At 41.0% G+C, this 129,003-nt stretch overlaps 6 protein-coding genes across 8 annotated transcripts in view; 2 read left to right on the top strand and 4 right to left on the bottom strand.

The window, feature by feature from the left end:
* The window catches only part of LOC102789932 (C3a anaphylatoxin chemotactic receptor-like), a 4,508-nt gene extending 1,199 nt beyond the window's left edge, over positions 1–3,309 (bottom strand). Inside the window, exon 1 of the mRNA XM_006804250.2 lies at positions 3,076–3,309. Coding sequence (XP_006804313.2) covers positions 3,076–3,309 — 234 coding nt within the window. The remainder of the gene's footprint in view (positions 1–3,075) is intronic.
* Positions 3,310–6,386: 3,077 nt separating this feature from the next.
* Positions 6,387–8,388, bottom strand: LOC148096622 (N-formyl peptide receptor 1-like). The gene is made up of 2 exons (XM_087835407.1): positions 8,212–8,388; positions 6,387–7,236 (listed from the first exon to the last, which is right to left on the bottom strand). The coding sequence occupies exons 1-2, from the start codon at positions 8,386–8,388 to the stop codon at positions 6,418–6,420; spliced, it is 996 nt and encodes a 331-aa protein (XP_087691533.1). The 3' UTR covers positions 6,387–6,417.
* A 16,824-nt stretch (positions 8,389–25,212) lies between these two features.
* LOC102778882 (C3a anaphylatoxin chemotactic receptor-like) lies at positions 25,213–27,194 on the bottom strand. The gene is made up of 2 exons (XM_087835408.1): positions 27,018–27,194; positions 25,213–26,059 (listed from the first exon to the last, which is right to left on the bottom strand). The coding sequence occupies exons 1-2, from the start codon at positions 27,192–27,194 to the stop codon at positions 25,256–25,258; spliced, it is 981 nt and encodes a 326-aa protein (XP_087691534.1). The 3' UTR covers positions 25,213–25,255.
* A 17,638-nt stretch (positions 27,195–44,832) lies between these two features.
* On the bottom strand, positions 44,833–121,294 carry LOC102781013 (N-formyl peptide receptor 1-like). 3 transcript variants are annotated; one of them, XM_087835404.1, is made up of 3 exons: positions 121,284–121,294; positions 51,068–51,248; positions 44,833–47,603 (listed from the first exon to the last, which is right to left on the bottom strand). In XM_087835404.1, the coding sequence occupies exons 2-3, from the start codon at positions 51,239–51,241 to the stop codon at positions 46,710–46,712; spliced, it is 1,068 nt and encodes a 355-aa protein (XP_087691530.1). In that variant the 5' UTR covers positions 51,242–51,248; positions 121,284–121,294; the 3' UTR covers positions 44,833–46,709. The 3 variants fall into 3 exon arrangements, with proteins under 3 accessions (XP_087691530.1, XP_006804282.2, XP_035769481.2); XM_006804219.2 differs by lacking the exon at positions 121,284–121,294 and adding an exon at positions 58,992–59,127; XM_035913588.2 differs by lacking the exon at positions 121,284–121,294 and adding an exon at positions 54,595–54,704.
* Positions 73,029–117,173, top strand: LOC102777167 (serine/threonine-protein kinase SBK2). Its single transcript, XM_087834917.1, has 6 exons — positions 73,029–73,046; positions 110,109–110,412; positions 114,377–114,521; positions 114,605–114,807; positions 114,951–115,112; positions 115,332–117,173. The coding sequence occupies exons 2-6, from the start codon at positions 110,407–110,409 to the stop codon at positions 115,953–115,955; spliced, it is 1,140 nt and encodes a 379-aa protein (XP_087691043.1). The 5' UTR covers positions 73,029–73,046; positions 110,109–110,406; the 3' UTR covers positions 115,956–117,173.
* Positions 96,223–105,622, top strand: il11b (interleukin 11b). The gene is made up of 5 exons (XM_087835255.1): positions 96,223–96,229; positions 103,900–104,060; positions 104,524–104,619; positions 104,727–104,894; positions 105,452–105,622. The coding sequence occupies exons 1-5, from the start codon at positions 96,223–96,225 to the stop codon at positions 105,620–105,622; spliced, it is 603 nt and encodes a 200-aa protein (XP_087691381.1).
* Positions 121,295–129,003: the final 7,709 nt, after the last annotated feature.

The raw sequence follows: 129,003 nt of genomic DNA, 5'->3' as shown, positions 1-129,003 counted from the left end.
TCGAGGCCTGGAGTTTCTCACTGCTTTAAACTCTGGCTCTCTCTCATGCTATCCTATCTCCTTCCTCCCTTCACTTCTCTTTCCCCTCATCCCCAATTATAGTCTTTGTGTGCAGACATCTGATTGTCAGGGTTTTCTCTCTATTATTGTACGGTCTTTACCCTATATCAGGGGTCGGCAACCTTTCTGATGATGAGTGCCATCTAAAATTTCCTCAGAAGTCAATGTGCCATATGATTGCATTAGCAATAAATGTAATAACCCTCTATATTATCAGTTAAACACTATATAGAACAACTTTATAGAATAATATTTGTTCGCAGATGTTGGCAGCTATAAGCAAATACTTATCAGCTATTTGGAAACAAAAAAAAACAAAACACTTTTTTATCCATAACAAGAACTGTGCAACAGAACATGCAAATGCAAATTCATGGTCTCCTCATAACAATGAAAAATACTGTCAATAAGGCATCCGCAATGTTCTGAAGACAGTTAAACTTGTCAGGTAGTGATGTCCAGCAGGTGAAAATGCAAGCTCCATGAACACGCACAGCTGTGGATTCCAGCTGCAAACTTTGACCCTCACAGAGTCGAGCTTTTCAGTTCAATCAGCTGCATTTTGATGTCCTCTGTGTGCAGCCAGTTAATGCGAGACAAATCCAGCTGCTCATTAAACCTTAAAGGTTTGATCAGAAAAGAAAACATTGGTCCATAGACCTGAAACTCCTGAAAATGCATTGTGAATTCTGTCTCGAGTCTATGGATGTAGGCATGTACTTCCGCGGTGCTGATGCTGCGCTGAGCGGACAGTTCCTGAATATATTTTTTATTGCACCCTCTCAGATTAATTCACTGCATGCCGTGCCAAGGGTTGGACTGGGACAGAAAATCGGCCCAGGCATTTTGACTAGAGACCAGCCCACCAGGTATTATAGTAAAAACCAGAAAGCCTTTGAATGAAAACAGACGCTGTTGTGACAGTGATGTACACTGTCTTGTTGGTATATGTATGATTTCTATACATTTTACATCAGATAAAAACGTTGGTCGTAAGATTCAGATAATTATCTATTAAAAGCGACACATTTTAAATGAGAATAAGAAAGAAAATAATTTCTTTGTGCCCCCCTTTCCCTGTTAATGCCCTACCTGGCCCCCTGGTAGGTGTGTTAGACCCGCCCCTGCACAGTTACCAGCTGTCAGCTACTTAGAAAAGGATCCTGGTGTTATTTGTCTCTCAGAAACAGTTCATAACTTCCCTTCAACTCATTCATGTCACCTAAAAGGTAAACCTGTTTCTCCATCACCTGTTCAGCTCTGATGATTCAGTAAGGACATCTCCTGGTTTCATCTTCATGTTTCCCTCTCACCACATATCCAAACCGACATCATGACCAGCAGCTTTACAGCTGTGGCTCCAGCAAACATCAGCTGATACTAGAAATTAATATTAAATCAATTCTAACAACAGTTGATCAAGCTTAAACGTGCTGCTGTTGTTTAACGCGACATCCGTTGGTTTCTTCTTTCTGGCGCAAAGTGGGCGATAAACAAGCAAGAGAGAAAAGCCGATCAGCTGATCATTGATCAGTATCATGATTGAAGTAGCAACAGGAGAGGGAGGGGGGAGAGAATGAGAGAAGAAGAGGCAGCTGTGCAGCGTAAAGACAGGATGACTCCAGCTTTGTGTCTTTTTTCCATTGTAGCTTCAGTACAAACTGTGTTTCTTTTTCTGCTCAATACGAAACGTTTAATATTTTCTCTGAATACAAGACGATTCTGTTTTTTACATGACGGTTGGCAACTCTACTAACTAACCTTATGAATAAAATAAAGTTCACTATCAGTAACACCATAGCACCCACCCAGCTGTATAGAAACTCCGTCATGCTAGCTAGTACGCAGTACGAGTTATTGTAACTGACTGTTAAACTCCACCTAAACTTGGTTTATATCTGACCCAGATAGACTGCAGGTCATAACTTCTTACCTGAAGTTCAGTTCACCTGACACTAGGACCGGTGGGCGCCTCGGGTCTCTCCTCCTCCTGCCTCCCCTTTCCCTCATCCACCTGCTGGCCTCTGTGGAAGCTCCACCGTAGCCACCACCAAACAACTGAGTTATTTTTACACATTATACAGTCACAGACCCCCCCCCCCCCCCCAAACAAAACAAACAAACAAACAAACATACAAAACAAAAACCATAGGCCCGTAAAAATGAAAAATCACCATTGGCCCATGCCCGATGGCACTACCAGTCCAGCTATGGCCGTGCCATCGGTTAACCCTTTGTGCCCTGGGTTGCCAACCCCAGCCCTATATTACAAAGCAGTGTTCCCCAACCACTGTGATGTGACACATAGGTGTGCCATGGAAGATTATCTGGTTCCACCTGATTAGTACTCTAAGCATTTGGCGTGAGTAATGGGCAGAACAATTACATTCTTTTCCACTAGAGGGCAGTAAAAGTATATACTCTAATTAAACGGGTTGCCAACTGCCAGTAAAACAGAAGATGACAAAGAAGGAATTACATGATAGTCATGTTGTGAAACGACCAGCGCATAGTAGCAATAGATAAATATTTGAAAAGAAAAATAGTCAATCTATCCTGGCTCCTGGAGAAAATTCCAATCCAGATGAAGGCCCTCGCATGAGTAGTGAAGAAGAAAGCAAAAAAGGTATATCGGGGACAAACGGAGCCAATTCCGCTATTCATGGTACACAGGGAAATATTATCAATATGCTTTTTGTGACGTTTTTGTTTGGTGGTGTGCCGTGTGATGTTTCCAATGTGAAATATGTGTAAAGGTTGGGAAATATTGATATAAAGTATCCTGGTTACAGTTTTTCTGCACATGTTTCGCACAGGTAACAAAAATCGTGGCTGTCACCTTTACTTGACTGAAGGTCACAGTTTGCTATTGCGGAGTATATTCACTGTCTTTGCTGAAGCTGCTTTGTGGGGAGTTGTAAAATGGGGTGCAGAATAAATCTGATTTTGTGCTTTTGTTAAACAGATTACTGACAATCTCAGGTATTTCAAACATATTCTACACTTTATATCTACCTTAAGCTTGAATCCAGCAACCCAGATCACTATGGAGTTTCCTGTGATGCCGAGCACAACGGTGAGCGTGTACAGGATGATGCTGACATTGACCAAGCCAGCACTCATCACCTTAGTTGCCTGGTCATCCTTAGAAAAGGTGAGTATGTGTGTGGGAAGAGAGGCATTGGGAAACATTGTGTGGCTGAAAACGACAGAACAGAAGAAAAACAAGTAACTCAGCATGTCTCTCATGACTTAACAGGAAGCACCCAGCAGTTTTTGTGATTTTTTGCATTTTAAAGATGGGTTAAGTTCCACTTTTACAGTCAGAAACATAGAACCAACTTAACGGGAGGCAAAGTTTTCTTGTATGCTTAGTTTATGTTTTATTGTGTTAAGTTCCCCTTCTTTCTCCATCATCCCTGTGTTTCCTGTGTGTCCTCAGTCACGTCTGTGCCTTACTTCACATCTCTTGCCCCCTCTCTCTCCCTCTGTATATCTCCCATCCTTGTGTTTCACACCATGGTGAATTGACTGATTCTCATATAGCACTTTTCTACTCTCCCAGAGTACTCAAAGCGCTGTATACAACATTCATTCACACCCACTCATACGAGCACTTCTAAACTCAAGTGCAAAATAATCTACATTCACACACATTCACACTCCGATGAATGCATCAGAGGGCAACTTGGAGTTAGTATCTTGCCCAAGGATATTTGGCATGCAGACTGGGGAAGCCAAGGATCAAACCACCAACCTTCCAATCAGTAGCTGATCTGCTCTACCACCTGAGCCACAGCCACCCACTACCATGTCTCTCCTGTCTGTCATGTGCATCCATGTGTTTTCTCCCCAGCCCATCTTGTCTCTTGTTCTCTCACCCTCTCCATCTTCTCAGTCTGTTTGTCCTCATGTTTGTTCTCCCCCAGGTCCCAGTGTCAAACCTATGTGTTTTAGTCTTCCTCCCAGTATATTACCTGTTTTATTTTGACAGTCTTTCATCCCGTGTTCAGTGTGTTCTGTGTTACTTTGCCATGTCATTATGTCTACTGTCCCAGCTGTGCTCCCATGCGTTCCCTCGTCACCCTCAAGTTTATATATTGTGCGAGTTTCCCTGTGTTTGTCCGGCACAGTTTTCTATGTGTCTCCATGCCTCACATATTCATGTATTTGCAAGTATTTCAGGTTCCATGCATTTAGTTCTTCCCAGTTTAAGTTTTTATGTTAGTTCTCATCTAGCTGGTTTCCTCATTTCATTCATGTTTCTCATCAGCCACAATAAAGGCTCACTTTTTGCTAAGTTCAGTCCCACCTTCGTTGTCTGCATTCGTCCACACCTCACACCAGCCAGCTGGCTGTGACCGGCTTCTACCTTGCTTAATATGAGGGGACTTCTTGCCCTACATATGGGTGCTCCTAACACTGCTCACAATTGCACATGGATTACTTAAGTATTGTAAAAAAAAAAAAAAAAAAAGTACAGCCTATTTCAAGGTTCAACCCTGACTGATGGATTATTTGTAGTTGAGAACATTCTTCTCCAGTCTTCATAGGCGTTGGAAATTAAATATCAGTCCTTTCAGCTACTAGAGTTTCCAAAGATTTAGGAATTCTTTTTTCATGACACTTCCTACATGTTTGGAAGTTAATGCAAGATTTTTTTAAAAAGAAACTCTTGCTGTGAGAGCTTAAAGGAGTAAATAATGTTATACAGTAGTCCTAAATGACATTAAATTCCCCCAAAGAGCCAAAAAGATAAGATAAAGATGTTAACAACACTGTTGTTGGTAAAAAAATAAGATTTGTTCAGAAAGTTAATATGTCATAAACAAAAACAGTAGCAGCTCAAAGGAAAAGAGCTGTTAAGTTAAAATGTGGTTTCTGCAATCAAAGAGGAAATCCTTTGTAAGGTCTGTGAAAATATTTTGTTATTCGCATTTCGGTGTAGTGGACGAAACCATGAATGGCACAAAAATCAAATCCCATCACCTGATCACAGTCCAAATATCAAACAACTATCTGATATGAGAAATCTAACCCAGAATTATTTTCTTACCTGAAATATTAAACTGCTCTCACAGAGCTGTGGTGAGCTGCTTCAGTCTTAGTGGTAAGAGGCAGAAGTGAAAATGCAATGTGACGATGTCTGTCATGGGAACTATAGCTTTATTACCGTTAGTTTCTGTTATGTCACTCACACAGCTTCCTTTTTTCACTGTTTCTGACTTTGTCTTGGTTTTTGCATAGCGTTGTGTCACTTTAGTTTACACAGACACACATTAACGTTTGTCACTCACACACATAGATGGCTGTTAGATCCTGCAAGATTAGCTCAAGTCAAAAGAATAATATAAAGATGAAAATGTTGAACACAGACAATGGGGACGTGACTATCTCTTTACCAGAGATTTTACCAGTGGAGGCAAAAACAGTTGCATTTCAAAAGAAAAGAGCTGTTGAGTAAAAATGTGGTTTCTACAATCAAACAGGAAATGATGTCCTCAGTCACATAAATCCGTAATTTCTGAGAAAATATATTGGGCATTGGGTACATCATTCACCATCTTACAATGCTGTGATTGTAGCGATTCCCCAACTGGTACTCATGGCCATTGATCAGTGATGACTATCCAGCACATCCACACTTGTAGCTGCAACAGGTTGTTGCCCCATAGCTGTTGCATTCAACAAAGTTCTGATGGTATCTGCTGAGGCTTAGGCCTTAGCACTTATCTGCATTTTGAAATATGCTAGTTTTCTCTTTGGTCACTGTCCTGTTCATCTGAAACGCCTTGGTTTTCAGTAGTGTGTGTGGAAATGTTTCAGTAGTAACGGCCCCAAATAACATAAAAACTGCATGTCAGGTGTCAGATGGTTATGAGACAAACTTTGAAACCACACACACAGAGACACGAATATATACATATACATAATTTATTAGATTTTTATATATTGTTTGAGTAAATTGTTCCAACAGTCATAGAGATTACAAGTTGCATTGACGGACAATAGATATCAAAGAATAATACTCTTTCATAAATTTGAAGGCATTTAAAAAATGGTCTACTATGTTAAAAAAAAGAAAAAAAATCAAGATCTATAACATATTATATACATATGTACATTTTTTGAGCAACACTTACGATCTTTGTGCCTTCACAATACAATGAAAGTAATAAAAATGATAATAATTTGATTTCCTGTGTAGTAACAGACAGATCAAAGTGTCTGCACTCCAGTTTACATTTGTTAAAAACTAAAAAATGGACACGTAATCTTCCGAGCATCACAATTATTCAGAAAAAACTGCTGTCAAACTCCTTTCTGCTTTTACAAGATTGTTGTAAACACAGAGCTTCAATCCAAAGACTGATCAGTGCACGGAGTAATTTGGCCACCTGTATCATCTGTCAGAGCCCTTGTATAAACTCCCATCAGACCGTTTTTAAACCCATCCCTCAATTTTAGCCCCATGCAAAAGTACAGCAGTGGGTTCACACAGCTGTTAAAGTAGGCAATGCTCTGTGCTACATAAAACCAGTTTTTTACCACAACATTATCATCATTGATCATTCTCACCAGGTGGAGGCAGTGATAAGGTGCCCAGCACAGGAAGAAGGCAATGACCAAACATGCTAGTATACGCAGAGGCCGGGACTTTGCCACCAAACGGGTACGTCTGATGCCCACACCAGCCAGGATGTAACAGATGAGAATCACCATGAAGGGAAATATGAAGCCACACATGAAACGGATGGAATAGAGAGCATCTTTGGTGCTTTTGTGCACCTCATTCATCTCTTTTGGGTTCATAGAACATTTAGTCAGGTTGTTGTTGTCTATGTAAGTTTGTCGATGGATGAAGTAGGGAATGCTGAAGAGGATCGCTGCAATCCAGACGCAGACTGCCACCACCCTCGCTGCCGACAGGGTGCGTCGGTGCTTTGTGAAGACTGGCCACCAAATGCAGACCATTCGATCCAGACTGATCACAGCCAGCAGGAACACAGAGCAGAACATGTTGGCATATTTGAAGAAGCCGGTGAACTTACAGAGGAAGAGGCCAAAAGGCCAGTGGCCTGACAAGAACAGCCGAGTGAGGGAGAAGACTCGTGTGAAGCAGAAGATCAGGTCCGCTATCGCCAAATTCACCAACCACACATTGGTGACCGTCAGCTGTTGAGGCAGAAGAAAATAAAAGATTGAAAAGAGATAAGAGGAAGAAAAAATGGAAGAAGCAAGTAACCTGACTGGGATGTTATCTATGCCAATTTATTTATGTCAAAAGCAGTGTGTTAAAAAGAGATATAACCACAAGCAGATAAGATTACTTTACAGGTTTAGGTATTATTACCACATATGAAGTTACATTTGGTGTGTGTCAGTTAAAATACCTGCACTCAACCACAGAACTCAACCACAAAGAAGCCATTGCACACCAGAGCATCACTTTGCGAAGGCTACAGCAGATTCATGCTCTGCAAACACGATTCCACTCAGAGGGATGAGAGGGGTTTTCATCCACCCCACACATGCTTCTATGTAGTTCTCCAAAATCCTGACTACATTTCACTGAAAGTGGATGACGTAAGCAAGCACATGAGGACAGTGGGATGGAAAAACTCCCGTTTAACAGGAAGAAATCTCTGACAGAAGTAAGCTAAGGGAGGTGCGGCCATTTGCCAAGACCAGTTGCAGGTTCTTGATTTAACAGGGAGCCAATGAAGTGAAGTCTGTATGGGACCAATGTGCTCTCTCTTTCTAGTCCCTGTCAGTACTTGTTGCAGCACCTCTAAAAGCTGTTTCTTTTATAAGCTTCTCGGATGAGACAGGAAACATCTTCAACTTAGTTAATGAAGATCTGTGGTAGCAAATGCCATCCTAAGTTAGTCAACTTGTTAATTTGTACTGTAAAAGGATGTATTTTGGTCCATTCTTAACCCTAAACAAGTACTTTTGATACATAAACCTGAAAGATAAGGGCAGGCTTGGATCAAAACGTAGGAGGCTGCTCCAGTCTGCATGCCAAATCTCTTTAGCCAAGATATTAAATCCAAGTTGTTGTTGTTGTTGTTTTCACAGAGCTTTTGTTAAAAAGATAAATGGCAAGCTCAGAAGGTATTTGAAACATATTATATACTTTATATCCACCTTAAGTTTGAAGCCAGCCACCCAGATCACCATGGAGTTCCCTGTGATTCCGAGCACAACGGTGAGCATTAAGAGGACGATGGTGACATTGTGCACTGTGGAACTGATGGCCACCATAGTTGCCTGGTCATCCTCAGGTTTGAGAGTGTCGGTGAGCAGCGAGGCATTGGGAAACATTGTGTGCCTGAGAAGGAAAAAAACAGAAACAGAACAGAAAAAATTAAAAATGGCACCTGAAAGACAGACACAAAAAAAACTATGCACAAAAGAAACATGCAACTTTGCTGCCTTGCTTGAGTGCCTCTCTCTGCATTGATCATATCTTTAAACCACAGTGAAGCAAACCTCTAACAGCCTTTCCTGTGCCTAACAGGAAGACAGATGTGTGTAGCTCTTTTAGGTTAGCCAATAGGCTGGATCCTATGGGCTAAGAGAGATAGAGAAACATCCTCAAACCCCCATCCCAGGGCTTGAGCCTAGGGTGGGACAGGGTTAACTGCCCAGAACCAGTTAACACGAGTGACCAGTTAACCCTTTAAGACCTACCATAGAACCAAGTCCGCCAGAGCTTATATTATATTTTTACATGTTGTAGAGCCATTCTTGGGAGCATTTCAAGTTGCTATACATCAATACAACCATTATAGCCTAAATTTTAATAATATGCGTGCATTAAGTGCATAGTAATTAAATAAATTGCAAAAAAGTGCAATAAACTACAAAAAAATTTAAAATCGTTTTTGTTTTTTTAACATATATTTCTAGTTAGAGAAATTTAAGAGGCTTATCCCTCAAAACTGTAAATACAAAAAAGTTGCACAAAATAGTTTCCCACCACAAGAAATTTATTTTGAGTGTCTTCATAGTTTTATTTTTGAAATACACCAATTTCTATACACTGCAGGAAAAACAAAAATAAATATTATAATGCAAATTAGCAAAAAAGCAGCATATGCATCAAAATAAACTATTTCCAGCAGTGCAATATGAGTCCTAAGCATCCCAGAAACGACACAGAAAGTCATAAAGTCAAACATAACTTTTAAAAACACCAGAATAGGCTCATGAGGCCTCGATGGTAAAAAAAAAAACTACATTTCCGCGAAAATGACACACTTCCGGTTTCGGCCAGGTCATGGCGGACATGCGATAGTTTGCGCTGATGGACATAGGAAGTGTTACAAACAGCTGATCGGATCGGCAAAGCGTGTTTCTGGAATATTATGTTTTTGTTGCTGCAAGCGCTTTTTATGCAGTTTTTGCAAAGCTATATGTGGAAGGAAACCGTGACCGAGGACAAGCTGATGGCATAAGATGTAAGTACAACTCCTCCGGTTTCATATGCAAAAAAAATTATTGCGCTAGCTCACGTGGTTGCAGTGCTACCGGGATTTAAAAATAGTTACGCAAAACAGAGCGTGCCCGCTCTGACCGGTTTTAAAGGGTTAAGCAGAGTAAACTGTTGCAGTGATGTCTCTGATGTCATAGGGTTTGTGTTTTTTAAGGGGTTTTTTTTCAGTCACTCTTTGTCTGACCCCTCATCCATGACTAATTTGCCTCGGGAGACCCTATAGCAGGGGTTTCCAAACTACGGCCCATATTTAATAGGCCCACAAGAAATTTTATATATAGAATAGAATATGGCCCGCACTTCAGCTTTTGCTTGAGTGTATTGCATTTCCTAGTTTTAACACCAGGAAGGGCTACTGTTGATCAAGGCAGTTGCTCCATCAAAAAGGACAATCACAGAAGAAATTTACCTCAAGTTACTAAACATGGCAGAACCAAAGAAGCAAAAGGTAGAAAGTGAGTGCAGAACATTTCAGACATGGTAGGAGAGTGAATATTTCTTCAAAGAATTCAAGGGGAAGTGTGTCTGTTTGATCTGCACTGAAACTGTGGCGGTTATGAAAAGTGTATAATGTACGACGTCATTATGAAATCAAACATCAGGCCTATGCATCCTACACTGGTGCTGAGCGAGAGCAGAAAGTAAAGCAAATGGTAGCTATCCTGCAGGGTCAGCAACAGTTTTTTTTTTCGTGCTCAAAGGTCCAGGAAAAGGCTACAAAAGCCAGCATTGAAGTCGCCCAACTCATCGCAAGACATGGCAAGCCTTTTTGAGATGGAGACCTCATAAAATAGTGCCACATTAAAGTTGCCTAAATAATGTGTCCGGAAAAAGTGCAGGATTTTTACTCCATTGCATTTTTACGACCATTGCGCCTTAGGGTCGGGGAACGGGTCCTGACTGTCATCTGCGCTTATGCGCAGTACTCTGCAGTTCAGAGTACCCAGCCTTCTTAGAGTGGCTGAAGCAAAAGCTCGGGTGTGGGAGGAGTTCGGAGAGACTTTCGGACTGCCTCGAAGAGATTCTGGCAAACCGTCAGGCGTCTCAGGAGGGGAAAGCGGTGCTCTACCTGCACTGTGTATAGTGCTGGCGGAGCACTGCTGACGTCGACTGAGAAAATTGTCAGGCAGTGGAAGGAATACTTCGAGGACCTCCTTAATCCCACTGACACGTCTTCCAAGGAGGAAGCAGAGTCTGGGGATGAGGGGAATGACCCGCCAATTTCCGGGGGCGAGGTCACTGAGGCAGTTAAACAACTCCTTGGTGGCAGAGCCTCTGGTGTTGGTGAGGTCCGCCCCAAGTTCCTGAAGGCTCTGGACGTTGTAGGGCTGTCCTGGTTGACACGCCTCTACAATGTTGCGTGGAGATCAGGGGCAGTACCCCTGGACTGGCAGACCGGGGTGGTGGTCCCCATCTTTAAGAAGGGAGACCGGAGGGTGTGTTCCAACTACAGGGGGATCACACTCCTCAGCCTCCCTGGGAAAGTCTATGCCAGGGTGCTGGAAAGGAGAGTTCGTCCGCTAGTCGAACCTCGGATACAGGAGGAACAATGCGGTTTTCGTCCTGGTCGCGGAACACTGGACCAGCTCTTTATCCTCTCAAGGATACTTGAGGGTGCATGGGAGTTTGCCCAACCAGTCTACATGTGTTTTGTGGACTTGGAGAAGGCATTCGACCGTGTCCCTCGGGGTGTCCTGTGGGAGGTGTTGCAGGAGTATGGGGTGTCTGGCCCATTGCTACGGGCCATTCGATCCCTATACAACCGTTGCAAGAGCTTGGTTCGCATTGCCGGCAATAAGTCGGACTCGTTCCCGGTGGGTGATGGGCTCCACCAGGGCTGCCCTTTGTCACCGGTTCTGTTCATAATTTTTATGGACAGGATTTCTAGGCGCAGCCAAGTGGCCGAGGGCTTTGGCTTTGGTGGCCTCAGAATCTCATCTCTGATTTTTGCGGATGATGTGGTTCTGTTGGCTTCATCAGGTGAGGGCCTCCAGCTCGCACTGGAACGGTTCGCAGCCGAGTGTGAAGCAGCGGGAATGAGGATCAGCACCTCCAAATCTGAGGCCATGGTTCTCAGCCAGAAAAGGGTGGAGTGCCCACTCCGGGTCGGGGATGAGTTCCTGCCCCAAGTGGAGGAGTTCAAGGAGTTGTTCGCGAGTGATGGGAGAAGGGAGCCAGAGATCGACAGACGGATTGGGGCTGCAGCTGCAGTGATGCGGATGCTGCACCGGTCTGTCGTGGTGAAGAGGGAGTTGAGTGTAAAAGCGAAGCTCTCAATTTACCGGTCGATCTACGTCCCTACCCTCACCTATGGCCACGAGCTGTGGGTAGTGACCGAAAGAACGAGATCGCGGATACAAGCGGCAGAAATGAGCTTCCTCCGAAGGGTGGCTGACCTCTCCCTTAGAGATAGGGTGAGAAGTTCGGCCATCCGGGAGGGGCTCAGAGTAGAGCCGCTGCTGCTCCACATCGAAAGGAGCCAGCTGAGGTGGTTCGGGCATCTGACAAGGACGCCTCCTGGGCGCCTCCTAGGTGAGGTGTTCCGGGCATGTCCCACCGGGAGGAGGCCCCGGGGCAGACCCAGGACACGCTGGAGAGATTATATCTCTCGGCTGGCCTGGGAATGCCTTGGTGTTCCCCCGGATAAGCTGGAGGAGGTGGCTGGGGAGAGGGAGGTCTGGGACTCTCTGCTTAGGCTGCTGCCCCGCGACCCGGCCGGATAAAGCGGATGAAGATGGATGGATGGATGCATTTTTACTCCATTGCATTTTTACTCCATTGCATGCGATGAGAGCACTGATGCCACAGACATTGGACATTGGCTAATTTTTTTGTGGGGAGTGGATGAGAACTTTGGAGTTTCAGAGGAGCTGCTCTATCTTAAGAGTCTAAAAGGCACAACAACAGGTATGGATATTTTTGAAGCTGTCAGACTCAATTCACAAAGTGGGACTTAAATGATGCCACTCAGAAAAAATAATCATTACCAGGCCTCTATTTGAGGCCTATTTGACCACTTTTAATTGATTTTTCTAACTTTAATACACTAAAGTTTAGACTATATACCTAATTTCTAGTAAGTGGCCCAGCCCCTCCTATATTTTTATATATGTGGCCCTCAGTGAAAAAAGTTTGGACACCCCTGCCCTAAAGGGACCCAACTGGGCCTGAGAACATAGCTCCTGGATCCTTATGATACACTAACCCCTCTACCACAATTATATTCTAATCTTATTAAGTCCAGTAACGCGCTTCTTGTGTTTTTTGGCCAACTGACGATATTTTCTCAGTTGTCATTTTCCATGGATTTTGTTACAGTTTTGAGGAAGGAAAAATGTTGTGTCCACAAATATTTTTCAGTGAATAAGATATTTTTGGACATCTATCCTCAATGTAACAATATATTTGTCATGGTCCCTGTGCCTCCCCGGCCAGCCCAGTGTGGCCACAAGTGTTGTTGCTCTCTCTCCTACCTGTCTGCCTGGGCGGAGCTCTGACTGGGCTCCTGCCCTTGGCCACGCACCTGCTGCTGATCAAGCGATTGCAGTTCTCTGGCTCTTAAGGCTGGGGCTCTGAGCCATTCGTCGCTGGAATATTGAGTTTGACTCCACGTTAGTGTCATTAGTACCAAGTCCAGTGAGTACATGCCCGCGGTAGTCGAGTGTCCTGACAAGTTGCTTCTTTGTTATTTTTCTCCAGGAAGGAGCAGGGAAGACCAGAGCAGCGAGCACGGGGTGTGGGGACACACTGGAGCGAAGACCACGGAGCACGAACTTGTGGGTGAAGACACGACACGGAAGTCACGGGGAAAACATGGGATTATTTTTGTGAACTATTTACACCATTGTAAATAAACGCACTGCCTTCATCACAAAGTCCTGCATCTTGGGTCCTCATTCCCCTAATCCCCACGGTCTGCCCCACAGACCGTGACAGAATATTCCAGCCACCATGGACCCAGCAGATTCAGCTTCCTCCCCGTCTCCCTCCGCCCCGGTCACACTGGAAGCGATCTTACAACGCCACGAGCAGATGCTTGTTCGCCTCAGCGAGAACGTCGCTGCCTTAACACTAGCAGCTGCTCAGCGCACTCCATTGCCGGAACCCTCACCTACCAGCGAACCCGCCCGGGCATCATCAAGCTCCGCAGTAAGTGCTGCCTCACCGGTTCTAGTCCCGGCTGTGTGTGAGTCTCATCTCCCCACACCTGAGCTGTTTTCAGGGGATGTAGGGAAGTGTGCGGGTTTTCTTATGCAGTGCTCACTCCAGTTTCGCCAGCGGCCTCATGCCTTCTCTAATGACGGGAGTAAGATCTCATATTTTGTTCAGTTGCTACGAGATCGTGCGCTGACCTGGGCACAAGCTGTGCTGAGCGCTAATCCCGAAATTACTTATGATGAATTTTTGTCTCTGTTTCGGAGTGTGTTTGATAAGGGCTCCACTGCTGCGGCGGCCGGGCTCCGCCTCATGAATCTGAAGCAAGGCAAGCGGAGCATGGCAGATTTTTCAATTGACTTTTGGACACTAGCGACGCAAGCGGGGTGGGGGCAGGAGGCATTAAAGACGGCACTGTTAAATAATGTGTGTGAGGAGATTAAAGATGAACTGATGGTGCGTGAGTTACCCTCCTCTTTAGGTGCGATCATGTCCCTATGCATTCGAATAGACGATCGCCTGCGTGCACGGCGAAGCACGCAACGTCGCTTCGCTCAGCCTCAGCCACCGAGGGACGCCTCACCGGGGCCCGGAGCGGCACGCGAGCACGGCGAGGTTGAGGAGGAGGAGCAGCCCATGCAACTTGGACGTTCGCAGCTCTCGCCCGCAGAACGTCAACGGCGTATGGCCGCCGGTGAGTGTTTATTTTGCGGCCGTAAGGGCCATTTTGCCTCTTCATGCCGGGCACGGGCAAAAGGGCGCGCTCACCAGAAGTTGAGAGAATACTGGTGGGCGATATAACGACTAGAGGTTCTCTCCCCCGGCTTATGTTACCTGCAAAACTCACCATTAAGAACGTTACCCACTCTCTTCAAGCTCTAGTGGATTCAGGTGCTGAGCAGAGTTTCATTGACGCAGCTCTGGCGAAAAAGCTAAGCATCACACTACACGCCCTACCCGATCCACTGGCTGTCACAGCCCTATCTGGGCAGCGCTTGTCGGACATAACCCAAATCACAGAACCCCTGTCTCTTACTCTCTCGGGTAACCACTCAGAGCGCATCGAGCTCTTCGTGTTTCAAGCACCGCGCACCCCCCTTGTATTGGGTTATCCATGGCTGCTCCAACACAATCCACACATCGATTGGAAGAAAGAGAGAGTGACCGGGTGGAGCATTGACTGCTACATGAACTGTCTCCGAGCTGCGCCTGCTCCAACCACATCTCAAAGGTCTGACCAGCCGGTCGAGCCTCCGGATTTGACCTCAGTCCCACGTGTTTATCATGATTTGGCTGAAGTGTTTAATAAAGACCGGGCACGTTCACTTCCCCCTCATAGACCGTATGACTGCGCGATTGATCTCCTGCCTGGGGCTCCGCTTCCATCTGGTCGTTTGTACAGCATTTCACAGCCAGAGAGGGAGTCTATGGGGACATACATTGCAGACTCTCTCGCTGCGGGCATCATTCGGCCGTCGTCTTCCCCAGTGGGAGCGGGGTTTTTCTTTGTTGCTAAGAAGGACAAGACCCTTCGCCCCTGTATCGACTATCGCGGGCTTAACAAGATCACCGTTCGTAACAAGTATCCCCTGCCCCTTCTGTCTTCTGCTTTTGAGTTACTTCAGGGTGCCACGATTTTCAGTAAGTTGGACTTGCGCAACGCCTACCATCTGGTGAGAATCCGTGAAGGGGATGAGTGGAAAACGGCCTTCAATACTCACCTGGGCCATTTCGAGTACCTTGTGATGCCGTTCGGCCTGACCAACGCCCCCGCTGTGTTCCAGGCTCTTGTTAATGATGTTCTCAGAGACTTTATTAACCGATGTGCTTTTGTCTACTTAGATGACATTCTCATCTTCTCCAAATCTAAAGCGGAACATGAGGTCCATGTACGGCAGATCCTGCAGCGCCTGCTGGAGAACAGGCTCTTCGTTAAAGGGGAGAAGTGTGACTTCCACATGGATTCGGTGGCATTTCTGGGCTACATCATCACCAGAGGGGATTTGAAACCTGACCCGGCAAAAGTCCAGGCAGTGTTGGACTGGCCCAAACCACCCGATCGCCGGCAGCTTCAGCGCTTCCTGGGGTTCGCTAACTTCTACAGACGTTTCATCAGGGATTTTAGTAAAGTCGCTCTGCCCCTCTCTAGGTTAACATCGCCCAAGGTGCCATTCCAATGGGGCCGGCTGGCTCAGGAAGCCTTCTCTCGCCTCAAGGAACTATTCGCCACCGCCCCGATCCTTCGCCAGCCGGACCTCTCCCTGCAGTTCGTTGTGGAGGTGGATGCATCGGAGTCTGGAGTAGGGGCTGTGCTCTCCCAACGGTTCGAGGGTAAGCTCCACCCCTGTGCCTTTTTCTCTCGTCGTCTTTCCCCAGCCGAGAGGAACTATGACATCGGAGACCGCGAACTTCTGGCCGTAAAGCTGGCTCTGGAGCAGTGGAGACACTGGCTGGAGGGGGCCGCACAGCCGTTCATTGTATGGACTGATCATAAAAACCTCGAGTACATCCGCTCGGCGAAACGGCTCAACTCACGGCAGGCCAGGTGGGCTTTGTTTTTCACCCGGTTTAATTTTACCATCACTTACAGGCCAGGCTCCCGTAACGTTAAACCGGACGCTCTTTCCCGGCTATTTGCCCCAGTCGGAGAGGAGTCCGACCCTGGATCTGTCCTGCCTACTTCGTGTATTATTGGAGCCGTTACGTGGGAGATCGAAGAGCTCGTCCGGGAGGCACAAGAAACCGACCCTGATCCTGGCACGGGCCCCCCTGATCGACTCTTTGTTCCGGCGGCTGTCCGGTCCCGAGTGCTCCAGTGGGCTCACACGGCCCGTTTTTCCTGCCATCCAGGAGTTAACCGCACCACTGCATTCCTCCGCAGGTATTTCTGGTGGCCCACCCTCGTTAAAGACTCACGGGAGTACGTAACCGCCTGCACCACTTGTGCTCAAAATAAGCACTCCAATCAACATCCGTCTGGACGTCTGCAGCCGCTCTCCACACCCAGCCGACCCTGGTCCCACATTTCTCTGGATTTCGTCACCGGTCTGCCACCATCTGCAGGTAACACTACAATATTGACCATCGTTGACCGTTTCTCCAAAGCTGCCCATTTCATTGCGCTTCCTAAGCTCCCTACAGCCTTGGAGACTGCCCGACTCCTCACCACACATGTTTTCCGGCTCCATGGCATCCCTGAGGACGTTGTCTCGGACCGGGGCCCTCAGTTCACGTCGCGGGTGTGGAGGGAGTTCTGCTCCGCCATAGGAGCCAAGGTGAGCCTCTCCTCTGGCTTCCACCCGCAAAGCAACGGCCAAACGGAGCGCATAAACCAAGAGTTGGAGGCTGCCCTCCGCTGTGTCGCCTCGCATAACCAGGCCATCTGGAGCGAACACCTGTCATGGATAGAGTATGCTCACAACAGTCACACATCCTCTGCTACCGGCGTGTCACCCTTTGAGGCATCTCTGGGATACCAGCCACCTCTGTTTCCCTTGGTTGAAGGTGAGCACGCTGTTCCGTCTGTCCAACATCACCTCCGCAGGTGTCGCAGGGCCTGGCGGGCCACTCGGGCGGCTTTACTCCGGACGAAGGAACGGAATAAGGCTCTTGCGGATCGCCACCGGACGGCCGCCCCTGAGTATGTGGTGGGGCAGAAGGTGTGGCTCTCCACTCGATTCGTGCCCTTACGTGCCGAATCTAAGAAACTCACCCCCAACTTCATCGGCCCATTTGAAATCAGTGCTGTGATCAACCCTGCATCCGTCCGCTTGGCGCTGCCACGCAATATGCGTATTCATGATGTGTTCCATGTCTCTCAGGTCAAACCAGTGGTCTCCAGCCCGTTGTGCCCTCCTTCCAGGCCCCCGCCGCCCCCCCGGCTCGTGGGTGGCCAGCTGGTTTACGCGGTCTCGCGCATCTTGGACTCCCGCCGCCGGGGTCGGGGATTTCAGTACCTGGTTGACTGGGAGGGCTACGGGCTCGAGGAACGTTCCTGGGTGCCCCGGTCGGCTATCGTGGGTGGGGGTCTGGTCCGGGACTTCCACCGCCTGCACCCGGGTAAGCCTGGTGGGTCGCCGGGAGGCTCCCGTTGAGGGGGGGGTACTGTCATGGTCCCTGTGCCTCCCCGGCCAGCCCAGTGTGGCCACAAGTGTTGTTGCTCTCTCTCCTACCTGTCTGCCTGGGCGGAGCTCTGACTGGGCTCCTGCCCTTGGCCACGCACCTGCTGCTGATCAAGCGATTGCAGTTCTCTGGCTCTTAAGGCTGGGGCTCTGAGCCATTCGTCGCTGGAATATTGAGTTTGACTCCACGTTAGTGTCATTAGTACCAAGTCCAGTGAGTACATGCCCGCGGTAGTCGAGTGTCCTGACAAGTTGCTTCTTTGTTATTTTTCTCCAGGAAGGAGCAGGGAAGACCAGAGCAGCGAGCACGGGGTGTGGGGACACACTGGAGCGAAGACCACGGAGCACGAACTTGTGGGTGAAGACACGACACGGAAGTCACGGGGAAAACATGGGATTATTTTTGTGAACTATTTACACCATTGTAAATAAACGCACTGCCTTCATCACAAAGTCCTGCATCTTGGGTCCTCATTCCCCTAATCCCCACGGTCTGCCCCACAGACCGTGACAATATTAGTGACTGAGCTAATGTACCGACAAAGTGGTTTTTTTATTTCTTCCCTCAAAATCTTCTAGCAGAGACTTGTGGTCTCCTTTAAACTACAGTGAAAATGTTCATATCTTTCTATTTTTTCTTTTTAACTTACTGTCAATTAAATGTGTACCAGACTTCAATCAAAGAAACAAAACACAATGCCTTCTTTGGTTAGTTTAGGCTCACGGTGAGCATCATTGTTCTGATATACCATAGAGAGGAAGATTATTTTGAACAAGTGAACAAGGCAGGAAAACTCACTGTTTATAAACCCTACAGTAACAGTAGCAAGTATTTGTCTTAATGGAGGAATAAAAATTGAGAAATCTGACCAAGACAAAGTTTCGTACCTGAAATGTTGAACTGATGTTAGAGCTTAGGCGTTGCTCCAGTCTCAGTGAACAGAGGCAGAAGTGGAGATGCACACACTCATGTTCATCTGTGCTGTGGTTACATCAAGTTTGGCTGCTATCTACTGTTTGTCAAATTTGTGTGCTATACACACACACACCACTTCCTCTTTTTCTTCTTATCATGGGTTTTTCTTTATCGTCCTTTAAAGACATGAGCTAAAAGACCTTTCTTTCTGCATGCATAGCATTTTTGTTTTATTTTATTGTTTCCTGTTTACAACCACATTCATGCCACCTCCCTGATTATCAGACACACAGCTGCCCAAGCATAGATAATGTCAGAGGTTGCAGAATTAAGACCCAAATGCAGAAAAATAATAATTGAGGGGTCATTTCCGCGATGGACGTATCAAGGCTTGTTTCATTTATGGGAGGAGCTGAAAATGATCCAAAGCCTCGTTGCCCGGCTGTACCACGTGACTGGTTCAGGAAGTGGTTCGAACTTTGCCGAACCTTTGACAGCGATATAAACCCCTCAGACTTCATTCAAAATGTGGGTGTTTGGTGGAGAGTTGCGGTTAGTGAGTTTGGAGACAGTTTGGAGGTTTATGAGAGTGAGGAGAGAAGGTCAGGAGAGAATGGGGCCAGCTAAGAAGAGGAGGATGATCTTATATCTCTCAACGTTACAAAAGCACAACCACTGTCCACACCCCAACCACACCTCACAGTAAATGATCATTTCCATTTTAAGCATTTCCAAATGATCATTTTCCATACTGTCAGTATAAATATACACAGTATACTGCCATCACTACAATATAGATGTTTTACACACTCCTTTTGTTGTTGACATTTACAGACTGTGTGCAAAAGGCCACACTCTTCAAATTCATGCCAACTAATATTTTTACGTCCTGTAGGTGTCCTACTAGAGCAAATGAAGCTTCAAGACGCTTTGCGCTGGGGTGAACTAATTGGATGGAAAGCTTCAGTGCTTCATGAAGCTTCATCTGCCCATCACTAGTTGCTGGGGCAAGCCGTGTGGATTTAACGAAGGACCCAAGATGCGGATATGCAGTGAAGTGAGAGGGCTTTATTGACACAGAACCCGAGTGATAACAAACAAAAGGCGAAAAACCAAAGTTAAAAATAAACTACACTGGAAAACTAAAACCTAAACAACAAACCTGAACACGAGAGAAAGCAACTTGCAGGGAGATTCAAAGACAAGAAAACACCAAATAACACAGACGAACCAGCAACTAACAGAGGCAGACACGAGGTTTAAATACATAGAAGGATAACCAGGGAATGAGACACAAAAGGAGGGCACAGCTGGGAGTAATCAGACCTGACGAGCCAGGGGAAAGTAAACTGAATACACTGAGATCAGACATGGACCTTCAAAGTAAAACAGGAAACACACACACACACACACAGACTCAGAGACGCAGACTAACACAGAGACCTTACAACACAAAAGGAGATACACAGGCAAGGATGACACCAAACAGGGAGCACAACTAAACCCAGGGAAACCAAAACACCACAGTCACAATACATAAAACTATCAAAAGTAAAAGTACCAGGACCGTGACAAAAACTAAATGAAACTAATAAAAGTATCAAGAAACAAAAACTATGCACAGGCTCATGTTGAAATCTATAAACTAAGATCTCTAAATATTAAAACTCAGATTATAGTCTAAGGATGGTCTTACATCCCACCCCAAGCGAACGCAGGTACCACCTCTGAAAACTGAGGAAGTTCAGGGTCTTTCCAGGGATGCTCAAGACTTTCTATACAGGTGCTGTGGAAAGCATCTTCACACAGAACATCATGTCCTGGTATGGAAACAGCTGTTTCCCAGATTACTTGTAAGGCATTTTAAAAAAGTACAGCCTCTTTCAAGGTTCAACCCTGACTGATGGATTATTTGTAGCTGAAAACATTCTTCTCCAGTCTTCATAGGGGTTGGAAATTAAATATCAGTCCTTTCAGCTACTAGAGTTTCCAAATTCTTTTTTCTTTTTTTTTAATGCAAGATTTAAAAAAAGAAAAACTCTTGCTGTGAGAGCTTAAAGTAAATAATGTTTTACAGTAGTCCTAAATTACGTAACTTTCCCCAAAAGAGCCACAAAGATAAGATAAAGATGTTAACAATGCTGTTGTTGGTAAAACAAGATATGTTCAGAAAGTTAACATGTTATAAAGTAAAAGAGATTTTTTACCAGGGAAGCAAAAACAGTAGCACTTTAAAGGAAAAGAGCTGTTAAGTAAAAATATGGTTTCTGCAATCATAGAGAAAAACCTTTATAAGTACTTTGCCTAACTGGAGGGAACAGGACCAAAGAGAAAAAGAGGAAACATTTCACTGTGCAAATGAAGGATTATGATTTCGTGCATGGTTAAACAAAAACTTTTTTATAACGTACAGAACTGATAAGATCAGGTGCTGCACAGTGGAGGGTAAACACTGTAACCTGCATGAGGAAATAAGTGAGTAGGCTGTTAGAGTGATTTCATGAAATGTTGTTATTGTTGTGCTTTAGGTTGTAAGCCTTGTCTTAAAGAGTATGTTCAGATATTCTTTTGTTCTCCTCCCCAGCCTTTAAATTGTGGGGAGGCCGTAATGTTTAACTACAGGCACATTACATGCGAGATCCTGGTTTCCTTATCTTCCGAGGAGTGGTCACTCCCGGCCACTTAGTGGCTCGCCTATGCTTGTATATGGTGAACCATTAAAGTTGAGCCATATACTGGAGGAGCGTAGATGACCCTTTTGTAATCAGCAGGAAGTCACACACACACACACACACACACACACACACACACACACACACACACACACACACACAGACTGATGTTGTTTAGATATGGCTGCTTAGGCATGTCACATGTATTTGTAAAATGCATATTCATGAGGCTAACCAATAAAAGCAGCTTGCAGAGGGAAGCTAGTTCGGAGGCAGCTACTTCCTTTGCAGCAAATGCAATAAAGAGTGCTGTGCTATCTCGTTCTTGAGTGAGCGTCTGTTTATCCAGCAGTTTCAGGTATATATCCCTGATATTTAATTGGTCCCTCGAGGCGGATGTGGGATCTTAGTTCGCCGAGGAGGGGAACGACGGGCTGAAGCCTGACGTCAGCCAGGACCCTAGGTGGCCTGTAGAGAAGTCCCAGGACGTAAGGTTTGTTGCTGGGCCAGTTGTATAGTGTCTGCCTCCCCCTCAATGGGCACGGATCCACACTTCCAAAGCAGACCTCGCCTGGGAACAACTTTGTATGACTATACTTTCAGTTTCATATATACGGAGTGTAGTTGGGAACTACTTAAGTCTCTCGGGGAGAGGCATGATCGGGGATCGTGAGGCCCAGTGTCGGGCACACATAGAGAAAGGGCCCATCACCGAGGGTGACATAAAAGCCTTTACCAACGTGCACAGTAAAGCCACATTCAAGGACTGTGTGGAGCCTCGTGTCAGGACGTGCGAAGGGAAGCTCGTTATTGACGTCAGAAAAGGCCTGTGTGTGTGCACGCGTGTGAGTGAGTCTGATTGTTGTTCTGCATGCAGTCACTTCTAAGCTGATGAGCAAGCTACACATTTTCAGAGCAGGAGCTGCTTGAGAACGCATCAGAGGGAGGGAAACAGAGCTATGATTACTCGAGCATGCAGCTATCTGTGAGTTCAATTTCTTCCTCACACGTTCGATATAAAAACGTCTATCGTTTCATTTTACGCTATCGTTTGTTTCATTGTGTCGCAAAATAAACTGTTTACGGCAATATTTTTTCATCGTTTTGATGGTCACTGTAGCGGCTATATTAATTTCTTAAAGTTCTCTTTTTCTCTTATATTTAATATAACCACACTACGGACGGACAGGCGCCTGTTTTTATGCGTTGTGGTTAGCAACAACGACGGTAACACCATCGCGTGTCCGCTTGTTTATGTTCCACATAAACCTTTCACAATAAAGCTCAAGATCCTGTTGAGACTTTTCAAAATAAACTGAATCACCTGAAAGGGCAGATTATTTACGAATGAGAAGTAAAAAAGAGCCGCCAGGTGATAAAAAATAAACCTTAGACTGAAACGTTAGAACAGGCTTTTCCCCGCAGCACGCCGTGTAATAAATACTCACAAAGAAAACAGCGGCCGTTACAACTTATGTCTAAAAATGTATCGTTTCCTGCATCGGTTGCATTTGTTTACCTTTTAGCTAAACCACTTGTTCAGCTAACTGTTCAGTCAGGGGTCTCTGCACCTTCTGACCCTGCATCTGTTCCTACTGGAGCCTGAGGAGAGGCCATCCAGTACACTGCGGCTCCCACGCCGCCATCTGTCTCCGTTGGCAGTTCAGGAGAACTGTTCCAGCTATCTGTCTCATCTTCGCCAGAGGTCTCTGCACACGCTGGTCCTTTGTCTGTTCCCGCTGGGGGTTCTGGAGAACTGCGCTAGCTGTCTGTTTCCCCTGGGGGTTCGAGGGGCCCGTTCAGCCGCATGTCTCCGTTGGAGCATCTGAGGAGCCGCTCCAGCCATCTTCCATCTCCGTTGGAGGCTCCGGGGAGTCCATGCAGCCAGCCCTGGGTCAGCTTCCTGAACTGCCTGTGTGGATTCGGTTTTGGTTCTGCTCCAAAAAACATTTGGCAGAGGTGGAGAAAGCTCTTGGTGTTACTCATCTGTGAAGCATTTTACCATCCAGCATTGCAGGGCATTGTAGAAAGTGCTAATCGAACTTTCAAGAGTAAAATAGCCAAAACAATATTTGTATATAAAAAAGGATATGGCTGATTTGTCACATCCAAAATGGATTTATGTACTAGCAAGCACTCGTCCATGGGACTGTTTTTTTTTTTTCCTTAAAGGTAGTCAATCAGTAAAAAGTAGAATACAACTAGTAAGGGCATATGCTATTGATGTTGTGCCGCAAAAAAGAAAGACAAAATTTAACTCATTGAGTTTAACCCTGATAGATCCAATTATAATGTACCCAGAAGATCAAGAGGAATTTAAATGTATACTGGCTTTGCATAGTCAACACATGACTGATAACTGTTTTGTCCTGAGCTTTTGTTTCCTATAGCACCCGACTTGACCACACCATCAGTTTTCATACCAAAGGAGGGTAATTATACATGTCTGACACGGAGGAATCTTACCAAAGTGGGACAATGAACAACACAATGAATGTGACTTTATGGTCAAATTCCTCAAGATTTTGATATCATTGGTAGATTTGTTTTGGTATTGTGGAGGAAAAAGACTGTTAAATTTCCTCCCTATCTGGTTAGGTACCAGTTGGGACTGCCAGTAACAGTAATAGGACATAGGCAAAAGGTACAGCAGTCCAGAAATCTAAGTAGACAGTCCACATTAGACAATTTTGGTACACAAAATTCTCCAACATGTATGGATGCAATGGGAATACCGACAGGAGTTCCAGATGAATATAAACTGGCAAACCCAATAGTTAACAAGTTTGAATCCACAGTACTTTGGTTAACACCCAATAAGATTTCTTGATGCATGCACAATCATCCAGCTAAGTAGATTCCAAAAGGTTGATCCTGTACATCTGTTTTCAGTGGGAGAAGCGTTTCAGCACTTATCCAAGTGATTTCTTCAGTCTCAGCTGACTGCAGGTTTCCCCAACCTCATAAACAGTACATTTGCACAATAACTGAAACAAGCCCACTGAAAGAACAATGGACTGTGAGGTCAATTCCTTGATCAAGGAATTTTTTGCTTCTGGTACCTGATGTCCAGGTGCCGAGGCATTGCTGAGCTTGATAAAACAGTGCACACTTCCTCTTCAGTGACTGATGCTACTGATATGGGCAAGCTGCTATGCGGATGTGAGGAAAAGATAGATTCTAAGTGACTATCCAGCGCATCCACACTTTTACTCGCAACAGGATTTTGCCCCACAATTGTTGCATTTACAGAATTTAGGTAAAAAGAGTGTTCAAAGACAAACTTTGAAAGAGATCCACAAACACAAATATGTACATATACAGAATTTATTTGATATTTATATATTATTTGAGTAAAATGTTGCAATAGTGATACAGATTACATGTGTGACATCTATTACCTGTCAATTTAAAAATTATTCCATTCCATAAATTTGAGGGCATTTAAAACATTTTAAATAGTCTATGGTAAACATATCTAGATCTAAACATGATGTGCATATGTGTATGTTTTTTTTTAACTTTACAGCAAAGAAATAGTTTACTTTAAAAATATACACTTACCTAAACTTGATTCAGCCTTAAACTTACAGATGTAGCCAGGTGACAGGTGAAAACTCCTCACTGTAATTGCATTAAAATGAAAACAATTTGATTTGCAGTTCAGTAACAGACAGATCTCTGCACTCCAGTTACACTGGTAAAAAACAACAACATGGGCCTATAATATTCTGAGCGTCAGGATTACTGAGAGAACCTTCAGCTTTATTTACACCCACTGCTGTCCGACTCATTTCTGCTGCTAAGAGAGTGCTGTAAACACAGAGCTTTAATCCACTGACTGATCAGTGCACGGAGTAATTTGGCCAACTGTATCATCTGTCAGAGCCCTTGTATAAACTCCCATCAGACCTTGTTTAAGCCCATCCCTCATTTTTAGCCCCATGCAAAAGTAAAGCAGTGGGTTCACACAGCTGTTAAAGAAGGCAATGCTCTGTGCTACCTCAAACCAGTTTTTCAGCACAGCATTATCACCATTGATTATTCTCACAAGTTGGAGGCAGTGATAAGGTGCCCAGCACAGGAAGAAGGCAATGACCAAACATGCTAGTATACGCAGAGGCCGGGACTTTGCCACCAAACGGGTACGTCTGATGCCCACAGCAGCCAGGATGTAACAGATGAGAATCACCATGAAGGGAAATATGAAGCCACACATGAAACGGATGGAATAGAGAGCATCTTTGGTGCTTTTGTGCACCTCATTCATAGAACATTTAGTCAGGTTGTTGTTGTCTATGTAAATTTGTCGATGGATGAAGTAGGGAATGCTGAAGAGGATCGCTGCAATCCAGACGCAGATTGCCACCACCCTCGCTGCCGACAGGGTGCGTCGGCGCTTTGTGAAGACTGGCCACCAAATGCAGACCATTCGATCCAGACTGATCACAGCCAGCAGGAACACAGAGCAGAACATGTTGGCATATTTGAAGAAGCCATAGAACTTGCAGATGAAGACACCAAAAGGCCAGTGGTCTGACAAGAACAACCGAGTGAGGGCGAAGATCCGTGTGAAGCAGAAGATCAGGTCTGCTATCGCCAAATTCACCAACCACACATTGGTGACCGTCAGCTGTTGACGTAGAAGAAAATAAAAGATGGAAAAGAGAGGAGAGTAAAAAAAAAAACCAGAAAATAGTAAGTAACCTGGCTGGGATCATGTTATCTATGGAGATTTATTCATGTGAAAAGCTGTGCATTAAAAAAACATAACCACAAGCAGATAACATCACTTCACAGGTTTAGGTATTATTCATTTACCACATATGAAGTTAAATTTCTTGTGTGTCAGTTCAAAAACCTGCATGTATAGAACTCAACCACAAGGAAGCCATTGCACATCTGCTTTGCGAAAGCTACAGCAGATTAATGCTCTCACAGGTAATGCTAGTTTTATAAGATAGGACAGCCAGACTAAGCCTGGAGGCTTCCTGTGAAGCAAATGAGGATTCAGAGTCACCTGATCAAACGCTAACTGTATGCTTATATAAGCAATCTTGAAAACAGAGATTTTTCAAGGTTCAATGATTATTCAAGATCTTGTATTCTAGAAGAGTGATTTTAAAGTAGGTTCTGGATTTAACAGCGAGCCAATGAAGAGGAGTCTGTATGGGACAAATGTGCTCTCTCTTTCTAGTCCCTGTTGGTATGTGTTTGCATCACCTCTGAAAAGCTGCTTCTTCAATAAGCTTCTCGTATGATACAGGAAACATCTTCAACTTAGTTAAAAATGATCTGTGGTTGCAAATGTCATCCTAAGTTAGTCAACTTGTTACGTTGTACTGTAAAAGGATGTATTTTGGTCCATTCTTATCCCCAAACAAGTATTTTTGATACCTAAACCTGAAAGATAAGCGCAGCAGCAGATCAGGAGGTGGTTTGATCCCTGGCTGCTCCAGTCTGCATGCCAAATCTCTTTAGCCAAGATATTAACCCCAAGTTGTTGTTTTCACTGAGCTTTTGTTAAAAAGACAAATGGCAAGCTCAGAAGGTATTTGAAACATATTATACTTGTGTTTTTTTATATCCACCTTAAGCTTGAATCCAGCCACCCAGATCACCATGGAGTTCCCTGTGATGCCGAGCACAACGGTGAGCATTGAGAGGACGATGGTGACATTGTGCGCTATGGAATTGATGCCCACAGCAGTTGCCCGCTCATCCTCAGGTTTGAGAGTGCAGGTGATCAATGAGGCATTACAAAACATTGTGTGCTGAGAAAGAAAGAACAGAAAAAGTGCAAAATGTTACTCAGCATGAATCTCCTGAGTAAACAGTGTAGAAAATCATTTAATGGCCTCAATCAAAAATACTGAAATTCCTGCCCGTGTTCCCAAACTGTTTCGTTAAAGAGAAGGGGAATACAATTTGAGCTGGTAGTTAACATTAAAACATCCATGTACAACATTAAAAAGGTTTTGATTTTCTGGATGTGGAGTGAAGCTGTGGAACAGACTGGGGGAAGAAATATTCAAGCATATTTCAGTTTTAAAAAGCGGTTCAAAAATAATGATTTGCAAAGTACAAGGAAAAGGGCTTTGACTGGATGTTCTCATCAACTACACACCAAGTTTGTGTACACGTGTACGCATGTGCATATGTATACATATGAGCTCATGATGGGTTACTGGGGTTATAAAACCAAATACATGTAACACAAGAAGAAAAAGTGCTGATTAGCAGTCATAAATAGGGGAAAGGGGGTGGGAGCTTATGCCAAAGCCTATGATTCTTCCCACTTCTTTGTGTGTCACAGTCCTGGGTCTTTGACCCGCTGATTTTGTATCCGGACTCTTTGGATTGTGGTTTATTCAGAGATTTAGTTTGCATTCCTGGTTTTAGGTCTTATTTTTGTGTTTCTGCTTTGTGTACCCCCATCGCAGTGTCAAGCCCGTATTTCTTAGTCTTTGTCTCCATGGTTATTGTACTTTGTGTGTTGTTTTGACAGCCTTTCATCCTGTGTTCGGTGTGTTTAGTTTTGCTTTGCCTGCTCTTAGTCCGTATGTGTTCCAGCTGTGTTCCCTCCTGTTTCCCATCCTTTTGTTATCCCGTGTGTATTTAAGTGCTCTGCTCATCCTGTCGTCCCTTATTTGTTGTGTGTGTGTTTTTGTACACCTTGTTTCCCTCGCCATTCCTAGTTCCTTGTTTCTGTTTTTTGCACTGTCCTGAGTTTAGGTCTCACTTCTGCCTGCAACACAGCCGTGCATGACATTTTGAATATTTTACGTCATTTATTATCATTTTGTTTTTTGCTATATTATTTTAACATGTTTAAATAAAGAAACGTAATTCTGTATATAATATAAGGTTTTGTCTGTGAAGGTTCTCAGTCATCCAGGTCATCGTAGTCTAAGGAGCTTGGGAAAAAAAGCGTCTAGACTTCTTTAAGTTGCTTGAAGACGTTTCACCTCTTATCCGAGAAGCTTCTTCAGTTCTAGGGTCAAATGGTGGAGAGTCCCAGATTTAAGCTCTGTGGGAGTAACCCACCTAGAGGGACAAAGGACCCCTAATGATCCTCTACCTAATCACATGAGCCAAGGTGTGAAAAAGGGTGGTGGGAGTCAAAGAGGAGGTACTGGTCCGTGTGTTAGGGCTTACGGTAAACTTCAATGGTGAGGCTTCCATTGTCTTCAATGCGCACGCCGCAATCCAGGAAAGGCAAACAGTTATCCTTTGTGTCTTCTCTGGTGAACTTGATGTTTTTATCCACAGCGTTGATGTGAGCAGTGAACGATTCCACTTCTTGTCTTTTGATTTTGACCCAGGTGTCGTCTACATATCTGTACCAGTGGCTGGGTACTCTCCCTTTAAGGAGCCAAGAGCCTTTCTTTCCACTTCCTCCATGTAAAGTTTGGCTACAATAGGTGACACCGGGGAGCCCATGGCACAGCCATGTTTTTGCCTGTAGAAACCTTCATTGTATTTGAAATATGTAGTGGTGAGGCAGAGGGCTAACAGTGTGCTAATCCGATCAGGTGTGAAGTTGGTCCTGTCTTCCAAGGAGCTGTCTTCTTGGCGATCGTGGCTCAAGAGTTGGGAGTTCGTCTTGTAATTGGAAGGTTGCCGGTTCGAGCCCCGGCTTGGACAGTCTCGGTCGTTGTGTCCTTGGGCAAGACACTTCACCCATTGCCTACTGGTGGTGGTCAGAGGGCCCGGTGGCGCCAGTGTCCGGCAGCCTCGCCTCTGTCAGTGCGCCCCAGGGCGGCTGTGGCTACAATGTAGCTGCCATCACCAGTGTGTGAATGTGTGTGTGAATGGGTGGATGACTGGATATGTAAAGCGCTTTGGGGTCCTTAGGGACTAGTAAAGCGCTATATAAATACAGGCCATTTACCATTTCTTGTAGTTGTTTTCTGACAGTCTCCACTGCCTCTATGGTGGGTATGCAAGTGAAGAGAGAGACTACATCAAAGGACGCCATGGTTTCATCTGAATCCAGGGTAAGTTTCTGGACCTTGTCGGTGAAGTCGGTGGAGTTCTTGATGTGATGTGGGGTGTTCCTCACAAGAGGTGCTAGGAGCAAGGTGTTTCGAAATGTTGTAAGTGGCTGAGTTTATGCTGCTAACAATGGGTCTGACTGTCCTCAGGTTTGTGTTCTTCTCTCTATGACACCAACTGTCTGCCATCTATAATCCAGTTTTGAGATCCCTTCCCAGACGCCTTAATGCCCACTCACATCCTGGGCCATCTGACCTCAGGAAATCACATATAGGGTGGGGCTAGGTTTCACAATGAGCTCACCCGAAACCTTGGCTGATTGTGACCTACACCCATTTTCACACCTTGGCTCATGTGATATAGGTAGAGCATCATTAGGGGTCCTTTGTCCCTCTCGGTGGGTTACTCCCACAGAGCTTAAATCTGGGACTCTCCGCCATTTGACCCTTAGAGGTGAAGAAGCTTCTCGGATGAGAGGTGAAACGTCTTCAAGCAACTTAAAGAAGTCCAGACGCTTTTCTTTTCCAAGCTCCTTACACAATATAAGGTTTTATGTATCAAGATTTCATCAGAATAATCCAGCCATCAGTGGGTCCTAAACGTAGCTCAATACAACCGCAGATGAACTACAAAACATATTGCATGATGCAGCTGAATGAGTGTGTGGAGGGGAAAAAACAAACAAAAAAATAGAAAGAGGGTAAGTAGCACTTCATAGGAAAAGAGCTGTTAAGTGTGTTTTCTATCAGGAAGCAAAGCTGCTGCAGTCAAAGGCAAAACAAACATCGAACGATTTGACCATACAGTTTTCTTCAACGACATATTTACAAGATGAGAAAACATGTGGTTTTCTGTCTCTACCAACCACTCAAATGAAAGTTTACATCCACATCTGATCAGGTGTCACTATTATAGATTAAACTGAAGACTCTAAAGAAATGGGACAAAGATTAGTTTCACCATATCAGTGTCTGTTAATGTATTATATGTTTTTTAATAAACCTGTTATGTTCAGTAACTTTAGCAAGCAGAATTATGGTTTTAATGCAAATTAGCAAAAAAGAAGATGTGATAATGAAGAAAGAAGAGAAAAGATTTTGGCAGGAATAACACATTCCAAAATATCTTTTGGCAACTTAAAGACAGAAACAAAAAAAACAAACACAAAAGAAACATACAACTTTGACATACAACATACAACTCCTCTCTGTTCACATAGAAGTCCGACTGCTGACTAAACTAGAGTGCATCAAACCTCTAACGGCCTCTCCTGTGGCTTATATTAGTGACTGAGCTAATGTTTCTTCCCAGAAAATCTTCTAAGTCCTAATGCATGATCAGACATGATATGTTATTTTTTAAAGTGTGTTCTGTTAATCTATCGTTTAAATTTTCACATCTTTCTCTTTTTCTTTTTTAATTGTAGAATTCTCTTCTGTTGTGTTTACGCTGTCTAGACTCCATTGAAGACATTTCTGAATACATTTCTCTAGAAACAAGCTCTAAAGAAATTTTTTCCGTCATTTTATATTATTTTATTGATATTTCTGATTTTATCGTGAAGCACTTTGTGATTTTTATATATAAGAAAAGTGATATATAAATAAATTATACTTACGTATTGTTAATAAAATGTGTGCCAGACTTCAGTCAAAGAGTAAAAACACAATGTCTCCCCTGGTCAGGTTAGGCTCCTGGCTGAGCACCATTTAATGACATAACATAGAGTGAAAAATTATTTTAAGCAGGAGAACTAGGCAGAAAAAAACCATACTGTTAATAAACACTACAGTAACTGTAACAAATGTTTGTCTTAATGGAGGAATATAAATTGAGAAAGTTTTTTTTTACCTGAAATGCTGAACTGATGTTAGAGCTGAGGGGAGTTGCTTCAGTCTCAGTGGTCAAAGGCAGAATTGAAGATGCATCCGCTCATGTTCATCTGTGCCGTGGTTACGTCAAGTTCGGCTGTTATCTACTGTCTGTCACATTCGAGTACTCTATACACATGCACATCACTTCCTCTATTTATTCTAATCATGTGTTTGGCTTTATCTTCCTTTTAAGAAATGAGCTAAGAAACCGTCCTTTCTGCATGCAGACTGGTTTTCTTTTCTTTTCTTTTTTCCTGAACACAACTACATTCACATAACCTCCTTGGTCATCAAACACACAGCTGTTCAAGCATAGATACTGCCAGAGGTTGCAGAATTAAGATCCCAATGCATAAATAAATTATTAAATGGTAAATGGCCTGCATTTGCACTTTACTCAGTCCCTAAGGACCCCAAAGCGCTTTACACTCGCTTTACACCCATTCACTACACTATAGCTACACTGTGGCTTGCAATGGCAAGCTACAGTGTAGCCACAGCGTAGCCACAGCTGCCCTGGGGCGCACTGACAGAGGCGAGGCTGCCGGACACTGGCGCCACCGGGCCCTCTGACCACCACCAGTTGGCAAACATGAGGTTAGTATCTTGCCCAGGGATATTCGGCATGCAGCCAGGAGGTAGCCTCGAACCACCGACCTTCTGATTAGTGGCTGACCTGCTCTGCCACCTGAGCTACAGCCACCCCATTAAAACATAAGCCCCTTTTTCACAGCTGGCACAAAAGCCACAGAATACAAATGCACACAAACAAAAGAAAACAGAATCCAGAACATAGAAAAGCACACTAGAAGGGGAAAACAGGATGCACTGACAACAGCAAAAACAGGGCGTAAATCCTCACACTGATGCGAAGTGGTGACGAGTGTGTCTCATCACCCTCTGATGGGACACATTACCTTATTATTACTGTATTTATTTGTATGGTGTATATATTTATTTGTATGGTGACTTTCAGTTTTTTTTAGCTTAGCTGCCTCGGTTGTGCTACTGTTGGGGTGGTTATAGCTCTGGAGTAAATAGGTCATCGACCAATCAAGTGCTAGTAAACTTTGTTAGTATTCTTATCTGTTTTGCTGTTGTCCTTCCATGTTGCCCTCTCCATCGTTGTTTTCTTTTTCTCTTTACTTTTTTAAAAAAAAGATGTAATAACTGACACCATTTGTGGTTTTAGAATTCACAGAATTTGGGAAATTATTTTTGTTATCAAAAACTGCTGCGCACATCTGTTCAGTTGTTTGTCATTTACGTGTCGTTATCACTGCTGTTTCAGAGAAATGGCGTTTTTTTTTTTTTTTATCAAGGAACCATCTTTGCAATGCTCTGCAGTTAACGGGGTAAACAGAAAGTAGGCTGCTCATCTTTCAGAATTTCTGCAGAAATTCTTCAGAAAAGCAAACAGCTTTTAATGCAACACCACCAGTTAAAACATTTTTCAGATTGTATTTTTAAGTGCCAGATTCTTATTTTGTTAACTAGTAAATATGTGCCAATGCATTTCATCCATTTTTAGAAAAAAGTAAATTAACCGTACAGAATCCAAAATTGAATTTCCTCACATATAAAGTTTTACATAACCAGGCCCCATCTTATCTTATAGATCTCAAAGTATGATAGTATCTAACATTTCATTTCTTTCAGACAGCAGGCTTACTAGTGTTTGTTCGAGATAAGTGATCCATTAAATATGCTGCAACAAGCATTGGCTCCTGGGGGACTTCCCATGACGCAGTGAGTGTTTCTTCATTAATAATTCATTATTAAGTGTCCCTCCTCCTATCTGTCCTTTGTCCTATATCCTTCTGCTTGCTATCTCCTTATTCCTAACTGATCATGGCAGACTGCCCATCCATGACCCTGGTTCTGCAGGAGGTTTATTGCTGTTAAAAACAAGTTTTTATTTTTTGCCTTCCCTCCATCACCAAGGGCTTGTTCAAAGGAGGAACTGTAAGGTAAAGTCAAGTGCTTTGATGCAGCTGGTGTTGTGAATTGCCACTGTGTAATTAAATTGAAATAAATCGATTTAAACAAGTGGGACACATCTGGGTGTTTTAGAAGCACGTGTAATAATATGCCACAGGATGTGTTAGCACACCACCGCGGCTCTTTGAATGGTAGTTCACCACAAACGGTTTCAGATCTGTCCTGCTCAGAAAGCCACAAATTGCTGTCAGAGCTACATTATTCCGACCCCTCATGTGTCACAGCATTGTTTTGGAATTTGCAAAACCTAAAAAAGTTGTTTGAATGCCAGTAAAGTTTCCAGTATAGTTTCCAGTCACCTCCCTACTTAACCCTGCAACCTTGTGTCGCCACTGGCACCAGTCTGAGATATTCAGATCAATGTTTGTTTGCTGTTTCCTGATCTAAGGTTTTGAAAATAAAATGGTTAAACGTTTTATTACTATTATTTTTTAACAGAAGTTGTAGGATATGCCTGTTGATTCTCAGAGATGAAAATTACATAATTATTTTTATAATAATTAACTGTTTCCAGGAGAAACATGAAAGCCTTGGTTGAAGACATGTTCATGGAGGAGTTATATCATAAATTATAAAGTGATCTTACCATTGGAAGCAAATACTGGAAAAGGTCCCAGCTATTGATCACAAAGACTGTCTCACTGCTGTTTAGAGAAGCAAAGCTTTTGCGGTCAAGAAATGAACATGGCTCTGTAATGACTGCACAGCCCACGTCAGCCTGAGCCGAAACCACATTATTGTGGCTGTGTCTTTACCAACCAAACGACCTGCAGCTTCCACTCGTGTTGTCATGTATCATAGGTGCTGAACACTTTGAAGGAAGTGAGTAGAGCGCCATAGATTAGTGCCACCAATTCAGTATGCAAGTGTGAAATAAGATCAAAATAAGATCAAAATGCTATTTTGCTAAAATCTAGAGTTAAATTGATGCCCAGAAAGTTTTCTTCCAGAATGATTTTAGTTTTTAAGTTTAGTTTGACCTTTTGTTTACAAGATGCCATCAGTCTAACATTTTATTCTTTTTCTTTCTTTTAGTCTTTTTTTTGTTTTCTTTTCTTTTTTTTCTTTACTTAACATATATTAACATATTTTTAGAGCATGCCAGTCAAGTTCACAGTATAAACCAGATATAATTACATGTAAATAGAGTTAGGTCCATAAATATCTGGACAAAGACTTTTTAATAATTTTGGTTCTGTACGTTACTACAATGAATTGTAAATATTTCAGTGGCTCTAAAGTATTTGGAGTAATTAAATAACTGAAACTATGTACAATACTTGGTTAAAAACCCTTTTCCAGCAATGAAAGGCTAAAGTCTTAAACTCATGGTGTCATGGTTGGACAGTCCTTCCCCGGGCGACCTGCCTGTGTGTGTATGTGTGTGTTTCTCTCTCTCTCCTCCTCCACCCAGCGGCTGACACACCTGCACCTAATTTGCCACCCAGCCGTCACTGATCATCCTTCGTTGTGGGCTGAGGTATTTAACTGTGTCCAGATGGCAGTCGACGCTGGATTGTTCTTGAAGCTCAGTAGTAAAGAGTGTTTTGTGACTTGCAACTTAGCTTTAGCCGGCTAGCCTCCTCACCTGTTGTTTTTGCTCGTTTGTAGGAGGAAGAGATACGGAGCTGGAGGTTGGAGAGAAGGAGCCCGCGGGATTAAGCTATTGGAGGAGAACACACACTCGGATAATCACTTTGGAAACTCACCTGCGCACCACTGGGAGTTTGGAGAAGATCACTGTTGGACTTTGCACTTCACTTTGTGTTTTGAGACTGTTTTTGGGCACTGTAAATAAACACACTGTGTAATTTGCATCCAGAGCTCCGCGACTGAGTACGTATTTTCCCATTACCCGTGACACATGGACATCACCAGACGCTGGGTTTCCTCCTTTTTAATGCCGCTGCTAGGCCTTTACTGCAGCAGGTTTCAGTTGCTGTTTGTTTGTGGGCCTTTCTGTCTGAAGTTTAGTCTTCAACAAGTGAAATCTATGATTAGTTAGGTTAAGATCAGGTGACTGACTTGGCGTTTCAAGAGTATTCCACTTCTTTGTTTTAATAAACTCCTGGGTTGCTTTGATTGGATATTTTGGGTCATTGTCCATCTGTATTATGAATGCAGCCCAATCGATTTGACTGCATTTACCATTAGCTGCATTAGCTCAATTAGAACAGACAGTATGTCTCTGAACATCTCAGAATTCATTTGGCTGCTTCTGTCCTGTGTCACAATAAACACTAGTGTCCCAGTGCCAATGGCAGCCATGCACGGCCAACCCATCACACCGCCTCCATCGCGCTTCACAGATGATGTGGTATGCTTTGGATCATGAGCTCTTCCACTCCTTCTCATCCATTTGAAAGGCACCCTCTTTCAGATGCAGTGGATAATTGCCAATGGTATTGTTAAAACACAGCTAGATCTAGCAGTGATGTGTGACACCACTGATTTTCATTCCAGTCTAATATCAAGTAAAATTCAGGCTGATATCGACGATACTGATCTGAAACAAATATACTTTCTACAAAACCTTAGTGTGTTTGCAAAATCCAAAGCAAAAGTAGGTTACTTCAAATGATACATTCATAATGAATATTAGACATCAGCAGTGTTGGGTAAGTTACTTTAAATTAGTAACTTAGTTACATTACTAGTTACTTCTATCAAAAGTAACTCAGTTACTTCAAGTTACTCGTTACTTTCAAAGTAACTAGTTACTAGGGAAAGTAACTTTGGTTTTACTCAGAATTCTCTTGTTAATGTGTTGCTTCCGTAACTGGATACCCAGCAAGATTGCCAGTCTTCTAGCTTGCTTACTTGCCACAAGTGCTCTGTGCCACCTACCAATAGAAAGGAAAAAATTATGTGCACATTTCCACGAGAGAAATCCCACGCCTGATTCTATCCTAGCCTGCTTTTTACATCCAACACAAAAACTGCAGTCTTGGTGTTTTCGATTGTACTCAGAACTCGGAAATTCTGCCTTCTGAATAGGAAGATGTACACAGCAAATTCAAAAGTGTTAAATGTTTTGGTGTTAGTAGTCTTAGAGTTAATTTTACTCTAAGTAGAGTCACATTCTTTTAATGTAACTCTGAGGTGTAAAATGATAGTAGTTAAAATCGAGTGTTAAAAATGAGTGTTTCTATTTCAAATCTGGAGGTGTTACAATGGAAACATTAACTCTTGACCTCTTAACTCTGAACTCCTACGGGGGCTATGACACCAAGAGAGTAAATTCACAGACTCCGCCCCCAGCACGTCTCCAATCGAAGCTGAAGTGAAGCCGTTTCAGAACATTTTGCTCTACATATTTGAGTTGTTTGCCATGCTTGGTAAGTCATGTTTTCAAAGATTGTTTCAATTATTGTTATTAGCTTTTACTTCTGTGGCTCTTTGGAGTTGAGACAAAGCTGTGTGAAAGGCATTAGCCATGTTGCTCGGTGATAGCATAATATTCTGTTTTAGCTAGCTGAAAGGTATTGTTTGCGGGCAAATACCACAGCCTTGAAAAAAAGCTTGCATGTGAATTTTCAGTCAAATTTCTTGGTCAAATACACTTAAAACAATGTCTAGAATGTGAAATGTTGATATAATGGTGCTACCTGAAGCCTGAAAACGATCTCCCATAAAAAACGAGCAAACAGCAGTAGCAGATGTCCCGAGTCCCGACTGGGTTCTACGTTAGCGTTTAGATTCCTCCAGAGTTTTGTGCACACGGTTTAGGTAAAAATGAAAAAGGTTGAGGTTTTACATTTAGTTCAGTATTACCTGTTGCCTGTGACCTTGTCTTTTGGGAAAATATTTTACACAAGTAATGGCTCAAAAAGGATTCCTTTTTTTTTTTTTACTGTGCTGCAATTGATTTGTGCCATTAATTAGTGTCAACTAATTTTTATTCAATCTCCACAGAGGATATGCTTGTGAAGATGGAATATGGGGGAGAGCAGAAGTGCGTTGAAGTTCCACAAAGTGATGAATGAAGGACATGCATATTGTATTTTGTATTTATTGAAATAAGTGATGAGAATGCTGTTATTTGCATTTACCAGCTCACCTATGTCAGACCTTTTGATAAACGAAATTCTAATGAAAGTGAGAACATGTACACTGTTACATCTTTCAGAAAATGTTTTGAAATTGTGGTGCACAGTTCAGAATAAATGTTTTTCAAAAACCATTGCGTCTTTTTAGTAAATGTTTATTTCCAAAAGAAATTTCTAGAAGTTCAGAACAGGAAAATTCCCGCTTTTTAGAATTAATTAGAACATAACTCTTACGTAGTTAAACTAAAATACTCTTTGAGAGTTACTATATATAAACTCTTAACACCAAGTGTTAAATTATCAACTCCAGAGAGATTTGGTGTTTAACACTAAATCAGAGTTAACATACCAACTCTCCAAAAAGAGTTAAATTAACACTCTCTGGTGTGGACCCATATAGACACTTTAAAAGTGTTGAAATCAAATCTGACAGTGTTAATTTGGACATGCTGGATTTGCTGTGTAGGCAACACCAGACTGCAGATGAGCTGCATACAGGGCTGGACTGGGACAAAAAAAATCGTCCCGGGCATTTTGACTAGAGACCGGCCACCATTATAGGAAAAATCATAAAGCCTTTGAATGAAAACAAACGCTGTTGTGACAGTGATGTACACTGTTCTGATGGTATATATGCATCAATCGTTTGTTGTAAGACTCAGATAATTATTTTTTTAAAAGTGAGACATTTTAAATGAGAATAAGAAAAGTATTTCCTTGTGCCCCCCTTTCCCTTTTAATGCCCGACATGGAACCCTGGCAACACTTTGCTAGACCCGCCCCTGCACAGTTACCAGCTGTCATCTCCTGGTTTCATCTTCATGTTTCCCTCTCACCACATAAACAAACCGATATCATGACCAGCAGCTTTTACAGCTGTGGCTCCAGCAAACATCAGCTGATACTAGAAATTAATATTAAATAAATTCTAACAACAGCTGATCAAGCTTAAAAGTGCTGCTGTTGTTTACCGTGACATCCGCTGGTTTCCTCTTTCTGGCGCAAAGTGGGCGATAAATAAACAAGAGAGAAAAGCCTATCAGCTGATCATTGATCAGTTTCATGATTGAAGTAGAAACAGGAGAGGGAGGGTGAGAGGATGAGAGAAGAAGAGGCAGCTGTGCAGCGTAAACACAGAATAACTCCAACTTTGTGTCTTTTTCATTGTAGCTGAAGTCCAGGACAAACTGTGTTCCTTTTCAGCTCACCCACCCAGCTGTATAGAAACTCCGTCATGCTAGCTAGCACGCAGTACGAAAAAGTCAGCATAACGAAAATAAACTCCACCAAAACTTGGTTCATATCTGACCCAGATGGACTGCAGGTTATAACTTCTTACCTGAAGTTCAGTTCCCCTGACACTCTCGGACCAGCGGCCGCTTCGGGTCTCTCCTCTTGCCTCCCTTTTCCTTCATCCACCTGCTGGCTTCCAACACTTGCTAATGTTATTGAATCTGTGGAAGCTCCGCGATAGCCACCACACGAGGTAACGAATAACGAGCCTATCTAAATCCCAGTAACGAGTAACGCGTTCCTGGTTTTGGCATAATAACTAGTTACCGTGCGCGTTACCACAATAATAACGTAGTTACTGTAACGCGTTACTTAATAACGCGTTAGTCCCAACAATGGACATCAGACTACTTGTTCTTATTGTTTCATCATGAAGAATTATCATACAAGAATGCAGTCAGTCAAAACAAATGTGACTGATAATAATAATAAAGCTGGGAAACATTTTCTATTTACATATTATTATCTATCTATGGCTACGTTCACACTGCAGGTCTTAATGCTCAATTCCGATTTTTTGATCAAATCCGATTTTTTTGTCTGCTCGTTCACACTACAAATAAAATGCGACAGCAAACGCGCTCTAGTGTGAACGCTCAAAGCGGCCCGCATGCGCAAAAGAAGACTTCACACACAACGCGCTCTGTTTAGACCCAGAGCAACAGTATTGTTTGACTGATGGCCCTTAATATAAAGACTTCGGACTTTACGTTTCCCAATTTTTGCTTTAAGTTATTTTGTTATTTACTTAATAATATAAATAACCTAATAATGATCCTTATTGCTGTTTTAGAGGAGCGCTGCTTCAAAGGATAGTTGCAGATTTCTGTCAGAATCTGCAGATTATACAGTACAAATAAAATGTTCACGTTTCTCCAACATTGTCTTCCCAACAGTTTCACTGACATCTACACGGGATGGCCAGGAAGCGTTCGCGATGTCTTCTCCGGAGCTGATAATTGGCGTCTGTCTTGTGTCGGTGACGTAAAAGACAGATTTAATGCGACTTGACCATCAAACAGCAGTCGCTTTCTAAAACATCGGATATGTATCGGATTCAGTACCACATACGAAAGTGACCCAGATCGGATTTGAAAATATCGGATTTGTGCCGTTCACACTGTCACACCATGATCAGATATGGGTCGCATAGGGTCAAAAAAAAAATCGGATTTGTGAACGTAGCCTATGTTATATATAAAATATTCTTAAGTTGTATTTTTATTTTTGAAAGGCTAACCTTCACTGCAGATATACTGTATAATTTAATGAAACCTATTCTATATAATCCACTTTAAATGCTCTACAACATTACCTGACTAAATATTGACCAACTGAATTGTGAGGCGATAGTGCCTGCAGCACCAAAGGACTCCACGAGTGACATTTCTCTTCCCTCAGCAGCGCCTATCCCTCTCAGTTTATCCCTCTCTTCAGTTTGCCTCGCTATCTCATCATCAAACTCATCATCATGTTCTGTGTTATGATTTACTTTTGTTTGTGTGTGACAAGGTTTGTGGTCTTGCCACATGTGTCATAAACTGTGTCTTGGCCGTCTGTGATCAGCCATTATTATCAGCTGAGTGAGTGAGCACACACGAACCGTGATGACTTTTTACTGACAGGTAGAAGAAGAAGTGGTTTCCACCACTCATTTAAATGATCCCAATAATATACTTTCCACTGTGTTCCTGTTAATAATAAACTACAAATGTAATCATGGTGTACCATGATTGTGCAAATGGTGCCACAATGTGTCAGTATTATAGAAAAAAATCCTTTTGAACAAATGAAAATTAAGCTCTGAAAATCTTTTTTTAACGCAATAAAATAAATCAGTTCAATTCAGTTTATTTCTGTTGTGCCAAATCACAACAGCTGTCGCCTTGCTACTGTGCATGGCGTTTGGAGTGAGTATGAAACTGATTTGATTTTTAACTTACTTTAAATGTTATTTTTAGCTTTAAAATTGGATCTGGATATTTCCTGTATTTATAACACTTTATGACTCAAACATAATAGTAAAATAATATTAGTTAAAGGTGCTGATGTTCACCCAACTCCAGGTACTTTCAAAACAACATCCAACCAGCAAACATTACCTCATTCACAAAAATTTAAAATATGTTAAAGGATTTGTTACGAGTAGAAGTAGAACATTTTCCTCCTCCCTCCTTCACATTTGAACCAATTTATGTGACAGCCTTCACGCCAAATAATAGTATTGGCATCAATATGAAAATTTTGGTTTGGCTATTGTTACCAAGTCAGAGCTACTCCAAACACATTCACATTTTACTTTTAGTTACACATAAAATCTTTGACTGTTTTTATGTGTAAACTACAGAAACTGTAATCCACTACTTCACATACAGGTGGCAGTATGTGCACATGCTGTCACGGTCTGTGGAGACAGGCCGTGTGATGGTGTGTGTGATGGACCCAGGTGTGTACACAAGTGAGTAGACGGGAGTGAACTTAACAGAAAGCGAGCCTTTATTATGGCTGAAGACAAAGTGTACAAACACAGCAGGGATAGCGTGACTAAACTAGACTATAACTAAACTGGGAAAACTAGTGCTGTGACAAACTAAGAAGACTCAGAGAATAACTGCAAAGACTGACGGTGAAAAGATGGAGGTGAGAACACAAACGATGCGACACAGACTGCACGAAACACAGAGGTCGTGTCCAAATTCATGGGCTGCATCCTCCTGAGGACCCGGCCTTCGCGGTCTACGTGGGCCGGGTCCTCAGAAGGTCGGGTAGGCCGGAAGTAAACGGCCGTGAAATTGGACGGTCTAGCCTTCTGATTAGCGTCACCGCTGTCTCGGTGGAGTTTAATAAACTCGGCCGTCTGCTCCTTGCTATCTAAAATATAACAGGACACTGGCGTAAATTCTCGACTGTCTCACACTTCTGTTTAATCAGTTTTCTGTTTGACGTTTAGTCAGCTGTGTAAAAAGCAAGGAGGAACCCACCCGGGGATTAATAAAGTTTTATTTTATCTAATCTAATCAAATAACTTTAATCTCAGCCAAACCGATTTACTCACGAACAAACAAAACACTGAAAAAAGCCCAACAATAACATTTTTAGGTTGTCTAAGTGACTTATATATCACGTTTAACCCGAGTAGCGAAAGTCCGCGGTGATCTGAAAATGATGTGCCGGGAGTTGTGCCGTTCTCGGCCGCATCAGTGACCCTCGAGCTCCCAGCTATCTATCGAGCTGGTGGGTAGCAGACGTCTCTGAAAACGTCGAGGCACTTTTGCAAATATGCGATATCTTGATAAACCAAGCAGATATTTGATGTTTACACAGCTACTTTCTCGCCTGAAAATATGTTAAAAGTTTATTTTGTGTCCCAGAAAGATTAGTAAGAGTAATTTTAAAACTTAGTAGAGGCCCCCATTGTTGGAAACTGGAGTTTGGCTGGGCCGCGCTATGAATTCTGGGATATGGTGGGCCACGAAGGACACACCCGACCCATCCTTCAAATTCGGGGAAAAGGAGGACGCATTTGTCGGCTGCATTCGGAGGAGTCTACGAATTTGGACAGCCTTCGGCGCGTCGCTGTGACGTAATCGGTCTACAAATGCGGCCTCAGGAGGAAGCAGCCCATGAATTTGGACACGACCAGAGACTAAATACACATGAGGGATGATCAGGGGAAGTGGCCACACATGGGATCACAGCTGACACACATGAACCTAAAGACAGGACAGGAGAAGTGAAACTAAATACACTGACATTGAATACAGACTTTCAAAGTAAAACAGGAAACATGGAGATTAGACATGAACTAAACATAACCACGCAGACATGACTCATGACAGGTAGACGCACGAACCAGGGAGACTGAGTACAGGGGGAGATGACAGACACGACAACATGAACTTAGCAACATAAGACACACAGACATAAACACATGAAGGGCAAGGGAGACTTAAAACAAGGGTTATATAATTACAAATGAGCTAGAATAACTTAACGAACCTAAACAAACAATAAACATCAAAATAGACTAAAACTCAAAACACTGGGTCGCACGACCCAGAACCATGACGCATGCATTATATCTAAGAAGGGGACACCAGCCACTGTGACATATGGCTTCAAATTCTTTAAAGTCTGATTCTGTGAAAGTAGCAGACAAGAAATATCCAAAATGAGGACAGTGTCTGTAATAATGTTCTTCTAAATAACAGCTTCCTCTTCTTCTGAAAGCTTCTTCTGAACAGTGGTTTCGCAGAAATAATCAGATCACATCCTCTTTGCTTTTTTCCCCCGTTTCATTTCACATATTATAGCTTTCTGTTTAAAGGCAAGATACTTGTCGATACATAGTTTCGTTTTGATTTAGCCAACTTGTTTAGGGCTGAGCCACACCACAACGAGGCCAGTGGGAATCTAGAGCTTAGCTCCATTTCAATTTTTCAAGACAGAAAGTCAAGTTGCTCATTTAGAGATTTATTTGAAGCAAAATAAAAAGTGCCACTTTTGTTCAGTTTGAGTAGTTATTTGTTCTTTAAGAAATGTAACTGACAAAGGGCCAAATAAATGTTTTTACATTGTACTGCCCTCCAGAATTCATAACTGGCAGTTCAACGCAGTAGAAGAGTCTGATAACCCCCAGCTTCTCTTCATGATGGCAAAAGCCAAAGAACCAGGTCATGTGATGATGTCAGTCTTAATCTTACATCATTGTAATTTATGTCTTAACCAGGGTTTTAATAGTTTTGCAATTTTCATTAGTTTTTATTTTTATTTAGTTTTGACTTCAGATTTTCAATTTTATATCAGTTTTAATTAGTTTTTACCAATTGTTTGCTAGTTTAGTTTAGTTTTTATTTTTTTGAAAATCCTTAGTTTCAGTTTAGTTTTGATTAGTTTCAGTTATAGTTTTAGTTGTGTTTGCAATAATTAAGTGTAACAAAAATCCCAGTTTCATCATATCAGTCATTCTGCTCATCCTTGGGTATGTTGCTATTCCAGCTACCATACTGCACCCTGGACAGGTCGCCTGTCTGTCGCAGGGCTAACACGCAGAGACAGACAACTCACATTCCCACCTATGGGTTCTTTAAATAAATAAATAAATAAAGGCAGATGAACAACCATTGATACCAGGCAACTATAAAATGTATATCTTGGCCCCAATGAGACTATTAACTCTCGCAGCACCGGGTGTTCGTAATTTTGGTTCAAGTGAATTGATAAACTTTTTGAAGGTAATTGACTCACACAGTTGTGTAGATATCCCCATCCTGTTGTCTCGGGATGCATCACGCTGCCTTGCCTGGGGTTAGCTTCTGTTTCTGGGGATGAGGGTTGAGTGTGCTCCCTTACCTTCTCAAGGTAAGCTAGGTTAGCCTTCTTGTGTGAGCTTTTCAAGTGCACTTTACGGTTTGTGGGATTTTTTTCCCTTTAGAAATGTCTCTCATAATTTGTCTCTTTCCACTACAAGACACTTGCTTTATCCAAAACACAGTCATATTCAAAGTAATCCCAAATTGGACTCTGGCGCTTTCTTCCGACTTTTCCTGACATGATTCTGCGCGTGGACGGAGCAGCGACACAGACGACTCGACTAACGTACTGCCACCTGCTGGAAACTAAACTTAATTTTCACCCTTGACTATTGTATGACACGCACACATCAATGAAAACTAAACACATTTTTGCTATAAATTCAGTTAATTTTAGTTAGTTTTGTGAACACTCATTCCAGTTTTAGTTAGTTTTCCTTTTTTTTGTTTTTATTTTTATTTCCGTTAACGAAAATGTTTTTTCACTTGTAGTTTTCGTTATTTCTCGTTAACGATAATAACCTTGGTCTTAACCTACATATCCCCAGACAAGAACACTGATGTTGTTCATCTCCACAAAAAGGTATAAAATATAGTTTAGAAGCTGAATGTCAGTGTTATTGTCTGTGCATGTGAGCTTCAGTATGGTTAAGGTTATGGTTGTGAAAATTCAGTGGCAAATCTGTAAAAGGAAGCAAACTCCGGTGCTCTATGTCAAAGAGAAACATCTCCGTCCATATAATACAACTTGAACATGTTTACGTCCTGTGTGATTTACACTGAATGTCAGAAGGATTTCAATTAGTAGTTGAGCTTTTTATTGTAAACATAAAACACAAAAGCAATTTTATTTTTTCAGTTTTTAATGAACACCGTGTTTCTTAAAGCACAGACATATTGCAGACCTTCACACAATGACACTTCAAAATTAACCTTTATCAATATAATCCCTCATGCACATCATTGCGGCTACTCTGATGTTTAGCTTTAATGATATTTTTATGGCAGAAATGTTAATAACAAAAGGAACAGCAGGTTTCAGATAAACAGTTTTATTGTAAACAGAGGTAGTGATGTGCAAGCAGCTGAGTAAATACTCTGGTGCTGTGTTTTACAAGCTGGTTGCCATGGATTGATATTAACCAGATTCCATGTTCATAATATTTGACTGCCATAAAAGTCTCAGCCCACTCTCCCTCTTAAGTAAGATACACACAGGATGGATGAAATACTTTTGACGCATTTCTCATGGTAAAAAACAAAAACAAAAACCACACGATGCAGCTTGGTGCACTGCACAGTTTCCATTCATCTAACCTTCAGAATGACCTCTATACACAAGACAGAGTCTAAAGCTATTACTGGCTTTTCTTCTAATAGTCTCACTTCCCTCTGCTTCATCACAGTTCCACTTTTCTTCTGTGGCTTCAATTACATGTCCAAAAACACAACTCAAAAATGTGACATCCAGGGCTCTACTGACACACTCACATCTATGGGCGATATAGAGACACCAGTTAACCTAACACCACTATCTGCATGTCTGCGGACTGCGGGAGGAACCGAGAGTACCCAGAGAACCCACACAAACACAGGAAAAACAAGCAAACTCCACACTGGCCTGTGAGTGAGACCACAGTGCTAACCACTTTGAACAACATAAAATGTAAAACAGCTTTGCAATATATCTACAACACAATAGCTTTTTCTTAAAAATAAATATTTTCAAAAATGACTTGCTCACATTGTGGAATTTTTCAAATGCACCACCAGGAAATAAAATCCGGTTTGAGAAGGAAAATGTGAAAGAAAGAGTGTCCCAGTACTTGAATTACAACATTAGTTGTTTTAATATTTTTTGCCCACTATGCAGAAATCAAGTAGAAAGTGACCATCTTTATTTTTTTAAGTACACTTTTCATCTGGAGTCAAATAAGTCCTGCTCAAAACCGTATAGGTACAGATGAACGATTATGCTTATATGCTTGTAGAAAAACCTAAAGACCAAAAGAGGAGTGGACTGCATTAGACTGCTTTCTACTACTTGGCATAATTTAGATCGCTATCCTTCACATCTTACTTTCACACTTTACTGATATTAATCAATGGATAAAATAAATAAATAACCCTTTGTTTGGTGGTTGGATGCTAATTATTGCTTTAGTTACAAAAAGTTGCAGTTATTAACATAAAAATTCCATATCAGTAAACAACAGTAGACTATTTTCTCTTTGTTGTCATTTAAAAAACAAAAGAAACATGAAAAATAAAACTGCGCAGTAACTGTACAAGCAGGCTGTCCAAGACGACTGTATGTCATTGAGCATTGTCTGACAGGCTTCTGTGTCAGTGTGTGACCCTAGCTAATGCTAATGCTAACAAGCTTGAGCTTGTTAGCATTAGCCGATTATTAGTATGCTGCCCTCTTGTCTAATCTAAACATATATTTTTCTTTGTTTTCTTGAATTATTTTATCCACATGAACTTAGCTGTTTAAATCTGGTTCTTTAGTCCCTAGGTTGGTGTGGATAGTAATACCACAATCATGTAGTACTTTGATATCATGGAGGGGTGTCAGTTTGATGATTTATCTAATATACTCATTTTGTCCTTATCATCAACCCAGCTAATCCAGGTTAAGGTGGACACGAACACTTGAGCCACTCTGGATCAATCCAATCATAGGTGAAGACGCTCTATTTATTTCATTACCACTGTACTTCTTCTACTAGCTTCAGGATCAATAGAGGGGAAACTTAAACTTTAGCCACACCCGTTGCTGTCAGACCTGATCCCGCCGCTATGAGAGTGCTGTGCTTTGACACCGAGGTTTCATCCAAAGAGCGATCGTTGGAGTGAGTTGTCTGTCCATCAACATCGTCTGCCAGAGCTCTTTTGTAAACACCCATCAGACTCTGCCTGAATCGCCCCCTCACATCTAGCCCCATGCAGAAGTACAACAATGGGTTCACACAGCTGTTAAAGTAGGCAACACCCTTTGCTAAAGGGTACCAGATTTTCACCACTGCATTTTTATTGTCCACCATCTTCACCAGTAAGAGGCAGTGGTAAGGTGCCCAACACAGGAAGAAGGCAATGACCAAACTTGCTAGTATACGCAGGGGGCGGGATTTCCCTGACAGGCGGGTGCGTCTGATTCCTACAGCGGCCAAGATATAACAGACGAGAATCACCATGAAGGGAAATATGAAGCCGCACAGGAAGCGGATGGAGTAGAGAGCAGCTTTGGTGCTGTTGTACCCCTCTGCCTTCTCCTTCGGATCCACAGAGCACTTACTCAGGTTATTCTTGCCCAGGTAGACTTGGCGATGGATGAAGTAGGGAATGCTTAAGAGGATCGCTGCGATCCAGACGCAGACCGCCACCATCCTCGCTACCCACATGGTGCGTCGACGCTTTGTGAAGACGGGCTGCCAGATGCAGAGCACTCGATCCAGACTGATCACAGCCAGCAGGAAGACAGAGCAGAACATGTTGGCGTATTTGAAGAAGCCGTTGAACTTGCAGACGAAGAGACCAAAAGGCCAGTGGTCGAAGAAGAGCTTCTTAGTGAGAGAGAAAACTCGTGTGAAGCAGAAGATCAGGTCTGCTATCGCCAGATTCACCAGCCACACGTTGGTGACCTTTGGCTGTGGGTGAAGAAGAAAATAAAACAACAATGATAACAGGAACATAAAGAAAATCAAAGCCATTATTTCAATGAAGCATGTAACCTGATTTTGATGGCACTGAATTGCCATTATCATTTGTGCATCACTAGTAGGCGCCCTCATCTGCTGTTTTTACCTGGAAACAGTTTGGCCTTAAACCTGGTAACCACCCATTACTAGTGCTGTCCTGCAGGGTAAAGTAAGTACCTTGAGAAAAGTGTTAACCATGTCCTATTGGGTCATTTAGAGGGGATTGATATGTTTGCAACAATAATAACTGACTACTCAGTGGACTGACCACATTCAAAGCTGTTAGTTAAACATTATATAAATTTAGCCACACTATCCACTTTTACAAGCAACAAATCCCCAGTCAGGCATAATGTGTTGTGAGTAATTCCTCATAATTTCTTCTTCTTACAGATTCACGGATTCCTTTAGGATTCACCACAATGATTCGCCTCCTTGGTGGGTTTCCTCTTTTCCTCATATTTCCCCCATTTGCCTCCAAACTGCTCAGCCCCAGCTGTTTTTCTGATGTACTAATTTTTAATCTTGTTCATTCAGATCGTGGGGGCGATCGTGGCTCAAGAGTTGGGAGTTCGCCTTGTAATCGGAAGGTTGCCGGTTCGAGCCCCGGCTTGGACAGTCTCGGTCGTTGTGTCCTTGGTCAAGACACTTCACCCGTTGCCTACTGGTGGTGGTCAGAGGGCCTGGTGGCGCCCGGCCCCGTGGCGCCAGTGTTCAGCAGCCTCGCCTTTGTCAGTGCGCCCCAGGGTGCAATGTAGCTGCCATCACCTGTGTGTGAATGGGTGGATGACTGGATGTGTAAAGCGCTATATAAATACAGGCCATTTACCATATGATCACTCCCAATAAAAATCCTGGCATCTTCAGCTCTTCACTCAGCCTCCTGTCTTTCCGTTAATGTCACTGTATTCAAAGCATTAATCATAGCATGTCTCACTAAACCTCTTGTAAATCTCTTTCAGTCTTGCTACTTTCTTCTTCTCTGTTTTTTCTTGTTAGTTTGGATAGTTGAACACAGGTAGTGAAGGCAGATGAGTTCAAATATCTCGACTCGCTGCATGTCCATCAGTTTCACACACATGTATTTGGTCTTGATTTTACTGCATACCTCCACCTCTCCAGGCTCACTTGCTCTCACTATGATCACAATGTTATTTGCAAACATCACAGTCCACAGAGACTCTTGCCTGGCCTCATCTTTCAGCCTGTCCAGCAGTACTTCAAACAAAAAGGGCTCAGATTCCTGATGCCTTCAACCCATCTGTAACTCTTATCACACATCCTACCACCATCTCACTGTCCTCATGCCGTCATGTCCTGCACCACCCTCACATACTTCTCTACCATTCCTGACTTCCTCATACAGTATCACAGTTCCTCTCATGGAACCTATCATATGCTTTGTCTAAATCCACAAAGACACAGAACAACTACTTCTGACTGTCTCTGTACTTCTCCATCGACACTCTCAAGACAAGACAAGACATGACATTATTATTGCTCTTTCTCTTCACAGAGCCAAGCTTCTGCTCACTGATCATTACTTCTCTTGTTAACCCTTTGCCAAACTCTTATTTCTTTAGCTAGGACACACTTGGACGTAAGCTTTTTAGGACTTAAGTTGATTTCCTTATATGCTGCGTGAGTTTTGCCTATTTTGAAGGTTTACTTATAAAAAGGATTGCGTGAGATAAAATGTTGACTAGAATTGCATTTTTAATTTGTGTCACTTTTCATGATTAACCTCATATTTTAAACCATCTTACAAAGTTTTAGCATTAGCAAAAACAGCTAGTGTTTATATGAGTGTGAATCTTATGTAACAAAGAAAAGAGCCCCTATACTCAAGTGAATTATCCCGGTTACAGCTCCCTGCAAAAGTTACAAACAGGAGACAAATTGTTGTTGTTTTTTTCTTTTATTTTAAGTTGCTTTGGGTTTCCTGTGTTGGTGCTGTGACACTGACACTGACTATGGCTACGTTCACACTGCAGGTCTTGATGCTCAATTCCGATTTTTTGATCAAATCTGATTTTTTTGTCTGCTCGTTCACACTACAAATAAAATGCGACAGCAAACGCGCTCTAGTGTGAACGCTCAAAGCGGCCGCATGCGCAAAAGAAGACGTCACACACAACGCGCTCTGTTTAGACCCAGAGCAACAGTATTGTTTGACAGATGGCCCTTAATATAAAGACTTCGGACTTTACGTTTCCCAATTTTTGCTTTAAGTTATTTTGTTATTTACATAATAATGTAAATAACCTAATAATGATCCTTATTGCTGTTTTCGGGAGACAGACACTATCTCTACTTTTAAGATTAGGCTTCAAACTTTCCTTTTTGCTAAAGCATATAGTTAGAGCTGGACCAGGTGACCCTGAATCCTCCCTTAGTTATGCTGCAATAGACGTAGGCTGCCGGGGGATTCCCATGATGCATTGAGTTTTTCCTTTCCAGTCACCTTTCTCACTCACTATGTATTAACAGACCTCTCTGCATTGAATCATATCTGTTATTAACCTCTGTCTCTCTTCCACAGCATGTCTTTATCCTGTCTTCCTTCTCTCACCCCAACCGGTCGCAGCAGATGGCCCCGCCCCTCCCTGAGCCTGGTTCTGCTGGAGGTTTCTTCCTGTTAAAAGGGAGTTTTTCCTTCCCACTGTCGCCAAAGTGCTTGCTCATAGGGGGTCATATGATTGTTGGGTTTTTCTCTGTATCTATAAAGCGCCTTGAGGCGACTTTTGTTGTGATTTGGCGCTATATAAATAAAATTGAATTGAATTGAATTGAATTTTAGAGGAGCGGTGCTTCAAAGGATAGTTGCAGATTTCTGTCAGAATCTGCAGATTATGCAGTACAAATAAAATGTTCACGTTGTCTTCCCAACAGTTTCACTGACATCTACACTGGATGGCCAGGAAGCGTTAGCGATGTCTTCTCCGGCGCTGATAATTGGCGTCTGTCTTGTGTCAGTGACGTAAAAGACGGATTTAATGCGACATGACCATCAAACAGCAGTCGCTTTCTGAAACATCAGATATGTATCGGATTCAGTACCACATACGAAAGTGACCCAGATCGGATTTGAAAATATCGGATTTGCGCCGTTCACACTGTCACACCATGATCGGATATGGGTCGCATAGGGTCAAAAAAATCGGATTTGATGCGCTTTCGCCTGCAGTGTGAACGTAGCCAAAGTCACATATCTGTGCCGTCTTCTATCCCAATATGTTATTACCCAAATGTTACTATTATCAATCAATCAATAAATCACACCTTTATTTGTAACGTGCAATGTTACACATACATGTTACCTGCAGTGAAAACCTGTAGTCTTATAGGGAGTTGTAAAATATTAAACTGTAAATATTAAAATATTTCAAATATATGACACAATCCATATCTACCTTAAGTTTGAATCCAGCCACCCAGATCACCACAGAGTTCCCTGTGATGCCGAGTACGACAGTCAGTGTGTACAGGATGATGCTGACATTGTCCATGATGGCATCAATGTCCACCGCCTGGTCATCCTTAGAAGACTTGAGTGTGTTGGTGGGCAGAGACGTATTTGGAAACATTGTGTGGCTGGAAAAGAGAAAACAGAAAAGGGCCAAAATGTCAGGCATGTTACTTATTGTGTAATTCAACCGAAAGACGGGAAGAAAACACAAGAGTCTATATTAAAAAACAAATATAGATTCACAGACTCCACCTATAAGCCAACTTTTTTCTGATTGACGGAGCCTATCTGTATACAGTTAGGCATGAGATCACCATATGACCTCGCTGACATCCTAAAGACTAAAGAGCAGGAAACGTGTTTAGAGCAGGTCCATGGTTTCACATGGCTCTGCAGACCCCCGAGTTTTAGTTTGTTTTTTAGTTTTGGAGCCCTGTTTTATACATCATATTCATACCTATAGGAAATATAGAATAACCAATTAACCTAACCCCAAGCTGGAGTACCTGAGAGTACCCACGCAGACACAAAGAGAACATGCAATGATGCAGATGGTGGATTTAAACCCAGGACATTTTTGCTGTGAGGCAACAGTGCTAATCATGAGCTCACCGTGCTGCTTATGTGTGTATATCTATATATTTTGTCCTTCCACTTTTTTTCAGCTCTGTCTTTATACTTTATAATCCTGTTCTCCTATAGATGGTTTTAAATGTTTAATATTCCTTTTTCTGTTTTACTGTCTTCCTTTTTTTTAGTATTGCCTGTTTGCTTGTCTGTTCACTTCCTGTTTTACTTTGGTTGTTGGTTTTGTTTTTTCTCTTGTTTTCAGTTTATTTCTGTGACTGTCTGTCCCGTTTTCACTCCTGTCTTTTTTAGTCCGTATTCCAGGAAGCAGACTGAACAATCCGAGTTTAATCAGCAACTCTGAGTTTTCAGTTCCACTGCGAGGAAACTGTCCGATAGTCTGAAGATTTAACTCTGAGCTGAGGATAAATCTGTGATGTAATCATTGTTCCCACACTTACTATTTTTATTAACCATGAAGTTGTCAGTGGAACAAACCCACATTTTACTGGGATATCAGGATCAATTTCTGCAGAATAATTCACCTCGCTCTGAACTTTGACAGCGGCAGGAGCAGCAGGAAGGAAGGAAGTTCACAGAGTGTAACGCCGTAACTGACTCAGAGTTGAAGTAAACTCTCTTTCTGGAACACACTAAGGCTCTGCTCTGGTTGGCTCCTGAGTTTTTCCAAACTATTCGTTTAGCTCCTGTGTGTTATATGGATGCCCGTGTTTCCCTTTAACAAAATAAAGGTTTTTGGCTTTTTGGCTGTGTGCTTGTCTCGCTTTACAGTCCTCTCAACACTGCTTATCGTGACACAGGTTACTTGTGTATATACAGAGACAACTGTATTTGAAGTCTTATTAAAGTTGAGCTTGCATGATTATAACGGTATAAGACAGAAAATAATGAAAAGCAGAATAAGACCACTTTAAGTAGACAAATATACATTCATTAGTCTCATAGGTAGATTTTGTGGCATGACAGTCTTAAGTTATACGATGCATGATGCACAAGTTAAACAAACACCTATCAAATATCAGATATGGACATATGGACACTTTTTAATACCCAGCATTCATCAGAAACTGTTATATTACACAGGTGTGGGTATTTTAAACACTGGAAAACAGCCAGTCGGTTTCTTTCGTCGCATAACATACGGGCGGATTATCTGCACAGTCGTGTTTACACTTCTCCATTATTCACATGTAGGTGAAATGTTTCAGAAGCATGTCTTATTTCCTTCCTGAAAATTCTTGGTCAACTAATATTTTAGAGACTTCTCTATATGTGCACTAATGCAGTGCAGTGTTGCTAACTATGTTGCTTACATGCTAAAAATATTTCAGGCACTTCAAACACTTTCCACAAACCTCCCGTGCAAGTGGAAAAAAATCCCCTGACCTGCTCAGAAAACTGCCGAAATGCTACCAAGTGGCTTTTGGGGTGTGTGAAGAGTCTTTATATACTTTGAGATCTCCAGACACCTTACTGCTAGGGATGCAACGATACCAATTTTTTCAAACCGATACGATACCGATACTTGGATCTGAGCACTTGCCGATACCAAGTACAAAAAACGATACTTCTACCACACACACACACACACACAAATACAATGAATTGGAAGACAGGTTTTATTTTATTCTCTGCTGATAAAAAATAAAATCTTAATAAAAATGACCACAAAAAAATTTCAAGTGAAAAATAAGCACTTCTGTTAAATTATTGCAGAGTCTCCACATTGTAATTTAACAAAATATCACTGAACTATTGGCACTGTCTCGAGCTTTCAGAATAATAAATAAACACTTCTGTTTGGAATAAAATAAATACAAATTAGGTTTGAGAATAAAATAAACTTTTAAATTGTTGCAGAGTGTCCATATTGTAAACAAACAAACAAAATAACGAAAGTATTTGGCATTGACGAACAAACTCCCCATCTGCCCGTGGATCATCAGTCCACTGTGCCGTTAAACCAAGGACTGACATTGCGCACACATTGCTTGTCTTTACCTCTTCAGAAAGTTTTGGCACCATTATCTCCCTGATTTTCCACGACTGGCATTGGCTGGTCATCTAGAGCGATAAAATGAGTCGAGCCTCTGTTATTTTAACTGCCCGTGGATTTTCTCTTGATATTTTTCTTCGCTTTTCCAAAACCTGAGTTAAAGTTGGCTGTTCCGGTCCATACTGCTGACATTTTGTTTAGCCTAGCTAAAGCAGACTCCAGTTTCTCTTTTTTATCTGGAGCTGCCAGTCTGACTCGCCTAACCCTGTGCCTGTTTAGGGCGGGATGTCCCCCTAGTGGCCAATCTAAAAAACTACAACAGAAATGACAAGCCACCCTCTGATTAATGAAATAAGTTGGTATCGGTTAACTTTTACGAGTATGAGTACACACACATTTTACAGTATCGGCCCCGGTATCCATATCGGTGCATCCCTACTTACTGCGTACAGTTTTGTCATTTAAACGTTAGAAATGTGTCATTATTAATATTATCTTTAACAGTGGTTATAGGATGTTGCTCCTGGCACAATTTTCAGAAGAGTTACAGATTTACATTTTTCAAAACACTCAATGCACATGTTTAGCCGTCACTCTAGGACAAAGGTCTGATCATGAGAGTTTAAAGGGCCAAAAAAGTCTAAAATCAAAATTATTATGATTCTAATAAGGAGACCAAGTTTCTTTCAGAATAAATGCATGCAACCCTCAAAGACTCGAGTCAGTTTAGAGAAGTTTGATTTAGCTCAGCTATAGTGAAAGTGCCGACAAAACAATCAACAACTGTGGTGGCCACAGCACAAAGCTATGAAGTGCAGCACACGATTAACAAAACCTTACTTGATAAAATGTGTTTCAAGAGGTCATAAATGAAAAAGTGATCTTACCACTGCAAGCGAATACTGTTGAGCTTTAAAGAAAAAGAGCCCAGCTGTCGAGCACAAACATGCTTTCTGCTGTTTAGAGAAGCGAAGCTGCTGCAAGGGGAAATGAGCATGGCACTGCAGTGAGTGCACAGACTACTTCAACCACAGATAAAAACAAAAAACACAGTAAAAACCCTTCCTTGTGTTTGAATATCACTGTAAACCAGATAAACCGCATTTTACATCCCTGCCTAGACTTGTTTATCTTTCAGCTGGTAATGAAATCTTCGTAGGAAGAAATGAGGGTTTCAAAAAATAAATACACTAATTCAGTTTCTGACAAAGTGTGAAAAAAAGCTCAGACTCGCTCTTTCTGTTCTTTAGTTGCAGGACTAAATGATAACCAGAAGTGTTCTTGCATAACCATTATCTTTGTCTACAAATCACTTCAACATTTTATCCTTTTGGACATTTTCATGAAAAATTTAAAGTAATTAAATGGCTCATTTGTCCAGTCCTGGACAGAATCTTGTTTTGTGGGCTCAGAGTGGCTCTGAGGCTGTTTACCCTGAAATTCAACTGTACATTTGTGGTAGATTTGAAGAAATTCCCCTAATGCAGCAATATCTAAAGTGTGGGCTGTGGCCTGACAGGGCCATGATGATAAGAGTGAGTGGGCTGCAAGTGATGAAGTCCTCTCAGTGAACTCTGTCCTCTCACTGACGACGCTACGTCCAGATGAACAAAATCAACTTTCTGAGACTAAACTAAAAAACCTAAAAACAAAAATAGAATTAATGAAGCTAAATTATTCGATTAAAATGTGACAGGACTGTGTAAGACTTGTTTTTGAATTGGCTGGGCTGTCTGAAATATGGGTTACCGTGGGTTAAAAAAAGCTGGTCTGCAGGACAACCAAAAAGCGCAATGGCTCAGTTGTTCACGTAGCATTCTTTTTCAGAGAATTTCCTTTTTGATCAGAAAACCATTTTGTTTATACATTTTCATTAGTAAAAGTGTTAAACTGAAAGTTGGCTACTAATCTGATAACATGCTTGCAGCTGTTCAGCAGAAAGGTGCACGTGATCTTAATACAACACGATTGGTTCCTTTTATGGCTGTAGAGCACGTAAACAGGCTTCTTATATTTCTTTTAAATTAACATTCTTGCTAAAACATTTAAAGGTGAATGGCTGCAATGACCAGATTATAAAGAAAATTTAAAAAAAATACTTCAGACTGTTTTTTACACACATAGGTGACACACAGTTGATGTGGTTTACCAGCAGGAAAGTCAGCAGCCAACCACAGACTTCACAAAACACAAAAGAGATGAAAAGAAGCTCTGAATGTCATTTCCTTTACGTGTCTGAGGCACGCAGACAAAGAGGCAGGCTGTAGAGTAAATAAACTGTAGAAAACATTTAAATAGAATTGAAATCATCAAATCTTTGTGTTTCTACAACTGCAAAAATAAGATCAAACACTGACAGGAAGTGTGAAAATCCTGTTTTGCCTTTTAGATTCACTTTGCTGTAACAAAGTGTTTCCTTACGTTTGCTTTGCGCGACCATCTGATTGAGAGAAATAAACCAGCAGTCTTAAAGCAGCTCTATCGGATGAACTGAAGCTTTTATGGAGTTTTTAGGATATCCCGATAATAATAAATGATTGCATTCTAGAAATAATAGATGCATGAACTAGTCTATTAGCATCACTCTGGGACAGGATGTTTCTGATATGGGAGATGATGAGATAATGTGCAAATGCAGCAAAGAAGATACACGACTTATCAGGACATCTCTGAAAGTGGTTAAAAACATAGATAATGCTGCACATTCGGTTTACAGATGGTTATAAAATGATCGATGGGAACTAATTCACACAAAAATCTCCCCAAGTTTGCAAATTTAACATATGAAAAACTGTAATCACTTTTCTAACATTTAATGGATACAGACTGTTTGTGTGTCATGCTCATTATTCTTGTTTTGATTCACTGTACATGGCACCGTGTCTTTTGAACTAGAAGCTGATCTCCAGCTTGCATGTGAGTGCATGTGCAATACATTTAGGCTTTCAGGAGCTAATGAGCCTTCTATTTGCCTTTAGAGATGGCGAAGCCCTCATTTTGTTAGCACAGTCCCACAGCTGTGTGACAAAGTACCTATTAAAGCTTTTAACTTTGATCCACGGACAGAAACATTACTCTTTTGTTTGGTCAGTTAGTCCACTCCTGCTGTACAGCATGGATTGCAGTGAAACTAAACTCAGTCAGACTTTTGTCCTCATGACAAAACTACAGAATTTGGTACCTTTTCTCTACTGCCAACAGCTTTAAATACAATAAGAGAAGGAACGGGGAGCTTTAATGCAAATGCATCACTACCAAAAAGTAAAAATATAATTTTTTTCTGTAATACTGAAAAGTATCACAATAATGTAGTAAAAATAATTACAGTAATCACATTACAGCCACAAGTCAAACTTTTTTTTTTTTTTGCCTGCAATGAGCTCTTTAATTATCCTCAAGACAGAATCGCTGTTACAATCAGCTGCTTTCCATTTGCCTGCAGCGAGGCAGAAAATGAGAAAGCAGCCTTCAGTTTATGAGGAGTGGAAATGTGAACATTACTTTTATTTTTTCATTGCAGAAATAAAAATTTAAAAAAAAACAAAGCAGCCAGAAAACTGCTGCTTTGAACAAGACAGTAGCTGTTGGCAATCCCCTGCAAAGAAAGCATGCTAACAGGTAAGAACCAGAGTTATGCTAAAGGTGAGTATGCTGACCACATGCATTCATCGGGTAACTAAAGCAGCGATTAACTGTCAGGCTTTGAGCTTGTGCTCATACTTATTTCAGCAGAGGACTCACTGAATGACACACACACACACAAACACACACACAAATATGCTTGTGCTGTGGAGGTAAACACAGACGACACGAGAGCTCTCGATTGACACTGCTCGTTTATTACTTATCACCACACAACTGAACTCTTTTCCCTCCAAAACACAGCAACAACACTTCCTGAGAACTGGGTGTGAGTGGAGCCCTCCAGTGGTCCACCACAGTGCATTCATTATGACAAGGATTTGTTCCAGTTTGTGGGACTGTAGCCTTGAGGTATCTTGTTACCTTATTCGCTTTCACAGGTGCTACAGAAGTAACTGATAGATCAAATGTGTAGAATCAATTCATTTCAAATATATGTTAATTACAAGGAAGTGAAATTGTATGCCATCTTTTATTTGACACACACAAAAATGTGATCATCAGTATGATCATGTATGTGAATGCATACAATAATGCATTTACAGTACTGAATTATTTTGACATTATCACAGAAACAGACAACAGATTTTTTGAGCAGCTTATATCTTTAACAAAAAGAGGGGAACTCTCTGCCCTGTGTCTCTATGTTTAAATTTAACATATAGGGAACCTGAATGTGTGGTTTGTAGAGGTCACAATTACACATGTGCAATATGTGGACATAATCTTAAATGTCTTTTGTGGTAGCCTTCCCTAATAGTATCCTGTATGCAAAAAACAGTCATGGTGAAATTTCATAAAAGGTACTGTCCATGCACAAAAACATTGTGTAATAACTAGAAATCAAGCTGCTGTTTCTGCATGTTATGTTTGAAACACCGGTATTTACCGTAATTCTTGCACGGCTTATAAAATTGGCATATTATCTAAAGCACGCCTCCACAGCAGCCACAATTTGTCATTTGACCTCTTGGGGAAACTAATTGCTCACACCTGATTTACAGCCTCCTCTAATCTGGGTCACTAACTGTGTTTGTGGTGTTGGTAGTTCTGAAGTATTTGTTCTTTTTTTCCACGTACTCTTTCACCCTCCCACAGTCTGAAGACATATACATTCGATCAACTGATAATTAGAAATTGATTGTCAGTGTGAATGTTTATGTATTTGTATTGTCCCTGTGATAGACTGCTGAGTACCCCACCTTTCCCTCATTGACAGCGGAGGAAGGTTACATCCCCAACCCTGCACTGAATTAGTGGTTAATAAAATGAATGGATGTGTTGATAAATGTTCAAAAGTGTTCTGCCTACCAAACCTGTAGCATCTAATGCATCAAATCTTTAATCATTTTCTTTATGAGTGTAGTCTTTAGATTATCATTTAGATTATTACCCCTTTTTAGTCTACTATCAATCACAACCACCACCCTATTGTAAGTTCAGTCAAATATATACAGCTCAAACTCTTAAGGAATTATATAAGGAAACCCTACCTGTTTTTTTCTTTTTAAAAATTTGGATGATGTAAGAAAACACAAAGTGTGTAAAAACTCCACAATACATGTCAAACTTTTGGTCATAAGTGGGAAATATCAAGTAACAATCTCATCTGACAAATCCAGACAACATTCAGAGTCCTTACCTGCAGTTACTGGACTGATCTCTCAGAGCTAAGGTGAGCTGAGGTGAGCTTCAGTCGTTGTGGTCAGAGGCAGAAGTGGAGATGTGTGCTCTGTTATCTGTGTCGCAGTTACTTCAAGTGGTTCTCTTTGTATCATGTCTATCACACGCAGACTTCCTCTCTGTGTTACTGTCATGTGTCTAGCTTTGTCTTCCTTTCCTCATATAGCTGCTTCTCTTTTTCCACACAAACCCACCCTCACGTCGCCTCTCTGTTTGTCAAACACACACACAGCAAAAGCAAAGACACTGAATGACCAACAAATTAATCAGACTTTAGAGCGATTGCTTTCTTCTTCGGCATCGCATTTATTCAAATGGAGTCGCTGACTTTGTGTAGTTACAGCAGAGGGATTCACGCATTGTCATGCATGTTGGAGCCTTTTTATTTTTTATATTTTTGCTGATTTGCATTAAATGTATGCCCAGATTTTAGAGTAGCAATTTATTAAACTGAACCGCAGCCTCCATGTCGTCATGAGGTTACAGCTGTTTCCAGGAAACGGGGCTATTTGGCCTTGAATAGTCATCCCGTAATAGAACGTCACGACAGAAACTGAGACCACAGATGTGGCTGTTGCAACTCACTCCTTTGAAGAAATAATAAAAAACACACACAAAAAAAGAAAGTTAAAGAATTTGTATCAAAATGAAAATGTAACCAAGCTTAAGTAACATGACTGATATACATAAAAAGCTGTGGAACACTGAGTATGGGGAAAGCGCCACATATTACAATAAATGGTGAACTTAAACCTCAACTTTTATTGACAAGAAGTATAAAGAGAAAAAAGCATGATCCTGCAGGTGTCCAGCAGACAGAGAATGCCAATAAACTTATCCTCTGATTGTGTGCAAACAATGTTGATTTAGCACAGGCGAAATTAATGAAACAGGTCAGCAGTAAAACAAAGAACTTCAGTGACTTACAGATTATTAAAAGATAGTGGACAATGAGGCAAGTAAACATTAAAACCCAAAAGCCACACGAGGGACTACGCTTTGAAAAAAAAGGAAGGAAGGAGAAAACAGAAAACACTCAGCAGAGTGTATATAGTCTCTGAAATACAATAACATTTAGGAGAATCATTTCATTCATATGCCTGATCACAATAACAGTTTAAGTACACATTTTGTATTTCACTACATCTTACAGGACTATATTCATCTCAGAGCTGTGTCTATTTTTTATGCCAATTTTAGACAATTTCACATATAAAAAAACAATAACAACAACAACAAAAGAAGAATGATCCATTCATTTTTCTTTTTTAATTTTTTTTTTAGAAAGAGGGGCAATACATATTAATGAACATTTTAACAAATGTAAATATGCCAGATTATAGCCTTGGGCTAATTTCCATCTGCAGACCTTCTGGCAGGTTGGTGTTAAACACAAGTTAGTAAAAACATAAAGAGACACTATTTACAGGTCATGTGACAAGGACAAAAACAGTGATCACATTATACTAGAACAAACAATGACAAGGAGAGTGGACACAGAGGACAGTATAGAGTATGGGATGTAAAATGAACAAATTTTTAAAATGTGAGATTGTATAATTTAAGGTACTGATGTTTCTATATAATATAATAATAATAATAATATAATTTAAACTATTATTTAGATTACTATTAATAATATGCTCACCGGCCACTTCATTAGGTACACCTGTTCGACTGTTTGCATTCAGGTGCGTGTCCATGATAAAGCCATCCTGGAGAAGAAAGGTGATTTAAGTGATTTTGATTGTTTCATGGCTGATTTTCCCACACATCCATCTCTACAGTTTCCAAAGGATGTTCTGAAGAAAATCACTCAAATAACAGTTTGGGGGTAACACGTCAAACGTAGTGTACAGCTGGATTAGAGCAGAAGACCACATCATGTGCCGCTGCAGTCAGCTAACAGTAGGAAACTGATGCATTTTACACAGACTCGCATAACTGGATGTCGGAACAGTGAAAAAACAACACCTCTCAATTTCTGCTGTGACGTTTGAATGGTAAGGCCACAATTTGGCGTAAAAACATGGTAGCATGGCTCCATTGTTGCCTCCATGGTGATGGCAGTGGTGACGTTAGAAATATTGTCTTGGCACATTTGGGCCCCTTAGTCCTAACTGAGAATTATTTAAATTGCACAGCCTACCTGAGTGCTGTCAGTCCCTTTATGGCAACAGTGTAACCATCTTCTGACTGCTTCCAGCAGGATAATGTGCCACAACGCTCAGATCATCTCAGACCGGTTTTGTGAACATGACACTAGATCTCAATCCAACAGAGTACCTTTGGGATGAGATTCCCATCATGGAAACATCCACCAGCTCAACTATAATAAAATGCCCCATGTATTGCACAGCATTCATTTTTTCAGGGCAGAGAGTGGTACTCATTTATCCAATTTTTTTGAACTATTCATCTTTTTTGATCATTTAAATTTGTTAAATTTAAATTTGTTTTGGTGGTTACATATTTTTGTGTGTGAACTCTTTCTTGCCTCTTCACACAAAATTTAAAAAAAAAAAAAAATTGTAACTTCTTTTAAACTGTCTTTAAAAGCCCATAAAAGGAAACAGTCAAAGGACAGGTGTTGAGTAAAAACGTCTGGTTTGAAGGTTCCTAAAATACCAGTGAAGCAGTGCATTAAGAGAGCAAGTGTGACTTTCTGTGTGAATAAAACATAAGTACAAGTTTTCACAAAGTTGAGGCAGGGATAGTGCTCAGCCTTGTGTGCACAGCGAGAGCAAAGTTATACAGTGGGGCAAAAAAGTATTTAGTCAGCCACCGATTGTGCAAGTTCCCCCACTTAAAATGATGACAGAGGTCAGGAATTTGCACCAGAGGTACACTTCAACTGTGAGAGACAGAATGTGAAAAAAAAAAATCCATGAATTCACATGGTAGGATTTGTAAAGAATTTATTCGTAAATCAGGGTGGAAAATAAGTATTTGGTCAATAACAAAAATACAACTCAATACTTTGTAACATAACCTTTGTTGGCAATAACAGAGGTCAAACGTTTACTATAGGTCTTTACCAGGTTTGCACACACAGTAGCTGGTATTTTGGCCCATTCCTCCATGCAGATCTTCTCAAGAGCAGTGATGTTTTGGGGCTGTCGCCGAGCAACACGGACTTTCAACTCCCGCCACAGATTTTCTATGGGGTTGAGGTCTGGAGACTGGCTAGGCCACTCCAGGACTTTCAAATGCTTCTTACGGAGCCACTCCTTTGTTGCCCGGGCGGTGTGTTTTGGATCATTGTCATGTTGGAAGACCCAGCCTCGTTTCATCTTCAAAGTTCTCACTGATGGAAGGAGGTTTTGGCTCAAAATCTCACGATACTTGGCCCCATTCATTCTGTCCTTAACACGGATCAGTCGTCCTGTCCCCTTGGCAGAAAAACAGCCCCATAGCATGATGTTTCCACCCCCATGCTTCACAGTAGGTATGGTGTTCTTGGGATGCAACTCAGTATTCTTCTTCCTCCAAACACGACGAGTTGAGTTTATACCAAAAAGTTCTACTTTGGTTTCATCTGACCACATGACATTCTCCCAATCCTCTGCTGTATCATCCATGTGCTCTCTGGCAAACTTCAGACGGGCCTGGACATGCACTGGCTTCAGCAGCGGAACACGTCTGGCACTGCGGGATTTGATTCCCTGCCGCTGTAGTGTGTTACTGATGGTGACCTTTGTTACTTTGGTCCCAGCTCTCTGCAGGTCATTCACCAGGTCCCCCCGTGTGGTTCTGGGATCTTTGCTCACCGTTCTCATGATCATTTTGACCCCACGGGATGAGATCTTGCGTGGAGCCCCAGATCGAGGGAGATTATCAGTGGTCTTGTATGTCTTCCATTTTCTGATGATTGCTCCCACAGTTGATTTTTTCACACCAAGCTGCTTGCCTATTGTAGATTCACTCTTCCCAGTCTGGTGCAGGTCTACAATTCTTTTCCTGGTGTCCTTCGAAAGCTCTTTGGTCTTGGCCATGGCGGAGTTTGGAGTCTGACTGGTTGAGGCTGTGGACAGGTGTCTTTTATACAGATGATGAGGTCAAACAGGTGCCATTCATACAGGTAACGAGTGGGGGACAGAAAAGCTTCTTACAGAAGACGTTACAGGTCTGTGAGAGCCAGGGATTTTCCTTGTTTGAGGTGACCAAATACTTATTTTCCACCCTGATTTACGAATAAATTCTTTACAAATCCTACCATGTGAATTCATGGATTTTTTTTTCACATTCTGTCTCTCACAGTTGAAGTGTACCTCTGGTGCAAATTACTGACCTCTGTCATCATTTTAAGTGGGGGAACTTGCACAATCGGTGGCTGACTAAATACTTTTTTGCCCCACTGTATTGGTGAAGACCTAAAGAGATGCTAAAGAAACTAAGCTAAATATGCTTTTGTTGTAAGAAACAAGGAGAAATGTTCTGTCAATAGTCCACAAGCAGTAAAGCTTAAGGTATACAAAACACTCGTAATCTCTAAAATAAGAGGGAAATGTAATTAATTTCTCTGAAAAATCCACTTTTTAATTAGAGACAATAAACACTGCACTGTGATATTTACAGTGTGACTTATTAATTTAATTTTTGTTTGGATTTAGAATTAAGTTTTTTGAAACAGCAAACTGAAACATTTATTCAGGTTTGGGTATTTCTCCTTCCCTCCATTCCACTGCTTTTGAGAAATATCTGTATATGAAATCACTTCCTGTTTTTTTTCCCCTGTCCTATGAGCCAATCAGGTCACGCTAGAGTTCATGACACCATCAAGTTGCAAAATGTCTACCACTGTAGACTTTATGATTCAGCAGTTTGTAGAACTCTCTTTATAAGTAAAAACTATTATTCGTTTCTCAAACCACGGTGGACTTATTTAGGTGCAGGTTTGTGAGTATTTTTTACAGCTGCGTTTTCTCTGAGCACCGAAGGATCTGTCCTCAGGATTAATCTTCAGAGAAGTGAAGATGTGCAAACACACACCTGAATGCTCCACACCAGCAAACTGAAAAAGCCTCATGCATTTATAGGAGTGCTCATACTTGCTGATGTTCAGGGACTCAAACGCCTTTGATTAGCAGCTCCTGACCGACCTAACTCCAATGAAAACAGTAAGGTTGTGTTCGGTTTTTACCCTGACTGTCCTGTAATCACATCACTGCATTTGTATGACCTATGAATTATACAGACACTAGAAATAGTAAAGTATATTTTAACTAAAACTGACCTGAAAAACATTAAATGACAGGGTACAAAACTTATTTCTCAAAAACTTGAAATGCTCTGGAAAAACTTTTAAAAAGCAGAATATAATAACAAAATATTTAAAAACACAATTAAAATCTGATTTTGGAAGAGAGTTGTACAAATGATTTATATCACATGCTAAACATTTATGAATTTATTTCTTTTTGAGCAACACACCAAAAACATTCAGAGCAGGGTTAAGTATTAAGAGTGAAGAGCAACTGTTGCAATTCTGATATGACAGCTCAGAGTGTCATATGCTGCTGCTAAGGGCTAAAGCCTTTTTAGAATTTGCAGGAGTGTTTGAGTTAGTGTGAATGATAAAATATGCATCCATTAAATTGCCTGGCAGCTTACATTAAAACAACACTTTGAACTATTTTCCCACCTGGTCACCTTTGTGTCTGTGAACACCTGTGTGGATCAACACTTGTATTCAAAAGGTTTCTCCATGTAACGGTCTGCTAGAGGGTGTGGGGAGCCATAGCCCCGTCCCCCAGGGCATGAAGCAGGCATGGAGGAGATCCAGCCCTCAGACATCAAGAGGCCCCAGAGTGCGAGAGCCCAAGGAGGACCATCGGAGGGGCAACCGTGCCACCCTCCTGGGAAGAGCTGAGGAGAGCCCCAAACGAGGGGTCACCTAGCAGCCACGGAGCAGAAGCCAGAGGGGCTGCAGTGACGTGCCCGCGGGCTCTGCTAGCAGCCAGCCACACCAGAGTGGACTGAGCCGGCCCAGAGGCCTGATGGCCCAGAGGCCTGATGGCCCAGAGGCCTGATGGCCCCACCCTCCGGAAGGGGCCCAACCGAGCCACAGATGCCAGGCCCTGCCAAGTAGCCACGGAGAGTGAGCTGGTACATGCCTGAGCGCCCAGCCCCAGACACCAAGAACTACCAACGCACCGGCGTCTGAGGGCATCAGCCACCGGCAGGGAGTGAGGGGAGATAGGCCTCCATACCTTGGAGGGCCTGAGATGTTCCCAGAAGGGTGGAGTCTAAGACCTGACCTGACATATAGACAGAGACGAACAGGCACACACAGACACAAATGTGCATTCTGACGCCCATATACACATATACAAATATTCGGTGAAAAAAAAATAAATGAGGAAGCTCTTTTTACAACATGTCTTTATTTTTGCTTACTTTTTGTTTTTCAGCCTTACACAACTTCTCTGTCTCAAGTTTTTGAAATATTTAGATGATTTTTGTTTCATCCAATTCAAAATGAGGTGACATTAAAAAATAATAAATGGAATTTTTCAGTCCATACACGTATAATATCTGTATATACTTAGCTTATAACTGTAGAACACTCAGAACACACTAAGTTTAGGTTTAATAATCAATTTGTGTTGTGTGTAAAGGTTTCCGTTTGTGTGTGTGTTTCTGAATTGTTGGCTGTATCCCAATTCAGGGTCTGCAGCCTTAAAGGCCGCATTTTAAGGCCGATTACGACGAAGGCTGTCCCAATTCGAAGGCTGCTCGAAATGCGGCCCTCAAATGCGTCCTTCATTTCCCTGAATTTTAAGGACGTGGCGATGTAGACTTCGTGGCCCAACATATCCCAGAATGCATAGCGCGGCGGTGGGTGTGGATAATTTTGCAGAAAAAAACAGCGGATGAGGGGCGCCCGAAGAGTAAACTTTAAGTAAGTACTGAATATTATGTCACTTATTTATGTGCAAATGTTTAATAACGAAGAACATTAAAACATTACTGTTGGCCACATGTCGGCAAAGTTATGTGACATTAGTGACGTTTGTACTAACTTGGTTTTAAAGCCTTTACTTTAAAATATACGCCGTTCAATAGCTGAGCTTAATCAAAGAATGATCAAAGCTCATGTAGAAACCAACAAACAAATGAACAAAAGATTTTCTCCTTCATTTCTGTCAAACAAAGCTGTATGAAACGTTTCCAGCTGTTAGTATCATGGTTGCTAGGCAACCTGGGCAGCGCGACGGAGGCTAGACCGTCCCATTTCACAAGCCTCGCACTTCCGGCCTTAGCGGTCTTTAAGTACGCGGCCCTTGAGGATCGTTGAGGCTGCGTACTTTAAGGCTGCAGACCCTGAATTGGGATACAGCCGTTGTGCATGTGTCTGCCAGTGTGGTGTGGAAATATTCTTCATGCAGCTTATCCTTGCATTTAGGCATGACTCCAAGGTTTGTGCTGCCCTCTAGTGGTACATAGTGTTGTAGTTTTTGTGGGTCGTCATTTTTCACACGGCAGTTATTCAAACGCAGTTACTCACACGGATCTGATCAAAACAACCTGCTGAAGTTCAAACTGAGCATCAGAATGAGGAGTAAATGTGATTTGAGTGGCTTTGAATGTGACGTAGTTGGTTAAAACTGCTGATCTACTGTGATTTCTCCACATCCATCTCTACAATTTACACAGGACGGTCTGAGAAAGACAAAAGCGAGCCTTCAGTGAGCGGCGTTCTCTTAGTGAAAATGCCTCACTGATGTCAGAGGTCAGAGGAGAAAGTCTGGGTCACCAGACTGACTCTAACTGACAGGATGGCAACATCAAAGTCATTCAAATAACCACTCATTACAGCCGAGGTATATAGAAGAGCATCTCTGAACACCCAACATGTCAACATGTGTACAGATGGACTACAGCAGAAGATTACACCACATGCCAGCTAAGTGTAGGAAACTCAGGCTGAATGACAGATGTTTGGAAAAACAACACTTCCTTCCGATTTCTGCAGTGACATTTAGAAAGTAAAGTCACAATGTGGTGACTTAGTCCCAACTGAGAATTTCACAGCCTACCCCTATCTGTCCCTTTATCTGTGCCCATCTTCTGAGTCTGCTTCCAGCAGGATAATGCACCAAGTAACAAAGCTCAGATCACCTCAAATCTGTTTCTTGAACATAACAATGAGTTCACGGTCACCAGATCTCAATCCATCAGAGAACCTTTAGGGTGAGATTCCTGTAATGGATGTTCAACTAAACTGCAGCAACTGTGTGATGCTGTCATGTCAATATATACCAGAATCTCTGAGTAATGTTTCTAGCAGTTTTAGGATATCCATCCTACAACTAGTTTTGGGAATAAATAATTTTCAGTGCCTCAATAATGCCATGCTTTTTTATTAATAAGTGTTATAAAGTTATATAGTGTAGTATTAAGCTGACTTAACTGTGTCCTTGGGGAGTAGAAGGCTGCAGACTCTCACTCTCACTTGCCTGGGAAAAGTGTAGATAAGAGGGGACTATCTCAAGTGGAAAGTTACGGAGACACTGTTGTTTAGACTAGAATGAGACAGCTTCTGTAATAAAAATGTCAGGGACACATCACCATTTTGAGATTCGCAGCAGCGTGTCATGCAGGACACATCTCCCTTCTGGAAGTAATGTGAAAGAGAAAGAGTTAAATGGTCTCCTGAGCAGTGTTTTGTCTTCCATCGGATGCCTCTGAGGTGAAGTGTTGATATTAACACCATCAAGGTGCAACTAATGAAGTGGCCAGTGAGTCTGATTGGTCATTTATTTGCTATGTAATACCAAATCTTAACATTCAAAAAAATTATGGCATTACAAACTATAAACTCCATATTTTATTTCTGTAGCAAACTCGAAATCCTTTCAGTAATTTAGGAGCTACATGGATGTTCTCCTCCCTGCTGACACAAGGGGGCAGCATTGAGCCATCTGCAGCATCCCAGAGACCATGAACCATGCGCAGGTAAGAGGAGTTTACCTGTCCCGAAGAAAGAAAGGTGCTGACATCAGCATTTAAATAACTAATGATAATAAACAGCACATTTAAAAATACACTGTTCAAAGAAAAAAAATAAAATAAAGGGAACACAAAAATAAGACATTGCAGATCTGAATGAATTAAATATTCTTATTCTTTACAAAGTTGAATGTGCTGTCAACAAAAATCATACAAATATTATCAATAAAAATACAATTTAGCAACCCAGGGAGGATGTAATGTCCTTAAAACAAGTCGAAATGAGGCACAGTTGTGGGTGTGGCCTCCACGTGCCTCTATGACCTCCCTACACCGCCTCGGCATGCTTCTGATGAGGTGGCGAATGCTCTCCTGAGGGATCTCCTCCCAGACCTGGACTAAAGCATCCGCCAAGTCCTGGACAGTCTGTGGTGCAACGTGGTGGATGGAGTGAGACATGATGTCCCAGATGTGCTCAGGATTCAGGTGTGAGTAACGTTGAGCCAGTCCACAGCATCAGTGCCTTTGTCTTGCAGGAACTGCTGACACACTCCAGCCACATGAGGTCTTGCATTGTCTTGCATAAGGGCCAACCGCACAAGCATATGGTCTCACAAGGGGTCTGAGGATCTCATCTCGGTACCTAATGGCAGTTAGGCTACCTCTGGCGAGCACATGGAGGGATTTGCGCCCCCCCGAAAGAAACCCCACCCCACACCATTACTGACCCACCACCCACCAGGCAGCAGAGCGTTCTCCACGGCGTCTCCAGACTCACGTCTGTCACATGTGCTCAGTGTGAACCTGTTTTCATCTGTGAGGAGCACAGGGCACCAGTGGAAAAGTTGCCAATCTTGGCGTTCTCTGGCAAATGCCAAACTTCCTGCACGATGTTGGGCTGTAAGCACAACCCCCACCTGTGGACGTCAGGCCCTCATGGTACCTTCATGGAGTCTGTTTCTGACCGTTTGAGCAGACACATGCACATTTGTGGCTTGCTGGAGGTCATTTTGCAGGCCTCTGACAGTGCTCCTCCTGTTCCTCCTTGCACAAACGCAGAGGTAGCGGTCCTGCGGCTGGGTTGTTGCCCTCCTACGGCCTCCTCCACGTCTCCTGATGCACTGGCCTGTCTCCTGCTAGCGCCTCCATGCTCTGGACACTACACTGACAGACACAGCAAACCTTGCCACGGCTCGCATTGATGTGACATCCTGGTTGAGCTGCACTACCTGAGCCACTTGTGTGGGTTATAGACTGCGTCTCATCCTACCACTAAAGTGAAATCACCGCCAGCACTCAAAAGTGACCAAAACATTAGCTAGAAATCATAGGTACTGAGAAGTGGTCTGTGGTCACCACCTGCAGAATCACTCCTTTATTGGGGATGTTTTGCTAATTCCCTATAATTTCCACCTATTGTCTATTCCATTTGCACAACAGCATGTGAAATTGATTGTACAACAGTGTTGCTTCCTAAGTGGGCAGTCTGATTTCACAGAAGTGTGACTGACTTGGAGTTACATTGTGTTGTTTAAGCGTTCCCTTTATGGTTTTGAGCAGTGTGGATTAAAAACCCGTCTTCTGCTGACACATCTGTTTATGCTGCACCTACCCAGATGATGCTTATTAGGAATTAACAGTGTAAACAAAAATGTTATATACATACATTGCTTTGTATGTAAGAACCCAAAAGAGTCATATAAATCTGTGGTACAGTGGCTAAGAATCTATCCAAGCCTGTAATGCTACTTTTAAGTTTTTCCTGTATTTATTCACCTTCTACATTTGTTTATTTGGCAGCGAGCTATGACTAACTTTTAAGATTTAAGTACTACTGCCATGAACTATATATGACAGATCTCTATATCTACAAGATCTGTCAACAAAAACAGTCTTCATAACCTTTACTGCGTAACTGGGAATTCATCACTGTCGACGATTTAGCCATTAAAGTAACCCTTTTGTTCATTCATAAATGTGCTGACACAGTTTCTTCCTTTACATCTTCTTCTTCCTTTTTCTTTCCACTTGAATAATGAGCACATACACAGAGATTTATTGTCCATAACACTGAGGAACGTGTTAGACACAATAAAATACAGTTTGGGAAAACAAGCGACTTGTTTCAACACGGGACTTTTTGGCCGCGTCGGAAGCATTTCTTTAATTAGTCAGCTTCTCAGTGCTGTGATGAAACCACAGTGGGCATGGCTGCGGGCACGCACAGGGTGCCATTGTTATTGTGGTGCAAGCAGGTGTGTGTGTGATTTCCAGCGTCTGCAGTTACAGACATGAAGGAAAACTTCTCATTAATCTGCAACTTTACAATAAAATGGTAAATGGCCTGTATTTGTATAGCACTTTACTTAGTCCCTAAGGACCACAAAGTGCTTTACGCTACATTCAGATTATACTGCATTGCTACACTTATGTAATTATGTGTATTTGTCCATTCATTCATCCTCTTCCACTTATCTTTTTCCGGGTTGCAAGGGGGGGCTGGAGCCTATCCCAGCTACCACTGGGCGAGAGGCAGGATAAACCCTGGACAGATCATCAGTCTGTCACAGGGCTAACACATGGAGACAAACATTTTGCAGTGATAGAGTGAATTCTGCTTTAGTTACGTCTGAAAGTAACTCAAATCTGTCTCCCAGAAGACAAAGTTTGGGAGATTTTGGAAAGTATTTTTGTCATGGTCCTGGGTCGGTGAACCAGCGCTTTAAGTTTATTATTATCATTTTCTAGTTTATTATTATGATGATTATTATTGTTTGACTTCTCTTCGGTCTGCCTCTGAGTCTGCGTCTGTATCTCTGTCTGTCTATGGTGTCACCCCGTCTGTTTGTGAATCTGTCTGTTCAGTTCAGCGTCTTGTCTGGTTCGCTGTGTCTGAGTTTCCTGTGTTATTGTGAAGGTCTGTGTCTTATGTGAGTGTGCTCAGTTTCCCCTGTCTCGTCAGCTATGATTTCTCCCAGGTGTGTTCCCCTCCTGTCTCTCATCCCTTGATTACTGCCGTCTGTGTATTTAAGCCCTGTGTTTCTCTGGGTCAGTGTCACGTCGTACCCTCGACTAGCTGTGTGTTCTGCGTCCATGTTTCTAGTGTTTAGTCACCTGCTCCAGTTTAGTGTTTCTTTTCTAGTGTTTCAGTTCCTCTGTTACGATCTTTGTTTGTCTTTTAGTGGGTTTATTTAGTACGAGGTTTCTCCCAGCAATAAAGCTGCGCTTTAAGTCTTACTTCCGAGTTCTGCATTTCTGCCTGCCACACAGCCAACCATGACAATTTTAAAGACTTTAACCCAAGCATGTCTCTGGACTGTGGGAAGAAACCGTCCAAACTTCCAGCAGCCACTTTCCAAAAAGTAAAAAACAGCAAACATTCCCACAATGAGTATTTTTTTGTGTAAATGTTTTTAAAGACTCTGGCGGTACAACTTCTTTTACAATTATGAAGCCCTCCAGTGATTTTTTTTTTACACTTTTATCTTTTTTACAAGTTTTGGGAAATTCAGAGGAAATTGTTTAAAGCCAGAGAGAGCTGTGTGAAAGAATGTCACCCAGACTTCAGACTACACATTTGAAATGCTAAAAAACAAGATCTGTGGTTATAGAGCTGAGGGTGTAGACCTCATAGTGCATGCACCGCTATACATATGTGAAGAGGACAGCTGCATCATGGGTAATGAAGATAGCAGGTTATGTTGAGGATGACAAATGTTACAAGGATGCCTCCTCTGCCTGTTCTCCTGATTGTATTATCTCAAAACCTCAAAAATCGTTAAACCAGCTCATCGCTGGTCCAACAGTGTTGAGTCTAACGTCTTTTTTCTTAACATCAGTTCACAGGCATGAGTCATCAGATGTTTAAAAGTGCTTAAACTGCTCCATTTCTCTACAGCATGGAGATACTGACATTTTATTGCTGTTCTCCTCCAGATGTTCTAGTTCTCTTTCTGCAGGCCTCAATCTGAAATGCTGCTTTTAAGATAATAACCCCTTAAGATCTGCACCTGGTACAGAGACAACAAAGAAAGATGTGTTTCACATCCATACATCTTCTGCTTTATCCATCTCAGCGGGTGCTGAAGCCTCCCCCAGCTGTTATGGACCGAGACAGGTCACCAGTCTCTCTCAGGGTAACACAACCATCCCTGCTCACTTTTACAACTACAGCCAAGAATCACTAATTAACCTGTCATTTCTTCTGCCCACCTGTGATTCTCTCTGTTCTCTACATTCTTCTTACGTGTCAGCTCGAAACAAGCCTGTATCCCCTTTGGGAAATATCCGGAAACCTACCTGCCATCAGCTTTGTCTTCCCCAGCCAGAGACCACCTCACATTGAACCCTAAAGAAAAGAAAATCCCTGAACTTGGTCTTTCTTAATGCATCAATTCTAGTTCAGATCATACAATTAATAATTTCTCATATTTCTTAACCAAAACCTTAAAGAGTGAAGGAAAAAAAATGCTGCTGACCTACAGTGTTTCCCCTCAGCCTGTACCTATATCTGCTGTATAAACAGTGTTGGGGAGTAACGGAATACATGTACCGCCGTTACGTATTTAAAATACAAAATATGAGTAACTGTATTCCGTTACAGTTACCGTTTAAAAAGGTGGTATTTAGAATACAGTTACTTTGTTGAAATAAATGGATTACACGGCGGTACTTCCCTGTTTCATATTGTGGCGGGTCAGGACTGTTTGGGTTTTGTTTGACAGCTACGTTCTGTTGTTCCAGGCGGCAGCGTTACGGTTGCCATGGTTACAGGGTGACGCTCTCTCTGCGTGTTTCCTGGGTGAGAGAGCGCCTGTTGTTGTTGTTGTGCTAAGCTAATAGGCAGAATGCTACAGGTATAGCTCTAAAGAATGTAGCATCATAGGCAGTGTAGTCCGTGCTGCAGGGAGAATGGACTGCCATACACGTTATGTGTCTGTGAGCGAGGGAGGGAGAAAAAGGAAAAGTACGAGCTGTCATCGAGCAAAAACGGGAGCTGGAAGCATGTAAATATAATAATAACCACTGCAGCCAAGAAGAGAGCCTGACGAGCCCAGTTGTAAGTAAGCTATTAAGACTAGACTGTACACCGTGTTCGTGTTTTCCTCCAAAAACAATAAGTTCTGTTGGAGCAGCCTTTCAACGCCTCTCTCTGTCTCTAGCTAGCAAAGTTGACCCAGACAACAAAGTAAAGCTAGTTTTCAGCTACGAGCCCGACACGAACCCACCGTATTAGCCAGAGGTCCCTTTACTACGGTTCGGAGCCGCGGACCTTCAGTAACAGTAATAAATCACAGCAATAGTACATTCATGTAGTTGTAAACAGCATGATAATATATTAAGTAATCCAAAGTATTCAGAATACGTTACTCTCATTGAGTAACGTAACGGAATACGTTACAGAATACATTTTGGGGCATGTATTCTGTATTCTGTAATGGAATACATGTTAAAAGTAACCTTCCCAACACTGTGTATTAATTTTAAAATCTTACGTCGCCGCGTTCTGAAAGTTTTGGCATGCACAAGATTTTCAGAAAACTTAACCTCTTCATGTAAAGGTCATTGAAATTCGAGCTTGCTCGGCATTTCTGGTAGAAGCACCAGCTGTATCAATTTAAAGCTCCGGTGTTGCCTCGCTCTCAAGGGACCCAGCAGGGTGACGACATTACCCCATCAGCCTTTTACGACTGAGGGGTTAAAAAAATTGGTAAAAACCATTCAAGAAGAATGTTGGCTTATATCTGTGTGAAGCTCAAAGCCTGAGAGGATTAATGAAGTTCACCGTTTGTCTCTAGAGGTTTGCACTTTTGTGAGCTCCATCATCGTAGTGCTCAGGCTACAGTCATCTCTGCTTTGAAATTGCACAATTGGATTTCGTGGCTGATGAGTCACAGACAGTCACTGAATCAGTGAACTTCATGAACACTAATAATTGACAAAACCATGACTGGTGATTCACCAGTTAGTGATGTCGGGAGTCTCCTGTATCTGAGACAGACAAAAAACCTACAGTAAATTACACAAACCAGCAGTAAGACCTGTGTTTTAAGACTCTTTGATTTTTGACAATGAAACGAGTTGATGAGTTGAGGTGAAATACACCCCAATATTACCTCACTGCACCCAAATATCATTTCAGGGTTCAGTTGTAACAAGTCCCTGCGTTTGTGTAATTTAGATTGATAGCGGCAGGAAAAGTAGGCACGTGTGTGATGGACACGATCAAAGCAGCACAGTTTGACCCAAAATCAAAGCTGAGATTCGCATTTTGCAGTGCGTGTCAGTACCTGCAGAGCGTCTCTGCATAGCAGCAATTGCGTGCCGTTGCTACATGTCTATATCGAGTGGATTTTTGAAACAAGAAGCTAGATTCATGTACGATAACGTGACCAGACTGTTGGTGAAGTCAACATCTTGCCAAAAAGAAATGTAGATGCTACAGTTTCAGGCAAACTCATTCATGTGCTACATGCTGATCTTAGTAATATTAGACAAGAATACAAAATTTAAAAAAGCAAAAGATTTTTTTACGGTCCATCTGAGTTTTAATTTATTCTTGTTTTACTGTCCTACTGTTGGTGGGGTGGACATATTGGACAAAGCTGCCAGGTAGGTGGAGGTTCATGGACGTAGTGAAGGAGGACATGCAGAAGGTTGATGTTACAGAAGAGATTCTTAGGAGAGGATGAGATGGAGGAAGATGATGTGGCCTAATGGGAGCAGCTGAAAGAAAACGTTGGTCAAGGTTTTGAGTTCCTGCTTTAGGTTTATGGTTGTTCTAGTGATGTTTCACTTTCTAGTGATGCATTTTGGTAACGTGGATCTGAAGAAAAGTATCGCTCCCACGCCTCCGTATCATGGTGACAGTGTAGCATTGGCGCTCCACCGCCGCTGCTTTTGTACTGCCCTTCCCAGGGTCCGGTTGGCGGGTCGGTCGGGTCTTTCTCCGACCGACCGGGCGCAGTGTTGTAACACTTAAGGTATACACAAGACAACACACAAGAGTCTAGTGCGATAGCTTTCACATGAGGTGAGGCACACTATTAAAGGTTAAAGTAGTACACTATGTTTCAGTTTTTATGATATTAATATTACTAGTCTCCACAGTTTGAGTTCCTTCTGTCTTATCTAAGTGTCAGTGACTTCCATCACTTCTGTGATGCTGCTTAGTGTTACCCTTCGAGTCATGAGTTCTGCTATCTTGTCTTTAGGTTATTTCCTGTCTTACTTTGAAGGTTATCTGTCTTTCATTTCTCATTTTACTTTAGGTTTTCCGCTTCTTTATGATTCTCGCTGTTATAGCCCCATCATCTTCATGTTCCTGGTTTTCTGTATATTGCATCGTGTTGTTTAAAGTGTCTCTTTAATGTCTCATAATTTTCCCATGTAAAGTATCTCGGACTACACTCTAGTGTTTAACTTATTTATGTGATATGAGTATGTTTTATTGTAAAATATTAAGAACTTCTCTGCAGGTTTCACACTTTTTAAAGCCACCCACTGAGCCCTGTGGTGGAAAGGTTGAAAGTAACATCATTTAAGTAGCTCTGGTTGTAGAAGCTCATCTGGTTCCTAATCCATCACAGTTCACTGGTTGCTCTGATCTGTGAAAGACAGGAAGAAAGAAATATGTTCTTGTCTTTGGATGGCTGTATTTCACAAACTAATCAAGTCACAGAAGCTCGTAAACAGTCATATCCAGAATAAATGAATCTTGTTCACCATCAAATGAAAGTTTGGTTTAGTTTTAGTCGGAACTACGACCATTGGAAGCATGAAAATATGTGAAAGCACCAGCAAGTCATAGCACTGAACATCATACACTGTCTTATATGATATATGGTGACAGAAGGGCCTCAATCATGTATTCCTAATATGGGAGAGAGCCAATAGGACCACTTGATTATCATCATCATCATCAAATAGGATAAAAGTGCAGTGCAACATGTTCAGCTTGTCACGTCATTGGCTGTTTCATGAAGTTCATTATCATTTTGTGCTGCTACATTTATCAACGTTGAGAATTTTAGGTTAACGATGTTACTGAATCAAATTGTTCTGCTGATCAGGAGTAAGAATCTGGTGACACTGTGAGCTTTGATGCTGTGAAATGGAAAAATGTCCACAAAAATGATGAATATGCTGTGAACTTTGAGACCCCTGACTTGTTTGGTCTCCAGTCCTCGAGGGCCGGTGTCCTGCAACGTTTCCATGAGTCCCTGTTGCAGCACACCTGAATAAAATGAGTAGGTCATTAGCAAGACTCTAGCCGTGTCCCAAAACGTAGGCCGCATCCTTCAGAGCCATCGCAGTCTACGGGTGCTCCTTGCTATCTAAAATATAACAGGACGCTGGAGTAAATTTTTTGACCATCTCACACTTCTGTTTAATCAGTTTTCTGTTTGACGTTTATTCAGCTGTGTGAAAATCCCGGAGGAACCCTGTAACATGGTAGACTAATGTGCCTGTATTAATTCAACTCCATATTATTGTGTGAAGTTGCACTGAGTTGTGAATGGTTGTGTGTGTGTCACATTTTTGGTGAGCTAATGGCTGTAATGGGGTTGGACTAATTAGAGGCAGGTGTAACTGATTGCACTGATACACTGGTCTACTTATAGCCCACACTACAAAAACTGCTGTGTGATTTTGTCTCTCTGTGCAGGTTTGTAATGTGATGAAGCCTGATATGTTTGGGATGGATGGGTTTTGCAATGTGAATTATATAGTGAAGGTGTAATTTTGTCTCTCTGTGCAGGCCAGGGCCTATTATATGCCACAGTCTAAAGGCAGCGGAGTCGCAGAGGCTGGAGTGACCACTGGCTATCTATTTGAAGGGTGGTTGGTCTCAGAGGATAACTCCTCCTATTGAAGACGATGTGTGGAGTGCAACTGGCGTTGTGGCACAGCTGGCTCTGGCCTTGGGACTGTGTGCTTTAACTTGATCTGCAAATGGGACACTGGACTGTTTTATCTTTTGAGTATTGTATCAATAAATTATCTTTTAGAATTTTTATGACTGTCATCTTTTTGCCCACAGCTGAGACGGTTGGTCAGACCTGGAATCTTTTTGGGTGTGTTACAACCAACCCAAGGGATTAATAATGTTTTATTTAATCTCATAACTTTGATCTCAGCCAAACTGATTTACTCAGGAACAAATAAAACACTGAAAAAAGCCAAACAATAAATTTTTTACCAAAAAGTTATCCGAGCGACTTGTATATCATGTTTAACCTGAGTAGTGAAAGACCGCGGGGGCCTGAAAACAATGAAGCAGGGAGTATGCTGTTCTCACCGACTCAAATGACCATTGAACCCCCCGGCTAGCTATCGAGCAGGTTGCTAACAGACATCTACAACAACGTCGGAGCACTTTTGCAAATATGTGTTGTCTTGATAAACCAAGCAGATATTTGAAGTTCACACAGCTACTTTCTCGCCTCAAAATATCTTAAAAGTTTATTTTGTGACCCAGAAAGATTAGTAAGAGTAATTTTAAAACTTAGTAGCGGCCGCCATTGTTGGAAACTGGAATTGGCTGGGCCACGCTATGAATTCTGGGATTTGGTGGGCCACGAAGGATACACCCGACCCCTGCTTCAAATCTGAGGAAAAGGAGGATGCATTTGTCAGCCGGATTCGGAGGAGTCTACAAATTGGGACGGCCTTGAGCGCATCGCTGTGACGTAATCTGTCTACAAGTGCGGCCTCAGGAGGAGGACACAGCTTCTATAGATTTGACTGCATGCTGAGGCAGCAATTCAGCCATTTGATTCATGTTACAGCGGCTCATGAGTGAATGAACATGGTGCAATAGAAGTACATTTTTCCAAACACTTAGATTTACTTAAACCTACTTGAGTAGGGTTAGGGGTTGCTGCTTTAGCATGCAGTCAAGTTCTGTAGAGTCTTTCTAATGACCTACAAATTATATTTAGGTGTGATGAAGCAGGGACACATGGAAAAGTCCTCGAGGACTGGAATTTGGTAATCACTAATGTCTAACCAATCCTCTAGGTGGAGCAGTGAGTGTGTCTTGGAATGACATGAGCTAATTGGTTCTTCAACCAGATGAGAGAAAAACTTGAGATGATGTAAATAAAACTGAATTTATATCAAAGTGAGCAGTTAAGAAAATGGAAGTCTAGTAAGTTAAGATAAGTACAAAAAAAATTGAAGGACAGCTACCTATGGTGTCATGGTCCTGCGTCATTTGACCCAGTGTTCTGTTCTTGCATTTTCATGTCATATAGATTATTGTTAAATTAATTTAGTTAGTCTTGAGTTTATTCCTATAATGCCTAGGCTGTTCTGTTTTTTATGCCTTTCCTCCACTTCTGTCATGTACCTCCGTTTCCTGTTTTATTGTGAAGGTCTCAGGATGTCTAGTTGTGCTTCACCTGTGGTGTCATGTTAATTCATGTCAGCTGTGTTCCCCGTGTGGTCTCACTTTCCTTGTTATTCTTCTGTGTAATTATGTCAGCGTCTCCCTCTGTCCTGTGTCATTCTCCCTGTGTTTCCCTACATGTTCAGATTCATAGATTTCCCTATATAGTTTAGCATCGCTTTTTTGTTCAGCAAATGAAGCTGTGTTCTTTGAGTTTAAGTCATGCATGTGACAATAGATTTGGGTCCTATCCTGCCAGCGCTACACAGCCGTTTATGACATATGGTTGTAAATTAAGTAAAGCCACAAAGTGAGGTGGGCTGAAGTAAAAGGTGAGATTAGATGAGGTAAAGCTACAAAGTAAAAAACAGAACAATATTTTGACTAAAATACATTAGACAGAATGAAAACTATCATTTTAATTATCAGTATTCAGAAAAAGAAATGAAACTTCTTAAACTGGTGAAGGTTTTAAAAAGTGGCTGAAGAGCAGAAGAAATTTACTCTCTTGCTTAAATTGATAAAATTTCATGTGAAAAATTAATGAGTAAATGAAATGAAGGAAATTGTTGACTTAAGTAAGAACTGATAGGAAAGTGGATACACAAAAAGTACTTGATTGCAACAGAAGTTTGGCAGATGCTTCAGACAAAAAAAACTTTAACGTCACAAATTGGAGAAAAATAACAAACTGTGATGTTTATCTTTTATTTACCGACTTATAAAACCCCTGACGTCTGTTCTTCTGTCATGCTTTAATTCTCTCATCCAGCCAGACGCCACTTCCTATTGTGGTTCTTGATTAAAAATCATACCGTACTTTATGAAGATTAACTTTAATCGCTGTAAATGCTGACATTTTGAAAACCTGCCTGCTGCTTTTTTCCAAACAACTCATCTGCCCTGCTTTGCTGACTAATCCTTCATCATATTTTTTCGATAACATTCTTCCACTGTTTGTTTGTTTTACTCCTTCCAAATCTTTCCATGAGGTTTAAGGATTTATTTTTTTTAAAGGTTCCCCTTGGCATGCAACTAAAGAAAAGACAGCCTGAAAAATACCCCTCTGTGTAATCTGAAGAGGAGTTTTGACATCTTTGACACGTCAAAGTCCGGTTTTGCTGTGGTTCTTTACGTCTCTGAGTGAAGCAGGAAGTCGGGATGAGTAATGTGTAAATGGATGAGACGTAAATGAAATTATTAAGAACTCACTATCTTGTGTGCATAATGTTTGGAAAGGCAAATATAAATACACTCAGAATGTGTTCGGTGCAAGATAAATTATATATTTCCTAAGAAAGAAGGCTTTTTTGGTAACTATTGCATGCAGGAAACACGATAAGAAAAATGTCATGCAAAGAGATAAAGTTGGAGGTGGTGAGTGGTTGAATGTGAAAGAACTTAAGTGTTGCTCACTAAAGATTCATAGACTATTAGAAGGTAACAGAATGATCTGCCACATTCACTGCTGTAAGAACTGTCATCCCTGCAGTAGTACATCCGTAAATCCTCCACATATTTCAACACAGCGAGCATTTACTTTCCATTTACTTCCTTATTTTGAGCTACCACAGGATAGTGAAATTAAGTTGTCATATCTAATACTAGTCTCACATCCTGAAATATTTCAACTCTACTAAAGCAGCCGTAATTTAGAGTTCACCTAAGGACCTTTTTGTCGGGAAAATAAATTTGCTGCATGTCAGCAGCCACTGTTTTAAATGCATGAAACGAGGAAGGATGTCAGTGACATTTTGTGGCCAGTCAGTCTTGAATTTATAGGCCTTGTTTACTATGCAGACTGAGCTGGGGTGGGGAGGCGGGGGCTTCTAGCCTAATCTGAGACCTGCAGTGTGGCCTCTGACTGTGACCAGCTCCAGGTGTGGTGTTCCTGTTCAGACATGCTGGAACATGTTCAAACATGTCTGAGCAGTTTGGACATCTGAGGCGGGAGTTGTTTGTCCTTCCTTTCTGAACTTCTGGCATCTGACAGGAAATAAATACTCTGACCGGCCGGCAGCGGTTGGAATCTGTCAAAAAGCAGTAGAAGTAAGCAAAGTTATAAAATCCAGAAAGAGATACTTAATCACTCTGGTGTCATAGTAGCTACTGTTGAAATTCTTAAAACTTGTTTATTTTTATTCACTTTTCTTACAAAAGTATTTACTGCCAAAGGTAGTAAATAATGAAGTAAAAATACTTTGTAGCAGTTCTTAGTAGTACCAGTACCTTTAATTTTTCGATAATGGAGTGTTTTAATCTGCATGTATGAGTTTTCATTTGTATCACGTTTGCTGAATAAGACATATATTTGCAACTTAGTCAATAAAAATTTGTCATGCAATTTATATCATTTTTGAGTTTTTAAAAAAAAGTCACGCTCATAATGTAAAGTCTCAAAAACTCACAAAAATGCATGTATCAAATACGATACACTTGGCTTTAAAGGCTTAAATGAATTATGAAGAATGGAATATGGAAACTTAATTGGTTTGTCTGTCAGCATACCTTCATGTTGAGTCCCTGCGAGAGAGTAAAAGTGATGTAAGGAGCAAACACACATGCACTGCAACCTTGAAATTGTCTAGACATCACCCCACAAAGGTGCACATTAGAACATAAATCAGTAACGGAGTCAGCTCAGACATTAAGTGGTCATTAGCCTGTCAACTCCTCAACACAAGGGCCTCCAGTAATCCTCCCAAAAGGATTAACTATATGCGCTATATACACTAAAGTCCAAGCGAGGCCTGAAAAATAAAATAAATGAATAAATAAAGTCCAAATAGCTATAACTGCACTGCCATCATCACACCATATCTGTGAAAGCAGTGCAGTCATTTCACACTATTAAGTATAACCATACTTTACCCGCACTCACACACACACACCCAGATGTTTTCATCTTATAGCCGTACAGGGTTGAGTGGACGAATTAAAACAAAGGACAGCAGGATTCAATCACATCCCTGCAAAACACAAACAAAACTCTCAAATTAAAAACTAAACATTTACAACAAGAACTCCCAAAAAGGATCAGATGCAGTAAACATAACTGAAAACAGTTGTTAATCTAAAACTGCAGCACTGATAAGTTTCCCACGCGGAGTAGATCTTGGTCTCAGCAACTCCCGCCCTCATAAAACAAGTGTTCACACTGAAATGTTCAGAGACAATTATTAAAACAAAACCCAGCATCTGTAAACAGTTTGCTTCTGAAACAGACGACAGTTCAAGGGGACTTTAAAGCATCGACAGTGATTCTACTTAAGGGCAGCAGCCTGGCTGCTTACATGTTAACATTCAGGGTCTGCTGGGCTGGGGTCAGCACTCACTCGGCTTTAACATCACTCTGGTTCTTGGGTAGCCTTGTGTTAACATGTCTGTGCAGATGTTCTACAAAGATCCAAACTTGTGTTAGCAGCATAACGTAGGTGTGTCTGTGACCTCGATGCAGTTCGTGCTTTACGGTTGCACTCGTGTCTTTTCATGCAATAACAGTGTAATGTAATCCCCATATGTCCACTCCTCAAAATCTGTCAATAGCTCCATCATTTTGCTCTTCTTCTTTATCTTTAATTCTATTCTTGTTTAGTTCAGTAATATATTGTATTAATGTGTTACTGACAAATACTCGACTCAATGTGTGGATATAGCATAAATTGTATATAAAGATGGATAGAGCCACTATGACATCACCTCTTGTTTTCTGGAGTTATTACCTCTTGTATGGTGTTCAGGTTCGATTTATCATTAAGTAACTTTAACCCCCAGCACACACATATTTACATTACACATGTAGTGTTCAAGTTCAAGGGGAATAGAAGAAGGGGGGAGAGAGAAGATTTTAAGGATTGTTATGAAGCTGAGGCTTTTTGGACACTGGATATAGTAACGGGAAGGCAAGGAGACAGTGAGGGAGAGTGACACACAGGAAAGGGTCTGCAAAACCAGACCCTGCGGGGAGGTCTCTAACCTGCAGCTCATTTGCCATCCGCTCAGCCAGGTGAGCTATTGCATCACCCTTAATGTAGAGTCTGTCAGTGAGGCGAAGGTGAGTCAGCTGCTAAACAAGCACATCAGCGAAGAAGACATATGGATGTGACGATATGATGTTCCGCACAAGAATATCCAACCACTGTGCTGGGCCTGGCTTCACCATGTTGAATGCCATGCAGGTGCCTCATTCCTTACAGTAACACAATGTCAGGGCGTTTTGTATAATAACAATTAGACAGGCTGAATCACAAGATATTAAATAAGGAGCGTAAGTTTATAGTTTTGATTGCTTTTATATTATGGGACTGTCGTTTTAAAATATAGTCAGTTTTTTTTTCTTGTTTTTTCAAGATTGACCGCAGCACCTAAAGAAGCTGTTACATCTAAAACATTAGAGAGCTACGCTAAGTGTAGTGTTCGAACAAGGTCAGTTGACTGAAATGTAACAGAGGCACCATTCAAGCACTTTAACAGATTCATTGTAATATTAAAAAAAATGTAGGATAACGAAAAATACAAGAAAATAAAAGTACATAAACATTAAAAACAAAGTGAATTGAAAATACTTGTTACATGCTTATTTAAACATGTTTGTTTTACACATTTCTTCCTTTTTTTTGAGATGTAGTCACCACTCATTTTTGTTTTGTTCACAGCAACATCTGTAAATACACAAGACAAACACCACCAAATAAAAAAATAAAGGAAAACAAATACTGAAACATTAATGGGAATTTTAGAAATATCTAAAAGAGTCACTCTTGAGTTTTCTAGTTCTAGCAAGACTGATCTGCAGGCAGGAAAAGGACCTAAAGGCGCGGTGAACTCAAAATACACTGCTTTACTGCAGGCGTGGAGGTGGTACAAATAGAAATAAACTAAACTGGGATAAACTCACAGGGAGAGTCACACAGCTATGAGGGAGGATGCGACAAAGGACAGAGGGAGACGCTGACCTAAATACACAGAAGGAAGGAAGTGAGAACACATAAAGAACACAGCTGACATGAATAACCACAACGGGACAGGAGAAGCAAGGCTGAACAGAACAAACATGGAAAAACGGGACCTTCAAAATAAAACAGGAAACAGAGGAACATGATGCGTGAGTGGCGGAGAGGGAGCAAGGGAACACGGGGGAGGGAGAGGAGACATGATGGGCTCAGCCCATCCGTTATGTTTCATAATGGAATAAAACACAAGGAGGGGAAACGAGGCACAAGAACACACAGAGGGAGAAGACACTGGGAAATCTAAATAGTTAGAGGATCTCAATAAGGTAACTAAAGACTATTAATAAACCAGGACATAACCCATTATACAAAAATACCACAAAAATACAAGAAAACATAAAATGCTGGGCAAAAAGGGCCCAAAACCATGACAAGAGGTCTTTAAACCTTAAACCTTTTCTGATGTTCTGCTAAAAAAAAAATCTCATATCCTGAAGATGTCTATTCCCATTATTATTATTCCTATCATTATTACAATGAAAAGCTTCAGATGTATCATCTGAGTCCAAGCCTCTTCTTCTCATTATGCTCAGTGAAGATAATAACTGTATCTTTGAGCACAAACGTATTCAGTGACATGGCCCACTGATAAATACACCCTCAGGTCTTTCTTCAAATGACTGACTTAACATTAGCAACTGTTAGCTCAACGGGGACATGTCAGTCACATTCTGTACTGACAGAAGATGGAGCTAAACATGTTTTAAAACTTTAAGCACTTTTTTCTTTAATCCAGCTTCACAGACACTGCTACATCTAGGGCTGTGCGATATGACCAAAATCTCATATTCTGATTTAAGACATTTCTCATCCTGATAACCATAAATATCACAAAATAGTACTTTTTCTGTAAATTCTGTGAATCTCTGGCATTATCTTATTTTTCCCTTTTAATCCTAGGTGCCATCAAAGACTAACAACTCAGGATAAGGACCCAAAAGCACAAGCTGAGTTGTGTTTTTGGCTAAGTTTATAGTCGTTACTGAGGTAGGAAGTTTGATACACAGGAAATAAGACAGGAAGTCCAAAAGCAATCAGATCAGACGGAGTAGCCTGAGGCAAACTAGGAAACTGAATGGTGCTGAGTATAAAACGCAGCACCATACATACATATATTTATGTGTGTGTATATATATATATATATATATATATATATATATATATATATATATATATATATATATATATATATATATATCTGTATGGCTTAGAATAAAGTAAACTTCTGTAAGTATGTTTTTCCTGAATATCTATGGCTGAATTCACTGAATTCATTTAAAAGCCAAAAAAATGTAGCAGGTCTACACACCCACAATCACTGGCTAAGTTACAAAAACATGAACACCACGCAAGGGTTAATTAGTTCTTTCTTTGGGAAGCGACCATATTTGGATGTGCTAGTTCACTGCTCAGCTATTGGGCGCTGACAGGCTGGATGAAAAGCTGCGTCAGAAACTGGATGGACGCTTTTCAAAGAGAGATTCCTCAAATAGTGCAACACAATAGTAAAATACTAGAATTTGACTCGGCACAAATTTGCATGGTCTGTACCATACAGCACGCTGTATTATTAATCAGATAATACTATTAAAATGCTTCAAAAAGTAACAACAGTGCAATCTAAGTATCTGTCAGTCAAAGTTGCTACAGCCCTAAATTTAAGCTTTAGCCAAATCTGCACAGGGAAGATCTAAACAGTTAAAAATATGAAAAAATACAGCAACATCTGCACATTTAGGAAGCATGGGGTTAAATCAACAGATGCAATGATCTGAATGCTGAAACCCTAAAGGTGAAAAGGTCAAGAATAAGCTGGCGTTAACATAACAGTCACGTTTACACACCACATACAAGATTTAGCTACTGAATTGCTTCAAAGGGCTTTCTGTGACACACCAAATAGTGATGTCACTTTGGCCTCATTAGTTTCCTCTGAAATGAAGGGAAAAAGCTGAGACCCACAGACCTTTTGATCTGCACAGTGACACAAGTTGGGGGAATTTACTAGTGTGCAGAATGCTTAATTAGTTGCGAGTGATGTCAGCCAGTCAGCATAAATATTTCAAATTGTCCACTGAGACACCTGCCGGATGCACTGATTCATTTTTACTGTTCCTGTCCTATTTGAAATGATGATGCTGAAATATGCAAAAATGCACCGTAAACTGTTTCTAGCTTGCAAACTTCCACTTCTGGTTGGCCTGGATATTGTAGAGAATCTAAGAGAGGAAAAAAGCAAACAGAAGGCCTGTACTACAGCTTTTTGAGCTAAATTTAAGTCTTCATAGTGGTTCAACTCATTCAGTTAAGTGAAAGTGAAAAAGACAAAGGCTGAGAGAAAAAGAGGAGAGACATATGCACACTTGGAAAGACATTTAAGTAAAATTTTAAAAAGCATCAGTTGGAATTTGTTACTTACAATTAGTTTTCTTTCATTTATGCAATGTATGTAATATGATCTCATTTCATCATCTACTGAATAATGTGAAACATGACATTATAGACAGTATAGAGTAATTTGATGGAGCTTGTGACCATTTGATGCTGCTGTGATGGGTTCAGAGCACTTGTGGGGTTATTCTGTCATGCTGTGAGGTTGATCAGCTGTAAATACAAAAAGGTAACAAAATGTCACATGGATAGATAGCTACAGTAGGGCAAAAAAGTATTTAGTCTGCCACCAGTTGTGCAAGTTCTCCCACTTAAAAAGATGAGAGATGCCTGTAATTTTCATCACAGGTATACCTTAACTATGAGAGACAAAATGAGGGGAAAAATCCAGAAAATCACATTCTCTGATTTTAAAAGAATTTATTTGCAAATTATGGTGGAAAATAAGTATTGTGACGCAAGACGTGTAACTTCTTCTGTAAGAGGCTCCTCTGTCCTCCACTCGTTATCAGTATAAAAGACACCTGTCCACAACCTCAAACAGTCACACTCCAAACGCCACTATGACCAAGAGTCAAGACCAAAGAGCTGTCAAAGGACACCAGAAACACAATTATAGACCTGCACCAGGCTGGAAAGACTGAGTCTGCAGTAAGTAAGCAGCTTGCTGTGAAGAAATCAACTGTGGGAGCAATTATTAGAAAATGGAAGACATTCAAGAGCACCCTCGATCTGGGGCTCCACGGAAGATGATCACAAGAACGGTGAGCAAATATCCCAGAACCTCACGGGGGGACCTAGTGTATGACCTGCAGAGCTGGGACCAAAGTAACAAAGGCTACCATCAGTAACACACTACACCACCAGGGACTGATATCCTGCAGTGAGAGACGTACCCCCCTGTTCAAGCTAGGACATGTCCAGGCCTGTCTGAAGTTTGCTAGAGAGCATTTCAAGCATTTCAAGGTCCATGAGGGGCCTAGCCAGTCTCCAGATCTCAAACCCATAGAAAATCTTGAGAGTGAAAGTCTGTGTTGCACAGCGACAGCTTCAAAACACTCTAGAGGAGATCTGCATGGAGGAATGGACCAAAATACCAGCAGCAGTGTGTGAAAAACCTTGCAAAGACTTACAGAAAACATTTGACCTCCGTCATTGCCAACAAAGGGTATAAAATAAAGTACTGAGATGAATTTTTGTTATTGACCAAATACTTATTTTCCACCATAATGTAGATATTATTTAAAAATAAGAGAATCTGATTTTCTGGATATTATTATTTATTTTGTCTCGCATAGTTTAATTTGTATCATAGTACCTATGATGAAAATTACAGGCCTCTCTCTCATTGTGGGAGAACTTGCACAATTGGTGGCTGACTAAATACTTTTTTGCCCTACTGTATGTACAGAATTGTAAAATAGTATGAGAACAGTGTTGACTACTTTTAAACAGAAAAGTATTTTTACTTTAAGTGAGCATAAAGTCTTTCCAATTCCCTACCTTAAAGGAAGAAATGTACTTTTTACTCAACTGCTTCTTTGGTTTAACTGCTGACTGATCTTCAACAAGTGATATTTTTGCTCATTTTAAGAAAGCAATTGCTTCAATCTCTTTCCACATGCATAATACGCAAATAAGGCAGTTATCTTTCACAATCTGCTTATCTGTCCCTGATATGAAAAACAGACACACGTATAGCATTCAAGAGTGCTTCCAAAAGTTAAGGTAGCATGAGAAAGAATGAAACTAACCTGTGTAAACGGGAAAGTTGTGAAAACTTGATAAAACCGAAACCTGATCATAGCGTAGTTGTGTAGTCGAACATGTACATATTTGGGTAAAAATACTGGTGGCAGCCAGTGGTACCCCTCAGCTTCCCAGTAGTGACTTGAGTCATCACATTCACCTGCCCCCTGAGAAGTGTAACGACAATACCACATCAGCCTTTAACGGGGAGGTGTAAAACTGATCTGTGATCTGTTTAACACCACTTATGGTAACATTTCTATAAAATAGTGAACAAAGGAACCCTTTGTATTCAAAATGTTTAGAAATGTTGCCTCTAATGGCCAAAATCAACATTTAAAGCTATATGTTATTTTCTATCCATCCATTCGCTTCTGCTTATCCTTTTCAGGGTCGCGGGGGGCGGAGCCTATTCCAGCTGTCATAGGGTGAGAGGCAGGGTACACCCTGGACAGGTCGCCAGTCTGTCGCAGGGCTAACACAAAGAGACAGACAGCCAGTCCCACTCACTTTCACCACCTCACTCAGCATCTTCTTGCTGTGCAGCAACACTGCTAACCACTACGCCACCGTGCTGTCCTCATTTTTCTATTGTATGTTAAAAAAAACTTTAAAAAATCAATTAAATCTTACTAAGCATCACATACCATATTATCACCAAAAATATAGTACCTGCGTTTTACACATATCGAGAATGTACACAGCTGTTGGTAAACCCCACTGCTGTTTGGCCACTGTAAACTAAGCAATCTTAGCTTAATCCCAGTGTTGCATAATTGGGAACAAATCAGTGTGGAAGTGTTGCTTTGATAATCCTCTCATGTTTTAAAGCATATTTAGGTCTGAATGTTACAGCTGAACGTATTTAAATCGAGTTCAATGGGCCTTTTAACTGGTGGAAAACCCTTGACGCATACTAGCCCACACAGGCCCCACAGGAGTTTTACCCCTTCAGGCCCCCATTATAGTTTTCTGTGAGCAACTCATGTGCTTACCCATAGAAAACCCAAATAGGGGCCTCAAAGAGCTCAACTTCTGTGGGCCCTGTGGTGGGCCCTGTGGTTTGCCCTGTCCTGCCCACACAGCCCCACAGTTCATCCACACCTACCCACTGTGGGCCCGCATTATTACGGTTTACTACAGCTCCCTCCAGCTGGTGCTTGTCAGTGGGTCTTTGTGCGCTCAGTTTTGTCATAAGTGTTTGAAAAGAACTCTCTGTTGAGTTGAGGTCAGGTGACTGATTTGGCCCTGTGGGGCAAAACTTAACACATGAGTGTCATTGTCAAAACTCCCTTAAATATTTAACTGTATCATTAGCAGATGCAGATGCTTTTGTGTGTGGAGGGTTGAGAGTCTAACACTCAGTCCACTCACAGCTCTTCGTTGCTCTCTGTGTGATTACCATGCAGGTCTATAAAGGCACACAAGTCTGCAATTGTCTCAGCAATTCATCAAAGTGGCAGTTGTGCTGGTAACAAGGTTTTATGATTAAAAAGACCTGATTGTCTGAATGAATAATATTTAAAGGAATTCCCCAGTTAATTAAGTTGTTGTGTTAAGTTGATCAGTCATGGATTTAAATAAAACAAGCCCACCTAAAAGTTGAGAACCACACAAAATTGACCAAATGTTATGTCCCTATTTATATGCAACACAACAAATGTGGATGGGGGCAGAGACATTATAGCACTTAAACAGATAACCCAAAAATAATAATAAAATTCAATATAAACACCTGTCACCTGTTAAAAAAAGCATCAATTCCTTTGTTTGGCAGGTAGGTTGTCCCCACAGTTGTTTTTTTTTCTCTTAATTATGTTGAGATAGGGACCATGTGGGGCCATAACATCTGTGCTGGCACTGGACTCATTATTCTGTAAAAATACTTCTTTGTCATTCTGGAAAATCGATTTAAGACTTGTCAGATTAAGACTTTTTGCTATTTTTGGCATCAGTTACTAAATGTGGGTGTTGAGACTATAAAAATATTTCAGCCTTAGTGAAATTAATGGCAGATGAGCTACATTCTTTCACTTTCGTGCTATGAAACATCATAGTGAAAACATGGCATACTTCTCTTTAAGATGGAAAAACTTATAACTACATAACATATGAATGGGGTGTGTAACCCACCCCCCTTTTCCGTGCAGACCCCAGAATGAGATCAGAGTTGCGCTGGGGTCTCAGACAGAACACCGAACCCAGACAGGCTCAACAAATTCCACAGGAAGCACTGACACACTTGTTACCTCAATCTCAGCTTTGATGTCACGCTTCATTTGCTGTCTATAGGGATATCTGGCTGTCATCTGTCTGCCAAGCTGAATTCCTGCCTAATGTGATGGTTTAAATGGGTCCTGGTTGAGTCTGAGGGTTCAAAACCAGACCGCAGAGCGTTTGATTCCTAAAAATAGTGAATGCGTGTCAAAGTGTGAATAGGCAAAATGCCAAAATCTGTGCAATATCTGAAAGTTGTTTTGCGGGTGGTGGCTTGCATTGTTTCACGCTTGGATTGTGTTTTTCTTACTGTGCTGAGCATGTTGTTGCAAGTAATAAATTTAATAGCATGCCTTCAGCATATTTTTTAAGCTTTGTGTGTGTTTGTATTAGTGTCAGCGAACAAAAGAAAAACCTGGATCGTTGAGTGATGTGCTTTGCTGCCTCCCCCGGCTGCCCATTCGCTGCTGCATTCTTCACATGCCTTCATTCAGCAGAGGTCACAGAACACGAGAAGAGCGTGAACTAGAGTAAATGATATCCGGAGCGTGGGTGGTTGGGGAAATGATGAAACAAGTAGACCCGACTGTGCAAATCACTATTGAGGATAAGACCACCTCATCCAATCCGCACGCTCGCTTACTGAAACATGCAGTCTCTCCATTACCCCATATGGCTTTGATGATAAAAGAGAGAATTAGCGAGTCATCCTGCAACCTTTATGACGTGCTTTCTTCTGTTCTTGCACATCACTTTCTCTAGCACAAAGTTCATTAGTTCAGTTCATTTTTATTTCAAACATTTCAAACATGAGCCTTCACAATCATTACAAAATATCATTCCATTATTTGTTTGAAAAGGAGTAGGCAGAAGTATTTACTTATTTGTCCCTACCCCCTCAAGTTTTACCTCTCATTCATTTAATTTTTTTTTTTTTTTTAGTCTTAAATTAAACAAACAACATATGAAACAAAAGTAAAGCACAACAAAACAAAACATACATAAATCAAAAACAAGAAATTAGCAAGCCCCACCACAGTATAGTTTCTTTCATATGAAAAATACAGAAGGTGTATATTTGCAGATACACAAGTTATGGAAAAACAAACAAACCAAAACAAAAAAAAAAACCAAAAAAGAACCACAAAAGTTCATTAGTTCAGCATTTCATGAAAAACACTATCCAATTACTACAGTAATATGTATATTAGAAACGAGGGGGAAGGATATAGTTCTCATGCACATATATCAACTTTGTATCCTGGTGGGTGGAGTTTTTAACTATCAAACACATTTCATAAGAAGCAGGAAACTACTGGCTTCTTGGAAACTCTGTAACGTCACTCCTTAGACACGGTGCCCTCTGCCAAAGCAGCAGTGACACAAGCCAAACCACTGGTAATGGATAAAAGAGGGTAAAACTGCAACTGTTACTTAAAATGTATAGATTTTTGGCTAACACACCTCAGGTTCATAGTGACTCAACCTGAGTAAGCTGTGAGTTACTGAACGTAACATTCACCTTCCTCCCACCCTGCCATGCTTCCACTTGTTACAAGTGTTACCTCAGTGCAAGGTCTTATATCTCAATGTCTATGTAGGTTTCAAATCATTCAAGTCATAGTAATCTTGAGGGCTTGAAAAAGAAGACAAGGGGGCTACATTTGTGAAGACATGTCGCCTCTCTCATCCAAGAAGCTCCTTCAGTTCTAAAAGAGCTTGTGTAGAGTTCCAGGCAATAAAACCATAGTGGGGTTGTCTCCTTTGGAGGTGGTCGTGAGGGTCGTTATTGGGTTATTATCGTCACTGGGGTTAATTGGGGACATCTCGCTGAGATATTGCCCTACCCCACCATCACTGACCTACCAAGATGTGATGCCTGATGGTTGGTGTCGTAAGCCAACACCTCCATTCAGTGATTGTCATACAGTCTCTTGTGTGCAGAAAGGCCTTTCTGAAGTTTGTTCTCCTTGTGTCTGTGTGGGTTCCCTCTGAAAACTTGCTTGTTTAGTTAATTGGTGATACACCTAATTGGATGTTAGTCAACATGTGTTAATCCTGTGATGGACCGGCGATCAAAGTACACCCTACATTTTATGGCAGATGGGATAGGCAACCCTTTATTGGATAAATGGTTTAGAAAATGAATGGATGGATATTTAGTTAAAGCAACTGTAGTGACACTTGGCATAGTCAAGTGGGAAAAGGGCAAACATTGTTCTCTTCAATGCAAATTGCGTCAACAAAAACAGATAAGAAACAGCAGCAAGATCAGTTTACAGATGAGTTACTAGATTCAACAGCTAACAGGTAACTTGAGATAGGATCAGTGAGCATGGGCACAGAGGGACACCATTCATAAGTTCAAAACTTTCTGTTACACAGACTGACGTCATGCTCTACCCACAATGTCAAATTATCCACCATTGTGTTTGGAGGGTGTCAGGCCTGAGATTGAGACTGAAAGATCAATTCTGTCACTGTGCAACACTCTTGGGCCAAAAAGAATCGTCATCCGATGAAAATGTAAATTCCCAAGCTACGATAAAGAGTCTGAGAAGAGAACACTTGGAGCTTTTTGTAGACGAGAGTCACGCCCTCTACTTTACTTTACCACAGTTATGCACTGGCACTGAAATGGCAATATTTCACAGTGCAACACAATTGATCTTGCAATCTCGGTATATTTTGCTTGCACCTCCAAAAGCAACTCCCTCCAACCACAGCCCATCTCAAATGCCTGAATATGTGTCTGAGAAAGAATAGGACAGCCGAGATTAAATTCGCCAATGATCATCGACACAAATACTACAGATTTTGGAGACTAACTACTGCGGTAAGGCAGAAAGGTGTGAATAAGTTTACCTGACACTGTCCAGTCCAGTTAGTTTTGCAACTCTAGGAAATGGATCAGAAAAATTTTGAAGCATGACTTGTCTGTTTGTGGAAGAAGTAGTACAGAGACACTCAGGCTGTGAGGAAAAACTGTACGCTTCAAATGAAGAGAAATGTGCACACATCATCAATTTGTAAGAAAATAATTTATCTTTCACATAGACATCTTATCAGATGCACACATGTCCTAATATAAAAACCGATATTGCCCCATAACTGCTGAATTTGTCAATAAGCAAATGTTAATATCAATATTTATGACTAAAAAGGCACCCAGAGTCTTCTGCCAAGACAATGTGAAAAAAAATCCTACTGATGGTCAAACAACAAACCGATGCACAGTATTGGCCATATGGTCCATTTCATCAGTTGCAGGGGAGCTAACATTTGAAGAAAAGCATTTTTATAGTATAAACTTTATATAACAACCGATGTACCCACTGTGATGTGCTCCTCTGGTTAAGTAAATCCGGCTTTGAACTTTTGAGCTGAACATTTGATGGTTCTTTAGAATAGCCTAAAAGCAATGTGAACGATATTGAAGGAAATCACAGAAAATAGACAAAAAAAACAAATATTTTGACACCGGTCAAATCTTGGATAAAAAATAGTTCTAAAATTGAAATTGCGCAGACGTTGAACACCTCAAGTCACCTTCTGCTCAGCACTCTTTTAAGGACCTCATTATAAAACTCAGTGCCTGGTGAATGGTGAATGAACAGGGCTGACATCAAGTTGACGTCACAGCCGTTGTTACAAACTTTCATTTTTGTTTGCGAAACTTTGAAAAGGTTCCACTTGAATACAATGTGTGATGTCACCAGTGGCAATGGAAGTGATCAATGTGCCAGGTATGCTGGAGTACTTGAGGATTGCTGAGATATTGTTTTTAGACTTTGTAGAACAATATTTCTACTGTTGTAGAATATGAAATATTAGAGTAACTGAGAGAATCTACTACTAAACACTGGGTTAGGATTATTAGTTATTTGTATGTTTTTAATGGGTTTTATATAGACCACACCTATGTGGGGATAGAGATCCCACCTCTAGTTCAGCTGACAGCTATTTGGAGTTGAACACTAGAAGTAGTTGACTGGTGTGAGTTTGAGACCCGTCTCTATAGAGGCAAGACAGGAGGAAAGGAGGGTGGGGATACAGGAAGCCAGGAAGAACACAGTAGCAGCTGGTTGTATTTGGAGATCTTAGTTGAAGAAAAGCACATCTTTAAAGGTGGGTGTAGGGTCCTGACCTTATTGCATCTTGAGGCAGTTGTGATTTGGAGCTATACAAATGACATTTAATTGATTTTAAAGGCAGATAGTTTTATTGGAAGGAGGATCTGTTTTAAATCAGGGCATATGTGGAAATTTTAACATAAGACTGGAGCAGAAACTGTCAAAAGATTAAAACCTTATCGTGCAATTAGAGGGTTGCCACCTGATGAAAGCATCTAAGACCTGAAGAAGATGACACTGAACGTTGCATTTCCAAGATCTGGTGAGAAAACTCACTGCCTACTAAAATAAAGCCTATTAAGGTTGATGAAAACTCGGGAAAAGTTAAGAAGATGCCAGATGTGATTGATTGCTTGTTCGTCAGAATGAACTGAACACCATTTCCTGTTTGTAACCAGGGTGATAACTGTGAGTGTGGTGTCCTTGTGCCCTGGACTCAATGCCAGAATTACACTCCCAACTCACTACTTCTATTGTGAGTGTGGTGGTTTCCTGCTGGTCACAACTAGAACGTACTTCCTTATTGTCCTGAGCCTTTTTTTTTGTCCACGTCCTAACACTTCCTTAATCAGGGATCACCTGACTGGTCCAAATAGAGATAAAGTCCACATTGGTCTCTGTCCCGTTTTTCTCACCCATCTGCCGCAAGTTCTGACCAAGGAGAGCCCCTTCCTGTTTCAACCATGGGTTATAACTGTTCATTGGAAGACAATCCTGCAGAAATGCTTTAGATTAAAGATATCTTCAATATAGTAGTGAATCTAAAGCACAGCTTCTCATGAACACTTAGGGCTAGTTTTTGAATGCAACAAGATCTACATATATTATTATCCTCTTTAATGTTCATATGGCAGCTTTATTTGCAAACAGTTATTTAGTTCAGCGGTCTCCAACCTTTTTTGCGCCATGGACCGGTTTATGCCCGACAATATTTTCACGGACCGGCCTTTAAGGTGTCGCGGATAAATACAACAAAATCAAACTAGTACCGGTACCGAAAAAAAGAAGATTTATTCATAACACACGTGAAAAGACCCAGGAAAACCGAGTTAACGATCAAAACGATAACAAAATAACGCTGAAAACTGATAAAAACCCTGAAAACTATACATTTCACACCTGATCCTCAACTCTCGCGGCCCGGTACCAAACGACTCACGGACCGGTACCGAGGTCCGAGACCCGGGGGTTGGGGACCGCTGATTTACGTCATGTTCCATTTGAATGTGTGAGTCAGGCCAAGATTAATTCTCTTTTATCTCTGTTTTGGTCTCCACCACCTCACAAGAAAAAGCTGCTAATGATGAATATTTTACATTTTGTGTCATAATCATTTTCCATAATCAAATCATATTTACAAACATTGAGTAGGTGCTTTAATCGGCTTACAAACAAAATGATTAACCCTGAACATTTCCATCACTACACTACAGAGATGACTTTCAGCAGGGGGAACTGACGTGATCCCTTTGATACGCAAACTAGCAACTCTGAAGAAATTCATTAGTACAGCCTCAGCTCTTTTTTTATTTTTTTTTAAACCCAGGCAGGAGATTATTAACGAAATGACAATAAAAGATCATCTTTTTCCAAACTTTTGAAATTCCAGAAAATCAAATACAAAGAAAAGTGTCAGAAACAGAAGTGAGATTTCCTCCTTTATGAGTATTACTTTCTATTATCTGGGAATAGTATTGACTTAACTCCTGGCACGAAGCTACACTCGATCTTCATCTCCTCATGTTTTTCACCTTCTCTACATTTATTATTAATGGTCAATGCTGCTGGGATGTGTCACGCTGTTTGCGCTACTTACTCCTGCAAGTATCACCATACCCTCTTTTATTTAATATGTTGTTGTACAAATTATATTTTGCTTCACAGCCACTTTCATTCCTACAGAGTTTACATTTACTTTCTTAAATCTCTTTCAGTGTTTTGCAAACTGAGTTTTATTTTCTAAACTTAATGTAGTTAAAATAAGAAAGTGAGGTGATGACATAAGAGTGGAGAGAAAGAGAGAGAGGAGGAAAGGAAAATTGCTCAATCTGGTATTTTCTGCTTTTTTTTAAATTTATCATTTCCTCCATTTAGAATCACCTCAACAAACAAAGAAATTTGAAGCTTTTTCAGATAAAGGGGGGGTTAAGAGGAGGGGTGGTTGGCCAGCGTGGGTGTGATGCCTAAATGGCGACGATGGCTGATGACTCAGGTGATGTGTCATACTCTATGCTATAAAAGGGAACTTTTACATTTGTCCACACAAACACAATCACTCACACGTACTGTACTCACACTGGACTCGGAGGAAGGTTTGTTTACTACGGCAGGAGCAGAAACATGAAATGTAAGTTGGTCTAAGTTACTTTTTAAAGAAAGAGGGGGAGGTGTGAGTGACTGTGAGAGTGAATGTTTGTGTGAAGAAGGGGGGCTTTGCTGCACGTGGTCTCCTACTTTTACTTTCAGCCTAAAGGAAGTGGAGAGAGGGAGGCAATGAATGGATGGATGAATGATTAAATCCCGGGCAGTCTGTGGCTGAAATTAAACTCAAAGTGATATTTGAAGTGCTTAAATGTTTAATTTGAACTCTAGAAATCAGCCACTGTTTAGTTTCAGGTTGGGCTGTGATTGGCTGGTGCTGTGTGTGTGTCAGTGTGCATGTCTTTGTGTCTTAGGGGTTTCCCGGGTTGTTCGAGCTGGTTAAAAAGTAGATCCTTAGATTAAAAACAGGTACCCACAGATAAATGTGAAAAGTAAAGTTGCTTAAGTACACAAGGACTTTAAGCTGAATGGGCTTAGGGTATTAAAAGTGTTGTAGAAAGTAGCATTTGTTTGGCTGAAATAACAACCTACTCTTTAATGCTGACACATGAATTTACAGGCAACTGCTCTGTAATGTAACTGCTCAAGGTGGAAGTAATAACTATATCACTCAGATAATGAAGTAGTCGCATAAGGTTGTACAAAATGTAACTACTCAGGTATTTAAAATAGTACTGCATGAATGTGTTTAGTTAGTTTTTGCTCAGTTATAAAACTGTGCTGTGTAGGATCAAAGTGAAGTAAAATAACTTCACATTATGGTGCTGTTTTAGTGTTTTACAGAGGCAATCATCACGTCAACACAGCGTATGAAAGTCATAAATTGTTGTTGTTGCTTAGCCGAGAGATTTGGCAACACTACACGTGGACTTCCTAGTTTCTGACAGCAACAGGAATGAATGGCTACGTAACTGGCGCACATATTTATGAATGAAAAGGAAGCTGTGGTCACTGGGCAGTGAAGGTGGGCTCTGTGGTTTTCCTTTGTAGTCAGCAGAAAAAACAAAAAAACGTTTTGACAGTTTTACTGACATGAAAACACCACTTTTTCCTTTGCTTTCACGCAGTCGTCTGGAGGTAATCAGTCACAGTGACAGGAGGAAAAATAACTTTAGTTATGCGGTCATCTCAGTGTTTTATAACATTAAAAGCTGGAGTCGTTTTAAAGAACCCAGCCTGTGTTAACTGTATTCTCTTTATCTGTGCTTTGGGAATGATATTTCCTTGATGCTCATCCAATCAGTTTGGTATTGCATGACACTCTTACTAAGTCAAAAACTACTGGATCATCAACTAACTATGAAAACATGATGACTAGTAACAAAAACAGGAGCCGTGAGGCACCCAGAGTCTGTTTATCCAAAGGTTGTGAAAGCTACTAGTCAGGTCATCAGACAGTGATGTCATCATAGCACATCACCAGCATTTACTGTAATGTAATTTGCAGACTCACTATAAGGGGCCTGAACCCTGATTCTGCTGTGGAGTGAGTCAGCTCATATACCAGCTTGCCCAAGTGGACAAAAGTGGTACTGCAACTCATCCACTCCAATTTTTTTTAAACCTCAATATAAACAACCTCAATATTTATCCATTATGGTCCAAAGCTTCTTGGGAGATTTCAAGCTTGGCTATGTTTTTTTTTTATATAATGTTGTAGTGAGTATGAGTCATTTTAAGGAATAGGTTTCCCCTTGTTATGCTACATAAATGGATTAGCTGTATGGGGCAGAGCAAACATTAATTCCAGTGAAGTCTGTATATAGCTACATACTGGAGTGATGTCACCCTGTCTCCAGTGAACCTAAGTAAACAGGATGCTCCTGGAATTGAAACTGCACACAGTCATGCTCTGCAATCTGAAAAACAAAGTAAAATAAATGTTTGGCTAATTTAATATTATTAAGAATTGGTAATTAAATCAATACCACTTATATTTAAGAATCTTTTTCTTCCCCCATTTAGTTGATTTTTATAGCATGAAAATCAGCAATATTTTGACATTTACATGCTTTTGTTCATGTCAGGTTTGGATAGATTCAACAATTTAGTGCTGCAAGAACCTCACAAGTTATGTATATGCTACACAATAAACCAATCAGCCACAATGACATGGCACATCTGTTAGGCCGGCAGAGTGGCATTTTCAGCACACTTCCTGTTGCATTTCTCTGTAACAGTAATTTGAAACTGGGCTTACGTATATTTCTATTGAACTTTTGTACTTTCCAGGATGCTAGAGCGTAATCCTACCAGCAGGACTCATGCCCTTCTTCTCTTGTTTTTTTTTCTGTTCTTTGGCTTTTCTTGAGTCAAACCATTTCTTTCTTCTAGTTTCAACTCTGCACTTGTAGCTCTGTAAAATTGTACCTATAAAAATAAGTTTAGGCAAACAGACGCTGAAGTTCAAATCCCGAATGATCCAGAGGGACTGAACTTACACCTCACTTTGTAAGTGCAACTTTCACACTCTTGTAACTCTACTCCGAGTCTCCACCTCCACTCCCTAAAAGGAAGTGTGTGGCTTGTAAATAGTAAACACTTTTGGATTGTTATAGTGTAAAGCTTTTTAGAGGAGTCAGGTTATAATTTTATAGGGTTTGTCACCTTAGGGTGCCACCTTTTAGACTACATAATCATTTGATTCACTGTTAATATAAAATTATATATTTATGTTTATCTGAAGCATCCAAAGTGTTTTTTATTTTAGTTTTGGTAGAAAAACGTATAAACATGTTCTTAGTGCTGTCACTCTGTTCCTGAAACAACCTGTTTGAAAGCCAAACGTCACACTTCAGCTATTACAAAGTTACCATTTTCTTGTTTATTTGATGGTTTTGGAGAAAGATGACAGAGCTCCTCCCGCCACTCAGGCTTTACACTTTATTCACTGGACGGTCTTCAAAGTAAAAGAAGAGCAAATAAGAAGAAATAAGGCGCTCAGTGTGTCAGAGAGAAAACACAGGAAACTCCAGTGTTTGTTTGTCTGACTCAGCAAGAAAAGAGCACACGAACGCGATCGGAAACGGTGGAAGCTTGTGATTATGTGAGAGCTCGCATGTGCGTGTGTTGATGTTTCGTGCGTGGGTAAACGAGCGCTGATGAAATGACCTGTTAAACACATTAAAGGTGGCCCATTCACTCTGCTTCTTAAGCAACTTTGTTCTGTGCCGTTATGCTGTCGCAGCTGTTTACTCTGCCAAATACATGAGTGTACGCAGCACTGCTGGAGGATGTTTTTCTTAGTGTGACAGTTGGGTTTTGCTGATGGCTTTTTCAGTAATTTTCCAATAACTAAATGAAGCATTTTGAGCTCTTCACTAACTGAAAATCACTTTAACATGAAGCCTGCTGTTGCATTCTGTGCTTGTACTTTTGTTATTAACTATTTAGTGTTTGAATCTTGATCCAAAAACTACGTTGTTCTTACAATCAAGCCACGAGGTTTTGTGCTGTCGGGAAAATTGAGGATAAGTGAAGAGCAGACAGCAATATTTTTGTCTGGTGGTCGATGTCTGACTCATATCAGTATTAAATTGTTCTCTGATGCAGTATTTTAGCTCTGTAACAAGATCCAGACATGAATGCTGATGGCGGAAAAATATTGTTTCCCAGCTCTTCTTGACCCCCTGTGCATTTAATACTAAGCACTCATAACAAGAACAAACAGATGAAGAGTGAAAGAACAAAACTCTTTATAGTGAGACTTTTAAGAAGAAAAGAAAGTTATTGACTTGTTGGATGAAGAAGGTGTGTCATGGTGGGGGTGTGGGGTTTTACATTACTCATCAATTTCAGTTACATTAATTAACAAACAGCTCTATTGTTTGTTCATTAATAGTCACATTGTGAATGTAAAAGTACATCTCACCAGATGCGTTGATTTAACAGCCATCTTTTGTTTCAGCATTATGACACTGGTGCCCTCAGTGACTCAGCTTCCATCCATCCATTAGTAAACACTTATTTGGATCATGGGAGGTCTGCGTATTATCTAAGCTTTCTTTAGCTAAAACACTGAGTACACCCTGAACATGTTCCCAGTCCAACAAAGGGCCATATGGTTGTCATCTTGGTGAATTTAATTTGGACTATCTTAACAAATAGGGAGAGGCATGATTTTGCATATACTATACTACATCTTTGGGCGATCGTGGCTCAAGAGTTGGGAGTTCGCCTTGTAATCGGAAAGTTGCCGGTTCGAGCCCCGGCTTGGACAGTCTCGGTCGTTGTGTCCTTGGGCAAGACACTTCACCCGTTGCCTACTGGTGGTGGTCAGAGGGCCCGGAGGCGCCAGTGTCCGGCAGCCTCACCTCTGTCAGTGCGCCCCAGGGTGGCTGTGGCTACAATGTAGCTGCCATCACCAGTGTGTGAATGGGTGGATGACTGGATGTGTAAAGCGCTTTGGGGTCCTTAGGGACTAATAAAAGCGCTATACAAATACAGGCCATTTACCATTTACAAGTTCATTATGAAATTTTTAGTCTTTTAGCAAATGAACACTGTTTTGTTCCACAGGCTAAACTCACAAGACAATCAAAACTCCATTAACCTACTTCGAGTTGTAGCTCAGGAGGCAGAGCAGGTCATCTATCAATCAGAAGGCTGTTAGTGGTTTGATAGCTGCTCCAGTCTGCATGCAAAATCATCCTTGGGCAAGATGCTGAAGTTGCTCTCCAATGCATTTATTGGAGGGTGAATGTTAAATAGAGAGCATTCAGAGCTAGAAAAGGGCCCCAAATTATCATATAGCATTGCTGGGTTTAGTAACTAAAAAGTGGAGGATAGAATTCACATTGTAATCACATTACTGTAACATTTATAAAGTCACAGCTCAGCACTATTTGTCAAAATTCCGGGAATACGTCTGTCTGGCTGCTGACCTTCTGCTTTCCTGCTGTTTCCTGATCAGCCAAAGTCACGAGATGGAATCTGACTTCCAAAGAATAATGTCTGACCGAAGGTCACCAACAAATAAGATCAAGGTTGAATCTTATCTTCCAGCGACAGCAGCTAGAATAAAGCTAATACCGGTATATAGAGATATAGAAATAAAACCTATAGAAGCAAAAATGGAAGAAATAAAACCTAAAATATAGGGAAGAAAACAAGTAGAAACCTTTAATAAATTTTTACCTTTACTGAACTGTGTAAAATAATTTAAATATTCAAGTCGTTTTAATTTTAAATGGATGAAACATCACAAAAATTTCACTTTGTTTTCTTAGGTAAACAATTACCCTTTTTACCTCATTGTTGACCTCAAATCTTAGCCCATAAAGCATACTGCCCCGAGTGCCTGAGTGGCAGTAAAAGTGTTTAAAGTGCTCCGACACTCATAACAAAGTGGATGTTTTCCCTCTAAAAAGCGCAGCCCGGGGCATCTGCCCGGTGATGTCACCGCCAAGAGATTAATCTGAGTCAGACCTCTGCGCCAGCTCCCTTCTCCTTTTCCAACAAGAGGCCCAGAGCAGGCTGGGGGAAAAAAAGCCCACAGCATACCTCTCATTCCTTATCCCTGATCTAACACTAACGGACAGTTCATTTCTTTGTTACTCTGCATAATGGGATTTCTGAAGTTACAAAGACCTGCAGACATGAACTAATCTTGATTTTGGGGTTACTCCTTTCAGTTACGATGAAAAGAAGTTTATGAAATAGAGACAAAACAAACTACAGAAGACTCGTTGCAATTATTCATTCTCAAACAGATAACATCTGGGTGGTTCTTCTTTCCAGGGATTAACTAAGCACAGTAGGAGGTATTCAGTCACGGAGGTCCAGTCCATCAGACTTAATTTTTTTTTATTGTTCATACGTAAACATTAAATGGGATGGCCGTAAAATATAAACACTGTGCTGCTTCTATGACATATCTAAAGTGCCCCTCAGCTTTATAGTTCAGTTTGGTGTTCTTGATTAATTGCCTGTTGTTTTACAGCCCTCAACCTTTGCTTCATTAACCTAAATGGGGCAGCAGGAGGTAGCTGTGACTCATGGAAGGTGTTTGAATAGAGTTTACATAGTTAAGCATTTAGCAGCCAAAGAGACAGATAATTTCCCCAGAAACCGGTGGAGACCAAAACCAGAGCTACAACAAGGTATTGATGGAAAATGGCAAATCTGGCATTAATGTGTCATTAGGCAACTGCCAAATTCAGCAAAACAACTTTGTATGATAGTAAAAAGGCAAACTCATAGTTTCTGTTTCCAAAGTGGTCAGTGTAGCAACTATTCTGAAGCCATGCAGCCTAAAATAAGAGACTGTGGTACTGGATACAAAGTATCATTCGCTGTGAGTTGAGTAGAATGTTTTTTAACAGTCTTATAGACAAAGCAGCTGAAGTCGTCTTGCTTTTTGTATTGGGTTTATGTCCGTATGGGCTAATCAGTGGTTCCTGCTATAACTTTGTTGAGGCTCGCCACATTTGCATTCTCTACATTTAACCTGAAAGCATAATATTGGCGCCTTGGCCGGAGCCTTTTCCACAGACACGTCCTTCTTTTAAGCCCTTGAACAATTCACACCTGGGATAAAGATAAGTGAAGGACATGGGACGGAGACTTTCACATGTATGAACGTGGCCGTGGAGTAAGATCATAGAAATACATTTCTTCAATAGCGCCTTGAGGCGACTTTTGTTGTGATTTGGCGCTATATAAATAAAATTGAATTGAATTGAATTGAATAATATCAGCAAGTATGAGCTAAAATTTCCTTTTAAGGTACTCATCCATTCATGTTTGACTGCTTCAAAAAGAATTGCTGGGAAAAGACAGCGACCACTTGAAGCCATTTGAAGCTGCAGTTTGTGCTGATGTTGTTCCCCGGTGACACTTCTGAGATGTGATTTACCTGAAACAGCATCTGAAATTTAAAAAAAAAATGAAAAGACTTTATGCAGGTCAAATAAAAACAGTGTTATGAAAAATGTCAGCTAACCTGTTAACATGCTGCTTGTGTTTCTGGGAAACACCGGCTATCACTTTGCAGAAAATTTTCTCCTTCCTTCTGTCACACACCCACATGCCTTCAGCACTAAATGCTAACAGTGACCTGCTTTAGTGTCTAAACCACCATCTCGTATCTGAGCTCCTGCTCTTATCTGATTTCTTCGAATTACTGTTTCTGTCTGGATCTGATATCTGAGGGTGTGAGGTTTGATTTTTTTTTGTTTGTTTGTTCGTTCGTTAGATCTGATCTCCAACAAACGCTTTGGTGTTAATGCTAGCATGTACCTACAGTTGCATCAGATTGATGGTGTAATAGTTCCTAACTGCCGTGACAAATGCAGCTGCCTCAGGATTAGTCTTGTGGGTCATGTGGTCCAGATTTAGGCTGGAAATGAAAACAAGTTTCCATGTAGCTCTGTGGTTTCTCTATCTGATTCAGAAGCAGCACGTCTGGGTCGCAGAGAGGGGAAGAGGTTGAGTTGTGATACTTTCTGCTGCAACATGAATGCAGCCCAGTAGCCACCTGTTATGAGACTGTGTGTGTGTGTGTGTGTGTGTGTGTGTGCAGCTGGGAGCAGCATCAGCTGAATGTTACTCAGCTCGATCCTTTGCTTTGAATAAATGCGCAGCTGATGTTTTTATGTGGCTGATTGTGTTTTGATGAGGCGAAAGACCACAGAACCTAATGAAATACACAAGATTGTAACATGTTATTTTGATCCTTTTTTCTTGTCTTTGCAGTTTTCCATGACGCCACCTCTTTTCTTCTCTACCTGGTAATACTGGCTGAGCTATTCGTCCATTCGTCGTCCCGTCCCACCCCTTGTCCGTACAGCGTGTTTGAACCAATGATTCATCAGTTGGACAAGATCATCGCCTCCTCCAAAAAACTCCACGGTTTGGTAAGGTTTAACTTTACACTTCCTGTGCCAGATCCATGTTGGCTTTTCTGTCTGAGAACCTTTTTTTTTTTTTTTCAAAACTTGTTGTTATTAGGTCAAAATAATCAGATCTTTCCTCACTGACCGAAAACTGGACTCCAACTAAGAAATAGAAAAATTTGAGGCGATACACTCGAGCACAAACTTTGTAGGAGTGTTACTGCAAAAGGCTTGTAAAATGTCTCGGTAAATGAGAGAATTGGTTGTGCGCTTTTTAATAAAGCAAGTGAAAAATTAGTAATTTAAAGAACAGTAAATCACCAAAAGTGAAAGTGCATAACTGTAAACTGAAAGCTTGAAAAATGTCTTATTTGATTCAAGTAAGCATTCGAGTTTATGTTTAACAATTAAAAATCCTATATAATAAGTATTATAAGGAAATGTGGTTATGTTTTAAACCTCCGTTTTTGCCATATTTTAACAGCCAGAAGCCGAGCTTGTGACCTTCATGGACGTAGAACACAAACTGGACGGTCTTCCTGTAATAAAACACACTGCTGCCCATCTCAGCTCGTTGAAGGTAATCATCCAGCTTCTCCTATCAGTGATTTAAACGGTCGAAATGCACTGAAATGCATCGAAGTTTAAAAGATATTCACTTAATTTGTCGCCTTAACATCTCCGCAGGTTAACGAGTCTCTCCCTCAGCTCTACGTGTACGCCGAGTCCTTTAGGCTGCACACCAAGTGGTTGAAAACTGCACAAGTAAATGTCAGTGTGCCCTTTCAGGCAGCTGAGGGCGCCAGCAACCACCTCGAGCAATTGTCCGATCTCACCAAAAAATTTCTAGAAAAGGTGAGAGCAACAGTATGGCTTGATTTTACTGAGTTTGCTTGTTTTTAGAAAGAAAAGCCACTGAAAATGACACACAAGAGATTTCTTACACTTTAATTTAATATTAACTTTAACTGAAAATGGATACTGTTGATATTAGAGCAAAAAGTAAATTAAAGAATAAGGCTACAAAATGTAAAAGATAGTGTTTGACATAAAAATGTAAAACTTTAACTGTGACTCACATTCATCTTTTGATTTTTAGTTTTTTTGTGTTGTTTTTGACCACATAATTTAATCACCATCTGGGTTAAAAAATAAAAAATAAAGGAATAAAGACTAAATTCATTGGTAACTAAATAATCTTACTCTTTTTTCCTGTCTCTCAAAGAAAGTAATGACCAAAATTAACAAAAGGAAACAAACAAATTAAGAACAGACATTTAATCATTCAACTCCACAGCTAAATGTATTCATTCACATTAAAACTCATCCAGAGAGTGAAGAGAAAACAATCAGTTTTTGTGCTTTCTCAGATTCAACCAATGACTTTTGTCTCTTTTTCTTTCCATCTTCAGATCGGTGAACAAGTTCCTGAGACGGCGTCTCCCTCCCTCCCGGTCGTCTCCACAGCCTTCGAGGCTCTCAGGTTCTCTGTAGAGATCTCAGACCGGCTACAAGTCTTCTGTCACTTTTCAAAAAGAATCTTACGGCAACTCCAGAGACGATCCCCCTGTCCAAAACATTAAACTCAAACCTCCAAGACAAAACTAGTATGTGATGTCTTCCTACACAACCACTGTCACATTTTATGATTTTCCCTTCAGCATTTGAGCTGGACTAAAAAATATTGAATATTTGATATCATATCATGTCGTGGCAGGATATGATATTTAATTTTCCATTACTCTGAAATTTTCCATATTTGATTGAGGTCCATGATACAGAACATTGAGTTAAACGTCTCAACAGTGATGGGGTAATAGATGTTGATGTCTCCCTTGAGATGAACGGTCTTGACGTCTTGTCTGTATTTTGTTTATTTGTTTAAAATTTCAGTTACTTCACTTTAGTTTATTTTTAACAAATGCCTTTAAAACTGCAACTCCCAGCTGGACTAAACTTTGTGTTTTGTGCTAATAAGTCGGTTTTAGCCTGCTAACATGCTAATCTGAGACAGTGAACATTGTAAATCTGCTAGCACCAGAATGTACTGTCGTTGTTATTGTGAGCATTCTTAAATAGCCACTGTAGTTCAAGTACAGCCTTACGAAGCTACTAGCATGTCAGAAGTGGTGAGTAGAGAGTAGAGCTACAGAAAAAGTAAAAAAAAAATGCAAGATAAAGGTTTGAGCATTTTTAAAATTAGAGAAATCTTACTGGATTATTGGGATTTTCTTTATGCTGCCTGTCATTAAGAAAAGGAAACGGAATGTACTGTACGTTAATGTAATTTGCTATTTATAAGAAAATACGTGTATGTCACAGTTTACGTGTCGCCTTTGAAAATGTATTGTATTGATGCACTGTGCTAAGGTACTGTCACCCGTGACCTTTACTCCCTCTCAGACTGTTTACACTCACAGTGCCTGCAGTTCATGTTTTTTTATTGTTATTTTCGGTACATAATTAGGTTATTATTTATAAGCTTTTATATTATGTATTTGTATGTCAGTTTAGCTGCAGATGCAGGCATCTGCAGCTAAACATTTTTCTACGTCAAAGTATTTTGTAATATTTAATAATAATATCTATTATCATTCTATAAACCATCATATTGCTATTTATATATTTGTATGTCTTGTTTTACAGTCATTAATAAAACTGCCTTAGAAACTGATGTAAGTGCTCAGTGTAATACTTTTGGTGTGTCTGTCTGTGTTTGTTTTTTAAATATAATTAAAGAGATTTTTGATTATTTACTTCAACATTTGCTCCTCACTTGTTAGAAAAACCTCAGCACTGGTGTTTTTTATAGTTTTGATCATCACAATCTCCTGTGTTGAGTTCAGTATATTTTTGAGTGCATGATGCAGGAAACTGAAATACAAACATAACGGGAGAGTTTATTACTGATTGTACAAACCAAACACAAAATCCAAAACTGTTGAGTCCATGAAGGCGTGAAGAACAAACCATCAGGGAACCCAAAGATCCAGAAAGGAACGTGAAACCGGAAACACAGAGATGACATTTTTATATTTTGGCTGCTTTGACACAGATTTTTCCCAACCTTTGAGTAAGATAAAGCATATCTCTATTTTAACTGAGACCATAAACTCATTAGGAAATCTTCACTGAGTTGTAAGTCAAAAGTAATTTGATGTCATAAGAGTCGCCCCCTGCTGGCTATTAGAAAAAATGCAGGGCACTGTAGCATTGACTTCCCTTTTTAGATCCAGAAGTTTTACGTCTGTCTTTTATATGTTTATATATATGTTTATATATATATATATATATATATATATATATATATATATAGATAGATAGATAGATAGATATATCTGCTGAAACCCAAAACGGAACATGGTTTTATACAACTTTCCCCCCTAAAGCTGAATAAATACATCTAGCTTCTTGAGTAGAAAACACAAACATGCCACACATGTCAGTGGAACGCTAAAACTTTTAAATAGCAGGGGTAAAAGTGCCCACACAAGTCCGGGTGACACATGAGGGGAATGTACCGACTGCCACTGTCCAGCTGCGACCTGTAACCCTGAACTGAAGTGACACCGTGTTGCTTGCATAATGAGGATTGCATATGAGCGTGTTGACATGTAGGCGCAGACAGATGATCTCACCCACAGACAGACTTTCACTGTAACTAATATGAGGCCTCCAGAGGAACACTGCAGTTGTCCAGTATGTGTGGACTGTGGTGGCTGGTAGCAGCTGAGAGCAGGATCAGTGAAATCACAAGGGGTCCGGGTGTTACAGGAGACTCCTTTCACTGGATATAGAGCTAGAGAGGGTTGAAGAAAGGCGTGACTATATGTGTATGATGTGTGCTAATGTGTTGACTTAGTGACCAACGGGGCAACAAGGGACCAGCAGAGGAGGGAATAACCAAAACAACAATATGCTGATTAAAAATAGTTTTTGTTGTATTGGTACCATTAAAAAATATGACACCAATGTTCAGTTTGGTTCAGTTCCTCATAGATTACTATGAGCTGATAAAATGCTCTTCATCTCGGTGCCAGAGGACACTTCACTGGTGTTTACAAGTCAATGTTCAGAGCAGCTGGTGAATATTTAAGATGACAGAGAAAAAAGAAAAAGAGGAACATAAAAGACACGCTGATCATGCTACAGATTAGAAACAGGCTGAATAAAGATTCTTCAGCTTTTTTTGAATGACACTTGTTGATTTAAAATCACAAAGCCCCACGAGCTAAGCAATATCAAATATTTGGGTCATTATAGGAATGTAGTCTCATATGTTCCCTGTTCTCTGCTTCACCACATCTGCACAAGAAGAGTAGACCACAGTTACGTGTGGGAGCTGAAAACAACCCAATACATTACTGTAAGTGCAATAAATGCTTCCCAGTGAGTGCTGAACCTAAAATGACTGCATGAGGAAAAGAATCCAACCGTCGACTACATTTTCCTTTGAGAGCAACAGATTTTTGTGGGGGTTTGTACTTTCTCCTTCCATGCTCTTCCAAGCTAGTGTTCCTTTTTGAAAGTATGCATGTCTACCATTGTTAGGTGGCGCTGAGGTGTGGTGTAGAAAGCATTGAAAAACACACCACTCAAGCTTTGGTATTCAAAATAAATAACAGATCTCAGATATTTGCATTCCAATCACAGCAGTAATAAATTTTATCAGACTAAGTGCCACATTAAGTGAGATTTTTTCTTTGACTTGATCACCTATCCACTTTCTTAACCATTTATCCAGCTATCCAGGACTATACCCTGGATCCAGACTAATTCCATTGTCCTTTGCTGCAGCTGTCTATTGTCAAACCACCAGTGTTGGGGAGTAACGGAATACATGTACCGCCGTTACGTATTTAAAATACAAAATATGAGTAACTGTATTCCGTTACAGTTACCGTTTAAAAAGGTGGTATTTAGAATACAGTTACTTTGTTGAAATAAATGGATTACACGGCGGTACTTCCCTGTTTCATATTGTGGCGGGTCAGGACTGTTTGGGTTTTGTTTGACAGCTACGTTCTGTTGTTCCAGGAGGCAGCGTTACGGTTGCCATGGTTACAGGGTGACGCTCTCTCTGTGCGTTTCCTGGGTGAGAGAGCGACTTTTTGTTGTTGGTGGTGTGCTAAGCTAATAGGCAGAATGCTACAGGCATAGCTTTAAAGAATGTAGCCTGATGGGCAGTGTAGTCCGTGCTGCAGGGAGAATGGACTGTCATACACGTTATGTGTCTGTGAGCGAGGGAGGGAGAAAAAGGAAAAGTACGAGCTGTCATCGAGCAAAAGAAGAGTGCCTGACGAGCCCAGTTGTAAGTAAGCTATTAAGACTCGACTGTACACCGTGTTCGTGTTTTCCTCCAAAAACAATAAGTTCCGTTGGAGCAGCCTTTCAACGCCTCTCTCTGTCTCTCCAAGCAAAGTTGAAGTAAAGTAAAGTAAAGTAAAGCTAGTTTTCGGCTACGAGCCCTACACAGAACCCACCGTATTAGCCAGAGGTCCCTTTACTACGGTTCGGAGCCGCGGACCTTCAGTAACAGTAATAAATCACATTCACGTAGTTGTAAACAGCATGATAATATATTAAGTAATCCAAAGTATTCAGAATACGTTACTCTCATTGAGTAACGTAACGGAATATGTTAAGGAATACATTACAGAATACATTTTGGGGCATGTATTCTGTATTCTGTAATGGAATACATTTTAAAAGTAACCTTCCCAACACTGCAAACCACCAACATTTATTCTTTAGCAGAGAACAAAAGCCATTTAAGATGTGTCATACCTTTTACAAATTTCTGTTTTTTTTACTTTATTTTTATGACAATGTGCCCTAAAGATTATTTTATAGAGAGTCATGTTTTTAGCAGTCGTCAGTGCCACTTATGGATTGTTAGCTGCTTTTAAGTCAATTTTGAAATTACAGTCACAATTGTAAAATGTGTGAAATGTTCAACAGAGATAACTGGTCCAAAACGCAGGTCAACTGAACTGAAAATCCAAATAATGACAGGTTGGAGGTAACATACGGTCTTCTACACACACAAACATGCATGACACCCTTCAGGATCCGCCTTTCACTGCAATAAGAGAGGACACGAGGAGGCGGGGAGGTGAGGACAGATCACTTTGGGATAAAGGTTGTAGCAGCAGCAGCCACGAAAGCCTCTCGCAATCCAGTCGAAGGGTTTTCCTGACTGAGTGCAGACTACAACCAAACTCTGCCTGCTGCGACAACTCTGCACTTTGGTGCGGTGGGTGGAAAGAAGACTCGGCGTGGAGGCTCTACCAGCTGGTGCACCTGCTAAATGAAGAGGAGAACGTAGCTTTGGATCACCAACTTTGAACTGAACAACTGCAGCAACATGACGGTAAGTCAGAGCCAGAGAAGTACCCTGTGTAACAAGGACAGTTATTCTCAAAGGAGATATTTACCTCTGGAAAAACTGGAAAACTTAATTAAAAAAATACACTGGCTCATCCAATCATTTAAAAATAATTTATATAGAGTAACTGGATACAATGCACACTGCACTCACAGTGTATGTGCATTAATATGTCGAGCCCATCAAACTCGGCCCAATTACAGTTGAGAATTTTAAAGAAAATATATTTAATTACTAAGAATTTGGAACCATTAGAAATTCATTAGGACCATGTAAACGATAAAAAGTGATGGTATGGTAATGGACACATCATGTATTTTATGGCCCATTTCAGCATCAGCTGTTTACAGTGATCGTTTTACACATGTTTTCTATTATTTGTAAATGTTGATCTACATGTGAATCATAAACCCAAATAGCTTAATTACTAAATTAGTGCAAAATATGATTTTGGGCAGAGGTATGAGTACAACGACCACACCCATCATTCGCAGCAATGCCTTTTATGGCAAACATGGTCAAAAACTGTCCGGTTCTTAACAGTTGAATCGTCTGGTGGTCAGTAAAAATATAACGTGCATTTAGACAAACAGTAGTTTGTAATTGAAGTAAATATTTTGTATTACCACACAAAGGCTACAAATCTTGGTACCCCAAGTAGCTTAAAGGCTTAGTTTCTTCAAGATTGAAGCAGTAATCTACGAGTTTGGGAACAGACATAGAGATATACATATACTACACTCATTAAAGTATGATTATTTCACTCTATGCATCCTTTGTATGTTATTAATCTTCATGGTGTAAGATCAGTCTCTGGTTTTGCTAAGGTGAAGAAACACACAGACACATTAAAAGGCACAGAAAGGACATCTTATCGTTATAGGTGCTTTGTGGTCCCCAGAGATCCACTTTCATATAGAGGACATCACCAGGTCATTTATCTCTGAGACACATCAGTTACTACTGCTCCAGCTTTGTGTTTGTCTCATGTTACGTGGGCCCTCAGCCCGGCATCCCACTGAGGGCTGCTGGAGTTGTTCTGGTCAGGCTGAAACTGATCCTGACTTCATCTCACATCTTTCTGACCTCCGAGGGCGTCAGCCATGCTGCTCTTTAAACATCGTCTTAACGGCCTCTTTGCATTTAGTCTCACTAATGGAAAACTTTGGATTTTTCCCTGTTATCTGAGCAGGAATCATGATCCCTGCTCTTCAGTTAAACCATGTACCTTCATATTTGGAGATTAAAGAAGCATATTAAAATGTATACTGTGTGTTTTAACACTTATTATTAGAGCCACAATAACGAAGATGTTATATTTTTAAAAAGTCACAAACAATTTACTCCCTCATTTACTGATCCTGTTGCCAAAGTGCTTCCTCACAGGGTGTCTTGTCTGATTATTGGGGTTTTCTCTGTGTTTTTGTCTTTACCTTACAATATAAAGCACCTTGAGGTGACTGTTGTTGTAATTTGGAACTATATAAATCAAATTTAATTGAATTGTTTATCTGACAAATTACATATAAACTGCTGCAAAGGATCAAATGGTCCTGCCATTTATCTCTGATAGTTTAGTAATCTGGGCATTACACAGACGCTCAGAGGGTTAGAGTTCAGTTTCCACCCAAACCACCCAGTGGAGAGAGCATAAAATGACACCCACTGATGTTGCAACAGTTTTATTATTATTATTATTATTATTATTGATAGCTATCAAAAAGCATGGGATAAATATTTGTTGCATTTATTTTATACGGAGCCCCGCAGGGGACATGGGAGAAAAAAAATTAAGACGAACTTTTGCGAGATCTCGCAAAACAAACTCGGGATCTCGCAAAACTTTTGCGCAAAACTTTTGCGAGATCTCGCAAAAGTTGAATTCCAACAATGGCGGCAGCTACTTAGTTGTAATATTACTCTTTCTGGGTCACAAAATACACTTTTAAGATATTTTGAGGCATGAATGTAGTTGTGTAAATGTCAGATATCTGCTCGGTTTACAAGACATCACATATTTGCAAAAGTGCTCCGACGTTTTCGGAGATTTATGAAACTTTTGCAAGATCTCGCAAAAGTCCGTCCTAATTTTTTTTCCTCCCATGTCCCCTGCGGGACTCCATAGTTTTAGGAAGGCACTTGGAATTTTGCCAAAGTTATAATCATAATTTCTTTAAAATGGAAACTTAATGCAAACTTAATTTGGTGCAAATGATTAAAAAATAAGGTACATTTCTTCCCAGCTAACTTCTAATGTAATGTAACTCTTTCTTGGGGCCCTTTTATGAAATTAAAGACAAATAAGGGTGAAATTACCAGATTTTATGGGCAGAAGAATTTAGGTAGCTGATGAGCAAGTCTGTCCAAAATGATCCGAGTCATTCTCTGAGTGTGAACAAAGCCTCAGTGAAGGGTTCACGGCCTCTGTGAGCAGCACATTGACAGCTCTGAGCTGTTCACTGATGAGCTGTAATGAGCCGCTCCCTGTCTGGATGCGTATGGTGACAGTTAATCCAAACTAACCCAGGCCCGAGGGTGCCAGCTGTAGTGGAAACATCACCAGACAAAACAAAACACTGCTGTGTGTGTGACTGTGAGTGGGGATTTAACGAGGCTATTAACAGACATGTTTATGCCCGGGAACGAGTATTGCAAGCATCACCATGACGACGATCATCCCTGCAATGGTGGTGTTACATTCCAAAGAGCTGCGAGGGATTCAGTTCAGAGGAGAAATATTTTAGGAAGTCAGTAGTATGATATTAATAAATAGAGTCTTGTCACCATCATCTGCTTACATGAAATATAAGAAACCTGCTTATTCAGCCTGCGTTTACACAGGGACATTACTTACCCAGAAATCTTATTATGCAGATTTCTCACATTCCCACCCATTAAGCTTTGTATCAACAAAGCCAAAGACATACAAGTAGGAGACATGACACTCATGAATAGAGATCTATGAGAGGAAATAATCCCTGCTCCCTAAGGACCCACAACCTGTTAAACAGGAACCATATTAGCCAATCGTGTTGTTACACTGACACCTGTACACAGTGGAGGTTCATAGTCAGAGTATAGGACGAGTATAAACACAAAAAGATATTTTTAGCTTTCTTTAGTCAACAAACTTGAAGCTTTTTTTTTTCATTGGATTTGACCAGTCAGTCTCACCCCCCTATTCAATTAGATGTGGGTTTTAAATTAACCACCAACACTCAATTGCAAGACTAATATAAAATGTTATCACTACACGGGTTTCTAAGCAACCACATAATCAGGTACTCCTGAAACCTACTGAGTATTTACCCAACTTACTTTGTTGCGGTAAAGATCTTTTAATAGATTTAAGAGATTACCTGTTGATTTCTCACTAGTATTGACTGATACAAATTAATAAAGGTCATGTTGTTTTTGGCTTGTCACATAGGTTTTAGACAATTTTTAGACACCTTTATACAGATTTTTGAGTGACTGATTATGGTGAGTGAGATCTAAGAAAGCTGCTTGGGATAGCCAAAGGTCTTACTGAATTTATGCCCCCCCCCCCCCCCCCCAAAAAAAAAAACAAACAAAACAAACAAACAAAAGAAAAACAAAAAACAAACAAAAAACAAAAACAAAAAAACAATAAAAAACAAAAAACAAAAACAAAACAAAAACAACAAAAAAAACAACAACAACAAAAAAAGCAAAAAAACAAAAAAAAACAAAAAAAAACAAAAAAAAACAAAAAACAAAACAAAACAAAAAAACCCCAAAAAACAATAAAAAACAAAAGAAAAACAAACAAAACAAAAAACAAAAAAACACAAAAAAAACAATAAAAAACAAAAGAAAAACAAACAAACAAAAAAAAGAAAACAAAAGAAAAACAAACAAAAAAAAAACAAAGAAACCACTGGAAGAGCATTGGTGTGATTACAGTACTCTGTGTTTATTTGTCCAGGCTGCCGCAAAACTTTTGGATGAGATGTGTCATCTGACAGCTCAGTCTCTGAACTCAATGGACACATCGGAGCACTTCAAGGTCCTGAAGCTGCTGGGTGAAGGCTCATATGGAAAGGTTATGTTGGCTGTCCACAGAAAGAGAGGTGAGGAGCTAAACAAACACATTATGGCTTCCAGATCCCCTAAAAACACACCTACATCAGTACAGTATCTTTGGATCTTTCAGGTACTCCGATGGCTCTGAAGTTCTTCCCTCGTGACTCTACTTCTCTCTTCTCTTTCCTGAGGGAGTATAACCTCTCCCTGTCATTCTGTACACACCCATCCCTGACCAGAGCTCTGGGAATAGCCTATTCCACACCATCACACTACATCTTTGCTCAGCAAGCCAGCCTCTTCGGTGATCTGTACGAAGTCATCATACCTGAGGTATAAAGATTTTAACAAAGGAGTTATGATTCCTGAACAATTTAACTCACACTGTATTTATGTTTTGGAAGATAATTTGATTTGTTAGACTTTGAAATAATTATTTTATATTTCTATCTTCTTCTTCTCCATTTGTTCTGTAGCTTGGTATGGAGGAGGACTGCTGTCAGCGGGTGGTGGCTCAACTGTGTGGTGCACTCTCCCACCTGCACTCTCTTGGTTTTGTCCACAGAGATCTCAAACCAGAAAACGTCTTCCTTTGTGACTCTGCCTGCCGCTGGGTCAAACTAGGAGACTTTGGCATGGTCAGTATGAAGGACTAAGCTAACATAAATATCAATAGCATCTAGCTGGCAGGTCTATTAACAAGCTGTTCGCTAAGATATGATGCAGAAGAAAACCAAGTAAAAGCAGCCGCCTATGGCTCAGATGTGTTCTGCACAAGACTTATGGCATATTTCATCGAATTTATCCATATTTGCATCCACTATCAGTCTGAATGTGGCAAATCAATATTTACCCAGGTAAAGTCCAGGGGAACCAGGATCCCAGAAGTCTGGTACAGTTCTCCTTACTGCACCCCCGAGGCTGAGATTGCTCGAGGAAACAACGACAGCAGCAATATAACTGATGGAAATGATGGCATCAAGGATGGTGAAGAGAAGAAGAAAAAGAGAGTTTGGGTTTCCGTGGAGCCAAGTACAGACAGCTGGGCGCTGGGCATCCTGACATACGCCATGCTTACCGGCAGCCACCCCTGGGCTGAAACGGCCAGCGACTGCCACTCATACCTGAAATATCAAGAGTGGTTTGAAAGAAGTAAAAGCCCCAACGATGAACTGGACATGTGGGCTGAGCCACAAACAGAGAGCCCGCAGGATCTGGATGAGGCTGGACTGGAAAAGAAGAACCACATTCCCAAAGCTCCCCAGTTTGCATGTTTTACCCATTTGGCCTGTTCCTTTTTCCAGTCACTCCTCAACCCACGGCCACAGCTTCGTAGGCAACCTGACGAGGCTTTGAGTTACCTGGGAGGAGACTGGATGATGGAGAAAGAGAGGGTGAGGCTGGAGAAGGCGCGTAAGAAGAGTAGAGGGAAAGGAGGGATCAGAAACACGAAAGAGATGGAGGGGAGAGGAGAGCGTTAAGTTAACAAAGTCTACCAAAACTAAGCTGAAAGAGACGAATGTCTTTCTATGCTTTCTATGCAAAAGCCTCCTGGAGATCTCTTCCTGTTAAAAGGAGTTCTTCCTCCCTACTCTCGCCAAGTGCCGACTGATAGGGGATCATTGAAGTCTTCACCGTAATCACAAAGCACCTTGAGACAACTTTTGTTGTGAATTCCCACATTAAAAAATGAACTGAATAGAAATTAAATTTGAAAGTTGAGCACATACGATTTATATTATTCACAAGTTAATTTCGTAACTGTAGATTACTGCTTTTTAAATGCTTTCTGTTTTTCTGTTGCATAGATTAACACAAAAAAAAATACTACACTATGGCGAATACTGATGTAAGCTTCTATTACATTTAACTGTGAGCCATCAGGTTGTGTAAGGGAAAGGAAGCAGGTGGTCAATGTGTAAGAAGAAGAAAAAAAAATCACCTCCCACATGTTTAACCTCTAAACATTAAGAAAACAACTTTGGAAAAATTCCCCTTGTTAAAACAAAACTCCATGGTTTATGGGGAATTTGCTTTCTGGGAAACTGTCGGTTAGTGAGGGAGTCTAACAGCTGCTTGATTCACGTCAAATAAATGAAAAATATTTACTTTAACCAACATTTTAAATGACCGGTGTAGAAGCAGCTGTAGGTATCAAGATTATTTGCATTAACTAGTCTGTTTAGTGTGTAATGATCACATGCGATAACTTCTGCAGGGCACTGCATCTATATTTGACTGAGAGTATAATACGTCATAGCAGGCTATGAACTGTAAATAGACCGCAGCAGAGCCAAGTCATAAACACCTCTGAGGTCCACTTTAGACCACAGAGGGGGTTTTGACTGTTTGGTTTTTGGCTTTAAAAACAGTTTTCTGAAAGTAATAATATATATTAACACTTTAATAGCACTTTTATACCCTAAAATGCTTACAAAGTTTAGCTAATGTAACTCATTATTATTGTTATTAGCTATCACTAAGCTCTTGGCAGCTCATGTGTAGCATTTTATGCGCAACCAAAAGACTAATTTTGTTTCATTTTGTATTGTAAAACATTATAAAATATAAAAATTATTATACATAATAATGATAACAGTGCAATACCTTACTGAGACTGTGTAAATACTTACTGTAGCTGTATAATGATATATTGTTTATAAAGTATACTTTTAATGTAATAAAATTATTTTTATATATGACCATTTTATTCTAATGTAAGTTGTTTTACAATGATATGCATTTTTGAGGATTTTAAACATGCTGACCTAACATGTCTGATTGGATCATATCTCAGTAATGTAAGTAAGATTATACACCACACATGCACGCACTCACAGACACACATGGTCAGGATCCGCTGGAAAGCTTCCCAATGTGTTTGCAAAAATAGGGCCCTGGTTGTAAATGTGTCGTTACAACCTTTCAGCGCTGAGTATGTGCCGCGGCCCACCGTTCTGACCCCTCAGCACCACATTGCAGCCGGATCGCACGCGGTCATACTTTCTCCTGCAATTGCAATCAGCTGGACTTTAACACAGAGGTCAGTTTCACCACAGACACAGTGAATTTCACCAAACATGGACTGACAACTGAGACAAATAATGACCGAAACACACACAACTCTTACTCAAACACACACATAGGACACAAAGGAGACCCAGTGAAAATAAAACATGACATAAATATATAGCTGGTCATCTGTGAGTACCAAAGGTCTGAACCTCAAGAACTGGCAGTTGGTTTTAAGTCCTTCGGGTGTTTTCAGTCCATGAAAGGTGTGAATAGATGCTCCTATTTTATCTGAAGAGCAGTGGGATCCATCAGAGTCTGACTCCATTTCTGAGGAAATTGTTGCTCATCACACTGACAGATTATTTACAAACACAAGAAAACACTTTTAACCATCAAATGAGCGATCAAACAACAAATATCCCTCGGAGAGTAAGGCGTGTATTAGGAAATCATAAAAGTCAAAAAGGTAGTAAAGGGGGCAACTTTAGGGAAAGGGAAAAATCCTCTCATGTCTGCTAATGTTCATGTTAATGCGGAACAATGTGCAGCTGGTCTAAATCTGTAGTTTGCTAAATATAACCTGGACCTGCCAAACATCTGTTTGAACAACGTTTCATTTGAGACTAAAATAGAACTTTTGGCATTGAATGCAAATTGTTTGGAGATGAGAAAACATTGCATTCCTGCATAATGGTGTCTTTGTTTGGGTCTGTTTAGCTACACTGGGGTCAGGACGACTCACCGTCGTTGATGGAGCGATGCATTCTTGAATAATACTTCAAAGGAAATGTTAGGATATCTTTCTGTGAACCGAACAATGAGAGACAGCAAGAAATTTAGCTTAAGCACACAGCTTCTGCTACCGAAGAATGGATGGTGATATTTTTGAATGAGCAGGTTTAAGTGTTGACCTTAATCCACCAAAAATGCAGCTTATGTGAGGAAACCCACCAACACCGCAGAGCTGAAGCTCCTGAGCAGTGATGTGAGCTAAAATTCCTCATTTATTGGAATAATGAAGGTTCTGCTGCACAGGCACTGAAAGCATCATACCTGTATATTTGTTTTCCAGCTAAGTATAATATCACTGTCACGGTTCTGGGTCATTCTGACCCAGCTTCTTCAGTTCTTTATATTTTGGTATGTTTCTATAGTGTTGATTATTATTCTAGATTAAGTGCAGCGTCTTCTGCCTCCTCGTAAGTTGTTTCTGGTTTCCTGTTTTACTTTGGAGGTTCGTGTCTGGTGTCAGTGTGTTCGGTTTACTATTCCCCTGTCTCGTCAGCTGTGATTTCTCCCAGGTCTGTTCCCCTCCTGTGCCTCATCCCTTGATTACTGCTGTTACGGCCCTAGCAGGGCCTCCTCCTGAAGGTGCCTGTGTGGGAGTGTCCTTCAATTGCTTCTGCCTGAGGTGCCACCTTTCCCTTTTACACAGCTGACTCTCGTCAGTAATTAAAAGTATTTAAGCCCAGGGCAAGGTGAGCTCTTGGCCAGAGTGCCATTAGTGTGGTTTTCAGCTAGTGAGGTGCGTGTCTGTGTTTGTATCTAGTGAGCTGCTCTCTTTTTGACTTATTTTGTACTTTATTGACCAACGCTTGAGTTTTGTTTGTTCCTTTAAATGGTGATAGCGGCTTTTCCATTTCTTTCAGTTAGTTTTAATAGAAACTTTAATAAAACTCTTTAATTTAACCCTTATGCCTTCTTGTCTCCTTTTTCTGACCCGGACACTTTTTGTTACTTCCCCCTCACCGCCTAGACCCCTCAGGGGAACGTAACACTGCAGTGTGTATATTAGCCCTGTGTTACCTTTGTTCTCTGTCGCATCGTTAATGTCTACTCACCTTCATTCTGTACTCTGTTTTCCGTCCGTGTGTAGCTGCCTGTTAGTTTGTATTTTCCCAGTTTAGTTGGTCCGCTGTTTACCGGCAACCTGCTAATAAAGCGGTTACTTTGAGTTCGCCTCACTGAAACCTGCATTTTGGGTCCTTCTCTCCTTGCCTGCCGGTACGCGAACATGACAATCACTGCGGTTTTGGTACATCTTTGGAACATTTGGCTAATGTTTTGGTTTATATTGATAATTAAATTCACCTGCATGATGCTGTTTCAGCTACAGGAGGAGATGATAAGTAACACAAAAATACAAAACCATTACCAAAACTGTTTTATCTCCAAAGTTGCACATAATACAAATAAACTGGATACATTATTTTGGTTTCACCATCTGCACACTTTGAGAGTCCAACTTAAAATCACAATTTCTCCACTAACAGATACGTTTCTATCATTTTCATAGTTGAAACTGAATGCTACAGGCTTATTTTTTATATATTTTTATTTATTTATTATTGATTTTATCTACTGTTCTGATTTTATCTGTTTTGATTTTATATACTGTTTTGTTTGTTTGTTTGTTTGTTAATTCGTTTGTTTGCTTGTTTTAATCAATTTTAAATCATGCTTTTTATTTGTTTTTGTTTCTAATGTCTATGTAAAGCACTTTGAATCACCTTGTTGTTGAATTGTGCTACACAAATAAACTTGCCCTGCCTTATTTATGCTCACTGAAACTTCTAGTGTCAATTTCTCCGGCTCAGAAGGTGACAAAGCCAGCTACTGTATCTTCGACACATCTGTGGAAAAGCGAAAGTCAGCAGCTTTCAGAGTGTGAGAGGAGAGGGAGAGCGGGAGGCGTGGCTGACCGCAGAATGCCGAACTGCTGCCAGGCGTAATAAAAACCTGCAGTCGTAAATGACAAGCAGAGGTGAAATCAAAAACAAGACAAGGTTCTTTTTGTACCTTTCACTCTCTTTGCGGATATAAGATGCACTCGCATGAAAGTAAGTTTGCTTTTGGCCCACAGCTTTGCTATGGAAGCCCAGAGTTTCCATGGAAAAGCTTGAGGAAGCAGCTGTGCTATTAAGTGGAAAAATACAGTTTTAACCAGACATAGGTTTACTAAACTTTCTGGTTATCTGTCATCTTTATGATGTTGTCTTTAACAACACAAAATTCAATAAAGAAGAATTTTTGTGCGGCTTTTTTAAATTTTACTTGGCGTCTTGTGCACCACACTGTGATGAGCTCATCGCTGTCATCTGTGGCTGGAAGCCAGAGACCCCACTGGTGATTGGTTAGAATGCAGTTTTAGAGGAAACAGATGACATTGATGTTTTATCTGAAGTGTTTCCAAACTGCACTCTTTAACCACCTACACCACCAACCACAACTCTGCCCTGTTAGGACTGGAAACAACTTCAAGGCTAATTGGTTCTCATCTATAGTTAAAAGAGCAGCTGCTTCCACAATGGAGTTTATTGTAGAAACAATATATTGTTCTTCAAGTGCCCTCAGTAGCAAATATACATGTATCATCTCTACACAGTGTTGGGAAGGTTACTTTTAAAATGTATTCCATTACAGAATACAGAATACATGCCCCAAAATGTATTCTGTAACGTATTCCGTTACGTTACTCAATGAGAGTAACGTGTTCTGAATACTTTGGATTACTTAATATATTATCATGCTGTTTACAACTACATGAATGTACTATTGCTGTGATTTATTACTGTTACTGAAGGTCCGCGGCTCCGAACCGTAGTAAAGGGACCTCTGGCTAATACGGTGGGTTCTGTGTCGGCTCGTAGCCGAAAACTAGCTTTACTTTGTTGTCTGGGTCAACTTTGCTAGCAGAGACAGAGAGAGGCGTTGAAAGGCTGCTCCAACGGAACTTATTGTTTCGGAGGAAAACACGAACACGGTGTACAGTCGAGTCTTAATAGCTTACTTACAACTGGGCTCGTCAGGCTCTCTTCTTGGCTGCAGTGGTTATTATTATATTTACATGCTTCCAGCTCCCGTTTTTGCTCGATGACAGCTCCTACTTTTCCTTTTTCTCCCTCCCTCGCTCACAGACACATAACGTGTATGGCAGTCCATTCTCCCTGCAGCACGGACTACACTGCCTATGATGCTACATTCTTTAGAGCTATACCTGTAGCATTCTGCCTATTAGCTTAGCACAACAACAACAACAGGCGCTCTCTCACCCAGGAAACACGCAGAGAGAGAGCGCGTCACCCTGTAACCATGGCAACCGTAACGCTGCCACCTGGAACAACAGAACGTAGCTGTCAAACAAAACCCAAGCAGGCCTGACCCGCCACAATATGAAACAGGAAAGTACCGCCGTGTAATCCATTTATTTCAACAAAGTAACTGTATTCTAAATACCACCTTTTTAAACGGTAACTGTAACGGAATACAGTTACTCATATTTTGTATTTTAAATACGTAACGGCGGTACATGTATTCCGTTACTCCCCAACACTGTCTCTACACAGCACACACAGCCATGATCGTGTTTCACCTGATGATACCTTGTAAATGTATTTTTAGTCGTGATCATATCTTTAATTCAGTTGAGAGTTTGCTCGTCAAATCTTTTCCACATCAGTTGGATAAACTAAAGCGCACATGGCCACGAGGCTAAAAATACAGCTGGATGGTTTCTCTCATTCCTGAAAAGCTGAGATTCTAAAGTCGTGAACTGTGTGAACAAACTTACACGTGCAAATATTTCTTCATCATACAAAGACATCACTAGCATGAAAATCATCCAGCTAAGTTGCTGACATGTTCTCTGAAAATGTCAAATCAAAAAAGTCACTAATCTTTTAACCTTTGACCTTTAAGCTCTGACCAGCAATACCTGAATCGCCCTAACATCCAGTTTCATGTAGATTAAATGAAGAAGCGTAGTAAAATGAAGAGATCATCTGCAAGGAGCAGCAGTTTGTAAGTTATCTTATAAACCTCGCCGTGCCAGAAGTCGTGAATTAGTGAGCTCGTTAAAGAGAGACAGTTTGATGATCGTATCACACTCTCGAAGGCCAAAGGGCCCGGGGCGGGGGGCAGACGTGGCCGGTGGCCTGAGACCTGCTCCCATCCAAACTTCTGACATTTCACTTGATATGTTGCATTAACGCTATGTGAAGTATGCCAAGATTGTGTGACAGTATGTCTGACTGTGTATTTATCTAACAAGCCGACAAGACTGCAGATTAAATGTATCGTATCAGTTTAAGGAAGTAATTAAAGACTGAGAAAAACTTGCTGTGTTTTGTGTGGCTACAGTACAAATGAGAAACTGAAAATATACAGCAGCGTACTGTAGCCGACTCTGGGCTCAAAAACTATACATGTACCAAATAAACAACTCACAACAAATATGAGCCCCAACCAGAGAACAGCTCACTCCTTAGTCTGGATCTTTAGACGCAACACAAATTCATCATATTTGTTTCACTTTGGCTCTCTTTAACCTTCATATTATCCAGTTTAATTAAGTTTCATTTTCACCCTGCTTGTTAATTTAACTGGAAAGTTACAGATGACATTTTTCCTGGAAACAAGCAGCTAAAATCATCCTTCAGCTGTTATTCCTGTGAGAGCAGCTTTACTCCAGTTCTGCAGCCAGTAGGACCTGTAGTAAGAACAGGACAAATATCAGGGAAATTGTTCAAATTTGGACAAATATTGTTTTACATTTTGATAGAAACTTTGCTACTAAATGTGAGTGCTATATCTAAATAATTGTTAAGCATCTCCTTAAACAACAATCGTTGCGTTTGGAGACGTGGAACGGGTTTGCCTTGAGCTGTGGTCAAGGGTCCAGCTCTGTTGTGTTTACAGCTTTAGCTAGAAGCATTTTAAAAAATATAAATATAAACACTTTTTATGTGACCGCAATAGTTACTTGATCATGTGACTGTCTCGATGTTTTCACTGAGATGCCTAAATGAGGACAGCTGAGGCCAGAAAAGGATTTTGAAAAGTTTTTTGTTCTTCTGATTCTGAATGAAGCCACTTCACTGTTCCAGACTTTACCTCATACCATGCTGATGTAGAATTGGCATTTGTTTGGTGGAGCAAAAAACAAGCAAACAAAAGTTTAAAAAAAGACACTGCAGTGTTGTTTTGTGGCTGACTTTAAATGAAACTCACATGTGCTGAGACAAGAGATTCGGAGCAGAATTTAAATGTACACTTGAACCTCATTTGGATCTGAAGGAGGAAAATCGATCTCCTCTAATGGGCACATGTTGACTCCAGGAACAGGCTTTGGATTCTTTAACTCGAATCCCTGAGCCAAGAAATAAAGTACTTGTATATTTTTTATGGAGTGCTGATGAGTGTGCTCTTGAAGGTGATGCTAGGCTATGATTAGACTCAAGTCCAGCTGGCTGTTTAGTTAGTCTGTCTGAGTGAGCTGCACCAGACTGGTTTCACAGACTCATCATTAAAGCTGTCATTTTTTCTGCAGTCATTGAAAAGATGGTGGATTTTGTGGATTATTTACATAACAGGTTAGGTATAAGGATTGTGCAGGGACGTAGAGACAGTCTGTAACTATAACTGTACAAAAAGAACAAATATTGCGTGTCCTAGTGCTCCAGATGGGCAGTTTACCTGCCAGTGACTTTACTCTTGCAACAATGACATCCCTTGGTCAGATGGCAAAATTTTAACTTGTCCCAAAGGACGACTAACATTGCTACTGAGTGTTTAAAGTACATGAGAACCTGCAGGGTTTACAGATAAGATAAGATAACTCTTTATTGTCATTGCACAGTCATACATAGTACAGTAGTACAATGAAATTGGAAAACTGTCCTACGTCGGCACTACATATAACACAACACGATATGACACATCACAACGCAACACAGTATATTAACTTAGTAATAAAAAAAGAAGAAGTGTATGTGTATTGCACACTGTTATTATTGCACATTAATTATTATTGCACCTTGTTATAAATATAAATATTATTATTGTTATTGTTTTAAACATTGTTACCTCCCCCCTAAAAAAGTCCAGGGAGGTAGCCAGTCAGGTCAGCTATTTGCATTGATCATAGGCGTCAGAAAGGAACAAAAACAAGTTTTTATCAGAAGTTTCAGTGTTGAGAGTAATGCACATTACACATCAGAGTCAGGAATGACCTGTTAAATTTGATAATCACACTTGTGATAGAGATAAGGAGATTCTCTGCGAAGTGAAACTAAATCTTTAGTGAGAATGCAGGGATAACAAATATAATGAAAGCCCAGAATTTCTGTGTCGTGTGATAGAGAGATGTTACAGAGCATGAGGTGACCCAGATCAGAAAAAGGATCTGGATTTACTCACATATACATATGTTGATCTTCTAACTGTCTTTAATAACCTAAACCTAAAATTAATTCTAACCTTTAACCTCACACAGCCCTTTAAAATCATCTTTAAGTCAACAGCCTCTCACCATTCTTCACTATGTGCACACAAACACACTTGGTCCACCCCCAGGTCTCATTTAACACATTCAAAACAAGTTTGCACATGAACACACATGCACGTAAACATGCATCCTGACATACAAACTTCACACCTGTGCTTGCACGTGTTCGGTGCTGCAGCTTTAGTGAAAAAAGACACCATAAATGACCTCAGAGGCCAAAATGGGGGTGACAACAAAATCAGAGGAAGATGAATCGTGTTCCTAATGAAGCTCGGAGGAGACCAGCAGTCTGTCTGTCCAGCTGTCTGTTGCTCTCTTTTTCTGTCTGTCAGCAGAGCTAAAAGCTCCTACCCAATGAGGTCACCTTACGCAATATTTCTCACTTCTGCTACAACCGTCTCCCTAACTAGCTTCATGCTGAGTTCATAATACGAGAGCGACGGAGAAAATATTAAAATGCTCGATATAAATTCAGCACTATGTTTTTGTAAAGAAAATGCATGTAGCCTATGTGCAGTAGTATTATCAGTGATTGAAGGTCAAGTTTGATCTCAGGTCACACAAAAAATGTATTTGAGCATTTTGTAAATGTGCAAGTGAGAGCACGTACTTCCTGAACAACATACCATTTTTACTACATTTTGAGTAAAAAGGAGCTCTCCGTGCAGATGAAACAAGACATTCGTGAGCTGCGAAAACAGAATATAATCCATCCAAGAAATTGCTACAACATTAAGAGTAGAAAAATCTACAGTTTGGTACATGCTGAGAAAGACAGAAAACATTGGTGAACTCAGCGACACAAAAACACCTGAACATCCACGGAGGACAACAGTGGTGGATGATCGCAGAATCATTTCCATGGTGAAGAGAAACTCCTTCGCAATAACCAACCAAGTGAATAAGACTCTTCAGGAGGTAGGTGTATTGATATCAAAGACTGCATGAACATAGATACAGAAAGGATAAAGGTCACTCTTTCGAGGATGCCAATGTTCACATTTTGGACAGAGAGGACAGATGGTTTGAAAGAGGAGTGAAAGAAGCATCTATGTCCACTGTGAGCGACCATCTTTGAACAGAGGCGGTGGTTTACGACACCAACTCTCTGCCATCTATAATCCAGTTTTGAGTTCCCTCCCCAGACGCCTTAACGCCCACTCACATCCTGGACCATCTGACCTCAGGAATTCGCATGATAAGGTGGGGCCAAGTTTCACAAAGAGCTCACCCGAAACTCTGGCTGATTGGGACCCACACCCAGTTTCACACCTTGGCTCAGGCGATTAGAGGATCATCAGGGGGTCCTTTTGTCCCTCTGTGGGGGGACACTCCCACTGGGTTTATATCTGGGACTCTCCACCATTTGACCTTAGAACTGAAGAAGCTTCTCGGATGAGAGGTGAAACGTCTTCAAGTAACTTAAAGAAGTTCAGACGCTTTTCTTTGCAAGCTCCTTTGACTACAATGACCTGGATGACTGAGAACCTTCACAGACATGGATACAGAGGATTCACTGCAAGGTACAAGCCAATCATAAGCCTCAGGAAGGCTAGATTGGACTTTGCTTCCCCGCACCCTCACAAACCCACTGAATTAAAGCTGAAAGTCTGCACTTCAACTGCGTCTCAGTTATTTCATTGAAATTCAATTGATAAAGTACTGAACCAAAATGAGAAAAGTTGTCTCTGTGCAAATATTTATGGTCCTAACTTTACATTCAGTACACTTTACAGTTGAAATAATCACTTCTACCCACCTGCCTTCACTCATTTTTTGTTGTTTTTTTTTGCACATTTCCAAAAAATCATCAACTTAAATCTTTATTTTTAAAGTTCCTATCGGGTCATCACGTTTGGCTCTAGTTATCATTAAGCTGTGTGAATCATTTGGACACATGGTTGTTTAGAAAGACACACACCTGCGTATATAAGGTCACACAGCTCACACTGCAAGTCAGCATTGCTTCTAATATTAATTCAAGATGAGCTGATCATTTCAGTTTTTCCTGTAACTCAGTGTTCTGAAAGAAGAGATGACTTGTATGATTTTAGGCCAGAACTCTGGGTGACTTTGTCTTTACGGTTGTCAGGTGCTAAAGAGGACACACACAGATCCCCAAGTTCATGACTTGAACTTTGAAAGAGTCAAAAATATGATGCAACAGCATGACTTACTTTCCTCGGGCTGCCGCTCTGTGATGGCTGACTTCCTGCTTTGTGTCGAAGGCCAACATATCACCTACTAACCCCCATGTGACACATCTCTGGTGGCTGCTGCCTCCCAGTGACCCAAATACATGCCACTGGTGGTTATGACTTGTGAATCTATGCTACACAGCCAGAAAATAAGGACTAAACACCTACTGCTGTGGTGAATTAGACAACTGCAAGTGTGAAAAACCTTTGTTTTACACGCACTTGCAACTTTACAGGAAAGGAAATGCAGTACGTGGGTTCTTTCCGGGTGCTCCGGATTCCTCCCACAGTCCAAAGACATGCAGTTATTGGGGTTAGGTTAAATGGTAATTCTCAGTAGTCCATAGGTGTGAATGTGAGTGTGAATGGTTGTCTGTCTATATGTGTTAGCCCTGCAACAAACTGGCGACCTGTCCAGGGTGTACCCTGCCTCCTCCACTAGCTTGAATAGGGAGGAAAATGTGAGAGGGGGGAGAAAAAGGAGAGAGGATCAGAGCAAATGTGACAGAGATTGAATGAAAGAAAAAGTGCAAAAGAAACAAAAGACAGTGTTTATTTTTCTTTCATGTCTGCGGTTCTGATTTCTGCTGCTGAAGATGTGGCGTCACATTTGTGTTGCAGTGGTTCACCACACGGTCTTCTTGCACCACCATCAGGATTGTTCCACGTACTTATTCAAATTCATCACAAAGGATTAGAAATAATTAATCTTATACTCAAATGAATTCAATGAATTCAGGGGCTTTAAATATTTAAAAATAATAATGACGAGACTCGGAGGGTCCTTTTAAAGGATTTATTGCCTCTTTCTCATTAAGTTGGTCATAAATCAAAAGGGTTAGTTCAGTGATTTTACAGCCAAAGTGGAATGAATGAGAAGTGGGAGACATTTTTTAAACCTTAGCCAGCGATGCGAGCGATGTAAACAACACACACGTCAACATATATCAGTCAGCCCTGTATCTTAATGCCAATTAAACACAGCTCATGTGATCTGATCACAGCGATACAGTCGAGGCATGTTTTATGTCAGACGTGTTCACAATCAGCCAAAGCCTTCTTAGCACAAAGATTAACATTTCATATGCTGCCATTAAACATTCATCAGACGATTTAACACAATCATTTTGTTTTTCCCCGCCATAAATCCTGAGACTGATGTGTTCGAATCTCTTACAGCAAACAGATCACTTCAATAAAAGGAGCATTTCATTTTAAATAGGCCACAAACGGATTGCCACTTTATTTAAGAAAACTCAATAATATTTAACACAGTATAGTGTGTTCATCAGTCTCCTTTAGAGGTATTAGAGGTGGACTCTGTCACAGCCAGGTGTCTCAGATTTCTTTCGTCGTTAAGCTAAGCTAACCACCTGCTTCAAATTCATGACTCTCAGCAAAGAAGTCAAATGGTAGATTTCCCAGATTATCAAACTGTTTCTCTAATTTCCAGACATTATCCTCAGACCATCAAACCTCGTACAGTCACCACTGTTTGGGACTAGTGTGCTGTAGCTGGAGATTTTTCAAATCTGCCAGATTTATTCTCATTTCCATAATGATGAGTTCACCACACGTCCGTCTTTGCAGGCAAACTGCAGCACGTGTGGAAAACTCTTCATGGTTGTTTCATTAACAGAAACCAGCAGGCTGTGAAAACTGCAAGTGAAAATCTGGAGCACTCAGACTTCTTCCACCGTTTTCTCATTTCCAATAATATTGTGTCTGTGCACCAAACATTTTCCTCTAAACCTTTAAATCCAGTTGATATAAATGATTACTGCATGTTTCATATAGAAAGTGAAGCTAAGCTTTGGGCTGACCTCTCTCACAGCAGTGTTTCCCCTCTAAAATAAATACAAAATAAAATAGAAATGTCTGATAATAAGTCCTACATTTCTGCTCCGATTCATTTTAACCAGACTTGATTATGTGTCGGTTAATTCAAGGTCAAGAAAATTACTTGGGGTGAAAAAATAGCCCCCATCGTATTTGAGCGATTTTAATTTTTCTGCCTCCAGTTTGATAGAA

This window comes from Neolamprologus brichardi, chromosome 22 (assembly GCF_056152115.1).
Source record: "Neolamprologus brichardi isolate AB-2024 chromosome 22, ASM5615211v1, whole genome shotgun sequence".
NCBI lineage: Eukaryota > Metazoa > Chordata > Actinopteri > Cichliformes > Cichlidae > Neolamprologus > Neolamprologus brichardi.
This window is presented reverse-complemented; position numbering and strand designations above follow the sequence as displayed.

Bases quoted from the DNA above. Each gene is read 5' to 3' on its own strand.
- LOC148096622 (XM_087835407.1), bottom strand. From the start codon at position 8,388: ATGTTTCCCAATGCCTCGCTGCTCACCGACACTCTCAAACCTGAGGAT. The intron at 7,237-8,211 runs GTGGATATAAAG...CTGCCTCAACAG, and splicing joins TGGCTGGCTTCAAACTTAAG to CTGACGGTCACCAATGTGTG.
- LOC102778882 (XM_087835408.1), bottom strand. From the start codon at position 27,194: ATGTTTTGTAATGCCTCATTGATCACCTGCACTCTCAAACCTGAGGAT. The intron at 26,060-27,017 runs GTGGATATAAAA...CTACGTCAACAG, and splicing joins TGGCTGGATTCAAGCTTAAG to CTGACGGTCACCAATGTGTG.
- LOC102781013 (XM_035913588.2), bottom strand. From the start codon at position 54,704: ATGCTCATTTCCCCTTGCAGCAGCTTCGCTTCTCTAAACAGCAGAAAG. The intron at 51,249-54,594 runs GTAAGATCACTT...TCTCTTTTCCAG, and splicing joins AACAGTATTCGCTTGCAGTG to CCACACAATGTTTCCAAATA. The intron at 47,604-51,067 runs GTAGATATGGAT...CTTCACCCACAG, and splicing joins TGGCTGGATTCAAACTTAAG to CCAAAGGTCACCAACGTGTG.
- il11b (XM_087835255.1), top strand. The intron at 104,620-104,726 runs GTAATCATCCAG...ACATCTCCGCAG, and splicing joins CCCATCTCAGCTCGTTGAAG to GTTAACGAGTCTCTCCCTCA. The intron at 104,895-105,451 runs GTGAGAGCAACA...TTCCATCTTCAG, and splicing joins CCAAAAAATTTCTAGAAAAG to ATCGGTGAACAAGTTCCTGA.
- LOC102777167 (XM_087834917.1), top strand. The intron at 114,522-114,604 runs GTGAGGAGCTAA...TGGATCTTTCAG, and splicing joins GGCTGTCCACAGAAAGAGAG to GTACTCCGATGGCTCTGAAG. The intron at 114,808-114,950 runs GTATAAAGATTT...TTTGTTCTGTAG, and splicing joins ACGAAGTCATCATACCTGAG to CTTGGTATGGAGGAGGACTG.